The 144,179-nt window shown below is 40.5% G+C and overlaps 1 protein-coding gene across 1 annotated transcript; it reads left to right on the top strand.

The window, feature by feature from the left end:
• The first annotated feature begins 44,675 nt into the window (after positions 1-44,675).
• Positions 44,676-126,632, top strand: zswim5 (zinc finger, SWIM-type containing 5). The gene is made up of 16 exons (XM_084732551.1): positions 44,676-45,283; positions 102,630-102,817; positions 104,185-104,353; positions 106,859-107,007; positions 108,863-109,013; positions 110,596-110,772; positions 110,892-111,068; positions 112,522-112,668; positions 113,130-113,267; positions 117,994-118,145; positions 119,082-119,184; positions 119,368-119,503; positions 120,672-120,829; positions 120,942-121,105; positions 122,512-122,593; positions 124,662-126,632. The coding sequence occupies exons 1-16, from the start codon at positions 44,758-44,760 to the stop codon at positions 125,522-125,524; spliced, it is 3,480 nt and encodes a 1,159-aa protein (XP_084588677.1). The 5' UTR covers positions 44,676-44,757; the 3' UTR covers positions 125,525-126,632.
• Positions 126,633-144,179: the final 17,547 nt, after the last annotated feature.

The raw sequence follows: 144,179 nt of genomic DNA, 5'->3' as shown, positions 1-144,179 counted from the left end.
TTGTAGTTAATTTAGGGAATTAACACTAATTGGCTGCAGTTAATAAAACACCATTGATTCCACCCTTGATTTTATGAGGACATATGGGTGTAGAGAGGTCGCAGTGATGGAACATTTTTTGTTTTAAGGGGGTCACCGTTTCAATGGCGACTGTAGGTCAAACACTGGATCTAATTTAATCACAGCTATCATTTGGCACACATTACAGATTAATTTAAAATATTAATTTGCAAATAAGATCTGTAAGAACTTTGAGTAGAAGAGACCCTGCTGTGTTCAACCAAATTATTGGTCTTCTTTCTTGACAGCCTAGCAAGTCATCTATTCATCCATCTATCCTCCCATCCAGAGAGGCAGACTCCTCGTGCCCTGTAGCCTGGGACAGGACCTCTCTCCAGGGGGACAGTAGCCAGCTTTGTTCCCCCATCATGCCTCGCATTCTCGAGACCTGCCCCGGTTCCCTTACATGCCTGCTCTGTGGGCAAGCGGGCCAGCCAGTCCACCAGACGGGGGAACCAGCATCCACCCAGACAGCCGGTCAGCCATCCATCCATCCATTCATACATGTGAGTGGCTGACTTCTTGTACCCCCCTGGCCCCAGAACAAGGCCTCTCTCTGGGGGACAGTAGTCGGCTTTGTTCCCCCTACTCATGCCTCGCATTCCCCAGACCTGCCCTGGGTCCCCCCTCAAGGCACAGGGCACTGGGAGGAGCATGGGCCTCTGTACGCCCCCATTTCCCTTTCTCTTTCTGATATTATCGCTCTTTTAGATCCCCCCACCACACCGCACCACCGCCGCCACCACATCTAGTTTTTTTCTGAAGGGTTTCTCTCTCCGGCCCTAAGCTTTTACTGATGCCCTTTCTTTTTTTTTTTTCCACCAAGCCATAAAACTGACAGTTAACCTTGTCTCTCCTCTCTCAATCTATTACATCCATCCTCTCTTTCACTCCCACATACTGTACCACTCTTCCTGAAATTCTCTCTTTCCTGATCCAGTTTTGTTTCTTGGATTGGTATTATCAGAGAGCATATATGCCAAAATTATACATTTATATTATACTTAAACCCTTTCACTTTCTCTAAAGCTGTCAAACACACAAGTTTCCAACCTGTGATCGGCTGTTCAAACCACTCTGCGGTGCAACCTTAGCGCCATCCACCAGCTCACCTCCTTTCAGCCGCTCGCTCAACACAAAACACAAAAACCTGATCCAGTGCCAGTGGCTGTCTGTACCTACAGCCCACTTCTATTCAGCGAGGAGAAGGGTGGGGGCGTAGGCCATAATTAAAGATGGCGGCACCGCCGTCGCACAATAGCTGTACGCCGAGAAGGCTTTTATTGCATGTATTTTTCTCAACAGGAGAGTGGGCAGTCTACCCTCTGTGAGCATTTAATTGGTTTAACAGCTGGAGAGGACGAGGAGGAGGAGAGGTGGGGGTAAAGACTCCGACGGCGGGGAGGAAACAAAGACATGGGAGAAAAGTGTGAGTCGCCGGGATTTTAAATTTGTGGCGTCTGATGTTGATATATTTATCAGCGGCAGACTGACTTTAGATATTGTGCATCAGAGTGGAAATTAATAATTTGCAGCCCTGTCACCTCCCATCTGCATACTGTGTTCATTAGCATGCAGCCAAATTCTGAATTGGAGTGTGTTGCACTTGCCTGAGCAAAAACGTAGGCTCGTTGGCAGGTAACATTTTCCCTGCAGCATCATGGATATTAATATTATTTTTTAAAAAAAGCACAGAGATTGAGAAGAGAGTGGTTTTTGTTTCAGGATTAAAAAAAAAAAAAATACAGTACCTTCCACCCACTTGTGAGGCTGCGTGTGTGTGTTTTGAATGGCTGTGTGTTAATGCGTGTGCTCGGGTGAATGTGGATGCTGACAAGTGTCTTTGTCTGTCCTCCGCCAATAAATGAAAACTGGAGCAGAGCCTTGGGGCAAGGTGAGGCCACGACGTTCCTCTGGAGGTTTCAACTAATGGAGATCCAGTGTTGGGTTGGAGGGACGGCCCTCGGGGACACGGTTGGGGATTAAAAATGTAATCCACTGCACACATTACCACGTACAGACTGGAAATTGCAATCTGGGGTGTAAGTGGCCACGGTTCTGTACTCTGATATCCCCTTATTTGGCATCCACTCCAGTGGTGTTAATGATGGGATCACGTTCTTAAAGTTTTGCTGACTTAAGGACTTAAACTCAACAATGCAGTCATCTGTAAAACTTTGTGTGTTTTCACATTTCCTCTCAACAGACAGCAGAGATAGGGAGTCGAGTATGCAACTTCTACTCAAGTTGCACTGGACAGAGACTTGACTTGGACTCTTAACAATCTTAATTTTATTTTTTAATGTATTAACATTAAGGAAATGATGAGCTGAATGTTTTTCCACTACTTTATTATCATACTTAACCTTATAGATCTGGTGCCTGCATCCTTACTCAGTTTTTACAGTTAGGTAAACCTTGGATGCTCGATTATGATACCATTACTCTAGTCTTCAAGAATTCAAGAAAGCTGAGACTGTAGGCTACGATGAAAACACTTTGCATACATCTACATTATACTTCTACTACTATACTATATAAAAAAAAGCATTGCAGTAGGTGCTTCACCATCTGCTGCCTGATCTGCACTCCACTGAGTGCATTCTTCTAGTTCTCCAGTAATCTCATTTACTTTCATTTTAGTTCCAAGTACATTTTTACACCCCTGGTGTGACTTAACAGAGGAACAAACACTAAACCTCTCAGTGTCATAACAGACACTTCAGCTTCTCGAAAATGAATCAGAATTAGTTACAGCACATCTCATTCTGTGCAAAAGTGAAATGACAAGCACACGACAGTCAAGTTAGTAGAACTGATTACAGTTTGAGTTGAGGGATTTTTCAAAGTGAATCATGCTCCTGACATCAGAAATTTGCAACAAAATTTGAAGAAAATACAATACAGAATTCAGGGTTTATCACTAATTTAGTCACAATTAGACTGCACTGGTGATTACTACTCTTTAAAACAACTTGCAAGAAAATTAACCACAATAAAAACTTAAAAAGGTGTATTATTCTTTACTCTTTTTTTTTATCACTAACATTTGACATATTATAACCTTATAAAGAGCTGGCTTTTAGCAAACAGACACCTACTTATTCATCCAGAAAAGATGAGTCCTCATTCCTCATTACCATTCGTCTGGTGTCATGTTTTGGGAACAAAATCTAACTCCAATATTCACTCTGCCTGCAACTCTGTTTTGCACTTCACTTTAAACTACTAAATTCTCCACTATTTACCATAATTAAAAGTAATATTACTTTCACTATCATATGCAATATTACTTTTAATTATCATATACAATATTACATTTACTTTCATGTGTTATTATTCTATTCATTATCTGGCTAAACAGTACTTTTTACTACCTTTCAAGTATTACTTTTCAGTGTAATTGCCAGTACTACTTTTTCTATTCTAGCTTACTTTTGTACTTAACGTATCTTACTTCTGTTGTTGCCTATTAGACGCTGCATTTTATGCTCTGTTGTTATTATTGTAATTTTGGAGCAATCTGCCACAAGAATTTCCTTCAAGATTAATACAGTTCTATCTTATCTTATCTCTGAGCTAAATGCTAACCAGTTACATGTCTGTAGTCTGGCGCTGGGACAGATCTTGCAGTAAATTTATTTAAGCATTTTTGCAGGAAACAGTTGCCTCCTGCAGCTGAAAACAAGGATTATAAGAGTGGTGATACTGAACCAAAGCAGTAAAGTTGTGAGCCAGACAACCAACGAGGTGAGAGACACTTAAATGCTCCGTAAAGCTAATGAGAACTGCAGAGTTGGATGATAATGTTCTGGGTTTGTCATTATGTAACCGTTGTAACTCTTCTTCGGTCTGCGTTGTGTGAGACAAGGATATACACAGTTCTGTGTGGACTTGAAATAGAAACCCATTGTTCAGACACAGATACAGCAATCTGTCAGGGCAGGTCAACAGGAAAATTAGTAAATGATAGCTTAGCCTACTAGCTGATTAAGACGGCTATAGATGATTTGACAAAATATAAACAATTGGGCACATTTGTACATCTGCATTATAGCCTTAAATCCCAGGTATAGCATCACTCTTGTCCGCTCCTTTCCACCCGAGGGCTGTACTACAAAGGAAGCTCAACACAGTCAGGCTTTCTTTGCATGAGCTGGCTTGACAAAACCTAAAACCCCAGTCAGAGGTAACAGGTATCTCGACAGTGGCTATCAACTTGCTCTTCTTCAGACTCTGTGCACGCTCACATAAAAAGGGGCGCTTGATGAGTCATTTGACTCTTCTTCCGCACAAAGTGATGTGATCGCGAGCCGCCCAGTTCAGTCAAAATGATCAAGTTGTTATAATTAGGAACTATGGAAAATTTACAAAATATATTATGACAAAAGGCAACATAAATACTACAAATAAAGCAGGAAAAGCAGAATGCTGTCAGAAAATTACTGATCGACTCAATGTGATCATAATGCTGCCGTTTATTTCTAACATGAAAACTGCACATTAAATAATTAAACTTCATACAGCAGTTTTGAACATGTTTTTGGCCAAACAAACGTAAAATGAGTGTAACTGATTTAAGATTGTCCGTGATAAATGATGATGAATTTTCTAATCAGTGTGAAAAAGTATTCAAGGTGTCTGTAGCTGCTTTTAGTGTGTGGATTATATACAGTGTAATTTTAAAGTGTTAATATGACCTGGAGCAAATGGGAAAAATGACTCAGCATCACCAAACGGAGGTTACCATGACAGCGCGATGGACACAGTTTGTGTAGCGGTAACATTACATTATGTTACATTTCTGCATTATACGGATTCGTTCAGTGATATTACGAAACATACAGCTCAGCAATTTTTCATTTTTAAATGTCTTCCCTCAGTTTATAATCGATATTGCTCATAAACAACCTTTTAAGAAAATAATTAGTAAATAACGGCGCTTTTTACAGATGATTTGATCTGAAACTCTGAACATAACCTGCTCCCGACCAGGTTATGAGTTTAGTATAAGTTACCATGGTGACCCAGCCAGGTAAAAAGAGAGCCACCTTCATGACACTGAAAATCCTGGCTTTTTAGACTCAACATACCTCGCTAACCCATCAATCTCGCTTCGTAGTACACCTCTCCGGGGTGGTCACCCGCAGTTGTGCATCCAGCTGATCTGACTACATGTTCGTCCGCTGCTCTTTCATCCAAATCACCACATCTACATTTTCCAATGCCTGTGTGTGTATTTATGTCATAGGTGATGCGTGATTTGTCAGTAAAGCTGAATAAATAACAGATTAAAGGAGAAAAGTAGCAAAAGTTTGAAGGAGCTGCCGGCCACTGCCTGCACAGTCACTGCATTAAATCATGAACGCAGCTGTTAATAACCTCAGGTAATTCAGTCCCTCTTAAAGGGTTCTTGTTTTAAAATGTGTCTGATTGAAACATCTTGATTGAAAGTCTGCTGAAGACGAACTTCTCACCCAACTCAAGGAGTTCAAGCATAAGCATTAGCTTATATTAGCTAACTACACAAATGAAATCTGTCAGAGAAGGTCATGTTAGCCAACAAAATCTGCGGTCATCAGGTAAAAATGAGAGGCTGCTTTTGTTTACTTCTCTGTTCTATTTTGTTCACAGTAAGAAACTGTAGAGGTCGGTGACATACACTAGTTGAGCCTTGCTACTTCTTTGTTTGGGTATAAACAAACCAGACATATATACAGTTACCCTAAGTATGTTTTTGTCTTATGAACAAATTTACATTAAATTCAAAATGGTTTATGCAATCTATAATACCCCCACATTCTCTTCAGTGTACCTGTTCATCAGCAGTATATTTATCATAATATTCCCATCTTGTTACTATCAAATGTTAGCTTCAGTGGAGGCCTAATGGGCAAGGTGGGAGGGTGTATAGATGGAGGGATAGATGGTAAACATGTGTGATGGGTTGAGGGAGGACTTCCCACAGCTACACTCCAGAGACAGAAAAGCTTATTTCACACTTCATTTCATTCTAATACCTAGAACAACGGCACGGGAAAACACACTTATATACACACACTTGCACACACAAATAAACATCTCCTTAATATATTCCAAACGTGGGCAAACACACACACAACAACACAAACCTATAAACACCATAAAGTTCTACGTATGAACATGGATCTATATGCACACGTTTGTCTGACACCCACATGCTTAATGATATTGAGAAATTAGAAAGAAGGGAATGACAGAATAAAGAGCAATAAAATTTGGTTTTAAATCAGAAACATGGTCATGTTCTAGCTAGCAGCGTGTATGTGTGTATCAGAGATCCTTGTACAGTTAATCTCTAAATAAAAGTGTTCAATACAGCACAGCTCATAAGCTGTAAATGTATTCTTTTGAAATTCTATTAAAGGTTTCCCTGAGGTATTGCAATTGTGCTAACAGACAGTGAAATAACTATTTTAAATTATCATTACCACTGCAATAAGTGGTGACAGGGAATAAAAACAACACCTATACAATATATGAATTATTTCTGCCTTGAAATGGGGTCACATTTACTGTGTTCATGAGAGGAGCCTATATGAACAACCACGTGGTTCACTCCCATGCTATGTGGGGGGTTTGAGGGGGAAACACGAGTTGTGACTATGGATGTGCATGATTAGTTGACTAATGATTAAACGTCACCACCCCCACTAGTCGGCATCAGAAATACTAGTTGGTTAAAGTATTTATCAATCTTGTATTCAAGCACAAAGCCAGTTAACTGTTGCCTTTAAGGTGTTATGCAGCCACCCACCACTAGTCAGGGCTGCAGCCCCATCAGACGGCAGAACCTCCCTCCGTATATATATGCCTGGATGGCCCAGGCAATCCTGGATGTTTTATCAGCAACTCACATGACAGCTTGTAAAACCATTGCAGTTTGTCAGTGTTTTAATCTAGAAAATAGAAATAAGGTTGAATGTAGACTGTGACAGAATAAACTGGTATATAATCACTCCACTGGAGCAGCATGTGACCACATTCAGCACAGACAGACATTAACCTGCAAGCAGAGCAGCTGCTGCTGCTAGCACTGCTAACATTAGCTACACTGTGTAACTGGCAGCCAATGTCAGCTCTGGGTCATTTACCCACCAACAAGCATTTTAGTGAGTTGTTGTCATGTTCTGTAGGTTAATGTGCAATGTTTGTATTGCACAGCACAAAGTGGCACACATTTCAGTGGCATTTAAAATACGATTTGGCAACGGTAGACTGTGTGACAAAAACTAGGGATGCACCGATCGACCTTCCAGAAACCGAAATTAGCTGGTTTTCAACATGACCAGCCCTGACCACATCCTCCCCTGACTGCCTGACCAGCGTCACATATCTGATTCTGTACCAATCACATTCGCACACATGCTCCACATGATGGTGATTACATGCGTGCAGCATCACAGACAGTAACATCAGAGCCACACGCATATAGACACACGCTAGCATGAAGTCAGTGTTGGCGATAGCTTCCAAGAACAGGATTAAGAGGAGACAGACAGTCTACAAGCAGCTGAAAACAGCAACAATAAACTTTCAAGCTCTTCAGGCTAATATTAGCCTGTAGCACACTGCTGTTCACAGACTGGCAGTTAAAATCTCAGCTCCACCTCTGACTGAAGAATAAACAACTCTGTTTTGGTGGAAATAAATCCTTAATTCATCATGTTAGATGGGGAAATAGTTTGGCTCTCTAGGCTGCCGCTAAGTGAGTCACAGAGCAGCACCTGTCACTCTGCAGGCCATATAATTAGCATAATAGATGGCAAAATTTTTCCCCAAAACTACAACCGGCAATGGTCTTGGTCTCTTACTTCTTGCGGAGCATTGTCTTGAGCCATTGTTAAGAAACCACAAAACTTGCTAGCTAGTGTTAGCAAAGGTGTTAAGGGATTGTTTTCCTTCCACTGAAACCCTGCCCACTACTTTAGATTCTTGTGTTTCCACTGATGCAAATCCTCAGATACAGTCACAGCAGAAGTACCTCAAACAAGCAAGCATACTATTAAAAAATGCGAAAACTTGGTGACCTACATTTTAAAACTCAACTGTAACCCCACAGATCAATAATATTCAACACAATTACTGCTTTTACACCAGCAAGGTCAAGTAAATCCAGTCCAGTCACACATTCAGCCCAAAACACAGAATTATATCCATAAATACTCTCAAAATGCACAAAATCAGCCAAACAAAGTTTACACTGCTGCTTATATTTGCCAAAAGACACGAGTACTATGTAAACATGCATACTCATGTGACATACTGCCAAAAAACTGAGATTCGTGTGACTCCACTGATGTCAAGCATGTCAAGATACAGTCACAACAGCAGCAACAGTCAGCCTGACAAGCCAGCTAACAACCAATTTCAACAAATAGGCAGTTACCTTGAAGGCTCTCCTAATCAGCCAAATGTTGATCAGAACTGACAAAAACGGTCTTGTTTTAATCCCAAAGGCCAAGTTGATCCAATTCAGTGACATACTGAGTCCAAAATTCCATCAATAAATCCACAAAAACTGCAAAAACACCCAGCTGAAGTTGTAATCCTGCACTACTTTCTTCTTTCTCTCTCTCTCGGTCTACAGGCTGCACAGACACAGGTACACCTGATTCTCTCTGCTGCAGATTAACCTTTTGATTGACACTTCGCTTGAGCCAATCAGAGCTTCCTATGGCCTGTCCAGAGGTCACAAGCCAATGAGAGTTGAAAGGAAGACCCATGTCAAAACATAGCCAGTTGCAACAGAGTGTGCAGATGACTATCATTTTGTACAGCCAGTCAAATCCCCAAAATGACAATATTCAGGTTATATATATAAAATAAAACCAGGATATGGAAATAAGGTATATTTAGGTAGTATTACTGTGAATTGCTGTTTTTCCACCACAGCACCTGTTTTGATTGGACTTTTAGATTCGCCAGTTACAGCAAGAACAGGACAACTGTACTCTTTTCTGTAGAGATGGTTAATGAATGTAGCCAGTGTAGCAGCTAATGGTAGCTAGTTAGCAAAGCTGATCCGCTCAATGTTTGAAATGACCCTTTCTCTAACAAAAATGTTAAATGACTAGTGTTGCATAACGTATAATTTTTTATTGCATGTATAAATGCCTGCTCCAATCCATACACTTCCAATACATTTTTTTTTAGCAAATTCCCCGTAGTCACATGAATAAAGAATATTCTGGTACCACAGAGGAGTGGAGTCCACCGCATGGTCCTTACTTTGGAAAAAATATGGTAGTCAATGGAGAGAGACAAATACGTTTTGTTCCTGTTTGAACTGTGCCACAAATTTCATATTTGTCAATTTATAAGTAAGGTCTCAGTTTGTGGTAGGTTGGTTGAAGTTTATTTTAATTTTGTGTTAAACTGCTTAGTAAACTACATCTTACGTCTTTCACAATATATGTCAACATCAATCTTGCTGCCCCTTGTAACAATATCTTACCCCAAGTGCTTTTTAGGTTCCATGGTGGTCCACTTAAAAGGGTGTGACTTAGGCACTCTGTATGGCTCCCTGACATGCTGGGGCCATTGTCCCCCAACACTGCATAAGCACACTGACCTTCTCCTCCCCTCACCCTCCCTAATGGTCAGTTATGAATGTACCCTCAGTGACTCTCTCAGTCCAAATCAGCCCAGCAGTTTGCTTCAACTCACTTTAATTCCAACAACCTGATGCAGAAGGAAAAAAAAAAAAATACCATCCTGTCACCGTACTCTGGCTCTCACGGCTCAAACATGTCTGGACATGTCCAATAAAGCTGCTAGACAGAATGTCCACATTTCAGGTTGTAGTACGATTTCTTTTAATCATTAAAATTTGAATGGGTGATTAATGGCACATTTTTCTGTGGTGTGACAAACTCACAACACACATTAATTGTTGCTTTACACAAACTTTAACATCTTATTGTAGTGCATTCACTTTCAATGCACAGAGGTGGTGACAGGTCAGACTGTCAGGCCTAAAGATGTATAGACATGACATCAATATCGATAATCAAACAGAAATACAAAAATGCTCACAGACAATAACTCACACAGTTGCTCCTATCACAAGCAGTGTGTGTATATATAATGTTGTGATCATCAGTCAATACTTGTGTGCTCATGCTTGTGCACACATCTGTGCGTGTGTCTGCATGTGCGCTTAGTGAACCAATCCTGTAATTGCATTGAGCGATTGGAGCTGACACCTCGCACTTTTTATGTTATCAGTCATTAGTGAGAGTGGAGAGCATTATGAGCGTTGTAACCCCACTACCCCCAGCCCCCAAAGACACATAAAATCCATCCCTGCCTGTCACATTTCAGTCATTCAACCACTGTTGACAAGAGAACGTCAAACACTTAAACACAATTTCACGCTGGGCTTGATTGCATATAGTTTGTTTATTAATATGGTTTTGCATATAATTTGACCAAGCATTAGCTCAAGTGTATGTGCAAATACACATAAACAAAGATAGAAATTATAGTATGCAGTTCCACTGCCTGGAAACCATCTGCCCATTGTGATATATCTTGCGTGCAAGTCTAAATATCAACCTGATGGTGGCGCCAAGAGGAAGGTCAGTGGGTCACCAAAATCCTGCTTGTAATTATATTATAGAGAACCGGATGGGTGTCAATTCAGAAAGGTTTGTACTCTTTTATTCTTGCTGTGGTGGAAAGTTGGCTTCTTAAAAAACAGAAGATAAAATAAAAGGTTTATGAAAACCATCAGACCACTGATGAAATCCATAATTTATTCAAGGTGACGCTGTGTTTCCTACTAGCCCTTGCTAGGTAGTTGCCAGCTGCTATAACTTCCAGGAAAACAGAGAATACATCAGATATCAGGAGTTGGGAGCTAATATCACCTCCATCAACATGATACCTGTCTGAGTTGTGTCAGATAGATTATTATCAGCTATTGTGGTTGTTTACTATATATAATAATATTCACATGGAGGTACAGCAGTGAATGGGAAAATGCACTCATTCATATTTTATCTAGCTATAATGGAAACATAACTTGTGAGGCTATTGATAATGTTAAATAGACACATACACAGAAAATATGTTAAGAGGTCAAATAAGACATAACCAACATGAAGACATTAGATGAGCCTGTAGGACTTATTGTCAGAAGAGCTTTTGTCATGTTTTGTTTGATTGTTTGGTTTTCCAAACGATTAAGGAACCATTATTTACTGAAATGGAGATACATATTGTATTAGCACATACTCTTCAGGTATCTGCAGGTGTTTGTATCTTCAAATATTCTCATCTGTGACTTCGAAAATGTTACAAAATCTTATTTGGAACTTCGACAATGTCAAATAACCTCTGAGACTCTGACAATGTCAAATAATCTTGTTGGAGATTACAACGACTTGTCTTCTGAGTTATCACAACAGTGTGTGAAAAGTCTCAGTTCATTGTTCCACTTTTGTGTGTTTTTCAAATCCTAAAGACTGATCTTGAATGTGGTCCTGTGCTGTGATTTGATAGAGAATTAAATCTGGAGTGGTAAATTCAAGGACCTAATATCAGCCATCCTGGTTTAATGTGGAACCAGTGTAACTTTAACATCTCTTGAACACTAAATCTATCTTTTTATTTAGTGGGTTTTATATATTCAAACAGAGCAATATTTGGCACATGGTTTGTGAGACAGGCTTTGATACTGAATATTTAATATGATTATTTACTTATTGTTACCAACATCATGCATGTCAAATTGGTGCTTTATTTGAACTAAAATGCACAGCATGTAGTCAAGAAAAGTTTTTTTTTCCTCATTTCTAGGAAACAACATGCAAAGGGATCTCAACATGGAGAAAAGAAAAAGGATGGTGGAGGCTGATGCTGCAGGATCACCCAGTGAAAAAAATTATGAGTAGAAGCAACATCACCCACTCCACTGACCCCTGCACCAGTGTGCAGTCTGTCTGTGAAAAAGAGAAAAGCCGATGATGATGGAAAGACACCCGCAAAAAGGATGAGGTGTAGCGACCCCACCAACCTAACTGAACACCGTGCGGTGTCCGCGGAGGACGGAAGGATCCACTGGGGCAAGAGAAAGGCTAGTGATGTTATCAGACCAAATGGAAAAAAGACAAGGTCCAACAGCACTGACCCCAGTTATGATGGAGGGGCACCTATGAAGAAGGTAAGGTGTAGCAACATCACCAACACCACCAACCCCAGTGTGTTGTAAGCGGACAATTTCAGTGGAGATGAAGAAAAGACCGGCCTCTGATGCTGAAGGGGTACCTAGTAAGAAGCTCTTACGAATCCAGCACTTCTGAATCCAGCATTTATGTGAGGATGGATAACAAACATCACGTCAGCCAGAACTGGCAACACCTCAGCCGAGGAGGAGAGAATCTTTGAATCGAGAATCGGTGAGATAAGAGTACCAGACAAAATGTTTAGATCAGGAATGAAATGAGGTTTAGAAGTAGGAATGCAATCAAAATGTTTGTGTGTGTTTGTAGATGACTTCGAGGACAGGTCCCATCAGCTCACTAAGATCGGCGCAGGATGCTTTGGCTCAGTCTACGATGGACTAAATCAGATCATTTTCCTGTGGCCATCAAGCATATTCCCATTAAGAACATGATAAGGGAATAAGTGGTAAGTAATTTCATCACAGCTCCACTGTGGATGAGCACATGGTGCTCTTATTTTAACTCTGTCTCCTAAGAAGACATTCCACTTTGCATTGGTGAATGTATTGTTACTTTATTTACCCTCTCAAAGCTGTTCCAACTTATAGCAGGTCATTAACCACCTAGTACGCATGCTTTTCTTTTCCTTAGACTTGCAATGGGACGGTGTATGACATAATTCTCGAAGTGGCCTTCATGCTGAAGTCTGCAGGTCTACGAGGATCTGTTGGACAGTCTGCTGTGGTGTCTGGAGGAGGAGTTAATACTGATTATGGAAAGACCAATCTGCTCCATGGACCTCTGCGCATACCGTGAAACCTGTGGAGGATCCCTGGATGAACATGAAGCAACGGTACAGTAGCTGAGAGGACAATACTTCTTTGTGTGTGTGTGTGTGTGTGTGTGTGTGTGTGTGTGTGTGTGTGTGTGTACCAGAGAAGCGGTTGTTGGTGTGTTAGCTGTCCCTTAGGGTTTACATGATGAGACAGTCACTCTGGCTTAAACTGCTGCCAAGCTACACACAAAAAGCATTTTTCAGTGGAGCATTTTAGGCTGCAGTCTCGCCCACAGCCTGTTTGATTTGGTTTAAACTGCAGCTAAAAAGTTACATTTATCACATATTTTCACTTTAACATGTTCTGTACAAAGGCCTGGTTGCACCACAAAGTCTTCAATGGATCTGTGAAAATAGGTGGTGTTATAAACTAGATGAAGTGGGGACAATAAGCATGGCTAGATAAAGGGTGTTTATCACTGTATCATCATTAAGTAGCTTGCCAGTAGTGTTCCTCATCAGAATATTCAAAAATATATAGGTTTTTGGGTCAAAATGCTATTTTTCTAAGTGATTCCAAAAACTTACCTTACTCTACTGCTAACAGGATAAGTTCTCACAGTTTTTCGGAACAAGTGACCCCATTCATATAACTATTATTGTCTGTAACTGTTGTGTGAACCATGTCTCTGTTGTGGAGTAGTTTATACCCTGACAGAAATAAAAGTGGTGTAGTTCAGCTAATATAACATCCTCCTCCCATCGCAGTTCCCTCAAAAGTCAGCACTGTCAAGACGGTTTGCTATTTGGTCAACAGTCACAATATATGTCAAAGTTCACCAAAGTTTAACTTCATGCAAAGAATTGTGTGGATTAACCTTACCACAACTCACCAAAATCAACCGACTGCAGCGTTTCCATTGACTTGAATTGATTTTGGTGCCAAACATTTTTCATTTTTAAATGCTGCTATGACTGGACCTTCGTGTTTTTCCACCCTCTCAACAACCATAAGAAAATATTTCAAACTCTTCTCTTCATTGTTTGTCTTTGTTTCCAACCACTGTTCAGGAGCTGGGGAGGGGGGTCTTTTATTCCTTGCTGAGTGGACATGGGAACAACATTCAAATCAACAGTGAACTTTCTGCAGGTATGACACTTGCACACATGACAACAGTTTAATACAAGTATCTGTGATGAAATCAAATGTCTTTATTTCCCATTCGATTACTGCAGCGACAACTTAAATCTCTTGATTTCTTACAGGTTTTACTGGTTTCATATCTGGAGAGAGACCCTCAGAAGCGAGTCATTCTGGAGGACCTACAGCGCTACCTTGCCAAAAAAGAAGACAGCTCTTCAAAATATTACTACTGCTAATAATATTAATTACCATACTACTACTACTAACAATAATAATAATAATTTTTCCTCATCTAATTTTCCTCATCTAATTTTTTATCTAATTTCCTCATAATCATGAGGAAATTTCCTCATTATCATGATGTAACATGAGTGCTGATCGTATGGGTTTGTGTGATCCTGTGTGTGGGTGTGTGGGCGGGGTTGGGGGTGGGGGGGGTATTCTCTTAGCTATGATTGTAAAGCACTTTGTGCTACAATTCCTTTTGTATGAAAAGTGCTATACAAATAAAGTTATTATTATTATTATTAATAATAATAATTAATAATAACAACTGTTTCATGGGCAGCACGGTGTTGTGGTGGCTAGCAGTTTTCGCTTCACAGCAAGGTCACTGGTTTGAATCCCAGTTTGGACGTGGCCTTTTCGTGTGGACTTGCATGTTCTCCCTGTGCCTGTGTGAGTTTTCTCCAGGTGCTCCGCTTTCCTCCCACAGTCAAAAAACATGTATGCTAATGCCTTAATCATAAATGTAAAAAAAAAAAAAAAAAGTTTAACTTGACCTTTAATAAACTCAGGTCTGTCTGCTGGATCGTAATCCTCAACATCACTGGGAGGAACACGGACAAAAAACAAAAGCATCAAAAATCAATCAATCAATTGGACTCATTATCTACTGCATCAATACTGGACCTTTTCCTACCTGTGAATCCTGTCGAGCTTCCAGCTGTTCCTGTAGAGCAGTTGAGGTTTCCTCTCAATTTCCTGGCTGGCTCAGGATTTTGGAGAGTTTTTCCTCATCTTCATAGAGAGCTTGAGCTGTGTCAGGAACCAGGGCTGCTGTAGGATGAAACGTACAACACTGTATCTGATATTGGACTCTATAAATAACTCTATAAATAAATTGATCATGTCATGTGTGTAGAAACAGTTTATAATGCTGTCAGCAGGGGGGAATGGCTGCATGATTTTTGTCTTTTTGAGTGGCATTGTGGGAAAAAGAATCATTTTTAGGGGGATAAATATAACATTGGAGGTATCCCAAAGAATTTGCTGATGGAAACTGACAAGGGATGAAGGAATAATCGATATATCAGTTGTGAAGAATTTGTTTGATCAAGTAAAATATCTACAATGAGATATGTATAACAGATTCTGTAGATGTCAAAATGTTAAAAATATATAATAGCTAAATATTACAAATTTTGCAAAGGTTATTCTAGATTTTCCTTCCTAAATACAAGTCTAGACAGACAGATGGAAAATAGTCAACCTACATTTTAACTGCCTCAAATGTGTATTATATAATATTAACATAAATGGAGCTCCTGACATCATTGTGTTCATACAATCAGACTGGATGTACACTTTAAGACCGGAAGAAAGGATATGGATATGCAACTATTTATGGAAACTGCCACTAAAAATTGAAATTACATGAAGGGAGCAATTTCTGAATAAATTACATTTAAAAATAACAATCCATGAACCTAACCTGAGCCCCAAGTTGTACCCAAGAAAACAGCTCAAAACCGACAACTTCTTTGTCTGGAGCCATGTTCAGGTAGCAGAATGAAACACAGCCACTAATTAAATAACACGAAGTCTATATTTACCATAATATAGAGCAGAGGTTTTCAAAGTGGGAGGCAGGACTCCCCAGGGAGCTTCGAACAGTTTCAGGGGAGGTTCAGTGAATGGAGGTGAAAAAATGTGACAGTTATTACATTAGTTATCAAAAGGAGAACACATCAAACAGCCTAAATGTGTGTGATTTGGTTAAAGAAATCGTTCAGAGACACAGTGTTGGTGAATTTTACTGCTTTCCCACTTTCCCAGAGTCAGAAAAGCTAATTATGTCTTTGGACTTATGTCTTTTTTATATATTTGCTGTAGTTTGACATGATGTCAAACAGCAATATTAGTCTATAAGTCTCTAATATTAATATCTTGGCTCAATTGTTGAGTGTCTATGAATCAAATAATAAAATCATGGTGTAATTGAGCTAAGCAAGTAAATTAAAAATTGTAATATTTTTAGATAGATGCTTGCTATGACATATATGCCATAAAACTCTATGATGTCCCAGAATTATTGGGGATTATTTTGTCAGACATTTAAGCTAAAAAAAATAACACATTCATGGTTAACTTGTGTAAGAGTCACTCGTAGGACCAGATTTATTTTTCAATGGTGTGTACAAGCGATTTAAGAGAATTTATGGCATTCATTAATTTTCTCGTATTTTGAACTTTCTTTCAGATACGAACACAGTTTACGAGTGGTGCAGACCTGTCGTAGAGTCATGTGCAGTCAGTCTGCTGGTATCCAAACTGATGTTATTCTGTAATGACTGCATATTTCATTAGTTTGAAGACATTTTGACTTTGAAAATTAGATTACGCTTAATAATTATATTGGCATTATTCTGTTTGAACACATTTCAAAATATAATTAATACATTTACACATACAGCCTCTCACCATTCATTCAGTGATCTACTATTATCTACTGTGTATTGGTCGTATATCTGCACATGTAGGTTTATGAAGTCTCTGTCCAGGCGAACATCCTCACTTATTCTGTCTCCATGAAGAAAACTTCTTGCTGCAGTCATTGATCACCCCCAATTACTGAGGCGATTACGTTTTTTGTCTCCTTTTAAGTCATTTTCATATCCAGACATTTCTTTTTTATTTCAGTGGCAGTCCGACCCTCTGGTAACACATCATTAACAGCACTCACTTTTCCTGTTTCTTTGCTTTCGCAGGTCTTTTAAATCCACTGCTGACGCTGTTAAAAAGACAAAACTTCCTTTATGGATCCTTGAAAGCAGAATGTTAAACTCCAAACTCATAAAGTTCTTCCTTTATCTTTGATGCTCTTTTTATTAATGAACACTTCCTGACATGGAGCAGGAAGCGCAGCCGTATATATTATTATTATTATTATTGGGGCATTAATTATGCTAATTTGTGAGTCTCATGCATGTGTAGTCAAATTCTCACAGGTGTATAATTTGCATGGTTTTCTGAGGTTATGAACGTTTGTTGAATCTGACATGGCTGTTCGTACAAGCCCTTCGTACAAAAAAAAAGAGAGAGATAAAGAGAAATTTAAGACAAAATGTTCTTGCATGAGGCCCATTGTAGTTGTGAAAGTTTTTGTTACTAGCTTCATCTCATCCGTTAAAAAATGGCAGGTGATCATCAGATAACTCATCTTAGGATAGTCATCGGTCCAGTGGAATTGACGACGACTAAACTGGATTTTAAAAAAAAGACCCTGACCTGTGAAATATGTGAGAAATAAGACCCAACCTGACCCAAACTCGTCGGGTCCTGACGGGTCCTATCAGGTTCAGGCACAGATCTCAAGCTCTGTTAAAAGCATTGCCCAATCCTTTCTGATTTTTCCACGAAAAAAAAAAAAACATATTATTGTATGTTTTATATTACTGTTCTCACCTGCTGCCTGGCTGCAATTATTTCATTTTAACCCGTTCCCACACCAGTGATTTATATAAATGTATTTTTTACCTGTTACATAACGTTTTATAAGGTCACCCAGCGGGTACACGCGGGCCTAGACCTGCTACAAGAATCTAATTTATAGACACTCCAATGAACATAGTATCACACTAATTCATACTTTGCTGCACAGTGACACTGCTGTAGGTCCACACACACACAGATAAACCCTCCCACTTGTGTTTGTTTAGGGTCACAGAGATACCTCTTCTAATCTAGTGCTAGCCATCTGGTGCTACACTGACCACGCCATGGACTCATATGGAGTGTGTGTTCGTGCATGAGTGTGTTTAGTTGGGGGGGGGGGGCATTGAGCATGTGGCCCCACCCAGAGTACCTTCATTGCGTGCGGTGGTCTGGAACCTATGGAACCTCCCTTCCCCCAAACACACACTGTCATACACACACTCAAAGGATGACTACTCGAGATCCCTTTTGGTGTGCGTGACGGCTAGCTGCGTTAGGAGGACGGTGAGGGCAGCGGGGATGTGGATTGGAGGACGATGGGTAGAGATGATAGAGTGCATTGGTGGGATGGAGCAGGGAGAGGAGGGGGACTGAGGGTAAAATGATGGCTCAGGGCAATGAAGATGGAAGCGGTGGCTGAGGTGCAGCGAGGCGATGATACAGAGTTTAAAGCTGGATTTTCTCCCGTGCACCCTTATGATATGCTCAATCACCTCTGAAACGTGAGCTGTGTCCTGCCAGCGAAATCATTTTATACTCCCCACTGCTTGTGATGACTCACTTATTGAATAAGTCCTAAAAATGGGCGCACTGAATGCAGATAGCAGGTTTTGGAATGCAGCCTTACAGGTTACTATTCATAGAAAGTCACAGTCTAAGACACAGACAGTGTTCAAATTTAAAGATGGTGGGATTAATTTTCTCTTATTAAAGCTATAATATGTAACGTTTCTGCAATAACATGTCAAAAGATGTTAGACCTGTGTTATATATTTTCAATCTTGGGGTCTAACAAATTACCTATTATAAAAAAAATTAAGATTATTTGCAGGATTACAATTCTAACACTTCAACAGTCTCAACACTGTGGTCTCTGTGAAACCAGCTAATCTAATAGTTGCCAATTAAAATCTATTCAAAAAAAGCTTTCACTAGGTAGAAATTTTGCCATTATCTTTATCTAATTATCTAATTAAAAGAAACATTTACAGGTAAGATCAAACACTGAGTTCAACAGCTAACTTTACCTGCTAATCAAGTTACTGACTCCATTTTTAACAGGTAATTAGCAATTGTATTGGAATATATTTTTAAAGTAATCCACTAAACCCTGTATATTTTGTTGAGTGGTGTACTTACATTATCTCTAGGGTTGGCTAGTAGTGGATTACATGTAATTGGGAGTCCATAATCAAATTACAAAAAATAAGTATAGAAACAGCCCAGAATGCATTTGAAATATGGGGCCTCTTAAACACCTTGTGGAAGACATGGCAGGAGGAAAAAAGAACCCAATGCAAAAATGCATTTTATTTCATTTTTTTTAGGATAAGGTACAATATTTTAATGCTTGATTTTGAAATAATCCAAAAGTATTCAAGTAAGATTACACTGTTTGTAATCCAGTGTACTACAATACTAATTGCTGAATACATTTTGAAGTAATCTGACCCAACCCTGATTATCTCAAATGTTTGCAACAATAGTCTAATACGTAATTTATTCAGGGTAATGGTGCATTTCCTACTAGCTGCTAGTCACTTTAACTTATGGAATATGAGGAAATTGTGAAATAAGGAAAGATTACGTTACTTCCTCTGTCAACATGATTTCTGCCCAAGTCATGTCAGATTGATTTACATCTGCAATGGTGGCTGATGCCATCAAACTACATCTTTTGTTATTTCAATGTGAGAAAGACCCCTGGTGGTAGAACTTACATACGGTGCATTTAAACAAACAAGGCTTTTATTTTTGGGGAGGGGGGGCATTTTTGGCATTTGTGCTTTTCAAATCCATTAAGAAACCTATGCTCATCTAAGCTCAGTTACCCAGGGACCCATCATGCCAGCGGGCCCCTGCATGTGAAAAGAGAAAATAAAAATGAATCAGGAAAATCCTGTTACTGGCAGCTGTGGGTACAACAGCAATCCAACAGAACAGGACAACCTGCCCCAGGGATATTTTCAGTGGTGTATTAAAAGCTGCACTACACAACTTGTTTCTATGAAGGATGGACGTGTAATGTGAATGATGTCACTTGTAGTCATAAACACAGGGAACTATAACTGAACTCTGCAGGTCTCACATCTACAGAACATTCTAGCATCTTTCAGCTCATTGGTCCTTTTTTTTGTTTGTTTGTTTTTTTTTCCAGCTTGCAATCTCCACTCTCATTAAACTAGTTTCCAGCTGCAGTGGGCAGCTGGTTTCTATGAAAAAAAAATGCACCACTGTACACTGTACTGTACCTGCTTAGGACCAGAGTGTTTAGCAGCTAAAGAACCAGGGGCCTCATTATAGGAACAGAAATGTTTGTCCACTCTTAAGTTTCAAATATAGGAAAATCATCCTATTACAACTAAACTCATGCTGTGTCCTAGAGCTGTAAACTCAATTCTTGAATCAGGATCAGGAAGCTTTCGTCTCAGTATTGAACCAGGAAGATTTGGATCACATAACTTAAATTAAAAAATAACCGTCTTGGTAGTCTATTGCCCAGTCCATTAATACATGGTCTGTGAAGTTTAAAGCATCATCATACAGTTTGAGTGACCTTTTCAATCATAATATTTTGGTGTTAATGCTGTTCCCAATCTTTACTGTCATTGCCAGACAAACTTAACAACAGTGGTGCTGCCATTTTTGGAAGTTATTTTAAATTTAGCACAGTCTATGTGATCTTTTTTCTAAATGCAGATAGGACACTTGTTTCTATAATAGCAAAAGTCTCATACTAAATGTAATCCCTAACTGAGACAAGATAGTATTTCAGACTGTGGTAGGTTCAATAATGAGGCCCCTGATATCAGGAGTTGATGGAGGCCAAAACAGAACTAATGAGTTAATATCTGACTTACATGATTGGAAATAGATGTTAAAACAGCTCTGTATCTGGTGGATGTTTAGATAAGCAAAGCTGACAAATTTGTCATAACAACTCCATAAGGTGATACATTTCTGGATGTTCCACTGCCCCCAAGTGACCACAGAAAATCAATTCAAACTAAATTAAAAAGGAAAATCAAACTAGCACATGGGTGCTGACAATATGAGCGCTATGCCGCACGCACAAACACAGACTTAACAAAATTAGTTCAACTAAAGGCACATCACCTACCAGAAAATTTGTTACAAGTTGGGCCCTTTGAGATCTAACATCCAGGGGCAGTTTAGTCCGGCCTTTCCTGGTTTACAACTATGAGGCTGTAATTTGTAACAAATTTTATTTGTTGGGGTGGATTGAAGCTATTTAAATACAAAGACCCTGAGCAGGCAGGACTGATTGGCCTTATGGTCTTGTGTCTGCGCTGGAAGAAATCCCCCACTTGTCTTGTGAAGAGAAGTAGTAAACAATTCAGTGCTCCTAATCAAAACGGGCGTGATTGCCCTTCATCTGGTTGTCGCTCACACTGCGTCAGCCTTTCAGTTCTATGTGGCTCAGCAGGTGGCACCAGGCTGCGATGCGAGGACCTGTTCACAATGAATAGAAGCCTCTATCACTATTCCAGCTTCTGAGTCTGTCTGTGTGAACGGCCCGTCATGGATCATTATTGAAAATGTTTGCATTTGACCTGGAAAAAGTCCAACTATTGTTGTGTATTAAGTAAATGTTTCATGATACTAATAAACAAAATATTGCCTATGTTATTCAAAGGTTACAAAACTGTATGAAAACCAACAATATATAAATTATTATAAACAGAAAGAAGGGAGTTTTAGTTTTTCCTCTAAACATATTTTACATGTTAAAGCATAGTTGCTGAAAACATGAAAACACTGAGGATTATGTAGTTTTGAATTGTGGAGTTAGACTGTTACAATATTGTTCACCATTTCTGAGTTCAGAATGTTTTGGGTGCACCCCAAACATGGCTCAGGGTCGTGCCGGAGCCTTGGTACCTCGACACTATGTAATGTGAATAAAACATTACTAGGCCAACACAAGTGCTGCCTGAGTCACATCAGATTGACTTTCATCAGCAGTAGCAGTTGTTTAACAGTGAAGGTAACTCCCATGATCCCATGCTGCCTCATCAAGCTGTCTTTTGTTATTGTTTTAATGTTAGCCAGATCCCTGATGGCAGACCTTCCATCCTGTGCACTAAAAGATCCGGTGTGTATGATTTACAGGAATTTATTGGCAGAATATGTCAGATATGGAATATAATATCTATAAGTATGTTTTCATTAGTGTATAATCACCTGAAAATAAGAATCGTTTAATTTTTGGTTACCTCAGAATGAGCCGTTTATATCTCCATGTTGCAGACAGACGAACCAACTAAACCAAACCAACCACGTGTCCTAGACACAGCCTTCTGTGAGTTTTGTGGTCACAGTAGGCACTTCTACACAGGAGGGGAGAGTGAGACAAGGTGTTTGCAGTCTGCAAGCTCACCCATAGACGCCACTAAATGCTACACAGCGGGCTTTTAAAATGAATATGTGCCAAGGACAAACTACTCCAAACTAACTCTGTGGCAGTTCCCACTACAGTATGTGTCTTCAGGACCACATTTTGCCACGACAACACACACAGACTCACAAGGTGAACAACAGCACAACTGCAACTGGTAATGATATCTCAATGGTTTCAATAAGGACTATTAGGTTAAGGTTATAATCAAGTTGTAGAGAGCTGGCGCCTAGCATTTAAATGAGTTTAAACACCAGGATGTTCTGTAAATTATTCAACGCTAAATGGGGAGAGTATCAGGTGCGTGCAGGCCAGCGCAAACTGTTGAGCCTGTTCTGTTAATGAATGTTGTATGATGAGTGTGATCATTAATCTACAGCAAGGCTCCATGATCATGAAACACCACCTCAGGTGAGCCTGAGAAAACTCCCTCATGTAAACAAACAAACACTGAGACATTTGAATACACACTCATGTCATGTGGATGTCCTCTCATGCAAGCAGAGGCAACTACCCATGTCTCAGTGTATATGCAGTACACACAGTCACACACACACAATTTCACTGCTTGTCAGATTTCATTTGCCAGATGACCAAACAGAGAAAATAAATTTCACAGCTCTGATTGGTTAATTACTCTTTGTTTATGTGTTTGCGCATGTGTTTCGAAACCCCACATTATCTTGAAGCAGAGTGGTTTCTGGACTGACCAGGACTGAGATGTCACAATGCTCCTCCTGCCACTTTCATTGTTATGTGACTGAACGGGCACTCGCTGATGATTTTACACATGACATTTACTCATCCTGAAGAGTACTATTCAGCCTGTGAAAGCAGTTCTACAGTGTAGAGCTCTGGAGGCAGCTTTCCAACGTCTGACTAAATAACCCTGACGATGTCATGAGGGTTAACTCAGATTGGCCACAAATTTATAGCAGATAGCCTGCATTACAAAATGAGAGCAGAGTTGCAAGTGCGTTGGTGTGGAAACTGTAGGGACGTGTTTTTCCACATAAGGGACAAAAAGTCACGATTTCTTTGCCTTCAGAACATTGATTTTGACATTTTTCTGTAGTACCATTCTAGGCTTTATCTGGCCAACAAACTTCACGGGAAATACATCTTTTTTTTTTTTTTTTTTTTTTGAAGATTTCCAGACTTACAAGCTATCAAGAATGAAAAGAAAAAAATGTGGTATTTTCAATGCTGTGTTCCATTTAGCACAAAAGTCAGAGCTGGGATTGACTCACACTATTCCGAGATAGAAGCTGTATGACTGATTTATTGAGACACAGAAAACATAAGTGATAGTAAACAGTATATAACAAGTAGAGGTGGGGAGTACCAATACTTTGTTACTGTACTTAAATAGATTTTTTTAAGTATCTATACTTTACTTTTGAGTGTGTATTTTTCTTACATTTTTACTTGCTGCATTGAAAACAAAGATCTGTACTCTCTACTCCTTACTTTTTGAAAGGCTTGTAAGTTTAGTTTTAATTCATTTGAAGGGAACTATTGCTTATATTTATTTTGAATCATTGTGCGATGTCTTCCCAACATCAAGATCAATTTCAACTTAAATGGACGAGACAAGAGGGTTTCTAGGTGTCTCCATCGGTGCATATCATGCACGACAGATGTAACAAGATGAAAGTTTAAATAAGTTGTAACAAGGTGAAAACAATTAAAAAAGGCGTAAAAAGACAAAAACAACATAACAGTACGTAACTAGACGAAATGTGACAATTTAAAACAAACAATTTAAAAGATATAACATGTTGAAAATGACATAACAAGAGTATAAAAACATATAACAAGACAAAAACAAAGTAAAAGGATGTAATAAGATGAAAACAATATAAAAGATATAACGGGGCAAAAGAGACGAAAAAGATGCAACATGACGAAAATGACATAAAAGGTGGAGTAATACAAAAAATGATGTAACAGACAAAGAGATGAAAAAGGCATAAAAACATAACAAGATGAAAACAAGATAACAAGACCAAACAGACAGAAAGTGAGACTTTCTCAGAGGGTAACTTTGTACTTTAGAGCCTGTACTTTTTCACTTTTACTTGAGTAAGAAATTGAATCATTGCTTTTACTAGAGTATTTTCTTAAACAAGCACCCATTCTTCTACTTGAGGAAAAAGTGTGTACTTTTGATACCAGTGGTTGATTATTAGAGCTTTCATGTACTGTTGATAGGAGGAGCAGCCATCTTGGTTTTGAGGTCCAGGTTGGTGAGGTGATTCTGACTTCCTGAGTCAGAAATAAGACAGGGGGCATTCTAGTCAAAATTTCTGACCGGTGACTCAGAAAGTCAGAATTCGCAGTTCAAAGGGAATGCAACATAATAACTGTGTAGGCCCACATTCTTCCATTTCATTTAATGATACACATCAGTGGTTCCCAACCTTCTTTCCTGGGAGTCCCTCCCTACTTGTATCTAAGGAAAGCTGACCCCCCCCCAGCCTGAACACAAACTTTTGTATAAATTGCAGTGTTCGTACAGGTGCTGGAAATCCTTGAAAATACTTTTGTCAAGGTTTGAAAAGCATCTGGATTTGGATAAAGTGCTTGAAACTGCTTGAAATTCTAATCACATTCCTTTCATAATAAATTACAGCTTGACTGAATTAATTAACTTTTTCGATAAAGAAATAAAATAAGTCAGGTATGTGCAGAGCCAGATTGTATGGGAAGTTAATGATTAATCATTAATTGATAAATTTTCAGTAATAATCAGAATTTAACTGATTAATTAATCAACAGTCTAGAAATGGCATTAATTGTGCCTCATTTGACACTGTTTTGTCTAATGGAGCCATTCAATAGATAAAGAAACTTAAAATGAAACTTAAAATAAGAAAAAAGAGAATAAAACCAAAAAAGAAAATGAGGGAAAAAAGAGAAAAGTATGTGTTGTTGTTGTCTAATTATTAGTGTTCCATCAATTAATCAGGTGTTAGCAAGGGAAATACACAAAATGTGTATTCTAATAGGAAGAAAAGTCTACTTACAGACAGGTGACACATTTTGACATTAAACTTTCTGCCACAAAACATAATGTTGGTTGATAATAGCACAATAACATCTGCTTTAATGTGATGAAGAGGAGGAATAATCATTTTGTATATAAACATGTCATTAACCACATCTGGAAGGTGCTGGAAAAGATTGAAAATGCTTGAAAAGAGTTTGAACTTGATTTTGGAAAATGTGCACAAACCCTAAAAATGTGATTTTAGTTGACATGTGCAAATCTGATTTTGAGGACCTCAGAACAGAAAAAGTCTTGGGGAGCCCCTGTGATTTCTGGTGTCCCCCTCAGTGCTACTTGGACCCCAAATTGGGAACCAATGATATAAGCAACAATAGGAAGGTTTGCAGTGGAACTGGTCTTGTTATCAAGAGGTGTGTCTTGCACTTTTGGAAAAGAAAAGATTATTACGCCACTTTGCAGCTTTCTACATGTCACCGTCACTATCAACAATCATCATAGTACAAGACAAACCTATACAAGCTCAAGCTGACCAATCACAGCTCACAATCCAACTTTTGGTAAGATTCATGTCCTCTCTGGTGACCTTCACAGCTACCAAAGTTCCTCAATACCTTGACACACAAGCAAGCAAACCTAGCTTCACTTTGGTCAGAAAACACACACACACACAAACAAACACACACACACACAATAAAGACATAGACAAGAGCGGGGTGAGAGCTAGCTTCCCTTCTTGACGTTATCTGATCTGCAATGCTAATCTGCCGTATTTGTCTCCTGTCAAAGAACTGTTTATTGCTGATTCTCTCAATACACTTAATCCTGTTTGAACATGCAAATGAGGGAGCGAGAAACAACGTACACACACACACACACACACACACACACACACACACACACATTCAAATAATAGCAAACACACAAACACTAGGATGCATTCAAGCAAGCACCACGTCAGCTAATGTGAGCACTGTAGCACACTCATATACACACACCCGCACACACACCAGGCGAACAATGTCTTCAACTCACACAAGCCATTTGGCTGATATGGTGGCTGATGAGACCATAAGGCTGCTGGGTGTGAAATCACATCCTAACACACACACACACACACACACACAAACGCACACACGCACACACTTCAAATCACCCCCTATCACCATTAGAGACATCACACACACACTCCAATCAGGGCCCAATGAGCCCATACAGAGGGAGAAATGGGCAGAAAAGAAAGAGTTGGGGGGGGCAGGGAGAAAGACAGACAGGATAGAGGACAGACTGTTTGATTTCTGTAGCTTTGAAGTAATGTCCGCAATTTCAAATCTAACTCTCTCATTTGATGGGAGTCCATTTTGTTGGAGTGAAAGGAGCCGAGTAGAGGGCTGAAATCAGAGGTAAAACACATGTTTGGTGTGATATTTCATGTTCTGTTTCTGCCTTTACCTTTAGTTTCACTTTTGTCTTCACATTATTGTCTCCAATCAGCTGACATATCATGACATTTAATTACACGTCCTCCTATTACCTCAGCTACTCATTTAGGCCTCCTCTATCAATGATGTCATTCATTTGCTCGCTGAAGAAAAGAATGAAATTGCAGTTACAAGCAGATAAAATGGGTCTCCTGTGCAGGTTCTCTGTACAAGGGGGAGTTCACAGTATATCTGCTGTTGCTTCACTTTGAGAGGATGCCTTCCAGATGTCACTGGACATGTCCCACAGAAAGAAGGGGCCCTTCCATGGGGTTTAGATTATTATAACATGCCAAATTAAATAATTAAAGAAAACGATTTGAAAGCACATGTTGCACCACAAAAATCTTTTTATTCAAGTCAATGAAAGCCAAGAAATTGCTCTTCAATTTGTTCTCGTTTTCTCATAAAAAGTAAAAATCATCAATTGGATTCCACTTAGGTGTTCGGAGTTGGAAATCACACTAGAGCAGAATGGTTTTTTTTATTATTTTAAACCTATTTTAAAGGAAAGAAAGTCAATATTTGGCAATTCTGCCTGGATATTGTTCAATTATATTTTAAAGTGTTTTTTTGTGTCTTCTGGCAAAAGAGTTGTTAGAAAATAGGGGGGTGGGGGGTGGTTGCTGTTCATGGTCCCACTATGACGCCTCATTGTTAACAGTTTTATTTTCACACAAGGACACATTGAAACTATAGAATGATGTGTGGTTATAGCAAATAAAGGTCATAAAAAAGCAGATAAACTATGGTTAAGGTATGGTTAAAGCCCAGATTAGTGGGATTTTTTGGCAGCAGAAATGGTTTTAAACACAACATTGATATATTATGTAACAATACAATAACAACTTTATATTATAACGTTTATAAGTGTATTTACACAGCCAGTACACAGAGCAACACTTAACATTTTGAGCTGTGTTTCCAGCCACCTGACAAAGTCCATTTAGCCTGTTCTCATTCCCGGGCCATCAAATACCTACATTTTGCTCCTCTGCAACTCATACAGATGCACAAGGTACCCTTGAGGTTCTGTATGAGGTGCATCAGGCTTTCAGTAACTTCAATGTAAACCTATCCAAGTCTGTCCAAGGTGATGTTGTATGAAGACAAAGAAAGTCTGCATATGGAGGAACTTTCACCCCAGGGTCCTCAGTTTGCTTTCCTGTAGAGTCAAGGTTATCTAAAGTTACATAATGCTACAGTCTTGTGTCACTTCCATCATGTGACTTAAATGTTTTCCTCAACCTAACCAAGTAGTTTTGGCACCTAAACCTAAAGATACTGTGACCATTTTTTACAACATGAACCACGTATTAAAAAGTCTTTCTGACAGTGTCTCATTCTGACGCTAAAGGATACCTTGTGCATCATATTGAGACACAGAGGGGTGTGGCAAACATGTCAGTGTTTGACAACCTGGGATGAGAATGGATTGGCTTAGTACATATGCTCTGTTTTGGTCTCCGCCAACTCCTGAGAGAAATATTTAGCTCTTTAGCTTCCTAGCTGCTAACTTTGTCTGGCTGTCACTTGGTGCTAGGTAGGTAGGAACTTGTACTGATGGATCATTTTCATGTGGGGAGGTGAGCTCGGTCATTAAAATGTCTAAATCAACCCAAAACAAAAGATAACAGCTTCTAACGTGCATATGTTCATACTGTTAGCGACCCATGTGCTAACTTGCATGAAATATGTAGATAATTTCAGGGGAAACTTGGCTGAATCATAGGCAAACAAAAATAATGATATGACAGAACAATACTACAGCAAATATGTCCATGCTTGGTACATTTCCAGCTAACATATTGGGCCCTATAAGGGGTAAACGAGGCCTAGGAACAGGTTAAAACTGGATTCACAGTGTGATGTCCTTATGGGTCCAATGACATGGGTCCCTAATACCATGTAGATGTGGGTTAACTATATGAGCAGAGGAAAAATTCAGCTGAAGGGTCCATTTTTATTAAATTGAGCTAACCGCCAATCTTTTAAACTAATGAAGTTTATAAACGGGGGAAATGATCGGGCAAATTTTCAAATAAAGTACAAGGAAGGGGCTACTTAAATGATAGCCTGAGGTCAAAAAAGTCACAATTTTCTTAGAAACATTGCTCAAAGGAGCTAAAGCCCACTTTACTGCCCAAATGCAACTTGTCCACATGGACATTCGGTCTATCTCCTTCACATAACCCGCTTACAACCGTCCTTTCTAATCTCCTTCTTTCTTCATTCCTCCCTTCTCCCCTTTATTTCTTTCCTTCCCTTTTTCTCCCCGCCCTCCCTTGTCCCACAGTTTGCTTTTCAGCTCTTTCTCCCGCTGGATGTCCCACTGGGGGCTGAGAGCCTCCACAAAGCCCCGACACCCCGAGTGAACGAGAGTAGGGCTGCAAAAAGAGAAAAGGGGGAAAATAGAGGGTGAGAGGTCGCAGAGGAGAAGGGAAGAAGAAGAAGAGAGCAAGCGGAGAGAAGACCGCTGCAAAGAGAGCAGAGAATAGAGGACGGAGAATGAGCGGAGGAGATGGATATTGAGAAAAAGAGGCAAACAGAAGGGGGAGTGGGAGAGCCCTGAAAGAGATAGAACAAGAGGAGGAGAAAAGAGGCAGGAGACAGGATAATGGAGGAGACAAAGATGCAAGGAGGAGCAGAGAAAGAGATAGAAGCCATGAGGGAGGGAGGGATTGGATTTGACACAAACAACAGCATCCAGCAGAGTAGAAAGGTGGAGATGAGAAAAGGGGAAGAGACAGACTTGATGAAAAGAAATCAAGCTTTGAATAAAGAGGGAGGGGAAGAGTTGGTTGCCAGGAGCCTGGGTGTGAGTGTGTATTGTCGGGGCTGGAGGGTCATAAGTAGCTGCTAAAAGGCTTGTGCCACCTCCTCTGAGGAGGAGCCCTTCACAAAACATCTCATCAGCTGAATGTGTGTGTGTGTGTGTGTGTGTGTGTGTGTATGTGTACGTGTCAGTGTGCAATTTGGAGAGGAAGTGTCTTCAGGCGCAAACGGCGCACTCACGAGTCCGCCATAGGTTAGGTGATTGCACACTTCCCCTCCCCCTTGACATAGACACACACACACACACTGTCCACACATGCGCTGTCTGGCCAATCCGCAGCCTGTTGACACCTCAGTCTTAATCATCACCTCGGTGTCAGGCTGACAAAATGTTCTGCTCTGATCTGAGTCTGTCACATACTCGCTGCGTTTACATGCACTTAGGAAATCCGATTATTCTCAGCTTTCGGCAGTAACCTAATTTCTGAGATGTTGTGTAAATTAGAAACCTGGTTTCTTTAACAAGGTTAAGGGATTAAGAAAAACCTGATTAACAGGGTTTCATTTCTGCTGGAAAAACCTGGTTATCTGCCCATGTGTATATATGCTTCTAAAGGGTTTTTTACTCATCTGCATGACAATGTATAGATCCTGGCAGGTAACATTTCTTCATTTAATTCATATACTCAAAAAAAAATCACTTGCACATGCAAAATATTTACTAATTTGTACCCTCACACTATGTAATTTGTGTGCATGCCTTGAAATAGTACCACGTTACTGAAGTCAGCAGTAGAATGTTAAGTTTTGGAAAGTTAAAGAAATAGTTCCCTCAAAAAAGAAAATTCAGTCATTATCTTCTTACCCTCATGCTGACTGAAGGTCGAGTTTAGTCTTTTAGTTCACAAAACACTGCTAGAGTTGGAGAAGCGCATGGTGACCAGTCTTCAAATAAAAAAAACAACCAGAAATACTCACCAAACAAAAAATTCCTCCATACTGTTCATCTGGCTTAATCCAAGTCTCCTGAAGCCCCAATATCCTGTTTGCACACCATCACACCAAATGTAATAACAATGTAATAAATGGTTAATTTAATTAACCTGCCAGGACTCACGCAACATGAAGGAAGCAGAATCATCTGCATTCTCAAACTCTCCTGTTTTATTCATCAGTCTTTTGTCTTGCTGCATTTCAGGCCTTTTTAAAACAAAGTTCATCTACTTGAGACAAACAGCCACACAGAGAATTAAGAGCTCCATCCGGCCAATACCCTCCATTGTTCCAGTGTTTATGTATCTGTGTCACGGTGAAGATGATGTCATGGCAGTTTCACACGGCATCGCTATGACAATCAGCTAAGAATCCTGGTACCAAAAGCAAGTCGAGGCGAGTAGAGCTGAACCGTACCATGCAGTGGAAACATGGCTATAATGATTGATGATTCTGAAAAACCTGCCTTTGAATTTGCTTTTGCCTTTATGTAGTTGGCGGCTTTGATTTGTACAGTTATTTTATCATGGTTTTGTCACCTCATTCAGTACTATACTTGTAGACTTCACTCCAAACAAGAAGTCTACTGTGGATAAACCCTATTTAAATACACATAACCCATTTTGTACTTCAGTCTTTACATGGGATTAGGGAAACAGCAACCTTGAGGCTTAAAGTCATGAATTTTTCACAAGATATGTGTTAACTGTGGCCTTCCCATCAGCTCCTAAAATGTCAACAGTCCTTTTCTGTTCCTTTACTTCAATTTTTTTTTTCTTTTGCTTTTTCACTTTACGTGCTCAGTTCCCAAGTTTCCATGTATGGACTGATCAGGGATATTCTGATCATCACATTTGATATGTGTCATGTTTACAACCACAAATATAATGTTTTAATTTCACACGGTCAAAACACCTGAGGCACTGAGCCGTATTTATTAATACTTATTTACCAGAGTCATAATATGAGGAGGCAAAACTCATATATAATATGAACATAATAGTCTTTAAAGCCTTTGTCCAGTTCAAGGAAATGCACAAAGACAGTGTTGACTTCAACAGGGATGTTTTGAGAAAAATCAATGCCAATAACACAAAGGGGCGTGGGGAACCAAGGTGACAAGAAAAAGGAACCTTGATGGGAATTGTTGACAAAATTGGATGTCAGGAAAACCTATGTATTGTCATTTTCCACAGAAAGAAATCCACCCACTACAGACAACACAATGTCCTTCATACATGTGCACACATCACTGCTGACAACAGTACCAGTAAAGCATTTTCACAAAATCAAAATCTGTTAGCATCTGCTCAAACCTACTTTTAACAGGTGGTGTTCTTGTATTATCCCTCCCTCACTGTAGCCATGATTGACAACTTCCAGCTACATCTGCTGTCATTCACTGACTTGACCAATCGATTGCAAATTGTTTGAAAAGGTCTATTTAGTGCAGTTCCCCAAAATTGTGCAGACACACAGACCCACTGCCTTTGTGATTTTTCTGATGCACTTCTTTCACAGTAATTTTGAAACTTTGATTCATATCTGTTGTCCTCAATAGGTCCTCAAGGTCCGCTGGAAACTTTGGGCTATTTCTATTTGTCATTCTGAACTTTGAAGGAAGTAGGACATTTAATAGCATCAGCGCAGTGGTTGAACATGTTTTCTACAAGCAATAAAGTGTAAATACTGAAGTAAACAACATGCGTGCGTGTGTGTGTGTGTGTGTGTGTATGTGTGTGTGTGTGTGTGTGTGTGTGTGTGTGTGTGTCATGTTTGGCCCAGGTGCACACACGTCTCCACACTCACAAAACACCTTTCATTTATGTTCACCTTTTAGCTGGACTGAGGTGCAGCTTCTTAGCCAGTCTGTGTCGGCTCGCCTCTCCTCTCGACTGCACTGTGTCTCTCCCTCACTCTTCATTCCTCTCTCCAGCTCCTGCCCACTGGCTCCTTCTTCAGGACTTCAGCCGGCAGAGCTGCATAATAAATGATGATGATAATAATGAGTTATAAAATACAGCACAATTTCAAGGTGCCTCAGTGTCGAACATAGCTAGTTACATATCGGCATGACATTTACGGTTCATGTATCATATCACTTTTTGCCAGTGTTATATATATAAAATAAACAATTTACACAAGAAGTCTGCTTTGGAGACAACCTGCCATCTCCATGTATTGCAGTAAATCTTTTCTCTTTGTTTCTCCCCAGTTATTTCGCCATCATGATGCCAATGCTTCCCTTCCAGGCGTACTACTTCTTTAAGATGCTGAGAACTGATTTCTGATTGGTTTATTGTATGTTTGGCCTAAAATATACCCATGAATTAATCAAGGCACTTGTACACAGCTGATAAATGGCAAAGATGGCTTTAACACACTTTGAATAAATTAAAACCTTTCTGTAAAGGTTATCTCAGCCCAGGACAGTTGGACTATTTGTTGCAGTGACTTCCATGAATCTTGTCGTCACCATGAGGTTGTCAGGCAAGAAAAAATCCTGAAGAGGAGCCTGAGAAAACTGCCCTCTTACCTCTCTACACCTGCAAAACACTACATGGATTGTGGTTTTTGGAAAGTTACATGAATTGATGGACGTGGCCCTCCAATTCTGATGTTGAAAAGGTTTGGGCAAAGGAAGTTTGTGACCCTGTTCGATGATACAACAAGCACTTTAGTTTGAAGTATCCCAACAGTTTATGGCATCAGACAATGGAAAATTTGACGTTAGGAGCCCCAGTCTTGCCACTGGGAGCAACAGGCAAATTCCTGGTGGAGTAGCCAGCTGATTGGCCCAGAGCATCAGGCCAGTGTTAAAAAATGCAAATGGGAATGTGAAAATCAAAGAGGAAACAACACGGGGCAGCAACAGTAACTCAGCTGTAGACCATCAGCCTCACCACTTCCTTTCAACCTGACAGTTTTAAAAGTGATACTACATGGTTGTAAAATTGCAGATATGGTCATGATGAACAAAACAACTCCAGCCAGAGCTCCAAATAAAACTGCAAACTGACTAACAGTCAGCAATCTTCAACTGACTAACTCAAGGCCTGTGTTAACTTTAAAATCAGGCCCTACGTCATACGTCACAGGGAAAATCCACATTACAGAACCAAGACCCACTGGGGCTCAGAGACCACCTGGTGGTATTACCACAAAGATTAGTTCATATCTTCTGCAGTGATTCTTCATTTGTGCTTCATACAAGAGGAAAGTAATAATGGAATTGTTCAATCTCTGGTAATTGCTGTGATGCAGGTCTAAAACCAGCCTTCAGCAATGTGGTATACCATTCACTGAGTTTTCATTTAAAACCAGGTCAGTAGTTTATGAGGCCTTGCATGTGACCAAACACAGTAGCATGCAAACACAGATCTATTCTCCCCTCCTGCCTCTCAATCTGCAGCCTTTATATCAGTGTACAATGAAGCAGTGGAGCTCAAAGGACAAAACTGCAGTAGAAAATAAATTGAAATGATTACAGCCATCAATTCAGAGAGAGGGTGAAAAGAGGGATGGGGGGGGGGAGAGAAAGGTGGATATTTTTGCTCTATTGTCCACTGATGATGAACTGCTCAAGTGAAGGGTTTATGGTGAGGGAACCATGTTGCATAGTTGTCAGCACCTTGGTCAGCAAGATGCTGGGAGACAAAACATGTGGTTGTGCGTCAAGGCCAAGGAACACACACACATTGTTTGCCATTGAATGTCTTCACACTGTGGCGAAGCTGTGTTTTCCTCCCTCCTCTCACCGGCTGCACTGAGATCTATTTCTATTTTGCTCCTTCTTCTCTTCAGGACATGACTCTTGTCCCCAGAGGACTGTGTGCATATATGTGTATTTGTGTGTCTGTACCACTGGACTCCCAGTAAGCCACGCAGCTACAGAGCAGCAGATGCCTGCTGGAATTATGTGTGACAACAAAGAGCACACAAATAAATGATTTGCTAATATGATATATATGAGAACATGTCAGCATATGTGTGTGGGTGGTTGGATAAGTGAATGTGGGTGCGTGGAATGTGTGTGAATGCTTGGATTTGGTGGATATTTGGTGGATATTTACATATTTCAAACATCTGTATTTGTTCAGACATGACAAAAATCTCTAATTAAATGGATAGTTCACCCAAAAATGAAAATTCAGTCATTATCTACTCACCCTCATGCTGATTGAAAGTCGGGGTCAGCTTTTTAGTCCACAAAACACTGCTGGAGTTTCACAGGAAAACAGTGTTGCAGAATCTCCCAAATAATTTACGTAAATGGTGACCAGTTTTCAAAAGTTAAAAAAAACAACCGAAATCAGCAGCGTGGAGACAGGTTTCAAAACTGGCCTTCATTCACTTCAATTGTTTAGGAGACTCTGCAGCATTGTTTTCCCGTGAAACTCCAGCAGTATTTTGTGGACTAAAAAACAAAACCTGACCTTTAATCAGCATGAGGGTGAGTAGATAATGACTCAGTTTTTATTTTGGGATGAATTATCCCTTTAAAGAAAGATTCATATTTTGTAAAAGAAAAAAGTCTGCCATTGGCAACAAAATGTGACAATTTCACTCAGCTGCACTGATCTTTGTTCTTTATCTTTCACAAACAGTAAGATGGTCATTGTTTCACACAACTCTTACTACAACCAAGCACGGCACGTCTGCGCCACGGTTCTGATCCGTCCTCCACACGGCTGCAAGCCCCACCAGCAGCGTTTCAGAGGAGTTTCAGCAGCGGAGCGTTTTCCCCACCTATATGTTTACTTGCTCAGATTTAGCGGTTAGATGACACATAATTGTGAGCTTAGGGATATAAACAATTTTTCTTGTTGTTTACTTTGAATCAGAATATGAAAAACTTGAAAAATGTGCCAACGTGAGGTATGATGAGCGTGTTTGTGATGAAGTGATTTAAAATTATGATCGCGGTGTAAATCTTTGTTATAACAGGCTTTACTAGAATTGTACTTTTTCACAGCACATGTTGACTTACTAATAAACATGTCTTGTAAAAAAGGCTGAGGCCGTGTCTGAAATGACTCCCTATTGACTATGCAGTGAACTATACATGCCATGGACACTATATTACTTTAGTGTCCATGGCATGAACACTGCTCTCTGCTTACACACCTACAATGCAATATGCAGCACTTCATAAATGTAAAAATGTTGTTCAATCCCCAGCTGTCCAGTACAGCATGAATGCACTAAATGAGCGCACTCATGTTTTTGATGAACGATGAACTGAATGTAGCCATTTGCAACTAATGAACGTGGTGGTGAGTTAATGACACTCATGCACTATGTTTTATGAGTGCAATGAAGAAATCGGTACAGTTTCCGATGGGAGAAGTAACGGTTATTAAAATTGTGCCGCCAAATCTGAAAAAACAAGTCAGAACATCAGCCACATCTGCAAAAAATATGTTGAGTTGAAGAGTCCAACCAATCTGGGGAAATAGGAGTGAGTGATATCAGCTGACCTGCTGTTTCTCGAAGGCAAATTTGTCTGAACATTCATTATGAACACTTTAACTCCCTTTCTATTGCCTAGAGTGAAACAAGACGGGATTACCAACTGTGCAAAGTGGGCAACTGCCCCAGGGCCACAAACCCTCAGGGGCCCTGCAAAGCCCCAGGCTCACTGTGTGGCAATTAGTTTGTGGTAATTTGATTAGCTGATTAATATAAACTGAAATGGAAAGGGCCTCAATGAGGGCCCACACGCTTTTACCCTGAGGCAGAATAATCCATACTTTATCTATTTATGTCCGGTTACTATCAGTGTTCATTTGGGATCTGATTCAGTTTGTGTCTTCATCTCTTGGCTAATTTTTTAGCAGTTTTAGTCTACAAAAACTGCAAACATTTTAGTCTAATTTTCATCTGTGAAATTGTTGTCTTCTAAGCTTCTAAGCATTTTGGTGCTGACATTTACCATAGTTATAGGCGTTGTTCCCATCTATCGCAACATTAGTGGAAAAGGTACTGCTTACTTGTTCACAAAATGGTCATTTGTCTTTCCATCACAGAGCAGCAACTCAATCAGAAGCTGATTCACTCACCTGTTTACTAAAATACTATTAACTGTCTGGGTAGCTTGAAAGGAGAAGCTAAAATGTCCAATTATGCAGTGATATTTCTCTAGTGAAGTCAGATTTATCCATAAACATCCACAAATATTTGATAGCATCATGGAAGATATCCAACAGAAAGTAACGTCATAATTACATCCACTTTATTTAATAATGCTGTCTCGGCTTACTTTTTTTTTTTTTTTTTTTTAAATAAACTGCATGTTTTTGTAGTTTGTCTCAGCTGTATGTTGCTGCTTCTTGTCAAATTCTCAGTGGATTATAGATGGATTTAGTCCATAAGTCATTCTTCCAAGGTAGCATTAACATTACTGGCAGAGATATAATGTATAAATCTAAGATAATGGTGCAAACTACAGGGGTTCTTCAGGGTCTTTTATTACTGTGCACCATGGTTACACATGGTCACAGTAGTACAACAGGTCAAGCAGCTAAAACTTCTTCTGATCAAGAGGTATTTCAGTTGATGGAGGAGGAGCTTCAATGTTTGATTCAGCAGATGACTGCTGGTCAGGGACATTTTCAATGCAAAATAGTAACTTTTCATCTGTTCATTGGTCTCTATTTCATGTTACTATTTAACTTTTACTCAGTGATATCAATGGTTACAATGCAATGGTTCGTGTTCATATACACACACATCTAAAATGTAAAAATCAGCCCCAAAAAACTGAAAGCAAAAAGTGGTGCGCCTCATTTCACGCACATCAATGGATATTCAAAGGGCACTCTGCAGGCATCAGATTTGAAATGCCAACACCACAGAACCAGAAGTATTTTAGGAAAAGGTTGCTATTTAGGCAAATTTTTGTGTATTCCAGATAGTGTTTGAGATCTGTGCTCAAATTCGACAGGACCTGACATGTTTGGGTCAGGTTGGGCCTTTTTTTCCTCACATATTTCACAGGCTCACATCAGGTTCAGGCTGTATTATTATCAAAGTGTTGTCTCAGCCAGGATGCATAGAGGGACGCTTGTTAAGAAAATGCTGGGCTAAAACGGGTTTCGATGAAATATGCTAATGAGGGTTGGGTTTGGGTCGGTTTTTGATTTTTGTTGGGCTTGGGCCTTGTCGGGCTCAACTTTTCAAGCTCGATTAAAGCTCTAATTACGCCCATTTATTTTACAGACATTGTTTGAACACTTTCATTGCTTGTTTGGCCATTTAAATACTTCAAAACCTACATTTCTGAGGCTTTCAGTGTGTTTGGGCCTTAAGACATGTTTTCTCACCATCACTCATTTCTCCTCGTTTCCTCTGTGAGCTGCCCAAAGCACACAGTGTACAATTTTTGGCCACTGATCTGACTCACTGCAGCTCCTGGGACTTCATTGCCTTGCTCAAGGGCGGGTTGATAGCAGTGGTTGAAGAAAGTGCGGTGAAAGAATCCCATTTTCATCCTCCTCACCTACAATTTGTAATCTGGCCTGTGGATCCTCACCGGTCACCGTCTAATCATAAACCAGCCTGTCCACTTTTCTCTTTGGAGACAGGAGAGAGAAATAGTGAGGAGGAGGAGACAGAGAGAAAACAGGATATGGGAAAAAAAGAAGGGCTAATGCTGGGTGAAGAAAGAGAGAAGAGGGAGTGACTGCAAGAGCCAGAAAGAGTGATTGCCTATTGACTTGATGAGAGAGAGGATGCATCATTATATAATTGTAAATCCCAGAAAGATAGGGTGTAATAGGGCTGTCTCTCCTCCCACTGCTGCTTTGGTAATTTATCCCTCTCTCTTTCCATCCCTTTCTATCTCTCTCCTTCACCCTGTCACCCATCAATCTTTTTCCAATTACCTGCTCTGTCTATCCACAAATCCATCATAATCATTTCCATGGTAACGGGTTGCATCCTCCATTGGCTTTGGCCTATTGTTCAATATAATTGCACGCCAAAAAGCAGTCTTTAGAAGAGTGAAGGGGATACACAGAGAGACACAGATCTGGATATTGTCCCCGTGCTCAGCGACTAATGTCTCTCCTGCGTCTCCAAAGAGTTCACTTCAGAGGAGATAGTCTGTTTAATTTCAACCATGACGTCCATTCATCAAACATTTTATTAGCCATTATGTGTAGACTGGCTTTATTCCAGGCTGATGAAACATCTTCTCCGTCTGTGCAATTGTCAATTATTGTGAAAATAAGGTGGTAGAACTGTCCATACAGGGTCAGTGAAGACTAAAAATGATATGTATTTGTAAGGAATGAATGGGAGCAAATGCTCTCCAAAAATCTATTAAGGTGGTTTTACTTTATTTGGTTAGTCATAATTGTAAGCTAATGGACACAGATTTTATATTAATTTTATATTCTAAGAGTGCCTTGGGTCTCTTTTTCCCTGCATAATTACCAAATAACCCCTTTTCACTCAAATCCCACCTAGCCTTTACAGTAATGTGATTTGTCTACAGACATAAGCACCAAAACTATTTATGTACCCCTTGGTAGATTGTTCACTGGATCATGTGCCGTTTACTCTCCCTACACCAGACAATCAGAGATCTTTCCGTCTAAAACATACATATATTGAAACAGTTCTTGGTTGTTGTAATGACTCCCCTGTTTATACTGGCCATTAAAAGATCCCTTTGTAATGCGTTTCCAATGAAAGTGATGAGGGACAAAATCCACAGTCCTCATTTTGTGCAAAAATATATCACATGCATTTCAGAGTTACAGTCCTTATAACAACTAACAATCCTCCAACAACACCTACATCAGAATGTGCTTTGCTGACTGGCAAACTTAACAGTCTGGGCTTGAGTGTGACACTCTGCAACTGAATATTGGACCACTTGCGAACAGACCCCACAGTTCAGATTGGTGGTCTCACCTCCTCCACTCTAGCAAGGACTGTGTGCTCACCTCCCTCCTGTTCGCACTGGACAACCATGACTGCAGCACCCACCATGGAGAAAACACCATTGTGAAGTGCGTCGATGACACCAACATCACTGGCTGGATTTCAAACAACGATGAGGCTTCACATCAGGAGGACATCAACAGAGTGGCGCACAGAAAACAACCTGCTGCTCAGCGTCAACAAAACCAAGGAGCTGATTGTTGATTTTTGGAAAAAGGAGGCAAGACCCCTGTCTACATCAGTGGAGCTGAGGTGGAGCGAGCAGTTTAAGGTCCATGAGAATCAAAATCACAGAGAACCTGTCACGTTCACCACACAACTCTAGCCTGGCAAAGAAGGATCAGAAACCACTTAAATTCTTAAGGAAAGTTAAGAGACAAACTGATGCGGGATGTGCATGGCCCAGGGCAGGAAAACTGTACAGCGGGTGATAAAAGCCACCAAGAACATCATTGGTACACATGTACTAAACATCAGTGATATAAAGAAGGTGAGGTGACTGTGTAGAACCCAAAGCCCACCCCAGCCACAGCCTGCCACCTCACTGCTGTCTGAAAAGAGATACAGAAGTATCTGCTGCTGTTTCACTAGACTACTGAGCAGCTTCGTCCCTCCAACTCCAGAGACCATGCAAAATAGTTTGTTTTATTTTTCTATGACTTATTTATTCAACCACTGCACGCGCTACTCACAAAACCATTTGTTTTTAATTCAGACCTCATATTAATGTCAGATACACTTTGGAGGAAGAACTATGATCGGTCAGATTCTTCCATATTGTACAACTTTCCTATGCCAGTGGATAGCAAGTTGAAGAAAGTTTAAGTAATCTTCTTGTAGGTAGTTCAAACACATATTTCAATCAAGCAAGGCTATTAAGTCTCACCTACACCGGAGGGGGAAAACAATTCATTGTTCTCCACTGACTTTGTATTGTGTGAAAGTGCCTCCATGTCACTTTCAGTCTGCTAGCAAACAACAGAAAAAATAATTAAAAGCTGCTGTGTGGTGGGATGCACTACCAACAAGATGAAGAACCCGGTGTTAAATTTTATAAGATGCAAAACTGAAAGACTGAGCCTTAAAGAAGACAAAATTGGATGCAGATGTGAGGTAGCAGGAAGAATGGGAAATATGTGGGAATTCTGACTGCCTAAGTGGGTGTTAAAATTGCTAATTTGTCCAGACAAACTGTAAAAGTTGAAGCTATCAAAGCTATGAAAGGTCTGGTTTCAATCTTTGTTAGGTTAAGTAATGATCTCACCTGGTGATTCAATCAAATAGTATATCAAAGTACTTCACTTCTGGCTATTCAGTGGGATAATTTCTCCAAGAAAAGAAAGGTAAGGAGAAAGAACAAAGAGGTAGGCCAAAGGAGCTGGGTTCTTCAATTTTCCTCTCTGGTAGACATCTTCAAATGTAATGTTTTTAGCTAGCTACAAGCATTTTGTTAGCCTTTCAAACCTTGGTGGCACAAATTGTTTCCCTCTCCAGCAGACATGGTTTTCTGTGTATGGCATGCAAACTTCATCACTTTACTTATTAAAAATTACATTGATTACACAATTGTTAGACAGGTCTAACCTTCTCATTTAGTCTGTGAATGTAAGCATGTTACTGTGTGAATGGATATCCAAAACTAAGAGAAAAATATGTTATTTAATGTACATCTGCAATGTGGCGTTGTGGCACCTTCATATAGTTTCTAAGCAGCACACCCTGCAGTCTATTGTTTATAATAAGCTGCAGCCCAGGAGTTGGCAGAGTAGTGCAGAGTCTGTTAAAAATAAGTTTATTGTTCAGCTGTAAATGAACCTGCCTCCTGAATCCATCTTTGTCAAAACTCTTTGCCAGAAAATAGTTCATGACCAATTACCAGAATTGTTTGTTTTCATTCATACATAAGGTATGTGTATGGGTACTGCGTTAACTAAAGATTACACAAGGGCTATGAGTCTTACATAAAAAGTGTATTCTTTAAAAGGTAGAGGCAAAGAAGCACTAATGTCTCTCAAAGATCTGGTAAAGATACAATAAATGTGTGTTCTGAGTTTTTCACATCACAGTAACATCTTATAAACCATCCTAACAAATTTGAATGATTAAAAAAATTGCTAAGTATGTAAAATTAGGTGTCAAAATCATGAAAAAGAGCAGTTTTCTCTGCTCTGAAACGCTGGGGGTGTGACTGCTCAGCTGCCTCAGTGTTAAACACCATTATATCCTGAAAACTACCTGAAACATGGTCTAGCAGCTTTGTTGAATGTGTCCAGACATGTTTGAACCATCAGAGCCAGAGGACAGTGACAGGATGGGATTTTTTTTTTTCTCTTCTGTGTCGGGTTGTTGGAACTGAAGTGAGCTGAAGTGAACTGCTGGGCTGATCCGGACTGTGAGAATCGCTGAAAAAACGTTCATAATCGACCATTGAGGGGGTGAGGAGAGGAGGGGCGGTGTTGTTCGTGTTTTGATTTGTGGGACTATTTTAGTGTTGGGGGCTCCAGCACATCACTGAGCCATATTTCAAGTCCATATTGAGTAGATAAAATCCTTTACCATATTTTCAGAATACTGTAATGACAATACTATAAACTCTGTGAACACTGCAGTGACATTGTGTTCCTTTCTATAGCTACTCTTTCCCTTTACCTCACAATACTGCTTTGTTATTCTAGAGGTATTTAACATATGACAGGTAAAACCTTGGATAAATGAGAAGTAAGTTCCATTTTCTTGTGAAATAAGCTTTAGCCTGAGTATTACATAGGCGGTTGCCTCCAAGCCCTCTGTGTCCCACTGTGAGAAACAGCCACACAAATGTGGGCTGCATTCATTCAAATGAATGTGTATTCTCTGACCTCAGATAATTGATATGTAGAGGACACATAATGGTGTGAATTCAATTAGCAAAACAGTAACTTTGCTATTCATGAGGAGAAGTTGGGATCGTTATCTGCTTCTGTGTGAAATGCGCACATGTCAAGGACTTTAGTGTCATGTTAGGAAAAGAGAAGAGTACAGGAGTGACAGAGGCGTTTTTGATCTTACAATACATTTTACAGCAATCAAATATAAAAGGAAAACTGCAGTATGGGCACTGTATATATGCATGTTATATTTTTCATTGAATTATTTCTGCAGTTGATTATTTATTTATTATTAGGTTAACTGGAGCTTGTTTTAAGCATGCTGCGTTCTTATTATCACCTAGTTGTTTATATTGTGTCTGATGCTTGCTCCTGCATCAGTCTTACACCATGCATATAAATAATAAAGCGTTTTTTAGGGCAGGTTTGGGAGCTGTAGCTGGTGTGCCATGCTGATCGGAGACTGGAGTGTTTTGTTATTGTGCTGGTTAGTGATGTGTAACATCCTCCACCTCCCATCAATCTACTGACCCCCTCCCCTTCTCTCTCTGTCTCTCTCTCTCATTCTCTCTGTTGCTCTCTCTGCCTGCTACACTGAATCAAGTCACACAGACGCAGAGCAGAAGAGACAGGAAGTTAAGAAATCCGGCTTTTAAAATAAAAGACCCACAATTCAACAAACTAATACTATGATATGCAAAATGTTGCTGCACATTTTAGCCGCTATATACATGTATAAAATTTTGATATTTAGGCTTTTTTCAAATTCCTGCACCAAAACAAAGTCTATTGTCAAAACTGGCATCAATGCAATATTATTAATACATGAAAAAGACACAGAAGGAAATGGGAGCTATCTTGTAGTTTGTGCAGCTGTGGGGACACAAGAAGATGAATCCGGAAGGAGATGTGCCAGAGCATGTCCTCACTATAGGATGATGAAACAGCTGCTCCTGTGGAGAGCTTACAAGCCTTGGAAGAACAAGCCTTAAAGACCAAAGTAGCCACAGAGGCTGAAAAGGATCAAGACATACCTACGTCAGACCCTGTGTTTTGACTTTTCACATTGCATGCCATCCTCAAAACATGATCTCATAATTCTGTGGGATGCAGAACAGTTGTCCACATCTCTGCAACACGAGGAAAGAGAAAACTAATTGCAGAGTATAGGGTCAGAGAAGGAGGTCAGGACATTGCAAGTTCAGTTATTTCAGAATAGGCCTGGAAACGGACAAATATATCACGAAATTAACATTCGTTTTACCGGCTTTTTGACATTTCTGTTCTATTCATTCAAGCATTGATGGCTTAAATATCATCACCTGTATTCACGGAGAAGTTCTTATTTAATCTCATTTTAATAAGGTCGACTTACCTCGACCTATGATTAGGGCCCTGTACTCTAAAAAAGCATGCTAATCCACAATGTAACAGCTGCTTCTAGCTGAATGCTATTTAATGTGCACGTATCAGACCAATGACGCAAATGACATGAGATGGAGTTGTTGCAAACAGGTGGAAAGAGTGAATGGGCTCAATAAAAGATTTGGTAAATTTAAAATATCTGTAAGTGCAATAAAAGTGACTGTGATGCACTGATTAATCATAGTGGTATTGAAATAAGAACATCAGAATAAGTTTGAAGTAACACAACCAACATTTGTAATGCATCAGTTGTGTGTTGTGTGTTGCATTTTGTAAAAAAAAAAAAAAAAAAAAAAAAAGATTTAGAAAAATATAAATTAGAACAGTTTGGTGTGTGATATAAACTGTGGTCTAACTGGTAGTTAAAATGTTCACATGTACGAACAGTATTGTCTCCCAAGAGCGCTACTGCAGACTGTTTCGGATAAAATGGGAATTTGTCCCCCATTGTGTTATTTCTGACTGGTACCAAAGTACAACAAAAATCGGATTGTTTATAATAGCACATTTTATTCTGAAAGGTGTAATCGGATGCCTTGTGTGAGATCCTGCCTGAGTTGACACTGGCTACTGTGTGTGTGTGTGTGTGTGTGTGTGTGTGTGTGTGTGTGTGTGTGTGTGTGTGTGTGTGTGTGTGTGTGTGTACTCGGCTTCCTGCTGCTGCTCTGTGTCCGCACACCGTCCGTCTCGTCAGTGTTGATCGGCTCGCCATGGCGGAAGGACGCAGAGAACAGCCCCATCCTCTCCTCTCCTTACCACCGGCCAGCAAGCGACCCTGCCTGCGCCCTGCTCCCCGAGGTCCCGGACCGGGGCCCGGCCACGGCAGCGGCTTGCCCGGCTCCCGGTATCGCTCCCCGGAGTCCCTGCTGGACTGCGCCGCGAAGGCAGTAGCGGAAAAGTGGGCCTTCGAGAGAGTGGAGGAGCGCTTCGAGCGGATCCCGGAGCCCGTCCAGCGCCGCATCGTCTACTGGTCTTTTCCCCGTAACGAAAAGGAGATATGCATGTACTCTTCGTTTCAGTGCCGAGTCGCCGGCGAGGAGGGTCAGTCGGCGGCTACCGGCGGGGCTGGGGGTGCCGGCTCCGGCGCTACAACCGCCGGCGGTGGCGGAGGATCTACCGCCGGTACGGCGGCTGCCGTGGGGGCAGCCGGAGCAGTAGGAACGGGAGACGGACTGCCTTTCCGCCGCGGTATCAGGCTGCTGGAGACCGGCTGTGTGGAAAACGTTTTACAAGTCGGTAAGTGGAATGTTTCAGTGTAACCGAGGCGAAGCTTTCTGGCACAAACACTGTGGACCGTTTCCAAGTCTGTGCCGCTGCTGCTGGAGGTTCACGGGGGATGATTGATGGAAGTTTTCCCTGCTATCGTGGAAAGTATGCAAAGCGTCTCTTCTCCCCGCATATATCAACACACACAGGTCTGCGTGTGTTTTTACTTGAGCAGGCATACGGGGGGACATTTACTGTCAAATTTAGAGCTTTTATCGGTCTCTCTGTGAAAAGGGAAGCGAAGATAAGGTCGCCTGCTAGCTTTAGCCAACCAGCTGCTGTTAAAAATTTAAAGGGCTTCCTATTGTGGCTTTTCATTACTCTGTAGCTGCGTGTGTGCACAGTTTTACCTTCACATTGAAGCCTTTCCTCGCTGTGTGTGAGGGGTTTTCAAACAAGACAAGCCGTGTTTTAACACTTTCTATCGGCTTTTCTTCCTCTCCGGGGCTTCTGGTCGACGGCCGGAGCAGGCTGGAGCCGTAACCCCGGCAGAGAGGCAAGGGGAGGCGCGGAGGAGGAGGAGGAGGAGGGCTGACAGACGCGGATACAAAAGGACCCAGCGCTATAGCGTCGGGGCTTTATATTTGTTTGTGCGCATTCCCCGTCGCAAAAGTCGTTTTTTTCTCAACTCGCCATCGGTTGAGGGTGGCTTAGGCAAGGAACAAAGGCGGTTATTGGGTCTCTTATTATGATTAATCCAACGTTAATCCGAAAAAATCCCCCACAGTTTTCTGTTTATTTGCTGCTGGTCGGACCGGACAAAGAGCGCAGTCGCCACCAGCGTGGAAAATACACGCTGCGAGTGTTTGTGTTGTTTTTATGATTAAAGTTAACCCCTAAGTAGCTGTTTATAACGTTAAACTGGCTTTTATTGGTGCGTTCAGTCCGAAACCTCTCAGCGGCTCGCAACACAAAAGGCTTCCAGTTGAAATGATCGATAAGCGTCTCGCATTTCCAGCGCTGCAGAGAGGCTGTTTCCAAACAAAGGGCCATTCCGCAAAGCTCCATCTCCACTCACATTCTCATTAGCTTCATACCCCCGGCTCTGCACAGCCACAAAATGAGCCCAGACTTCAGGGAAATTGATGAGATGAAACCAATGGATAGTCAAAAAAAAACAGCCTTTTATGGTTTCCTGGAGGATTTTTCTGAGGCCATATGGTGTGAGAGCCACTGGAGCTTGTCTGGGGTTTCATGTTGCTCCAAGGTATCTGGGGGGGAAAGCTGCAAACTGTGGCTGCTGCCTTTCCCTGTGACTGCTGTATCTAATTGCATCTTATAAATGCCCATCGTTTCCACCCCATAAGTAAATGAAATTTGACACTTATGAATATGAAAGTGATATTTGCTCTCAGGGAGTTTTGTTGCCATATTGCATGATAAGTTTTGCAAGTTTGTCTGAGAGTGTTGATTTTATTAGAACATTTTCCCACAATGAGTAAAGTTATTGAAGTCACATTTGTTCTGGTTTTAGTTTTATTGACTGCCTCAAGACTTGACATTTGTGTATTATGCAGGGTCTGTTTGTAACCCATAATTTGGGTGAAGGGTGCTTGAGTGAGCCGGTGGTGATGACCTACTTTCATCACTTCCTGCCATTACAAACACCTCAACTTAGTACTCCCACATAGGTTAAGCAATGTGTCTTCATCAGAATGAGGAGATTCTTCTACTGGTGCCTTCATCTACAGAGCTCATTTTAAAGGGACAGTTCACCCCAAAATCATCCTCCCTGTAGTTTTATTTATCCATCTAGATACTTTTGGTGTGAGTTGCCGAGTTTTCGTGGAATCGGCTGTAGACATTTCTGCCTTCCCTTGAATATAATAGAAACAGATGCACTCAATTTTTGGGACTTGAAGCACCAAAAACATGTGAAAAACTCAACAGCAGTATCTTTTTCCAGAAATCATGACCTGGTTACTCAACATCACCCACAGAGGTTGTTGTTGTTAGCAGTTTCATGTAAGAACTACATTTTACCATATAAAGAAAGTAGTCCCTCAGGAAACTGCTAAAAACAAAGTCTTGGGTAACTGGGTCATGATTTCTGGAAAGAGACATTACTATTGAGTTTTTCAAATGTATTTTCTTGGTGATTGGAGCACCATGAGAGAAAGCAGACATCTCTGAAAATACATATTTTTGATTTGGGGGTGAACTGACCTTTTAAACTGATAAAAAATATCATAGCACATAATGTCAAATGTATATATTGTGATTTTAAAAAGTTGTATCCCATTGTGTAGAAACTTCAGTTGAAATTTAAATGCTCAAAACAAAGCATACACCCATGAGCAAACACTTCCAGTCTTACCTGCCTCGCCGGCGAATCGTTTCCAGTCTCCCCCCCAAGGTCAGTCAAAGCAGGCAGGCACATGGTTTTGTCTTTCTGTCAACAAAACATAAGACGGGCCAAATAGCTGTGTGACATCAAGATAAGATTTGGCTTGTTCTTCACTTTGCACACCATGGGAACCAGTTACCGTGGAAGGTTTAGTGAAAGACTTAACAGGAGAACAATTGTTAAGTTTTTCTTTTTCTTTTCACGGCTGGATTTAGATAGGTTGGGCAACTGAGCACGCTCATACACAATGCACTCATTAAGGATTGTGTTACACACCTGTAAATGACAGTCTTAAGGTTGCTTTCACCTGACATGGCATAATATAATCTCCACTTAAAGTAGTGGCAGTACTTGTTTTCTAAAAATGCGAGATGGACATGCCTCATGTACTCTGTAATAGGAACTTGCTGGAGACGTGGCTGCATGCTGACACATGCATGTGGATGGTGCATGGTTCAAAATGTGTTATCAGGGAATTGGAGTATGGATAACTGGTATTAAACTTTTGAACCAAACATGTTAATTGTTTAGACAGGGCAGCACCAAATCTTTTTCTTTACATTAAGCTTGAAGTTAAGACGAGTCATCACCTGACTGCGTCAGTGTCATTTTAGATTGGTATCAAACTAAAGTATTTTTTTGGCACTGACTGGATTGTTTCACTACTATCAAGTGGCAAAAAAATCACTTTTCATTCAATTCCAGGTTTCGATAACTTAACAGTAAATCAACAAGTTGTGCTTTATTTTTTTATGCTGTGAAACTGCGTCTAATGGAAAAATGGCAAGGAGCTGAAAAATTGATATGAAAAGTTGAGAAAGACAACCTAAGTTTAACCAAATTGTGGTAAATGTGTATATTTTTATGTGATGAAAGTATGAGTGTGTAAAAAGGAGCTGGAAAATTAAATTATGTGTACCGTAATGTAGTTTTAATTTTGCTAAAATAGATTTTTCTAAAGTTGGTTTTGAAAAAAAGCGTCATTCAGGAACAGGTATCAAAGTCAAGGTATCACTACTGGTACAATTATCGAAAGTCTCCGAACAACACCCAGTCCAAGTGATGTGACTTTAGGGAAGCTCAAATAGCTCTTTTCCTCAGGTGTCCTGAAGGTTTAAACACCACCAGTCCATCAATTTGAGACAAGTCAGGCAGGCTTATTGCTATGTTCCGATACCAGTGTCGGAAAACGCATCCAGTACAGCCTAAAATGCTAGTATTGGTATTGGCAAGTTCAAGATACCATGCAGAGGTCTGATGCCATGTAATTTATTTAACCCTGAAACTGGACACTAGTACTTCCCAGCAGGATTCCATATGCCTTTTCTCCAAGAGGGCAAAGTCATGTTTGATGGCATTTGTTCTTTTTATCTATTTGTTTATTTGTTCATGTTTTACAAAGGGCATACGACACCAGTACCAGAACCGTACTCTGTACTGGCCGATAACCAAAGTTAAGGTATCAGGAAGGGAAAAAATGATATCAGAACATCTCTAACTCTTATAGTAATACCCCTCAAGTGCAATTCGATTAAAAAAAAAACCCTAAATGACAGAGTTGTTATGCAACAAACAACCAGGAACGCTGAAAAACACTGGAGCAATGAGCTCACAAGCTAGGCTATCATGAGATATCATATTCCTCACAGCTATCACAAGCTCAGCAGGAGCTCCTGTTCCTATAAACTCATGCTCGTCTTAGACTTGTTTTTGTCATGGTTTCTCAGAATCGGTGAGCCTTGAGCCAGATCTGGGATTGCTTGTGTTTTTTCAGGTAATTACTAGTGGGATCTGGCACTGGGGAACGGAGGGAGGGTTGGATCAGCAGCGTGCTTCTCTACTGTGCAGGACTTGACAAATTCAGTGTCTGTCTGGGTCACGGAAAGTTTAAGACCAGACTGAGAGTGTATGAGAGGAGTAGACCGAGTGTTATATATAAAATAAAAGATGCAGAGATGTTCCGATACATTTATTCCTTCCTGATACCCTTTCCAACACCTGAACTTTCCTTATCGTTCAATACCAAGTATGGATCCGATGCACTAGTAACCCTGAACGAATGAGATATGATTGCTATCATTATATGGCCTGGCTCAGGTTAAACCCTTTGTAAAAAATGAACAAATACATACAGAGAATAAGCATTAATAAATTACGTGTTATCTGACCATATTAGGTAGTATCAGAGGCATTTTCTGTTACCGGTACTGGAATAACCCTAAAAGTTTGCGTATGGAAGAGCACCTCCAGCGAGCTGAGTAGTCATGAAAAGGTTATGGAAAAAAGACAGTCATTCCAATCCAAACTGATCATGTTTACCATTAAAGACATCTGTGTATGCATCATCAATTATAAAATGAGCTGACTGGAGTGTCCCTTATATGCCCTCCACCCCCGTACATTACGAGTAAAGGCCTTTGTCTGTCAGCCCATTTTAACGGTAATACTGACGGATTGAAGGGACGTGAGCTCATCAACAACTCATCGGCCCATGTGTTCATAATAATCTACTCCTCGCTCCAAGTCATAATTAGAATAATCAAAGCTAAGCGTGCTTGTATTTGTAACCCCCCCCTCCACTTCATACATACACACACACATGTGCGCCCAGAAGCCCCCTTGCCAGAGCCTTATAAAGTCCTCAGAGAGCGGGAGGAAGGGATATTAGAGGAGGGAGGGATGGGGGGGTTTCTTAAGCTTTGAGTCAAGCTTTGGGATTATTGGGTCATGCTTTGTTACCCAGCTGTAGAAAAACCCCTTGTTCACAGAAAGGGTGGAGGGTGGGGTAGTGGGGTGGGGGGGGGGTGGTCTGTGTGTATATGTGTGTGCACGTCCCCGTCTCCGCGACGTTACATAAAGCTGTAATGGGTCCCTGACGCCTTTTGAAGCACCGGTGACTCTGACAAAGCGAGGCAGCGGAGTTGAACAGGATTAAACTGTATGGGACAGTCAGTCAGTGGGCTGAAAACACTGCGGGGCTTCTTAACTCCAAACATTTCAGCTCCTGAAATGTCGAAAAGCTTTTAAAACTGCTCCTTTAATTAGGTATCGAACATCAGAACTTTTTTGCTACTGACTGAAATGTGTCTAAGTATCTGAAACTGTCAAATTTCCAGTAGTGTAGATGCACGAGTTTGATGCACCATAATTGTTTTGCATTGTGCATTGATAAAAGGAACCAATAAGCTCAGTGGCATACTTTTTTGGAACCAGTTCTCAGTTACAGTCCCTTATGTCTACTTGGACTACAACTAATGATAATTTCATTATCGATCAATCTGTCGGTTATGTTTTTGATTCATTGATAAATTGTGGAGAAAAATAGCAATTTGAAGTTCCAGTAACAAAGGTGACACCTTTAAATTGCTTGGTTTGTCCAAGCAGCAGTTTTAAACCGCCCCTAATGCAGTTTGCAATGATATAAAACAGAGAAAAGCAGCAAATATTCATATTTAAGTGAATGTTGGGCCTGATAGTTAAACTGAATGATTATTCAAGCAGAACAATTGTTGGCCATTAATATTCTGTGTGATTAATCATATGAACTACGTGTAATCAGTTCTACCTGACACACATATTTTGAAGATTACATAACTGACTGTTAATGTAGGCAATGGAGATTGTCCTTGAAACAAAACTATTCTGATAAACTCCTTGTTAAAGTATGTAAAAGAGCAGCTATTTGAATCAGATTGTTTTTTTTTCCCATCACTTACTTCTGCCTATGGAGTTCCCACTTGATATCACTCTGTCAGTGTTAGTTCATGTATGATTTTCAGTTTGCTGAGTGTGTGTACGAGTGTGTAGAGGGAGGTGTGGGTGGCTGGTCTTGCCAGTATTTCCTCAGATGTAATTTCCTGGCAGAATGGCCGCGGGGTTCCTCGTCGTGGAAAAGCTTGCGAGCCTCTGGTGTAAATCCACTCTTTGGTTGCTCAAGAGCCTTGCGTTGAAAGACAGGAGGCGGTGAGTTCGCCCTCGCTTGCCTCATCTCCCATCTTTCCTCCACTGACACAGCTCAGTTTTCATCTCTCTATCCTTGCCCTGTCTTTACCTTTCTGTTTTCTCATTTCTTTATGTGTAACTTCTGCTGTCTGTTTTTCCATGCTCTTTTATGTTCTTCACACACCCTCCCTCACTTTTTCTGTAACTTCCATCAGTAAAAGATGACTCGCACTTTAATCACATTCTGTCTGTATGGGCTCCAGCTTAGTAAAGACCTGTTAGTTGGCCAAAACCGAGATCTTAAAGATTTTATCCTTTGCTTTCCTTCTGCCCCACGGTCTCCTCCACTGTTCATGCGTGGGGCTGCTGCTGGTTGAGGAAGTGTTAGTGGTTTTGGCAGGAGAACCAGGGGAAGCTGGAAAGAGTCAGTCATGACTGATGAGTTGACAACAACACTCTGGATGTGCGCCTTTGCAGCATTTCCACGCCATAGGGATGTTGGCTCATGTCTCTCTGGGTAACCACGAGTAACTTCACGAAGGTCAGGTATGACTTATAGCTGATGATGTACATGTGCCTACAGGAGGAGAGAATGCATGTATATGTGTTGGAGGGTTTTATCAGACACTGTTGGCTCTTTCATCCAGCCTGTAGGCTGGAAACTTAATGTCTTATCAGTGGTGCTGCAACTGAACATTATGTTTTCATTTGCGATTAATCTGCTGATTATTTCCTGTTATGGTCTATAAAATGTCAAAACATTATGAGAAACTTTCCCAGAGGCCAAAGTGACATCTTTAAGTTGCTTATTTTGTCCAACCAACAGTCCAAACAGTCTTCATTTACTCATGAATGACAAAGAAAAGCACCAAATCCTTACATTTGAGATTGTGGAACCAGCACGTTTGACTGTTTTTCCTGAAAAATGACAGAAATGATTAATGGATTATCAAAATAGTTTTTTTTCAATTGACTAATCGATTAAAGCACTATGTATTTGCGTCATAAAAATGTAATATGGTGTACTTTTCTGTACTTTTAGTAATACATTTTTACATCTTGTGGTGTGATCTTTAAATTGACATGAAATTAATTAACAATTTGGTAATTGTTTTACCTTTTTGAGTCTTTTATCAAGAGCCTTTTCTTCTAATTGACTGCTGGTTACAGAAAACCAACAATTTAAAGACAACAAACTGGGGCCCTTAGTTTGTAGACTAAACAATGAATTCATTAATAAATTAGTATGATAATTGACCTATTGTTCATAATGAAAATTATTAAAAGTTGGAGGGTAAACAATGTCCGACCAAACAACCTTTAGAAATTAAAGCCGCGCTCACAGAGAATCATCCCCAGACTCTGCAGTCCTGCTTTAGGGCCCTTCTTTTTTTGCAACCTCCACATCATAACTGTTTTAAAGTAAACGGCAGATTGTTGGCGTACAACAAAAAACTGTGTGAATATTACACTTAGATTTGTCAAATGGTCTGACATGTTAGCCTTCAACTTGATAAATGTTGTGTTTATAGCTTGTCACACTGCCTCCAAGTGGAAAACTTGTCTTATGTTTGTTTTACGTCATCTGTTGTCCTGTATGTATATATCGTAATTTAATTCTTATGTCTTTCCGGTTTCCTTGTAAAGCCTTTTATAACTTTTCTTAGAAATATGCTTTATAAAACTGCTATTATTTAAATGTTCATCATCACTTTCATATAAAAAAAATTGATTTTTTTTTAACATGTAAGTGCTTTAACCTTCACTACAGTAATAATTGTGGCTGGATGCTTGAACATTAATTTGCAAAACCATGTCTTTTTTCTCCTTAAGTGTATTTGTTCTTGTATATCTATCTATCCATGTATATTCACAGCAGAACCCTTTCTGCACCACAACTTTAGCCACTTAGCACACACACAAAGATTCACACACACTCACATAGTCTGCTTTCAGCCCTTCCCCAGCGCACAACACAGACAGACAATATTTAATCAGCGTAATTAATTCCATGCCCGCCACACTCGAAAAGAGAAAATCGGTAAAACAAATCGTCCCCGCACTCTTATTAGCTCTCGGAGAGGCTTGTGAAAGATGAGGCCATTAGGAAGATGCTCTGTTGTTGTATTCATCAAAGGGGAGAGGCACCTGTACACACATGTGTGTGAGTGTGCATAAGGGCTGATTATATAAAATCATTAATCAGAAGTTGTTGTTTGAGGGCTTCCTCCACCAGACAGTGAGGCGACCATCTGTATGTTACATTTGAGACACAAAAAGCATGATGGAAGAGGAATTGGAGAGTGCCAATCCACAGATTTTTCCTTTGTCTCGGTCTTGTTGCTAAGTGCTCTACACTTGTCAGCTGAACAGTTGGTCCAGTGCTGTGATCTTCCTCACAGTCGTGTTGATTAACACCAAATTCAGCCTGGTCCGTGCGGCACCTCCTCTATGGCTGTGAATTCACTGTGGAAGTTGCCATTGCTCTCTGAGAGTATAGCGGGCACTACAAAGTCAGTGAAAGCAGTAAAAGCTCTTTATCAAACTTTGATGTCAGCATTACTAGGGGTGTCACAATTTCGATTCTAAAACCACATCTGACAGTGTGTCCGGAGGAAAAAACTTTGAAAAACAACATAGCATAGCTAACCAGTAGCCTTCAGCTGCACTTTTCAACTTGATACCACTGCCAGAGTTGGAGATGTATCACAATTCTTTGATTAACCATTGCGATCCACCACCATTGTTTCTGCTGGTAACATTACCCGTGGTAAGTAATGTTTAATACAACTCTGCTGTGAAACACTTGATACCATGTAGACGATTTAAAAAAAAAAAAAAAGTCTAACAATGGCAATGCAATCAGTGCTAAAACAAAAGTTAAATAAAAAAATCCCATCTAATCAAATTGTGACGTTTACAATTAAAAGTCAAATTGAATCATGGATTTGGAAAAACGTTTGTCATTTTCTTCTTCTTGCATGGTCGTTCTTCTTGTCTTTAAAGATATGGTGGCTTCATCAGTGCCATCAGTGTGTATTTAAAGTAGGGTGAACAGGAAGTGACCAGCTTGGGGGTTCGACAGATAAACAAGCCAGTCGTCAGCAAAGAATGGCACGCAAGCCAGCGTGGGCACAGACCAGAATGTTTCAAATTTCTTGCTTGCAGCCGATTCTTGCAAGAATTTTTCATAAAGAAGAACCTTCAAAAAACGTACTGAATGAAGCACTCAGATGGTATCACTTCAAGGCTACTGGTATTGTAACTTTGTAAATGATGTCCAGCCCTACTAATAGCGTCACATAGCCTTGTTGAGCTGTGTCTGAAACCCTTTACGTCCACTGCTCTGACCTCTGAATCAGATGGGGGGGGGGGGGGGGCATCTGACAGGTTTTCTGAAACCTACAGTCTGACATTCACACCCACTTCACATAGCGATCAGCCTGCTGTCTGGCTTTGTGAAAGAAAGCATGTTTTTGAACCTCTCTCAAGCTGTCTTCTTTTCATCCCTCACATAAATACTTCCATCACTCTTTGAGCGCGTGCAGCCGAGTGCAACACCTTGAATGCCTCGGAGGAAAGCTGGTCCAAAAGTGTGCACTTTTACCCCCATTTGATCAATTATTGCGTCTTGCCACCATGATGGCAGGCTTCACCTCCCGCCTTGAAGTGTTTCTGAGTCTTTCTTCATCCATGTTTTTGGGAGTTTCTGCCGTGTTCCTATGTCAACTTTTGAGTATAATAGCATCACTTTGTTGTAAAAGAAAATTTCTCAAGGGAAAACAGACATTTCAACCATTTGTAGAGAAGAAAATGGAAAAGCTTTCATTAACTGGGTATAGATATTATCTGCACTGTCAAGTCAATTTTATTTATATTGCCCAATATCATAAATCACAATTTGCCTCAGGGAGCTCTACAGTCTGTACAGCACACTGTGTTATTGAAACCAACACAAAGCACCTGAATAGTTGAAATTAATGGAAAAAACTACCTGGAAAAATTATTTTAAAGCCAAAAACCTCTCGCAACACCCACTTCTTTGAAATTAATCATTCGTCCTTTCTTGCTCTATCCTTCAGTATTTCAAGCATTGTTCCAATTTTTTTTTTTTCCCTCATGTGCTTTGTGTTTAAACCTGGCCTCAGGTGTTTCCGGCAAATTTTTTCGTTGCAATTTCCAGCAATGCCATTTCCACTCCGGACTTGTTTGCAGTAGCAAGCAAAAAAAAAATGGCATTCTTTGCCGTTGGTTCTGTTTGCTCAGCTCTGTCCCTCAACAACAGCCCCCTTCTTTACAGTTGTGTAACGGTCCAACATGTGCGAATGGAGGTTGTGTGTATCTCCACATGTGACGAGATAAAAACACAGTAAACACATTTTTTTTTACTACCCCCGTCCTGTTTTCATACCTCCCCATCCTGTGTGCTGGTCGGTCTGTGTGTTTTCCTCCGCCTTTAGTGCTTTTACCTTGGATAGTGGGTGTGCAATTATCAGCCAAGATCAATGGTGGCCTTGTCCTTTTAGCTTTTGAAGCTGACAGTCTGCTGTATACCGTTATTGCACTGTTCCACACCTGTCTTTTATTGGCTTTCTGTGTGTGTCCAAGTGTGTTTGTTGTACACATTTGGCCCCCGTCCACGTCTCAGAGAGAGGCTGGACTTGAAAGAGAAGGCAGAGGCTCGCAGACTGGACTATTATGTCCTCGTTTGGATGTAATTGCCTAACAAATGTTGGGGTGAAAGGAGAGAAATGGACAGGCATAGAGAAGAAGGGACTATCTGAAATGCAAAATAGACTCAAATCAATCTCATGTCTTCTGATCAGCCTTATATGTGCCATAAAAGGCTAACAGCCATATAAGGTATATCCTCTATACTGCCTTTCATGTAATATAAACACATAACTCATCCCACATGAGATTAAGTGAGGTATTTCCATAAGAATAAAAGCAATGCCTGTGGCATGGAACACACGACAGCAGGGGAAATCCAGGATGACTTCAGTGGGGGAGGAAAGCAGTGACAGGTAGCATTGTTAAGAAAAAAAAAAACAAAAAGCTAAATCTCTTGGGGGTAGACCTATTTGTAGAGTTTTTTCTTTTTTATTTGGACCCTTCACTAGTCACATGAAAGATGAAAAAGTTGTCTAGAACTTGAAAAGTTCAGACCCAAACACTCTTGCCAAAAGAGTAATTTTACCCCAGATTAAAACTTAAAACCTGTCTTCATTTATTGACCCCCAAACTATTTTCCTTCCTCCTTTTTTTTTTTTTAACTCGGTGAAGGGAAAAAGCAGCATTACTCTGTTCATCCCTGCGCTGCTATTGATTACTTGATGGTTGGATAGAACTCATTCAAGCAGAACAAGGTGTGTGTCTAGATGTGTGTGTGTGTGTCTTGTATCCCCTTTTATTAGCTGCAGGCAATTTTAGAGGAGCGCTGAAAGCTTAAAGGGGTGGTTCAAGTTTTTTTGACATGAGGTGGTATGACCCGAGGAGCAAGTTTGATGCTTTTCAGGCAGATATGAACAGCAGCAGATGGGGCTTGCTAGCAAAAACATTCCAAACCACAACATATTAACCTTCTAAACTGCTGTTTCAGAAGGACAGATCCAAGTACTATTAAACCAGTGCTATATATCAATATGAAAGGCTAATCCCCCAACATAATTTGTCTGCTTTCTCTCTTTGTAAAAGATCGCTTTGTATTCAAAACTTCTTCCGATTCTTTTGATGTTAGATGAGGAGATTGGTACCACTTTTATGTCTGTATGTTAAATATGATGCTAGAGCCAGCAGCTAGTTAGCTTAGCTTATCATAAACACTGGAAATCAACAAGACTCCGTATAAGTGGAAGAAAATGGATGGATTGAGAATAATAAGTGAAATTTATAGGGGCTAGTAGGTGTATTTTTAAACTCTGGACAGAGGTAACGCTAAGCTAACCAGCTGATGACTGTAGTTTCACTTCATATTAGCTTACAAAGAAGAGAGTGATATCAATCCTCTAATCTAACAATTGACAAGAAAGCAAAAAAGCAAATTTCCAAAAATGCAAAACTGTTCCTTCAAGAGTAGGGATGTAGCAATATCGCAATATACAAAATGTCTTAATACCGTGCTTGGCTGTGATGATATAAACTTGGATATTATATGTTTAATTAGCCTATTTGATTGTTTTTATTTCATGAAAGGACTGCTACTGACTGCTGGATTTTTATTTCAGTTATACATACATAAATCAGACATTCATTGCCAAAGACTATTCATTCCATTTTTTGGCACATGCTTAGGCCATGGCTGGCTACGTTTATGTTATTTTTTAAAGAATTATTAAGAATGAAAGCAGAAGCACTTGAAGTTGGAAGGAAATGCTAATTTTTTATAACATTTTAACATCCCTACTTAAGGCTATGAAATACATTTCTTTCTATGGTAAAAGAGCAGTCAAAGAGCAGACAGAGATACTAAACTGTAACATTGAAAAGATCAGGGATTCTCCGAACCAGTTAGATTAGATTTGACCTTTTATACTGCACATGATCATCTGCTGTGGGTTTCTGGGTTAGATCTGTGCGGCAGAGTGGAACCACTTTTGGGAGTGCTGCTACAACTGTAGGAGTACACAGCATGAATAAAAAGCACAATATTATGTATGGCAACAAATGGAAAAGAACTGCTTTAAAGAATCTTAAAAGTAATGTGATTATTCTTTTTTCTTTTTTTTTCTGAGTTCCACATCTGTAGCATTTTGAGCACTCTAGCACTTCCCCCATAATGCCCTGCTTTGTGTTAGCCAGGCCTGATCGTCTCTTGATCTCAGTGCTGATGCTTTCCATCTTTCTTTTGGATGCAGTGAATTTGGCGCTTTATTGTGTTGCCCATCTCCACTTGAAATGGCCAGTCGTAGATCATAGATATCAGGCGCTGATAGTCATCACTCTTCTTTTGAATACACACACAGTTGTGTATTGCAGCGAGGGCCTGTATCCTATGTGCTTTTCCAATCTCAGCAGCACTCAAAGCCCCTCTCAACAACAGTGCTATTACTGCCAACAAGACAGACAAGGGCCCATAGGAGTCCATTGTGTGTAAGACATCCATTATAGTTGGATTAGAAACTACTTCCATACATTTGGGTGACTTTGATCAGAGGAAATGGGAGTCAGCAACCATGCTGCATGTCTGCTTTTCCCTTCTTGCATGTGTGCAGCTTATTATTGTCATGGCTCACAGATGTGCTCTTTCTCTTCATGGCTCCGTCATGTTCTTTTCACATGGAAACATTTTCAGCCTGCTTTATTTAACAGTTAATATGTGATTCATCAGCAGTGACCTCTTCAAGTGATTTGATCTTTTCTGATTGCTAAGGTTTGTCTCCCCCTGGTCATTTTACGCTTCTCGTCGCTCTTTCTCTCCCCAAATGTGTGGATAAGGTTTTAAAGGAAGCACTTAGTGCTAAAACTACGAATAATTATATCACTTAGAGACCAAGTCCCCTATTATGGTGATTCAGACTGTCAGTGTGCATTAGCAAATGGGCCAGGGCCTCCTGTGTGGCTGAATTATTCTGAGTCGTTCGCTGTGTGAATCTGAAATGTGACCAGCACACCACTCTTTAACCCCCCAAAGGTCCTAAAAAGTCTCGACCACTCCCTTTTTCCTTTGTGCCAGGAGTCAGTCCCACCATCAGACTTTGACTAAAGCTATGTTTACACACAGCTGCAAATGCTCAACAAACCTTTGAAATATGTGAAAAATTATAATAATACTAAAGTAAAACTGCCTCAAAGAATTGCTTAGTGATGCATTCAGCTAATCTTGATCGTATTCATGAAAAATAAAAGCAAAAATGGTATTCACGCAATCAGAATGCACCAATTCATGTTCATTCAATCGTAATGAGGACTTGCATCAGTGGCATCTCTTTGCTTTCTGTAGAGTCATGGCGGACAGATATTTAATGGCACAATCCTTTAAACAAATAAAATCAAAAGGCTTGCTCAACCACTAACTTTCAAAGTAAATGTAACAACCAGCAAATTAATATGCAGGTACCGAAGACATAGACAAACACTAACAGCTTAACCTAAGTTTATTAAAGGATAAATTTGATTACTGTTACGACTTTGAGCTTGCTTTTATAATTGTGGCCATCATCTCTATTAGTTAGTCACCAAGTTACAGCTGCACTTATTACATTTTTTGGGCATTTTTGAAAAGAAGGTGCAAAAAGCATTGGCGACATAGTCCTGGGAAAGGTGTCATGGCTAACCTGTTAGCAAACAGTTGTTTACTTACACTCAAACAGACACTGAGCAACACTAGTATTCATTTGGAGTTTTGTTTTGACATGTAACAAATTTAAAGTCCAGTATTCACTGTTTCTAGCTCTATTTTTGTCTCCACAAATGCCTTTTGCTGCTAAATCTGATAGCTAGCTGCTAAATGTTCTTACTAGTTCAAGTTGCTACTTGCTAAAAACCTTTCTTCTTTAATTTTTTTGACCATTTTTTTTGGGGGGGGGGGACTGTGGAAGACACTGTAAAACATAAAGGCAACATAGGCCTGAAAAAGTTGCTATGGCCAACATGTTAGCAAACAGTTGCTTACTTGCACCTCAAGCAGACATTGAGCAACATTAGCATTTATTTGGAGTATTGTTTAGCCACTCCACAAATTTAAGTCCAATGTCTGCTCTTTTTCTAGCACTGTTTTGGTCTCCAAAACTTCCTTTAGCTGCTAAATGCACTAGCTACCTGCTAAATATAACAGCTAGCTATCAAATGTACTTGCTAGTTATGTTGCCTACTTTGTTAAAACATTTCTGAAGTAATTTTTCTCCTATTTTGGGGGGACTGCAGAGGCAGATATCTGTAAACACTGATGAAGGTTTACGAGTGGTTCAGATAATCTAGCTAGTTAGCTTCTTTACAACCTGTTAGAGCTTTTAATGCTCAAATGTCATTTATGGAAGTGGAAGTCAATCATGTATGGGAATGTGCATCATATTGTGGTTAAAAATGCAGATTGGGGCTTTAACGAAAACATCACATACATATTTTCAAAATTCAATGAAAAACAGCCATTTTATTTCAATGCTGTGCAGATGTTTTTGTGTGTCCAGCCTTCCCCTAACAGTGACTCACTCATGATCTGTAAGAGTTCCCGTTGCCCTGTTGATGGCCTCTTCCTCTCCAAACAAGCCAGGCAGTGGCCCAGTGGCAGGACAGAGGCATAATCGTATCAGGCTGGCGTGTGGAAGTTGCTTCCTCAGCACTTGTTAACTGATCGCTGCGTTAATGTGAATCACCTCGGTTTACCTTTGTCTCCCACTCCGCTGCTTTTTTTTTTTTTTAATCTTGTTTCTTTTGTACATTATTCTGCTGTATTTTCCACAATTTCCATCCTCCTTTCTCCGCCTCCCTCCCTGCTTTATCTCCCTGCCTGCTAATAACAGCACTCTGTGTGGGTTTCTTTAGTACAAGGCCTGCTATGGCCCATTAGGCCGCAGCCTCTCCGACAAATGAATGGTGAGACTGACTGCAGAGAGGAGGAGGAGGAGGAGGAGGAGGAGGAGGAGGAGGAGGAGGAGGAGGAGGAGGAGGAGGACAGTTGGCAAGGATGAAAAAGTGGCCGGGGCAGGGATGGGATGTGATGGGATGGGTGGGAACAGGCATGAAGGCGGGGAGAGACGGAAGAGAGGGAGAAGAGGGTGTGAAGGAAGGAAGGAAGAAACGAACGAGGGGAGGAAGATGAGAGCTGAAAGGCAAATGTAGAAGTACATAACCAACCTGTCACCTCTGGCTCTCCCTTCCCCCTTCACACACACTCACACACACACACACACACACTCCACAGTCACAAAAAAAGCCAAAGGGGAGGGAGGGACCTCATTAGGCTCTCAGCAGTCCATCACACACAGTGAGAGGGAGACTACGGAGCTCGGTAGTGGGGGAGGGGGATGCCCTGAGAAAAGAAGGGAGCAGAGGGAGGAATGAAATTGAATTGATAGGAGCAGTCAAGTGCAGCAACACACACACACACACACACACACACACACACACACACACACACGGAAATGCACAGGGGACAGGAGAGGACAAGCTCCCACCACACGTACACACACACTGGTCCTTCTCTACGCAACATGATTAATGTGGTCAACAGCCGTGAGGATCAGTCTGGTCGAGACCTCTCACCCTTTTTACATGCACACACACACACACACACACACACACACACGCACACACACGCACACACAAATGTCGCCCTCCTCCTCTTTAAGTGTCTCCGTGCCCATCTATTCACACACACCCTCCTCACCCCTCTTTCCCTCCTCGCACCCAAACAAAGATGGAGGAGACAGACACAGTCCAACGTTCCATTAGACTGCTATAAGCCTTTCCATTCAATTCTAAAGGCCTATTATGTATGAAATTAGAAAAACTGTGTGGGCACGGCAGGTGCTGATTGCTCAGTTTTATAAAGGAAAAAAAAGTTGTGATGGTCATTTGAGGAGGAACATGTCTCATACGTCGACTGTTATTGTGAAATAAATTACAATGAAAATGACTGGTCAAGGACATAATGAATTGGGATTATTTGTACAATAAGTTCATGGTAGAATTTATTCTTTACACATACAATACTCAGAAAACTGTGTCCCTTCAGTGCTACAGTGTACACCATAAGGACAGATGCATTATAAAAAAAACAGGAAATAAGCACGAAGACGGTAAAGTGCAAATAACTAATTCTTTATTTTAGTTTCATATTCAGGTAGCTTGTTTAAGCTTCATTTTGGCAGTTGGAAATGCAAGTGCTCCTTTACTTTATTCATTTCTTTATTTGAGAAAATGCACGAGAACCTTTGACATTTTTGAGACATTTTTTCTTAGTAGAAAGGGTTGTTGTAGGCAAATGGACTAGGTAGGGTTCTTGAAGACGTTTCGCCTCTCATCCAAGAGACTTCGTCAGTTCTGACAGTCTAGTTGGGAGTTTCAAAACTGAACTGCACGTCTTCAAGAACCCTCGAGTCGTCTTCAAGAACGTCCTCAAGTCCAGTTGCTTACGACGACCCTTTCTAATGCCATGACCTGGATCGCTGAGAATCTTCACAGACATTTTTTTTCAGAAAATGTCATTGTTTCACGTGTCACAGTTTACAATATAACAAAATTATTCTGATTGTTATTATCATCAGTTACAATGACTCTTATAAGACTGAAAATAGAACGTTTTTGTTGAAAAGCTGTTTATTATAATTTCACAAACTATTAAGTCTTAACAGACAAGAAACTTAATATAAACTTGAAATATTTTTATGAAATGATAGACTTTGACTATCGGACTAAAAAAAGACTTTATTGCCCCCGTTGGGAAATTTGTTTTGGACTCAAATGCTGCGCACAAAAATGCCTCCACATTTGTGGTAAAACAAATTATGTAATAAATTGCACATAATCCACATTGCACATAACAAGATATTGCACATACATAGCAAATAACATGTATTGCACATAATAGATGTTACACAAAACACCATGGAATTACTGCACAATCCCTGCAGCCTCAAACGGTGTTATGTAAACGTTTAACATGGGTAGGAACAAATTAATTTTTAAAACAATTGAGTTTAGATTGGGGAACTCTAACACTAATATGGTAGAATTCAATACCGTGACAAGCAAAAGTACATGTTATGATAACTGTTAATTTTCATACTTACATATTATACTGGTATGTTGCTACAACCCTACAATGTATATTGTGCAGTCCATGTCCACTGACAAGCCATGTAGCCAAGTGTGGACAAAATGGGTTTGGCTAATTGCTGATTGAGGAAAATATCATTTGATTACAGAAGTTTCCAGAGCAGTGGAAATACTGCACCGTGTCCTTTTGACCTGCTTGCAAACAGCTTTAAATAATGGCTTCACTGGCTTCTTTCTGACTTCCTTCAGGAAAGGAAAGTTAGTTCTCCTCCACAGCTCAGGAACATTGTCCTGGGCCTGAATACTTCATGAAGTTGCACTTACAAGTTTAGAGAGCAATGGGAACATGACTGATGATGGGTTTTTTTGGGCTGTACATCCACTGGCACTGACTTATATTGATCAATGACATGTTATTGTGAAGAATAATACTACCTATAGAAAGATGTAGCTCTGTTGACAGTCGGATTTAGGGAATCTGCTATACCAGATCAGAAATAGGGTTGTCACTATATGATATGTGATACCTCTTTAGAAAAAAAGTACTAGGCACGTAAAATAGCCAAACTTCAGCCAGGAAAATGAAGACTTTTTTTTTTTTTTTATAGTGTTGGTACTTTCAAGTTTCGATTCTTTTCACAACTTTAGTAGGAAAGTTAGATTGTGTGTTGGAGTATGCAAGTTTATGCCCAATTTGATAAAAAATTATTAGCCTCAAAACAGGAGCTGGCTACTTCCCAGCAGCATCCTGTACACCACTTTTTTTACCTGATCAGGGCCAACAATAGCAATTATATCAATCATACATAAAGGCATACAGGGCTAAAGCTGCTTAAAATAATAGTCACTGTTTTGGTACTTGGTACTGGACAACATGCAAAGTTCAGGTATCTGAATCGCACATGTTCTACCATGTTATCCAGCCTCTGGTCAGACTGATTGGCAATAATTCCAAAAACTAGAAAAATGTATGTCGACCGACCTACAAATCCATTCTTCTATCACTGTTGAGGTCACAGCAGTTCTTCCTATAATTGACAGCGCTGCTTGCCAAATACCAGTTCCTGGACTCTTACTATTACCTCGAGCAGACCGGCACACACATTATCGGAGAGACAAAATCACAGCCGCGCACAGCTGTAAATAAATTTCCACGGATACATAATGAACAAATGGATCCTGGGTAAAACCCCTCTTGCTAATGCAGCTGTTTGAAACATTACCTTTGTAAGATGGCCTCAAGACGTTTGAACCCAAACCACTTAAACTGTCAGTTCAGATGAGGCCAGTAAACTGTCCATCACTGGAAGCACATAATAGGTTACTAAATGTCCACTTTAAGGCTGTGAATTATTTCCTGTTCTTTTGCTGTGTGCCTCAGCCTGTGTGTGTGTGTGTGTGTGTGTGTCCAGGCGTGGGCATATATCAGTGAATACAGGGTTTCTAGTAGTTTTCATGCTGTAATAGGATTAGGTGCCTTCTCTACTGCTTTACACCACAGGACCATTGTAGTGTGTGTGTGTGTGTCTGTGTGTGTGCACCAGAGTCCATTGGTGGAGTTTTGTCTCTAGGGGTCCTGCTCTGTCCTGTAAACCTAGGGGGGGCTGTGTGTGTGTGTGTATGTGTGTGTGTGTGTGTGTGTGTGTGTGTGTGTGTGTGTGTGTGTGTGTGTGTGTGTGTGGCATATGTCTGTACAGAGCATGAAAGCCTTTTTGAAATGCCAATTTTTTTTCAGAAATCAATTTTTAGGCAAACTTATTCAGATTTTTTGCACTGGATGCGAATGTTTAATTTAATGTGTGTTTAGTTAAAGTTGTATTTTTTCCTTCTTAACCCCATTTGTGTTTGTTTTTGGCTGGTTTTTTTATATCTGTCTCGACCTTGATGGGGACGGTGTTGAATTCAGAAAAAGATCCAACATCCTATCTGAAATTCTCCTCCCCTTTGCCTTCCCCCCTCCTTAACTTTCTGTTCGTCTCTCAAACACACTCAACACACAGGCACACACACCAAGCGTGATCTGTATGTTCTTTTTTGATTTTAAAGTCTAATTTTCACCTAGTTAAATTTTGCCTCAAAAAAGGGAGCATGTGGCACGCTAAGCACTTTTTCTGCCATGGCAGCAGAAAGGAAATCTTTGTGTGTGTGTATATATATATTTTCTGTGTGTGTGTGTGTGTGTGTGTGTGTGTGTGTGTGTGTGTGTGTGTGTGTGTGTGTAAATCAGCGTTCAAAGTGTTGTGAGTTATCAGTGGGATGAAACACCACTGCTGTAACAATGGGATTAAAGCGGCGCTTATGAAAGAAGCAATTAAATGGTATCTTATCTCATCTGCTTCTAACACCAAAAAGCACTTTCATATTTTCAAGTTTTTTCCTCCTCCTCTCCTGCAGAGGCATCTGCAGGTTTCCCAGCAGATGCTGCGGGTTGGTGGATGGCCGAACTGTCCTTTCATTTGATTGGTTAGTTGAGTTTGTGGAACATGGATGTGCCGCCACGACTTTTTACTCCTTTTTCTGCACTGCTGCTGAAGGTATTACAGCCTTTTCTTATAAGTAAATGTTTACAACAACAAAATTAAAGGGAGAGTCTGGATTTTTTGAAGCAGGGTTGTATGAGGTATAAGTGTGCTATATTTTTACATTGCTGTCAGACCAGCGGGAAACTGCTGTTATATAAGCCAAATATTGTTCCCTCCAAAGCAACCAAACTCAGTTGATAAAAACAGTCATTTTAACCTTGCAGAAAATGGAAGTTGCTGGTCTACCCCTGCCTTGTTTCATTAGTTTATTTGTATCATTGTGTGACTTTGGTGATTTAAAGGGCGAGTTCAGATTCACAGAAGACACACAACAACACAAACTATATTAAATTAAGACCAGCAACTTCCATTTTCTGCAAGGTTAAAATGACTGTTTTTATCCAAGGAGTTTGGTTGTTTTGGAGAGAGCGATGGAACAAGCAATATCACTTCAGTTCCCCTTTAGGAGAAGCTGTCTTGACGGCAAGGTAAAGTCGTGAAAATACTCTAAATATGTCATTACAGGACATATTCCGGTGGCGTTGTTACGGATGAGCTGCCTGAAGCTGGATTATGCAACAATAAATGGACAATGCTCTTCGCCCTGCTCGCTCATACCTCTCCTCCCCTCTGTCTTTTCCACTTTTGCAATAGAAAAAAAAGCTAACAGGCATATTCACGGCTATTACCTTTAATCATCTTTCATCTCTTCATTCGGAGTGGCCGGGTTGAGAAGATGGATGAGGGGAAAAGCAAAGAGAAGTAGCAGTCAGGAGGGTGGGGAGTGGGGGCGAGAGGCTGCGTGATTGAAGAGGGTTTGTCAGGATAATTCTATCTGATTGGAGTCTCTGTCTCCTCTCTCTGTCGCGGCGAGCGTCAGAGCTGCTACTTACCCTTGACTTGGCCTCTTTGTCCTCTGTGTTATCTTCCTATTTCTGTCCTTTCCTGCTTCTGTCCATCGAGGCCTGTCTCCGACATGAAAGATCCTGAGCAAGGAGGGCGATATCATCCCAGCCGTGGACATTTTGGCCACTTTTAGCTTCTTATTATTTGGGTTTAAGTTAAGATTTAGAAATAAGTTCAAGAAGTGAATCATTTTTAATTGTGGAGAGTATTTTCCATCAAGCTGAATATGATGACAGAGCTAACTGGAGGCACAGAAGCTGCTTGCATCCAGCAGCTGATTGCAGTCTGTTTTCAGCACAAGCCTTTTTGCAGTTGGAGCGTCTCCCAGTTCAGGGCAGATTGTGTTTCACTGACCTGACCTGGCTGCTCTGCAGCTGATGGGCTTTTGGTGAAAGAAGTTGTTAAATTGAATTTGAATCCAGCTTTTTTACATTTTGGATCTTTTAAGAAGGGATGCTGTTTTTAAGCGTGGCAGTATTTGACTGCCGTTATCTTATTTTTGGCTTACAAATGTGCTTATTCATTCATTCATCGCTTACAAGGTGTCTCCATTGTTGAACATCATTTATAAGTCATTGGGATCTGATTTTTGAATGCCAGAAAAAACTGCTGCCAGTGATGTGATTTTTATTGCAAGTAAATGTTTGCATTTGCTTTGTGTAACAAGTGAATCCACGATCTGGAAGAACTACATGTTCAGAAGCAAATAATGTATATTATATCAATGTACAACGCCACTTTACTGTAGCGTTTAAGATTTTATGGAGCCACAGAGTGGTTCTTTGTCAGAATTAAGTAGTAAATAAGCACTCAAACAGAGTAACACATAACTACATTCATCACAGGATGCTGATGCTAGCATTGCTAACATTAGCCACACTCAGCAAAATATAACATTGTTTGCTACCCCTGTGTTTTCTTACTTTAAGACGAATCGACTATTGTAAATTTAAGCCTCTATTTAATCAGCAGGGAATGTTCATTATCCTTTTAGCTCTATTTTGGTCTCCACCACCACTGAGGGGGATATATGGCTCTTCAGCTGCTAAATTCCCCACAGTTTTCACAAGCTAATTGCTAACTTTACATTGGTTTATCACAACAATATAGACAGCATAACAAAGCAAAACTGCACTACTGCTGGAAACAAGGTTATGAGAGTACTGAGTCTGAACCGAGATAGTAAAAAGTTATGGGCCAGAAAACCAAAACAGTGAGTGAAAAAACTTGATACAATCTGTCTGTACAGCTGCAGAGATCTTTGGCTCCTAGTCATTTGATCCATTGTTAATATAAATATATTATGTAGTGCAACTTTAATGCAGTGTGGGAATTGAGATGAAATTCTTTACGTTACTGAAAAAAACTGTTCTGTTTCTAATTTCACATTACAGTTACAGATACTTTGGTTCATCAATCCTAAGTGTGATTCATCCCCAAATGCAGTGGCTGTTCTGGGTGCGGTCAGATCCGTTTTAGGGTCATGAGGCAGAGCAGCCGAGGCCCCCGCAGTAACAGATGCCCGTTCACGTTCATGACTGTTAGCTGCTTGCCCTGTGGCTGCCACACGATCCAAAGATCAGCTCATACACAACATGCACTCACACTCACAAACACACTACTGTGTGAGCTTTAATACAGCCTCAATACTGTTCCCATACACACTAAACTAACAGCATTTAACTGCACACACACACACACACTGCATACACTTACTGACCCTGGCCTACACCCCCAGGGGGGTTGCCATGCTATTTAACCACTGCTTTTGTTGCAGGGGTCTATAGCCGAGCCAGGCACACCTTTTAACTTACAAAGAGCATTTCAGTTGGAAGCCAGTGGTTACTGGGGCCTGGGGCCACTGTCTGTGTGTCTCATGGTGGGAAAACCGAAAAAGACTATGATCAGACCCTCCTCAATTGTCCAGTTCCTGCTCTTTTCTTTTTTTTCTCCTCCTTCTCCCCACCTTTCTATTCAAAGTAAACTAATTCCAGTCCAAATGCCCTTTAGCTTTGCCTCTCGCGGTGTCCCGCTCGTCTCCCTCAAAGCTGAGGTTTTTACTGTTGCCTGAAGAATTGTGTGAATCAACAAATAAAAATAAAAGTAACCCACTGTGGCGCTGTGAAACGGGGGTTGCTATGCATGCCAGTTAGGAGAACCTTTGGTAGTTTGACTCGGCGTATTGAATCTCCGAGGTGAAACCGGGCACTAGTTTTAGTGGGTTGCCAGGTGACTGATTCAGCCGGCTCAAAAGACGGCGCTGCAACGGTAGATGACTGGTGAGTAGAAGGCTGAAGAATGCTTTTGATATCAAATACCACAAAGCCAAGAAAGAGTCACTTTTGCAAAAGCCAAGAAAGGCCATGCAGGGCCTGCCAGGACCAGCTCTAAACGCTGCTGGCACTCGGTGGAAACCTGTTACTTTATTATTATGGGAAGCTGCAATTCCCATGGCAACAAGATACAGAGATGAATCCCGTAAGCGATGTAAAATCTTTTGAAATCCAGAGGTGCGGCCCTCCTGGCCATCCAGGCTGAAGGCCAAAGGTTGACATCATCTTGTGTGAGGAGCTCAGGCTGGAACACCGGTCAAATTTGTTAATATGTTCTGTAGACTTGTTTGCTATAGGAAAGAAAGCTAAATTTAGTACATTTGCATGCATTTTCTTAATTTGACTGTAATGAGATTAAGGCAAACTCTGACTGTGGGAATTGTTATGTAAAGGCCTTGGTCAGATTAGTTCCCTAAGCTCATGATCTGCATTAACACAACCTGATTAGCACACCTAGATTTTTGCTCACCAGTTACCAATCACTAATTGATCGTTTAAGCACAATTTTAGCAGTGACAATTTGATAATCGATAAAACCACTTGAGTCATTTATCAAGCTGAAAAAAATGCTTTTTTTTCCCCAGTTTGTTAAATATTGTCTGGCCATTGGTTGGACAAAATCACCTAGTTACCTTATATAATGCTTAGAAAGATGCATTTCTCATATCTCATTTTCATCACTGTCACTTTATTTTTCTTTTTTGGGCAGCAGGTGGCAGCTTTCGATTAAAGTTCTGATAAATCATGACAGTGCACTACCTGCCTGACACCAAAAAGCAGGCAGACAAAATTAGCAACTAGTGGAACATTTAGCAGCATTTAGGAGTTGGTGGAGAACAAAATGGAGCCAAAAGGAGAGTGAATATTGGACTTGTGCACATATTATGTCAGGGGCTTTAGCCAACTGTAGTGGTGTTATATCAACAAGTGGCACGATAGCTAGCAGACAATGAGGAAAATTCCTGAACTAGAAAATGGACTTAACGTGGCTCTTTTACAATTAATTCATATTATTGAACAATCTCGAGTTTTTACATGTGTGCACAAACTGAAAATCCAGTCATTGTGAGGACTGTAAAAACTTAAATACTTTGAGTAAATCTAGTTGTAGCTTGTATGCAAACATAGCAAAAGTGCACTGCATGTAAAAGTCATCCAGAATGCTAAACACCTTGTAGTCTACTTGAATATTTTCTTTCTTCCTTTTGGCCTCTTTCTGTCTTTGTAGTCATGTCTCTCTCTCTGCTCCCTGCAGTATTGTGTCATAGCTGTCTGCTAACTTAAGGGGGAGTTCCCCCATTCGTCTGTCTCTTCTCCCTCAGGTCCTCACACTGAAAGGACCTCTTCTTTTGTCATAAATACTGTGTGTGTGTGTGTGCTTGTGCACACAAGGACAGGCTGCTGTGACATTTCTATTGAGTTCAAAGCAGAGAGAGGGAGTGTTTATGACACCAGAAAGCAACTATAAGATCTTGGTGTCTGAATCTGTCACTCTTTCACACTCCATGAACCTGCCTCACCCCCAAGCTTGAAAACTTAGAGCTTCTCTTTGTGGTCCATCTCGCTGCTCTGTCATTGTATGGTATTTCATTCCTAGCTAATGATCGCCGCATTGACTTCCTATCACAGAAACACACTCAATGGGCTTCTTTTTTTTTCTATAAAAATACAACAGAAGATATTTGAGCTGCAAACAGGGCTAGGTTTGCACCCACACACTCAAACAACCCTGAGTATCTATTCTCAGCACTGATCAGACGTTTGTTCCCTGTGGGTTTAAAGTGAGAACGGGCTGTTTTTGTGTCAAAGGAAAGGTATTTTCATTCATACAGGGGCAGGTTTGGAACATTGCGGCTATGCACGAACACACAATGAAGTTTGATCAGTCACTGCGTGAGTATTAGTGTGCATGTGCGCGTCCTGATGTTTGTACAAGAAAGGAGAAAAGAAATCAACCCCATCATCTTTCTCAAGGGCTTACTCTCTTTGCCCTCAATTTCATTTTTACCCCGTTCTGATTCTTATTAGTTAACAGTTGATTTGCCTTTAAATCCTGAATGGTGCTCCTGCTGGTCCATCACAAGCATACTTTGTGTCTGTGTCTCCAGCTATCAATGTTTGAGTAGAACTGTGTGCACTTTTGTATCCAGTTATGTTGGTTTCAAGTGTCAATAAATCTTTACATGTGGAGGGCTCCTCCATTCCAATCTTTTTTTGAATATTGGTGTTTGTGTGTAAAAGGAACAAATCACTCGACTAATAACCTTGAGGCTCCAACAAAAGGCCGATGCCTGGTGTGTGTTGCTGCAGAACTAAGGACTAGTGAGGGAATACGCCAATAATACCTGTTTGAAAGCTTGTCAGACACAAAGACACCACTCAGCAGTTTGAAATGCTCAGAGGCAGATTTTTACAACAACAGAAATCATGGTGACTTTAGTTGCAGAGTTAGCGTAATGCTATAGGATGTGAGCTACGAGTTATTCTACCTAGTATGTGCACTTGCATTTAGTTAATTGGCCAACATGGTGCATTTCATAATGATGTTGCACTATAGTATGGCAAGAATTCTGTCTGTGTCAGCTTTTTTGCAGATGACACTGTGTTTTATTATTGAGTTTGCAGCAACATGCATTCAGTCAGTGTTTTTTGCAGCATTGCTAGTGTTTAACTAACTGCTGCAAGGAACTACTAGGATCCTGTTTCGCATTTAGGATCATGAGCATTTTAGGCTCTATCAGAGGCTTTTCCAAAACTGGCATCAGTGTCAGAACAACCCTACTGTCAATCATTCAGTCTGATTCAGATCACCTGAGTGAAGTGGCCAGTACCTAGAAAGAGTAGGTCTGTTTCCAATAACATAATAAAAGCATAACAACTAAATCAGGATGTAGAACTGCCTCCAAATACATACACATTTTTTCAAGATTTTGCTTTGGAAGACTAGTTCTCTGTGGACTTTTGCCTTTCTTCAGTCATAATTTCCACTGGGAGTCTGAAACTTTAATGGTCCCTGTGGGGAAAGTGGGTCTGATCACTGATTTACCCCATGCATCACCTTATATTACATTACATTAAGTATTTAGTTGAGGCTCTTATCCAGGGAGACCTATATATGTGTTTAGAGTTTGTCACTGTCAACTTAAGTGTTGCAGTTTTTTTTTTTCAGTTTTAGAAATCACACCATTTATGTGGTCTTATTTCCTTTTGAAACGAGGAGAGAAAACGGAGAATCCTCTCAGTGTTTTCTGCTAATTTAAGCGAGAGCAGGCAGCGCCTGTGAGCTCGCTGGCCTCCATGCAGGGCTGTCGCCGAGCACTCTGCACTGTCTTTCCAAGCTCTATTCATTAATTCATTTCTTATTGGGACGGAGATAACAGGATTAGTGCTCCAAGCATCCAGGAGTCAGCAGGGAGGGAGGGGGGACCCTTTAACCCTCTTCCCTCCTGCAGACAATGGCTGTGTGTGTGATTGTGTGACTTTGTGATTGTGTGGGTGTGTGTTTGTGTCCTTGCCAGATGGGACCAGTGCTTCTTCCAACTAAGAAAATCAGCACCACACACACACACATACAGCAACACACACAGACACCACATTCTCTAGCTCTCATCCTCCTTCTGGTTTGTGTCCAATCATCCACTTCCCTCTATTGTCTTCTGGCTTCCAGCAGGGTTGTGTGGACAAAGCCAAATACCACAATGTTTTTGACCAAATACTCTCCTCAATATTGATTCATGTTGATACTATGATGATATCTTGTGGCTACAAGACAATTTAGCTGCAGACAATAATATAGCCCACCTCTTGTGGATATATTAAGCTGTAGTTCATTTCATTCTGCTAGAACTGGCAGGTAGCTCAGAAAACTTAATTGTAACTAGGCCAAATCCTAACTGCTTATCTTGGTTTATATCTTGACATTAGAGTTCCAACAATTAGTCAACTAATTGATTATCTAAACAATAAAAAATAAGTTGCCAACTATTTGGATAATCATTAATCGTTTCAGTCATTTTTTAAGCAAAAATGTCAAACATTTGCTGGGCTCACCCACTTAAATGTGAGGATTTGCAGCTTTTCTAAGTCGCAGTAAATTAAGTCTTTGGGTTTTGCACTGTTGGTCGGACAAAAGAAGCAACTTGAAGATACCCTGTAAAAATTATAGTTATGTATAATCCTCATGTAACTACTTTTAGTACCCACATTTCAGTGTGATACTCGCTGTTAATACAGTTGCAAAGTAGTTGACAGTTGGGTGGAAACTCTTCTTGTTGAGTCATCAGTAAGAACATGACCAACTATGTAAGAAAATATTTGCTTCTTTCACAATAAAAATGTCTTTGCACGAAAAATGCAAGGAAGGATGTTAATCGTGACTTTATGGTGCATTGTGATAAAAAAAAAACATCCAATTACAAATAGCTGCTCTCAAAAGAGAGCATTTGAATTTCTTTGCTAGGTTTGGCCCGATGCAACAATTTTTTAATGGTCTTATCCCATGACTGTTAATATGGTAAGCAGTTATAAAAAGTTAATTGATGGAGTTTTCCTTTAGTGCCAAGAGATAGCAAACAAAATTTATACTTTGGGTTTAGGTGTGTTGTCCAAGGACACTTGGATTGGCGCTACCTTTTGAACCATCAAACCTCTCAAGTCAAATTTGATTTATATAGCCAGGTATCACAAATCACAATTTGCCTCAGGGGGCTTTACATTCTGTACGAAAGCCCAGTACCAAGGAGTGTCGAACCTTCTTCAGTCAAACAATACCTGCATTCATTCCTGATTGTACCCAGATTTTGCTCGCAGCCAATCACAAGATGTTTTGATTTGATTTAATGCAACCTCTGTTTGACCCAGTGGTTACCAGCTCCATAAAGTCTGAGGTGTTAAAGTCAAGCACAGCACTTTTTTGACAGAGTTGGCAGTTCACTGTGCCAGCAAAACGAAAGAAAAAGTAGTGAATGAAGAATGCTAGTGGTATCTGTATCACTTTAAGGGTACTGGTATTGTAAATTTTTAAATGATGGACTAATCCTAACAGTGTGGGACATCTCCTGTCCTTCAGAAACTTGATCAGGCAAGGAAACACTCCCCACAAAAAAACCTTTTTAACAGGGAAAAAAGAACCCTGTCCTCTTCCTGTTCTTCCTTTTTGGATCTTGAGTTTGCTCTCCATCGCTCCTCTTTTACAGCAGCACCTCCTCCTCCTCCCGTCCTTACTTCGTCGTCCTCCCCGTCCCTCCCACCCTCCTCCCTCTGTTGAGACAGAGTCTATTGCCTCCTCTCACTGTTACTGTGGAGAAACCGGCAGCATGCGTCCCAGGAATGCAAGCATACACACATTCCTACGCACACACACACACACACACACTCACTCACAACCACCCGGTGCCCTGCCAGCTTTGCGGGTCATTGTATTTGGCACGTGGCCACTATCTCCTACACTGCACACACACACACACACACACACACACACACACACACACACACACACACTCGCCCCTTGCCTGACTCCTGCCTTGGCAGACAGCTCCTGCTGAGTAAGGAGGCCCTCGCTCGGTCTCTTTTCTTTCTTCCTCGCTTGCTCTCTCTTTTTGTACCTCTGGTTTCTTTTCAGACCAGCCTTCTCGCCGTCTGCGTTCCCTTTATGTCCACACGGTCGCCTCATTTCATCTCTTCCCACATATTTAACACATCCTCAACCTGCGCAGGATAAGTACACCTAAAGGCACTCCCAATTTTCGCCTGTTTTCCCGATACCAGCCCCCGTCCTATCAGATCCTTCACTGTCAGCCGTGTTGCGGCATCGCTAAGCCGCACCGCATGCTTTTGAATTGACACGTTGTAACTAGATGTGAAGATTTAACTCTGGCCATTAGTCATGTCGTTATTCTCCTGCTGGCAGTAATGTCTCAACAGCTAAGAATTAGAGGTGGGGCATCGGGGATTCAGTCAGCTGCATTTAGCCTTAAGATATAGACGATGTTTCACAATGGCGGGTAGTGTATGGCCAGGCTTGCCACACAGTGACTCATATTCTTTACAGATGTGGGCTGCTGCAAAAACAAAAGTATATCTTCATATGAACGAGGGTGAAACCTGAATACAGGCTGCTGAAGCAGAGATTTAGCAACACTTTGGTTACTGTGTCACTACTTCGACCATTGTTCAATCTCAACTGCGAGCACGCTAGCTGTTGATTAAGGGATATGTACATTGAATGACGTCTGAGTCACAGGGACAAGCGTTAAGCTGTTTGCTTACTGTAAACCGTACAATGACTACTGTTCTGTAAGCAATATACTGTGGATAATAACAGTATTTAGAGCCTAGTAAAAAGGGCAGGCAATGTGTTCTTTACTAGCACACCCTCCTGTCTGAGATGATCGCTCTCAGAGAGGTCGGTCCTGGTATGAGAAATATGGTCAAACTCCCTCCAGCTCATTCTTTTACTCACATTTGGAATGAAGGAGGAGGAATATTTTGGGGGCTAATATATGCTTTGATTAACTTGCCGTCCTGTGTTTTTACTTTATTTGCTTTGCACACCATGCTTTTGGGTGTTTTTTATGAGGATGATGCTAACAAAGCTAACTTTAAGCATCTTGGGCGCAGACAAATCTTTTTTCTTCCCTTATTGATGCTTGGATTAAAACAGTATCTAAGCTTATTGGTCTGATGATTGAGGGCAGTTTTGCTACCTCTGAAATTTATTTCCCTAAAGGTTTGATTGCTCAAAATTTGTCCATGTTTTCTGTGATGGATGACCACAAATGTAGCAGGTAAAACATCTTAATCAAACTCTTACTGGACACGCAGCCAAACCAGCTGTAACATCACTTACTATTTTCTTTACAGTCACTGGAGGAGAATATGACAATGCAAACGAGATTTATGGTGCTTTCACACCTACCCTGTTTGGTCTGGACTGTCACATACACCAAAATTACAGGTGTGAAGCCTCCTCCACACCACGGTCTGGACCAAACTGCTAGACCTTGGTCTGACTGAAAGTGATGGTCTTTGTCCAAATCAAACTGAACTGTTTGGTTTAGTTCATTTCTAGTGTAAAAATGTTTTTTTTGGATCATTCAAACTTTCAGACCAGCTACTAAAAGGTTCTGGCAGGCTATCATAAGAACTGGGAAAAGGAAAAGCAATGCAACTAAACAAAATAATAATATACATTTAATAATTAACATTTTTTCCAGTGACTTTAGAAAGAGTCAGTTGTAAAAAACTCAAAAATATATGATACTTTTAAATAATTTTCCAATGAATAAGAGAAAGGAATCATACTGAACTGACAACACACTGGCATTAGACGCGCACCCATCTACAAACCAACCAACTGCAAGTATAGGGAGATGCAGCTCACATAGATGATGATGGTGATGATGACAGGACATAGGTATTTCATGTATAGCCTAGTTTAGTGCTTTTGCAATGTGAAACCAAAACTAACTGGATCAAATCTATTTTAAAAGCCCTTTCACACCTACCACATTTGGTCTTGATTTTCAGACCTTCCAGTTTGATCCAAAACAAAATTATGGGTGTGAAACCTCCTCTGGACCACGGTCTGGACCAAACTGCCAAACCTTGGTCTGACCAAAAGTGGAGGTCTTAGTCCAGATCAAACTTTACCATGGTTTAATTAGAAACATGGTTCAATTTGATCTGACATTTAAAGACTTAGTACAGAGTCAGTTTGAAAAAACTAATTTAATTGAATTGACAATACACCAGCATCAGACATATGCGAGTGAGACACAGCTCATGCAGGTTGTTTAGTGCATTCACATGTTTGCGGCATGAAAGCAAAACTAACCAGATCAAATGGATGCCCTGTAACAAAAACATGAACCTTGGTTCAGGCTTTCAGGTGTGAAAGCACTCTTACACGACCAATGTCCCTGGCTGCGTTTTGCACAGATCTGCGCGCTTTTGCACACAAAGCCGTAAACATCTGCAGTTGCACAATAGCAGCTGGTACCATTGCTGAGACTGAGTCTGCAGTCGCGCTGATTGTCCGCGGCTCCTTGCTGATGATTGGCTTCTGTTCTGTGTGGCCAACAGTTTTAATCAGCAGCTGATCACACGGAACAATATTCTTTTGTTCGGGAACAATGTCTGTGATAATGCTTTATCTGCCGCTCAGTGGGTGGCAGTTTGGAGTTCCACTGCAGGAAATATGTAAAACAAACGTCAAGATGCACCGTGTGCTGGTAAGGTTGTGGCAGGCAGGCATGCTGTCAAGATATACAGCATGTAAACAACATTTCAAGAAAAAGACAGTGTTATAGACTCAGGTTTGCATATTTAAAGGAGAAATCTGTAATATGTTTATTGTAATAAATCATAAATGACCATGATGTGTCATCAGAGATCAAGGAAACATGTTAAGTTGAAATACTTGCGTCACTTGGCATGAATGCTACAGCTACGATGCCGCCTTTGAAATTTCCATTCCAGACCACAATAACTATTTTGAATGTCCATTTCACATTAATCAGAGTTCTAATCAATTCAGAATTTTTGCCGAATGCTTAAGTCTCTGTTTATGAGTTGTAAGAAATCATTAATAATCTTGTAGAAATAGTTGATGTTTATAACTGTTAAATCAAGCAGAATGTTAATGGAGTTTTGCATGCAGTGAGACAGGCAGCCACAAAAATCATCGCCCATGAGTGTGTTATTTCAGAGCATTGGGCTTTTGTTTTCAGGATAGCGGGTTTAATTTTACATTGACAGACAATTATCAGATGTAAACAGATGCCGAACTGACAGTCACGGACTTGTCGTCGCTTGTTGACAATTTACGAGGTTGCGTGCAACCTGCGATCCTGCACAGCTCCTGTAGCCTGGAGTCAGGAAGATGTAAGAAATGAAGGCCTAGCAAGAGAAATTGACGTGTGCCTGTTTAGTTACACACTCTGTCATAAATCCGTTTTCTTAGGGAACCACATAAAAGTAGGATTTGTCAGATAATGTATTGTGAAACAGGTGTTCGCGTTATTGAGTGATGTTTTCTCTTCTTTTAGCTAGAACTTCTCAAGCCTTGACTCACGAGTTCAAATCAGTTTTCTGAGCTCATAAACACTTACTACCCGGCACCGCACTTGAGGTAGAAGCCCGTCCCAAATGCCTGTCCAGCTCCCTCCACAGCCGCCAGCTGAGTCTCGTTCAAGTTCCTCTGTGTTTCTTTTCCCACTCTTGTCTCCAAGATGAAAAGAGGATCCTGTTGTGTTTCTGTGGTGTAGCCCGGCACTGCCTCTTTTCACTGGGATCTGATGAACAGAACTTGTTTTAAGTGCCGAGCCTCTCTATAGCGGCACTTTTCTTTATACCTGAGAAGAGAGGGGGAAATTGTGTGCATGTGTGTGTGTTTACGTCTGTGTGTGTGTCTTCACGTCTGCATGTGTATGTGTGCGTTTCATTGTCATGCCAAGGACAAGCGGGCTTGTCCCGTGCCAAGTGGTGCCAAGCCAGCTGGCTGTCGCTCATGCTTTTGTTTTGTGCTATGCTCTGTATTCAGCCCACGACACACATTGTTGTGAAGAGCCTTTCGCTCGCTCTCCCTCCCTTGTCCCCTTTTGTGTGTGTGTGTGTGTGTGTGTGTGTGTGTGTGTGTGTGTGTGTGTGTGTGTGTGTGTGTGTGTCTTTCATAGCAGTGACCTTGATGTGGGGAGAAAACTAGAAACACGAGTGGGCCAATAGAGAGCAATAGAGAGAATTAGAAATTAAATGCTGCTACATGTAATTACCTGCTTAATATTCACTGATGTTTGACTTTGGACGTACTGTAACCCTGGTTTTCATCTGTTGTTACACCAGAGAGGTGAAGGGGTGCTGCTCAGCTTTGTGGTAAGAACCTGTTCATGACTACTGTTGCCTCACACCTCATATGGGACTTTCCACTGAGTGCTGCGTGGCAATTGAATGGGAGATAGAAATATTCTCAAAATGATCATTTAAGCCAAGTTGAAGCGCACTTTTCAGCTCTTAAAAAACTTGAGGAACCTGAATGTAAATGTAAAGGCATCAACAGGCTTCAAATTTAGTGCTTGTTGGATTGTCGGCATCAACAGCATCTGAAACCCTGTTCCAATGTCGGAACTGAGGTGGCTGCATCCAACAGTTTCATGAAACTGATCATTCGAAAAGCGATGTTTTGGACAGTTGTGTGGCATTGAAAAAGTATGCAGGATTTGAACTCTCTCTGAAGCTCTCTAAATGTGATCTTACACACGACTACTCTGGGAGTACAACTAAATGCAACACCGTGAATGGATTCAAGGAGAGACTGTCCAAAAGTGTTTGAACAAGGCTGACGAGGAGCGATAAATGACACAGACTGCCGAGCCAAATCCACTTTTTGCATATCCAGATTGTGTCCAGTTTGATTTTAGAAAGTCTGGACAGCAAAAGACCAAAATGCAACTTTTGCAAATCGGCTCCAAGCCACATTTGTAGGTGCTTTGAAATAGGATTGGTCCAGATGCATCTCAGTCAGGATGTCCTGGCAGCTCCACTCAGATTTCATATTGTCTCCTGCATCACTCGCAATGCTGCACCGTTACGTGACAGCACTATTATTTGGAAGGTGAGATGGTTTGATCTGACATTTACATGTTGGAAAGCCATACGACCGCCGGCACATAGCTGCTGACGTCCACGTAATTAACCCATGCAGATGAGTTGTTGATGTCCAGACATGCAAATTCAATCTTATCACTTGCAAATAACGGACAGTGTGGACAGTCTATCTTAAAAGTATGATTTGAGAAACAAATTTGATTTGCCTGCGGGCTGAACAAGGCTGCAACAGCAGTATTTCTACCCTGCCTACGAGTTAGGACTTTTGGAACAAGTTTGAACATTTCCGCCTTCAGATGTGTTCAGACTATTGACCCTAACCCTGCAAACTAGTTTGTTGGTAACACATTGAAGCTTGGCTAATAGTTCACACAGTTTATTCAAAAGAGGTATTTGTACCATTGGCACCTGCCTCTGGAGCAGTTTATATTACAGCAGAGAAGGTTATATACGCGTATGATGATGCACAGCTAATAAGCATCGATGGCTTTCCCCGTTTTGTACTCTCTGGCTCTGTTCCCACAAAAGCCAGAAAGATCAAGGTGACTTGCTATTATTTAACAGCATGAATGTGCATGTCAGAGTACACCAATGTTGAACTTGATGCTAAAAATTAGCCTGGATGTATTTATCCCCCCCAAGGGAATTGATTCATCATGGCAGTTCTATTGGAATTTACTGATTTCACTTCAAAACTTTGCCATTTGAATGCTGGTGTGACCAGGCCCTTGTCATGAGGATATGACAGATGTAGTTTATGAAAAGACACTTGTCCTTTGTTAACCTTTGCATGCAATAGACAGGTATATCTTCACCGTTACGTAATAGTCATATTTTGGAAGCCTTCTCATTCAACTGTATTTGAATGCTTTGGCAGCACTGTTTCAACATTCATGCCAATGGAACAGACCGACTTGACTGACTTGAAGTGCGGTGGCAGAAAGAGAGAGTCTCAAAAGAAGTTGATTGGCTGGTTCTCCCCCTGTGGTGACCCATGAGAGGATATGTTTTAAGTGTGTGTATTCATGAATATTCATGAATGGAGTCCAAACCCTCAGCCCCTCCTTCACCACCCCCCACCTCCTGCTGCCTTATGTGTCCAGAGCTGCTTTTAAATCTACATAATTTGGGTTGAAGTGCCTTTCAAATGGCCTTCCCTGTTCTGACACTTTCCGGAAACAAGGGAGAGACACACTTATTAATCAGGCTCTCATTGTGTGTGGGATAGTGTGTGTGTCTGAGTGTGTGTGAGACGGAGACAGACAAACAGAGGTAGGTGGCTGCAGAGGAAAACCCACAGTGGAAAAGAGACAGGAGATAGAATGAGAGAGAATTAGCGAAGAAGAGAGAGAAAGAGTCACACTGAGGGAGTGAAACAGACAAAATGAGACGAGGAGGAGTCGGGCTGCGATCACATTGTGGTTTAAAAAAGCGAAACCAGCTGGCGTGGTGAGATGTTGGTCAACCGCAACAGCAAACTGCCTCAGTGGTTTTGAAAAACAAGATGTTCCACTATTTAATTTACATCCATGCAATTAAAGCTTTCTCGATTATGTCTAACTGTTGTCAGAGAGACATTTTGAGGGCTTTATCTTCAGTGAAAGGCAAAAAGGAGAACAGGATACTTTATGCTGTAGCTGTAGAATTCATCTTCTTTCACGTGTCCTTTTTGCCACTCAGGCTTGCCAGAGTTGAGCATCATTCTCCAGTTGAAAACCATTAACATTGCCATTAACATTGCCACGTACTCCAAACTGGCACAATGTGAATGTGTACCATCTGGCACTGAATGAGTCTCCACTATGCATATTGGGATAGGCTCTCTCTTTCCGTGCCAAAATGAAGAATCTTGAGCATATGACTGCCTGTCATGATGTTTCCTTTGTCATCCCATTTTTCTGGTTCCCCGCTCTCAAATTTCTGCCACGGCTGATCAGGCCTTGGGGCCGAACTGTGCCAAAGTTACATTCACACCTGGATTTGATGCTTTTTTTGCTGCCCAGTGAATAGGTCTGGATGGACGTCATCCAACATCTCCACAGGATCTGAATACACCCTCATCAGACTCCATTCAGCAGCAGTAGTGACTTAAATGAGGTGCATTGAAGTCAGAGCGAAATAATGACCAATCAAATCAATCTTAATTATTATAGGGCTTTTTATGTAATCAAGCATGTATTGCAAACTTGGAGACCCAAGGGCCAACATGCTAAAATCATATCAAGCTCAAAAAGCACATCAAGACTACTAGCTTGAGGCTTTACATTTTGTTTCACTCACTTCATGTTGGGGCATAACTTCTTTTTCTGGGATTTTCCCCCACTATATCTGAGTAATTTTTATTGAATTGCAAAAAATGTAGGTTTTAGGATGTTGTTAAATACCTGCGTCTTTGCATGCCATTCTGTGCTGTGGACAGATGCCTAAGCGACCCTGAAACTCTTGCAGTTTTGTTGGGTTTAGGCACCAAAACTGCTCAGTTTGGTTTTGCTCTTTATACTAGGTCACCTGTTGCAGATGGGTTTCCATTAAATGCTCTTGAAAGTTGGGTATACAGAACCTCATCCAGACATGAGCGAAACATCCATATTTTACCACCTGGGACTGGGCTGACACTATATTACAGGGTGACACAGAAATCTGAAAACTGAATATCATAGCATCAAAATATCAAAATAAATGTTGGTAAAAGGCCAAGATGTGCTTGAGACAAACTAGTTTGTATGACGTCTTGTTCACTTACATCTGAAAAGAGTTTATAGCTGTTTCAAAAGGCCAAACCAACGGCCAAGTTTTCGTTCTGTCCTGTTGTTGTGATGGACAAAAGTTTTACATTTCAGTTCTACAAGGCACAGGTAAAGTCAAGCCTGGTCTTTAAAGACTAGTTTTCAGCGATTTTGCTGAAAGAACCCACTGGAGCGTAAAAGAATGCACGTCTAGGTTGCTTTTCTTCAAGTGAGGTTTCACAATAGCAGTTTGCAGTGCCAGGGGGGAAAATACCAGGAAGTAGAGAATGATCAACAAATACCAACGCTTGATTCTCTTGACAACTGAAGGTGGCTGGTTTGAGGTGAACTCAACTGATGAAGAATGATTTTAGATAGGTGTGTTATGTATTATGTCTTCACTGTCAACAACTACACAGAGGCTCATACTATTTTGAAGCAAATAAAACCTTGTTTGGATGTCATTTTCTTGAGTCCGCTTAGTTCTGTATTATTATAATATACACCTGCATTAATTGATTTTTCTTGCAGTAAAACCAGAACAGTGAGCTGAAAGACATTAAAACGCTCAGTAGAACAGAACTCTTTTTTTTTGTTTGTTTGTCACCATGACAGCCACTTTCATATTACACATTTTCAATTTTTCCATTGTTAATACAAAATAATTGATTTGTGCAGCGTTATTGATCTTGTTATAAAGGTATAAATTAAGTAGAGATGCACTAATCCACTTTTTAAGCATGTTTCCATTATTAATTGTATTATTGTTGTTGTTATTGGTATTATATGTGAGATTAGATGAGGTTTAAACTTCAGACTAGTGGTGAAAACTTCTGAGTCAGCTGATGTTGATGCATCACCATCTGGAGAGCTTGTTTCGTTTGTGTAATGTATCTTGTGTAATGCTTCTCCAACCATTGTGGGGCTCCGTAATATTGTGACATGAGACACTCCCATGTGTTGCAGATAGTGCTGAGAGACGGCCCTCATTTCCCATGATGCATTGCTGAGAGTTGTTTATTATTATATGTTCCGAAATGCAAAAGTACCATAGTATTTACAAGTAGGAACGCAGATATCCACTGAATGAATAATGACAATATCAGGCCCCAATGCTGATATTGGATTGGATTGTTTACATCTCTGAAATCAAGAAAAAGTTATTTTGGAGAAGCATGAGTCAGATAATTATTTGGTAGAGCGTTTGAATGAAAAACCCAGCACACCAGCTCACACACATACAGTACACTCACATCCACATGCACATCCATACAACTGTAGCCCCGGGGCTGTTGTTACTAGCCCTTCATTGTCCACACAGAGGGGATTGGAGGGCTTGCATCACTGTTGGTTCAATCTCAAGCCGTCCCTGCACTGTGTGAATCCAGCCTATTGTGATGGGATGTGATGTGTGTGCGAGTTTGCGTGTGTGCGCGGTGCAGTTGTACTGAGCCGGACAAACGGGTGCAGCCCGATCCCTCCTATCTATCCCATATTACCAACTCCTCCAGAAAAACAAAAAAAAAGGTTTGTTTTTTTAAAGTGCATTAAATATGAGCGGAGACGGAGAGAAGAGGGGAAAAGAGCAATTGAATGAGTGAATAGAGTAAGTGAGAGAATGAATGGTCTGCCTGGCATTGTGTGTCCCCCTAGTGCATGTCATAAAGGTCTCTCTCCCTCTCTCTCTCGCCCCAGCCCTGTGTGTGTGTGTGTGTGTGTGTGTGTGTGTGTGTGTGTGTGTGTGTGTGTGTGTGTGAGACACTGAATGAATGTCTAGCGATTGGAAACCTTTTCTTTTGTAATCTCAAGTCTCTGCCAGAGAGCATTGTGGAGCATTGTTTACGAGCCTCCCCTCCTTTGTTCTGCCTGTGTGTGTGTGTGTGTGTGTGTGTGTGTGTGTGTGTGCATGTGCACGCATTATGTGTGTCCTTGTGTGACAGTTGACATTATCAGATGATTGCTCCCACGACTAGTCTGTGTGTGTGTTTGCACGCACGCGCATGCCTGTGTGTGGTTATGTACATGACAGCTGACATTATTGGATCGCCACTATTGTGTGTGTGTGTGTGTTCATGTACGGCTGCATGCTTGTGTGTATGACAGTTGACATTATTGGATGATTGTTTGTGTGTGTATGTGTGTGTGTGCACTAGATTATTTTCCATTCAGACGTGGCCGTGTGGTTTGACAACAAGAAGCTCTTAATGCGTTTAAATGAGAATCGCAGTTTTGCCTGTAGGAGTTGAACAAAACCGCCCATTCTTCATACAGCATGTTGTTTACTGAGCCGAACAAACTCTTGTCAGTGTATTCTTGCACTGCAGGTCAATGGGTTTTAGTTGAGCAGTTGACTTTTGAAACCTCAGTTGCAGTTTTTGTTGATGTGGTTGTTGTTGCTTGACTGTCGCTGCTCCTTTCTCCCCATTTTTAAACTAGATAAACAAGCTGGCTATTCTGGAAACATCATATTTCATCAGAATCGCTCTCTGAATTAAAAGTGAGAAATGCAGTTGCAGAACAGGAACAGAAGTATTAGATCGTGATGCCTGACAGTCATCAACCACTGAGCCCCTCTATGTATAATACAGTGTCAGACAGAGACCATAAAAATGAGGGATCAGTTAATTATAATAGCACCTTGCACTTGATTTAAGGAAAAACAGCATAGAGTGCTAGCCATTTGTAATTAATGTCATGTACAGATATAAAAAGTAGAAAATAAAGTATAGAAAAAAGTGCAATGTTTCACTATGGACTTCACCAATTCAGTAGGCATCACCCAACCCTATTACAGAACCACACCTCCTTCAACAACCTCTCATTTTAACCTCCTCAATCCCATGTCCCTGCAGCAGGAAACACCTAACAAACTCACACTGTGCTCCCAAACTTCATCCAAACTAATCTCAACAAAAATTGTAACTGTATTTTAAATTGCAGCGAATTTCCCGATATAAGTTTCCAAAATATATCAAATCTGACAAGCTGAGTTTGGGGGAAATGATGAAGCAGATGTATCATGAATTTGATGGAATGGTGCAGTTCTGCACAAAACTTGAAGTTACGGGTTTGGACTTTGCTCAGTGGATTCATCATACAGCTTCAATAAAGAGCCAGAACAGCGTGATAAAGAATATATATGATAAAGATAAAGAGATAACATGATTGTAACAACCATATAGCTACTTTAAAAGGGGGGAATAGTTGTCAAAGAGATGCAGGAGTGAAGTGGTGCATGTTTGTGGACTGCCGGGTTAGACTGAGAACAAAATAATGTCAAGAGGTTGCAACGCCTGTCATCATAATTATGTGATCAACATATCGAACAATATATGACCTCAATCATGTTTGCTGAACTCAGTATTGCTTGGTGTGTTACTAATATTTTAGCCAACGTGATGCCTGAATTTTATTAAGTACTAAAACATTTAGGATATTTTATTATTTTCTTACATTCTTATGTGTGAATAATCTTAAAAATTAAATGTTCATTACTCTTTTCTTACATCAGTGGAATTAAATGGTCTTGAAATGGCAATAATATTGCCCATCACAATCATTTCTGGCACAATATATCGCCCAACAGAAGTAGTTTTCGTGACAGTCCTACAATGCTGTGAACATTTTGCTGGAGGTAAAAGAAAATAAAGTGAGCTAATAAAATCCCATCCAGGAATTTTAGTTTGAGTAATGTGTCTGTGAGTTTGAAAGCTTATCACCATGCAGGATTGTACAGCTCTTAAAAGTTATCACGGGAAGGAGTCATTTTATCCCCCCCGTAAAACACTAAAACACTGCGTTCACGTCAGATGTGTGTCCTTGAACGCGTTTGACTGGCCGACCCGGCGTGTCGCCGGGTGATGTCTCACTGATGTTGTGCAACCCTGAAATGCTGGTTTGAACGCAGCCTCGCAGTAAATCAACCTCGCGGTGCCGCCTGGCTGCGGCGACAGATGCTCTCATTTGAAATAAATAAATGAACCTCCACTGGAGAATAAAGCTCACTTTGTTAAGCTTGATCCCAGCTTTAGACGGCACATTCAATGGAGTCGACAGCCTGCGTCCAGAATAATGCTGCAGTGAACAGAGTGTGCGTCACTCACAGCTTGTTTGAGATTGATAAGTTCTGTTGCATTTTCTTGATTTGGTTTATCATCTCCACTCCTGTCTTTGTCTTTACGTCTCTTGTTCATTTCAACAAATGGGTTCACTGAGTTCGTCATGTGTGGTTTGCCTGTGCGAGGATGCCATACCCCCTCCATCCATCCATCCCTCCATCCTCCTCCCTCTCCCGTGGCTTCCTCCACCAGGCCTCCTGGCTGCTGCCTGCCTGCCAGCCGCCTCTCACCCATTGTGGGCTAACAATGGCAGGCGAGGCCCCAGCCTCGAGGCCTACAGCCTGGGTCTTAGAGGGGGTGTCGTGGGTGGGCGGCGCTCGGGGAGGAGAGGGGGTGTGTGCTTGCCCGTGAAAGGGGGAAGCTAAGAAAAAGCAGGTCACGCCCAGATTAAAATTCAATGTATGCCCCACGTACGACTGTCTGCCTACGTCAGCAAGCCGGCCTTGGTGCATGGGGTGTGTGTGTGCATGCGGGGAGGCAAGCAGGGGGTGATGGGAGAGGGGATTCTCAGGATTTTCAGGGTGCCTCGCTGGCTAGAAGAAGAGGAGGAAGGCAAAGCTAGACATGAGAGAGACGGCAATAAAAACACAATGGGGGAGTTTGGAGAAAAGTGTGTGTGTAGGGAAAAAGGAGGAGGTAGTAATCAGAGTGTCTGGCCCTTCTTCAGCTGTTTTGAGCTCAACACACCTTCAGGGTGTGTGTGCTGGGAGGGGGCGTCTTCTTAATGGGGCAGCAGCAGCGTCATAATGCATGCAAGACAAAGCTGATTTGGTGATGCATGCTTCCTTTGTGTTGCATTTGGGGAGGTGGGGGGGTCTCTGTAATACACACACTCACACACACACACACACACACACGCAATCCAATCCCCCTCTGTTTTGGGCCCCATCCCCATATGGTGGCTTGGCTTGATGAGAGCTTGATGAAGTCAACCAGAAGTCCCCCCCACCTCCCTTTCTACGAATGTGTGTGTGTGCGTGTTTCTGTGCAAATCTGTGATTGCTTTTCAGCTAATGGATAAATGAGAGTTTCACCCTTGCCGAGCTATTGTGCGTACGTGTGCGCGAGAGAGCGAAGGGGGCATGTGTGGATCGTCAGCTTGTATATTGGCTTGCAAGCTGTTTTCATTATATTTCATTATTCATGTTTCATGCATGATTGTGCAAGGAGAGCAGTGATCAGCTCTGTAGGGGTGGAGGCTAATCAGGGGGTGGAAAAGGTTTCTAAACTCAGACATGCAGACGGTCCAACAAAACCACAAATGTCACGACCTTTCCAGTAGACAATTTATTTCCCCAGAAAGAATTGAAGAAAAATATCCTACACAACCTACAGCCCAGTATTTATTTTCAGATTTGCAGGAAGCTACGGTGCCAGCAGGGATTGAACCGAGTACATGTCTGAAATTTCTGCTTCTTTTGTTTAATATGAACCCAGTGAGACTGAGAACGAGCTGTTACTATGCCGCCAGATTAACCAGTAAACCAACAGCATTTTTCATTTCCCTGGGCATGCTGGGAATCCAAACAGTGATTCACCTTTAACAACACTGGAAAAAAAAAGTTGAGGAAACTCAACATTTAAAGGCAACTGCCTCACTAGATTTTTGAGTTTTGAATCATTTGAAACATTTTGCCAACCTTAAAATCTTTGGAAATCTTTGGCTGAGATAATTTACTATATTTTTTAGGTTCATCTAAAGGAGAAAAATAAATTATGTCGAGAAAACATGAGTTGGTAAAACTTTTTTAAAACTTTTGAGCTTGAGTTGGTCTCAAAACTTTTAGATTTTTACAGTGAAAATCTTCACAAAGGCCCAACCGATACTGGATTTTTGGGGATGATGCAAATACAGACACTGAGTAAAAGAACTATCGACGTATCGGCCAATATTATTCATGCAGAATATAGAATATATACATGAACATATGGATGCATTTTTTTTAATGATCCCTCAAAAGTTGAACAAAATGACACAATTATATAACGGAACTGAAACAATAAACTTTCACCGGTATTTTTAATAATTAAAAATACCTATAAATGAAAACACATAAATTGAACAAAATATATTAAATCTGTATTAAGAAAAAGGGTCAACTATGCTCAGAAAAGTACCAATAAAGCTAAAAAATAAATAAAGCTGTGATAGGTCATTATCGGGCCGATAATATTGGTCCAGCGATATATCAGTCGAGCTGCCATCTAAAACTAACTGATGTCATTGTCTGTAGTTGCAAGTCAAAGTATTTTTGCAGCTTTGTTTGACAGAACTAAAGCTGAAGCACACTAGAAACAGCATGAAATACTGTTGACATACTGTACTCAGGCCACTTTCAGTCACTGTAGAACATCAAAAAGTTGCTTAATTATTCATACTGTGTATTTTTTTTTTTTTTGCTAATTTTGTGTGCTTGTGCAGCCTGTCTGCCTGCCTTCAGAGGCTCCATGAGTGTGTCATCTGCTTGACAAGCCCGGGTCAATATTCCCTCCCTATTCTAAAATGTCCCTGAAGTTACTTTTGTTCCGTCTTCAGACATTGATTTGGCTGCTTTCATCAGATATTTGCTTTTAGCCGTACAGTAAACAAAAAGCACTGATTAATAAAGCTGGATTTGTATTTCAAATGTTCTGCTTTGTGCTCAATTGTGTTTGTGCACAAACTACAAATGCTCATCTTTGTGCCTCCCTCCGCTGTGCGAGTACACAAACGCCGAGCTTTTTCTCTCCTTTATGTTTTTGTTGCAACCTCGCCGTTCCTTGTGTTGTGTCCGCCAACTCAGAATGGAGCCATTTTGTCTCCTTCAGTTCCTGAAATGAAATATAAGCCTCTTAAATGCATACTTATCTTGCCCTGCAGACTGCTGCTTGAAGAACAAACACACACATGCCTGCACGCACACACACACTAACTAAAGAGGCATTGTGATGCCAGCCCTTGTTGTTCCTAAGACGGCGGCTGCATGCATGTGGCAGATGGTTGTTCCTTTGCTTTGCATGCCGCCATATTAAACAAAAACCATGGCGAAGGCCACGGCTGGTTTAGGAAAAGGGCAAAGTGCGAGAGAGACGGAGAAAGACGAGACAAAAGAGCAGCGGAGGGAGAGTCGGAGACAACAGGCTTGGCATACGTAAACACAAGCAGGAAATCCATGTGTGTAAATGTGCATATGTGTGTGCATAACCACATTAACATTGCATGCATTGCTCAGACAGATGCATACGGACACACACACTCTTAAATTAACACACAAAGAGAACCAGAGTACGCACACACATTCCAGATGACTGGTTTGCTGCAGGGAAGAATCTGTACATGTAGCTGATATCATGTGTTGTGTGTGTGTTTTCATGTGTGTGAGTAACTGAAAAAGTCACATGTGTAAATGTGCATGCAAGTCTTTGGTAAAGTGATGTATTGGTAATTGGAGGTTAAATCCAGTGCAGTGACCTTTTACAGCTGTCGGCTCCTTTCATGTGCCTACATGTTGCCTTGTTAATGTGTGTCCATATATACATATCCTATATTGGTTATGTCGTCTTCAGCTGGGATGAAAGGTAGAGAAATGCTAACATTTGGAGGTCAATTTCCATTTGTGTTCCATCTTTAGTCCCAGGATTTATATGAGTCTTGAAGATTTGGAAAAGGCCTAATTTTAACAGTTCCGTTTCAAGTTATACTTGAATTTGAATATACTTCTTCCTTTTCAAAATGATCTGGTGTTTCATCCACACAATCACTTTTAATTCTTTAATATTTGAAATGAAATGACCCTGTTGTCGTATTTATTTGTCTCCTGGCGTTGGATGAGCATTAAATAATCATGTTAAAGCAATTCTGTAAACTTAATTTGATCTTTTTATTTAATTTTACTTAATAATCACAATATTACTACTATTATAACTTTTTTTTAACCATATCTTGCAATTTAGTTGTGATGTTAAAGGCATCAAGGGTTTTAAAACCTTAAACGTGCTTGAATTTCACCCTTCTGAAACCCTGTTCTTCCTCTGACAGCAACACTGGAATTACTCTCCATAAAAGTTTTACAAAAATATATAATTTAAAAATACATTCAATGGTAAAGCAGAAATAACATACAGTACAAGGGTGCCGACAACCGTTTGAGCTGACGATCATATAAAGTCCTGCAGTGTTTAGCTTAATTGTAAGGTTTTAGCCAAAAATTATGCCCCTGCTACAGTAACATCAAACATATGGTAACTGCTATGGCAACCAATTCCCATTATGTCTCTGTCAGCTATAGACATGGAGACAAGAGAAAAATGCAACCAAACAGAGAGAGGAAACACGTCTCTTGCCACGTCAACGTAAAGAACGCCACACTTTGGTCCCGTGCATGGATTTCATAATGTACGTTCAGCTATCAATATTCATTTGTCCTTATCCCCCTCAGCTAATCAGAGTTTATCAAAAGTAATGATGTGGTTTAATTTTTCCACGTTGTGTTGTGCATTTTCCAAATTAGTTGCATGGAAAAGACATTTCTGTTTATTGCCACCACTGTGATCAAGTTGTCCTAATAATTTAACATCCTTTGAATTGGTATGAAGCCTAAAAGCTAAGTGGATGTTGCCTGCTAATTAAAACTGGTTGTGTGTGATAATGTTAGCATATATTTTTCTCACATTGATTCCTGTGTCAAAGTCAACTGCAGCTGTACAATACAGTATAATTGAGAACGTGTTACCAGGTAGTCACGTCGGCAACTGGCTGCCTGATGCTAATGAAAGCTACTCAAATCCATAAAAGAGCTGCATTTTAACAGGCTGCAAACTATAATGTTTTGCCTCTGAAAGCCTCATTCAATAGCAACAGTTTAGCGTTAGCATTAACACTTTGTCAACTGTATCACATGAGGTGCTTATCAGCAAAAAAAAGTTGCAGTTTATGCGCACCTTAAGTGTGAAATGTCACACAGACTAGTTGCCTGGATACAAAAGGCATGTAATATCATGACAAATGTTGTACATTATACTTCTCACATTGATGCACATTTAATTCCATAACCCGTCAGTGTGCGTTCGCACGTACGGATACAAAGAGGCAGGCTGTTTCTTTGCTTCTCGCTGATTTTGCAGCCTTCAGGCATATTTGCACTCTGGTTTTTGCACAGATCATCTTATTTGCATATTCAGCTGTGATTGGGCTATAGGACACCTCTGTCAAATGTGCATTCATTTTCTGTGGGAATTACACACAAGTGCTTTTGTTCCCTATGAGGTTTCACCCAGCATAATGTAATACATTTGCATGAAGTCAAACCCTTTCTGAACTCCACCTTGCTGCGCCGCTTGTCGCTGCTTTGACGTCTTTTGCACCTGACACAAGTTTCCCTTCAAAATCAGACATCTCTTTGCTTTTTTTTGTCTGTTTGCAGCTTCATATTTGAATTCAGCATCGTATTGCTTGTGTCAAGGATCACACAAACGTTAACCACAGTGGAAAAAGCTAGAAAGGAAAAGTCAAAAGTGGTCCAACTTTTCAAGCAGACAATGAAGGCAGGCTTTGTCACCTGCAGGGGATTGACATGAGTCTCTCTCCGAGTGTTTGCAGCTTGATAAATTGCTTCTGCTTGTCTCTTTGTAAGTTGGCCAGACAAGGCCGCAGCACAATAATGCCTCTACACTGCAAACAACGGGCCAGAACAAAAAAACATGGCCTTCTTATCTCTAATTTAGCCTTGGGTGAACAGGGTTTACACACAGTGGAGAAAGGACAGCTTCTGTGTGTGACACACACATACCAAGGCCCTTTAACTCTTGCTTCACTTCAACCCCGGCTTCAGTTCTGTGTTCAATAAAATGTATTTTTCAGTGTTTTTGCGTGAGTGTTTTCTGCTCTCGGGTTTATTTTTTTTTGGTCCTGTATTCTCCTGCAAAGCTGAAAAGCAGCATTTATGGCTTTTTCTCCTCACCAAATAACCTTCATTCTAGTGTTGCACAAGCTCACAATGGCATGAATCAACCAAGTGACTCTCCATTAACAGTGGAATGTATGCAAGACTTGAATTGGACCACTTTGGCTTTCAGGTTGTATAGTTTGCTTTCAGATTAAACGGGTGAAATTCTTGATTGAATTTCAGACACCATCAAGCAATGGATGCCACCCCTCCTTCTTTCTGTCCATCCAACCCTCACCGCTGTTCAGAGCCTACAGCTTTTGTCTCGTCCATGTGTGCATCAAAAATAGGACCTATGAGCCCGTCTATGCTCTTCCTCTTTCTGATGATTTTGATCATTCTTTGTCCATCTCTTAATCTGTCTTCAATGAGCATTTTGCTGAACACAAGTAATCTGGTTTGCGTCAAGTGCAACCTTCCCTCCCTCTGAATTCCTTCCTCCATTTTCCTCTTTTTCGTTGCCCTTTTCTCAATCATTTTGGGAACTCAGGGCCGACACGTCAGCCTTTTGCCGATTTCCGCCCGTGTCAGCTCTGTCAGATCTGCAGTTTTCCCCCCTTCTCGTTGTTTTTACAGTGACACATCAGCTGAAAGGGACTTGATTAAACCTTTCTCTCCCATCTTTTTCTCTTTCTCCCCTTTTCTCCCCCTTCCCCTCTTCCCCTCCCGTCTCCCCGTCCTCTCCTCCCCCGCCGCAACAGAATGGAGCAAATCAGGGAATCAATTCAATGTAATCATGACAAATGAGTCCCGGCGGTTAGCAAGGATTTTTTTGTGCGCGTGTGTGTTTGGGACGGGGCTGCTGGGAAATCACAAATGAATCAATCAGCTGTTATCGCATCAGCAAACATGGAAGGATGGATGGATGATGGATGGATGGATAGATGGATAGGCGGAGGGGAGGAGAAGATTCAGTGTACTCAGTTTGTGTGTGTGTGTGTGTGTGTGTGCATATGCGCGTCTGTTGTGCAGAGATAGATGGCTGATTGAATACAGGGCCATGTGGGTGTCTGTGTGTGTGAATGAGAGCGGGCAGGGGGGTGCTGTGTAAACCTTGGAGCTGTCAGAACAGATGGGAGATGGGAAGGGCTGCAGGCTGCGAGGGATGTGTTGGCTACTGGAGGAGGATGAATCCTGCATGAGGCTAGTTTTGGAAAGGGGCAGTGAGATTAGCGCAGGAACAAAAAAAAAAAAAAGGTGGTAGGATTTTTTATCAGCTGAGTTTATTACTGCTGAAGATGCAGTTTCCTGATCAAAGCAAATAGGAATGTGTCATCGGCGTAGACGGAGTGAGAGAAGCGCTCAGAGACAGTTTGTGGGTGGCTGAGGAGGATGAGCCAGTGTGTTTGAAAAGGAAAGTGTGTGTTTAGTTGCTTTGTTTTGTTGTTGTGCACTTCACTTGTGCTGTTCAGTTAGGTGTTGATGGCCCAAATAATAAGAGACGTTTTCTGATTCCAGTACCTGAACTTTCATATGAGCTTTGTAACAATCTAATCCCACAAAATATCCAAGAATATTATAATTTTTAACAGCAGTATATTAGTATTTCTGTATGAATTTGATATGAATGCTATCATCATTGTATGACCTGGCTCAAGTTTAAAAGATGGCATTTTGGGACCTAATAAATTGTGTGGTGTTGAATCTGTGCATGTACCTGATCCATTTTTTCCTGTATCAGAGGCATTGTGATACTGGTATTGATATCGGATCAGCCCTGTAAAATAATAGCCTCATTAAATATGAATTTTGTTGTATGACAAAAGCATCTGTGCTCTATTTCCCTGAAGACAAATGTTTTATGAAATAAAAGTATTAAATGTTCATGGTGATAGGAAAGGGTGATCCACCACCGCAAATCACACTTAAAACTGAATTAAATTAAATAATTTTGACAAAGATAAATAATCACATTATCAATTAATCGGCAGATTATTTTCACGAGTAGCCAATTAATTGTTTAGTCTACAAAATAAAATGTCAGATAATTGTAAAAAAAAAAAAAAAAATGCTCATCACACGTCTTCTGCCCAACCATAACTGACAAAGAAAAGCAACAAATTCCCACATTTAAGAAGCTCCGAATAACAAATATTTGACATTTTTGCTTGAAAATTGACTGAAACTATTAATCAGTTATCAAAATAGATGGCCGTTAATTTTCTTTTAATCAACTAATCGTTCCAGCTGTGAACTTAAATGAAATTTAATCACGACTTCAAATATAAGCCAGTCAAACATAAATTACTTAAAACCTATCTTTAGCATTTCTGCACTGCAATTTCTTGTTACATGTTGGTCAACATTTGCGCTGATATATCTGTTAAAAAGCTAAAATTGCCAGTTAATATCAACCAAGTAGATGTATCATTGTATTTTACCTAACAGCAATGATAGAAACTACTAAAAGGGACTACTGCTCAGTGAAAAACCGCATTTTGCTCTGTCTTTTTGTCAGTTGTGGTCGACACAGACTAATTGCTGCCACTGAGTATAATTGACACCGACTGTCTCGGTTATTAGGCTTAATTAGTGAGATTTCACTTTAGAAAATTCAGCTCTCTTCTTTGTTTAAGCACCATTTCATGATTTAGATTGAGAATATTACAGCCTGCAATTGTCGGTTCAAGGCTGCGTCGACACACCCCCACTGTAGTGTTTGTGTTGCTTGTGTCAAGGAGGTGAGTGTTTGCGGCTGGAGCTGTGTGTGGAAATTGAACCTCGATCATGAAAACACCAAAAGTGGAAACATCTGGGGGAAAAAAATGGCTCATGGTGGACGAACACCTTACTTAGACACTTCTTTTTTCCTTTAGATCGCCACACATTTACATACATTGCTTTGCCAAACAGAGGATGTGGTGATCTTGTGTGGGCAGCGAACTGAAGGAGTGGCTTTTGGCAGAGTGTGTGTAGTGTAGGCGCAGCTCTGTGAGGCAGGTAGATGAATGGAATCAAAGATCTCTTCCTAAACTTTAAAATCCACCCTAAGCGGTGGGGTTTGTGTGTCTGTCTGCGAGGCCTGTGGTGAGGCTTTGGTTGAATAAGACTGGTTTAGGGGTGTGTGCGAGCGTGTGTGTGTGTGTACATGCACACTTTGGCTCACTGCCTGGCTCCATCTCCCCAGCTGATTAGGGGTTAATGGCCTATGAGCGTGGGGAGCTATCTGCCTCCTCATTGGCTGACTGGCTTCTGTGTGGGCGGAGCTGCCATCGAGTGACAGATGGTGTACAACAGGGTGGGAGGGAGGCAGGGCAGAGTGTGTATATGTGTGTATATATATACATCTGAGAAGGAGGGGCTGAAAATGTACAATGGTGGTCTCAAGTCATCTTTTCTCTTTTTTTTATTGTTTCTTCACACTTTTTGTGGTTTTCTCACACACGTCGTTACTACTGTGCAGCAGGATTTCACCTGCTTACACGTCTAGAAATAGACATCGCACATTGTCAAGTCCTACCCACATGCATTATTGTATATTTTGATTCAAATGAAAATAATCCAGATTAAAAACAAATCCACATGCAAAATCTGAATTCTCTTATTTGACAGAAGAGATTGGGATCCTGCTGTGGTTCACATTTTTTTCTCTTTCATTAAACAAAATCAGAATGAGGATTATAGCTGGGGTTTAGATACACACAGCTCTATATGTAGCTCTCAATGATGTGCAGCACGCACAATAAAAGTGGTGTTAATAACCACAAATGACACACATTTACACACTTAGTTCTGCACAAAAGATGCCAGCAGCAGACGGTGTGTGTGTGTGTGTGTGTGTGTGTGTGCGTGTGTGTTTGTGTGTGTGTGTGTGTGTGTGTGTGTGTGTAGGTTTTCAGGGCATGCATGCATACCTGCATCAGAACAGACAAAAAGACATGATACACACATACACATACAAGGCCATGTGATTTTCCCCAAGGATTAGGCCAGATCATTGTACTTGGCAACACTCCCAGTTTACACACATCACACTCCTAATTCACCTTTGTTAGAAATTCATCGGTTTTGCAGAACCAGTCCAATGGCCCGGTAGAGAAGAGCACAAAGTGTATTTGTGTGTGTGTGACAAAAAGCGAGAGATTAGAGATATCTACTGTGAATATCACTGACTAGTTTGTGTTGTTTCGTCACTGTGGCATTAAGAACAAAAGCAGACAGGCTCTGAAAAGGTCGTTTTGTTCACTTTGTTTACGTGTCTGTGTGTGTGTGTGTGCTTGCAGACTGTCTGATGCAGCGTCTTTTTATCAAGTGTCATTGCATCCCCATCTGCTGAAGACACACTGTCTCCCTCAGCCTTTACACACACAGAGAAGGACTGTGTGTGCGAGAGCGGCAGAAAGAAGGGGTACAGTTTTACACCGAGCCTTTGAGTATTGAATCACCAAGCTTTGGGACTAGATACATGTTTGATGAAAGGCAGAAATAATATACTCAACTGTGGAGTACCTCAAGGTTCTGTCCTTGGTCCCTTACTATTTGTATTGAATGTTGTTATGACAACTAATCTTGTGCAGCACACTCTGCCAGTTTATAGAAAATCAGTTTTCAAAAGCAGCATGATTGATGGATGAAGCATACATAATAGCTGCTGCTGTTACAGCTATTCATTTAAAGGATTAGTTTGTCATTTTAGGAAAATACGCAAACTCGCCTTTTTGCCTAATGTTAGGTAAGAGCTGTTGATCACTTTCTTGATTAACTGAGTAGTTGTCTGGCTCATAAAATGTCAGAAAAATGTATTGATCAGTGCGTCTCAGAGCCCAAGGTCATGTCCTAAAATGTCTCGTTTTGTCTACAACCCAAAGATTTTCAGCTTGCTGCCACAAAAGATTAATTAAATCGGAAAATATTCACATTTGGGAAGCTGAAATCAGAGAATTTAGTAGTTATTATTAATGACATGATTGATTATCAAAATAATCATTTCATTTAATAGTTGGCAGCCAGTAGATTGATCAGCCAGTCGTAGCAGCTGTCACTGAACATGTGGCCAATCACAGCAAACTCAGAAAATGCTGTTATACGCAACATCCTTTTGGATGCTCATGAGTGTTGCCTAATCTGTTAGGAATTGCCATATTGTGTGGAAGACTTGACTTTGATATGAATGCCAAAGACCTGCTAACTTACGGATAATTAAAGCCAGCTATGTTGTGGGTTTTATGTGTGAGACTGGAAAAAGATCGAGGGGACAGGGTGCCAGACGGACAGACTGTGAACTATGTCTGAGCCATTTTAGACTTGATTGAAAGTGAAAAGAGCAGCGGTGTCACCATTACATTCATCCCTGTGGCCTGAGCAACAATAGGCTTTAGCCTAACAGACACAGACGGAGAGAGAAGGGGGGGGGGGGGCGCAGGTCCGAAGCCAAGACAGAAAGAGAGAGCAGCACTGCCAGCTGTGGGAAAGCCTTTATACCTAATATCATCTGCCATCAAAACTTCCTCACTCATCTGAAATGCTAAACTGAATTTCTGGAGACAAGTGCAGAGATGACTGATGACTGACAGGACATTATTTAGACAGCTTGGAGGGAAGATAGCTCTCAAATGTTCCCCTGATGCTTTTAAGAAATGCACTCCCCCGATTTTTGCCTGATCTTTCGCTCACCGCTGTGATGATTTCAGCACCGGAAGATCAAATTTGGACTCCCTTACACTAAGCTGCGGTTAGTGCAAATTGGCTCTACAGGTATATCCATTATAGAGACGGAGGGAAGGAATGGAAAGCCTTTTTTCTGACATTTATGATATTACCATGAGCTGCGAGACACAGAGATTGGTCTGACAGGCGGACTCAGTGGGAGGGAGAGCTTTCAACAATTCGGAGGACTCTTTATGTCTATCACTGGCATCAGCCTCTTTCTCTCCCTCTGCAGTCTGTTCTCTCTCAGTCTCTCTCTCATCCTTCCTGTCATAGTCAGATGGCCTGTTTGGCTCAGTGGACAGTTTGGTCAGCCATGTCCTTTTGGAAAACAATTGGTCAGTTGGGTGCCAGGATAGTTTGTAAGGTGGTCAGTCGGCATGATGATGCGTAGGTATGTCAGTAGGTCTTTCAGTTGGTTGGCATTAACCCAGATAGGTCGATTGATAGGTATTTCGGTCATTGGGTCACTTTGTGGTATAGCCTATCTGCGGCTTTGATGGCTGCTGGGTCAGTTGACACGTTGGTATGTGGGTCTGCAGGTGGGTAGTTCAGATGGTTTGGCCATGTGCCGACCAAAAATAGCACTGCATCACAGAGACTGGAGCGGGTTGCTTTGGCACATATATGTTACCATGGGTACCAGTCAGAAAAGGATTCCATAAGTCCATGACGCCAAGGCATCGCACAGCAGTTTGTCCCAGCATTATTCCCTAGAAAGTTACCACAGGTTGAACACACAATCATTACCTCTCAGTCTTGACAATTTCATGGTACACAGCAGAATTAGCCCAGTGTCTCACTGCTCATACTACAAGGCGTTTCATCTGGAATGTCTGCACGTATTTGATGCATTTTGTTGCAGCAAAAGGTGAACTTGGATGACCCTGGAGCCCTCTGCTTCAGGAAGACATGAGTTCAGTTCAGTCTTTATTGTCCAGCTTGAAATTTGGCTTGCAGCCTAGAAAAACCTGTGTTCAGTGACTTTTGTCAGTATCAGCACTGTTTGCAGGTTGTTAATAAAAAAAAAATTGTGTGGCTATCACTACTTCTGTTTCTTTTTGCCGTGGTATCCAAAGAGGTAACAAGTATGTTTTCTTAATTCTAGTATTGTACAGAAGTTTAAATTCTGGTATTGTGACAACTCAAACAACTCAATTCAAATAATAAAAAAAAAAATAGTGGATACAGTGATTGCTGTGATAATGACTCTTTCTTACAGCATTTGTAAACCCCTGTGTGGTGTTTGCAACAGTCCTACAATGCCACATCAGTACCGACCATGACCCATCCACATTAAATATAGTTTCTTTGTCAATTTCATCATCACTGTGATTCATGTTAGCTTATGTAAAAATAATCCCAATCAGCTTCACACAGTGAGGTGTGCATATTTCAAATTTGGGGAAAAGAGCACTGGTAGTGAATTGTTGCAAGGTAATGACAAATATCCCAAGTTGAAGTATCGGAAGAAGTGTCAGATAAGGATAAATAAAACTGAGAAAACTGGATCAGTGGATCCCTACTTTATGTTCATCAGTGTATTACCCAATCTGGAGTTCATGGATCACACTGTGTCTTCTCTATACCTGTAGCAGCAAACCCACACCAAAATAGGCCTTTGCAGTGTTTTTTATTTTGTCAAAGAACTGCTATTTTTGGTCCAAACTGAGTCAGACTTGTTGTGTCTGTAGGTCAGTGTTTTGATAGTTGTATGTCGGCAGTCTGGGTGGTAGCTTGAGATGTCGATCTCAACAGCGAGCGCCTGTTACACCGGTGGGAAGTGGTGAGCCGACAAGTTTAGTCTTGGTTCAGAGAGCACTTTGGTTAGCAATCAGCTAGTGCGACAACAGTGTGTGTCAGTCCTTTTCAACCCTTCGTGTGGTCGTCGGTCCCCCCCCCCCCTCCTCATTCTCCTGTAGCTCCTCATCTTTCTTTGTCATAGTGAAAGCAGTTTGCAGTTGATTGGGTCTCAGCATGTGTGTGTATATTTGTGTGTGTGATAGCTTACTTGTGTGTGTGCGCTCACAACATTTGGTTTGGAAAAGCCTATTGTGGGATTTTGCCAGGGAGATGGCTTAACACGCGCTTATTAGGCTGCTCCACCATGCTGGCCCATACCCCAGAATTTAAGTGTTCATGTCTGTGTGTGTGTGTGTGTGTGTTCCCATGTGTGTGTTTGTTAGGCTGTCAGTGCTTCAGAGCCCATGCCCAAAATAGCCATATCATTGCTTTCCAGTTAGCTTGCTCATCCTCGCTTTATGTCTCTCCCTCTCCTGTCTTTCTAGCTGTGAAAGCAGCAGTGGGGTTGCTATGGTTTGGTGAGATACAGTAATCCAATGTGTACACACACACACACACACACACAAGCACACAGATACACACCTCACCTCATAAATAATTGACCTGTCACAGTGAGACGACAGGACAGACCAGATACACTCTCCCCTCCCCTATTCTCTGTTCTCCTCTCACATTTCTCTTCCTATCTCGTCCCCTTTATCCTCTGTTTCCTCACTTGCCATTCTTTTACTCAGCTTTTTGTTCCACCTCCACCTTTACCTTTCTGTCTTTTCAGTTCCTCTTTTCCCGTCGCATTATTTCTTTTAGTGCCTGGTCTGTACAGGTACTGCTACTGGCCTGTAGCTGATGGCATTGGAATGAAAGGGCTCAATTTGTTCTGTATGTTTTAGCCAAATTAACTGTGCTAATTAAAAGTAAGTGCATTAAATTTAGGGTGCAATAGACCAGAGGCTCTGCATGCATAAACATATACCTAAATTGTAGAAAACAGAATTGTACTTCTTTATTAATAAGATTAGAATCAAAGATAACCCTCTACACTAAATGATGGTGCCAGGTTGTCAGATTTGTCAAATTTTGATGAGTTTAGCACAAATAGGATTAGTGTTCATTTAACTTTCATTGGTCTTGAGAAAGTTGTAGACTTCCAACATTAGATGTCAGTCAGATGGTTCTTTCAGGCCATCAGACTGTTGCTGGTCCCTGAGTTTACAGATACATAAAGTTGTGTGTGATCAGCAAAGCAGCCCTGGGAAAGAGCCTTGAGGCACTCCGCAGTTGTACTTTTTCCCCCATTCATTAAATTTATATTTATACCCCAGCCTTGATTCCACCTTATGTTCGACATAGTTTTGATGACACAGTTTTGATACCCTTAAAAAGGCCAGAATGCCATGTGACAATTTTGGTTTCAATTACTTAAACAATTACTTGACAATCAAACTATTGGCAGCCATTTTTATATAGGCTCACTGTTGAATCAACTAATTGTTCTCCGTCAGACTGCTACTGCTTCCTGTCTGCAGGGATAAATGAATTTGAGTCAGGGCCCTAGGATCACCCAACGTGATGTCTTCAAATTGTTTATTTGTCCAAAAATCACAAAGCAGCAAATCCTCACATCAAACAAACAGGGACTGACATTTGCTTGACATTTTTCAATGAAAAATGACTTAAACGAATAGTCGATTATCAAAATAGTTGGCAACTATTTTTCTTTTGATTGACTAATTGATTAATCAACTAATGGTTGCAGCTCTACATCAGTCTGATGCAGGCTCCTAACTTTACAGATGAAGTTGTGTGTGCTCGGCAAAGCAGTAGGGCCCTAGGACAGAGCCTTGAGGTACTCCACAGCTGAGCACTTTCCTCTCCCATTCATCAAATTTATATTTAGACCCAAAGCTTGATGTCTCCAGGTGTTTGGAATAGAATTATGCCATAGGAGTCTCTATGTAATGAATTCTTTAAGGGTTTTCCTGTGAGTGTCATGAAAGTAAGGACAGTTGTTATTCACTGGAGTATTTCTAAAATGTTCAGCCAGTGGTTAGCTCACTGTGTGAGGGCCCTAACTATGCAAAGCAGACTTTTAAGTTCATCTCTACAGGCACCTACGCTTACTACCCTGGGAGCTGAATGTGTGCATGGGCAGGAAATGATCACACCCTAGCAACCCCCGTTTTGACTGCACACACACAAATGCATAGAGACATAAGGAGAGAGAGAGGTAGAGAGAGTATCAGATGCAGTGCCCCTTTGGAGACATCTCATTAAGATGTGTGTGTTTTGTACTGAAGGTTCACTCAGTAAGTTTGTAGAGGCTCAAATTACCACAGATGCTCCTTCTCTCCTTTTCTTATGCTTCTGTTCTCCTTGGCAGTCCATGCACAACATCCAGGTAGAAGTTGAAACTAAGCAAACAGGAAATATTGAAATATCTTTGATGTTGAACAACTTATTCATCTTTTTACTTCTGTCACCATTATTGCCCATGAAAAGTCTTAAATCGAGAAAACAATGTACCTGTTTCTCTGTGAGCGTTTGCTAATGTAGTTTTAAAAGCAGTGGAAACTTCTGATGTTTACATTTTTTGGCCAGTTCCGAGGCATTAAAATGTCAGTCAGGATAGTTATACATGCTTTTAACACAACACTTTGTATACTTTTTTTTTTTTTTATTGCAGTGAATAATGAAGCTCACTCCTCCTCTTCTTTCTTGTGTCTTTGCAGGGTTTCACCTCAGTGGCACAGTAACTGAACCTGCCACGTCATCAGAGCCAGAGGTCACCCACAAGGTGGCCATTAGCTTCGACCGATGCAAGATCACCTCCGTCACCTGTGGTTGTGGGAACAGAGATATCTTCTACTGCGCCCACGTCGTGGCACTCTCTCTTTACCGCATTCGCAAGCCAGAGCAGGTAATAACCGCAACAGACAAAATGCATCTAGGTGTCTGAAGATGCTCACAGATGGTATACACATAATTAAGTTAATAAGTTTGATCTAGATTGTAGCTCCAAAAACAGGGAGCACAAAAAAGAATTCTATCTTTTTCATTTGGGTGCTTTATAAGAACCAGTGTCCCACCTGAGACCTTTCCAACTTAGCACAATAAAGTGTATATAGTTGACACATCATACACCTACATTTCCAAATGTGTAAGAAGTATTCAGATCTTTTACTTAAGTAAAAGCATTAATGAAAATGTGAAAATACTTTGTAAAGATGATAGTAGAATAGTAAAAGTACTAACTAGCAGTAAAATGGTGTCAGTGTTTTACTATTATATATGATGTTTTTAGATTAATATTACTGCTGCGCAAGTGCATGTGTTGCATTTTACAGTAACACTTAATTTGAAGGGTTGTGCATCAAACCGTCATAACACCTGTCATGAACGTGAAGTATTAATGTTTTTGATTATGTCGCTTATGTAATTTGTAATGGAGAGTTGACATGGTTTGAGATGTCTTTGTTATGACAACTTCACTTTAACCAAGACAAAACTTTCTTTATGACAACTTGACATTAACCAATGAAGCGCAACCTGTCAGTGTCTATGTTATGACAGCTTGACATAATCAGACCTAAAGAAACTCTTTGGCTTTGAACATTACATTAAACTGTCATATGTGATTGGTTTTTAAAAGCATGTCATTAATATTTTCCTTGACCCCAAGTAAGCTAATACATCTTGCACTCATCAGTAAGATGTCATTAGGTTTTATTTCACGATCACATGCTTTTATAACAGGGTTATGAACAATTTCCTGGACTTCATCTAAAGTGGTACCATTTGGACTTGTCATAAAGATGGCATTTAATGTTATAAGGCCAGTTTGATGACTAAGTACAGTACAAATGGTGATTTAATTTACACACCGTTAGCCGATGGACGGACAGCGGATTTCCATGTTCATGACAGGTGTCATGACACAGTTATGGCACTGTAATAAAAGTGTTATGTACACTCCTTCAAATAAAGTGTTACCCATTTTTCCACTGCAGATGTTTGAGACTGAGCTCATCTAAACTACTTTATATACTGTTGGATACTTTAATCTACAGCAGTGCATCATATTCTGTCTTATCATCATATGTTCATAGTGTTCCTGTCCTGTGGGAACAATGTATCTCTAAAAAGTTGACTTGGAGAGCTTTCTAAACCCATAAAGGAATGATTAATCCCTCAGTTTATCACAAACCTTCAAAATACAAAGTACTGGAGTAAATGTACTTAGTTACATTCCACCACTGAACATTTCTGTTTGTGTGTGTGATCCAGGTGAAGCTGCGGTTGCCCATCTCAGAGACGTTGTTCCAGATGAACAGAGATCAGCTGCAGAAGCTGGTGCAGTATCTGATCACAGCCCACCACACCGAGGTGCTGCCCACCGCTCAGAAACTGGCCGACGAGATCCTGTCCTCCAACTCTGAGATCAACCAGGTTCACGGTGAGAGGACAACATTTACTTCTGAGAAAATGCACATGATTGTGTGATTTTCACCAACTTTCATCCACCAAATCCATCTAGAAACCATTTCTGATGTCATAAATGCTAAAAAAGCAGTCAATAGGAAAGCTATTGTTAAAAGAGTGAGCTTGGTTTAGGTGCTGTCCGTCCCTCTGCAGTGATATCTTCACAGCAACAGGCCGGACTTAAAAGCTTCCAGACTTAAAACATGCTGCATGCTAGCCCAGAGGCTGTCATACGTCAGAGCCCTGATTACTCCGCCGAAGCTTCAAATGGTTCGTTTGATTTCTTAGTTCCCTCTCTCCTGCGACTGCCTCCTTCCAGTGGCAGGAGCATGTTGAAGAAAGCAGAAAAAAAGCGAGATGAATGGTGAAATGGACACAGGAGAAGGTGTGTGGAAAGGAAAGGGACACTGAGAGGAAGAGACGGGAGAAATGGCACTTGGGGGAAAAGTGAGAGAGGAGACGGGAAGAAGAGGAGAGATGAAAGGACCGGAGAAAAAGCACCACAACAGACCTGCGTCGGAGAGAACGACAAACTAGACACATCCTCTCACCAAAGAAAAACTCTTTATCTGTTTTTCTCTATTTCATCCTCCTCGCCAAATGTTGACATTCTCCGGCTCTCCCGTCCAGGAAGCCCCGCGCTGCGTTTCCTGTCTGTGTTTGACAAGGGGGATCATGGGGGTTGAAGTTCAGTCGATCCAGGAGCGAGGGCTTTCTTTGATGGAGGAATGTTGCTGTTTGCCGTTGCGTCCTCCCAGCCAGTTGGAAACACATCTCTGGGCTTTCCTCAGCTTGCTTCCTGCTAGATCAAAGAAGCTTCCCCCTTCTGAGCATATCTACATTTCCCCGTAGTATTACTCCAACACACACACACACACACACACACACACACACACACACACACACACACACACACACGCCCAGCGCTGGAGAGAAGAAAAATAAAGTTGGTCTTACATTCCCTCAGTGCATGATTAGCCTAAATCGAGCAGCTTTTTCTTAAGTGTCATGGAGGTACGCTATAAGTTAAATGTAAAACAAATAGGTAGGAGAGCAGTGACTATCAGTGCAACAATTCTGCAGAGATTTAGATGAATTCAGATTTTTTTAGTTTAGGTTTTAGGACTGGATTACGACCTCTCTTTAAGGTCTGAGGAAATCTGGAATGAGATGTGAGGTTTAAGCAAAGGAAACAGTGTTCAGAGTCCATACTGGTACTAGAAATCCTTGAAAACACTTCATTTTTTTTTTTTTTTTTTACATAGGTTGAAATCTATTTAAATATGATTTACTGTATGGTTGAAGGGAGTTGCTTCCCCTCACCTGCTCCTACCCAGACTCACAGCTCAGACAAACCGCACGCCGCTGCAGTGTGTTGCAGCAGCGCAAAACAAACGCAACATCTAAATTGTCTAAAAATGTCTGAGAGGCGAATATTTCAACTACAGGCCAGTAGCATGTTTCCTTGATATCTGAAGACATAACATGGTAATTTTATGATCTCTTATAGTAAATATGTCACAGATTTCTCCATTAATGTGGTATTTCCAAGGTTAAAACAGTGCTTGGATTTTGGATCAAGTTTTTGAAACTGCTGGAAATTGTAACAGCATTACTTTGATAATAAATCACTGTCTGACTGTGTGCAGCAGTGTTTGTGGCTAAGCTTAGAGTGATCTGTCAGGGTTTTTTTTTAGAGCTGCAACACTTAATCAATAGTAAATCAATTATTCCATTAACTATATTACTATTATTTTTATCAGTTAATCAATTTGAGTCATTTTTTACGAAAAGTCCAAATTCTAACTTCTTAAAAATGTGAATATTTTCTGGTTTATTTGCCGGTTTATAACCGTGAAGTGAATATCTTTGGGTTGTGGGTAGAACAGAACATTTGAGGATGTCATCTTGGGCTTTGGGAAACATTTTCACTGCTTTCTGACATTCCTCCAGTCCTACTTTTTTGATGTGTGCCCTCTGATGGAATAGTGAGCAACAAAAGACAACAATTATAGCCAGCAGAATTTATAATATTTTTTAGATGTAGATTACTAGATTTCTTCTGTGTTTCAGGTCGGTCTATCACCAATGAAATGAGCTTGAAAATGCTTGAAAAGTGCTTGAATTTGACCAGAAGACGCAGGATACCGAGTGCTTTCGAGAGTGAAGCTGTCTAAAAGTAAACTATCTAAAAGTAAACTCCGTTTCCCATGCTCACTGTCTGTTTATTTATTTTTTTTGTTCGAGCATGAATCAGGAACAGGAAGGAGCGGAGTGACTGAATGAATACACAGACTTGACTCTGTTTGTATCAGCTTTGATGTGGTGCAAGTGATGTTAATGTCAGGGTGAAATTGTGCTTCTAGGTTCCATTGTGGTCAGTTTGTCTTTTCTGTCCATTTCTACAGTATCATTGCAGCCTTGTGTGTGTGTGTGTGTGGCTGTCATTTAATCTGTACTTGTGTGTGTGTATTCCCAGGTGCACCGGACCCGACTGCAGGCGCCAGCATTGACGATGACAACTGCTGGCATCTGGACGAGGATCAAGTCAGGGAGCAGGTCAAACAGTTTCTGTCGCAGGGGGGATACTACGGCTCTGGGAAACAACTCAACTCCATGTTCGCTAAGGTATCCATCACTATTACCTGTTTCTACTTCATTATATGGGTGCAATTTATTTATTGATGGATATTATCACTATCATCATCAAGACAAGGATAAGTAATATAAATGTTATATTTGTCATCTCTAGATCTAAATGTTTTGCTCAGCAGCAGTCTATGCAAACACACTAGTGACCATCTATAACCCTGAAACTCTACTAGTGAAAACAAAGTCATTAGGATGTTGTTTTGAGGAGATTCTTTATTAAATTTCTTGTTGCAAACTTAAGTTGTAAATGTGTCCCGCTCTACTCCAGTGCAAATTAAAGCTACCAGATTTGAACAGACATATTTTAAAGGGAGACTCCAAGGATTTATCACACTTCTATAAAGAGACACTGGGGTCACAGACGAAGTATCGAGTTTTAACCGCTAGTATGAGTTAAAATCACAAAATCTGCATTTCACATTACGCATTACACCCTTGGTACGCTGATAAATTATAGTATTGGATCTGTATCCTCCAGTGCGAGTCATTTGAGGTGGCAGCAAATCAGCCACAGACTTCCTTTAAAAATCACAAAGTTTTTAGAGTTGTTGAGTTTGTGGAAACTTTACACGCTTTCTGAAAAAATGTCTATGATGTATACTTAATTATTTGGCCCGTCTTGTAAATTCAGCAAATGTTATACATGAAGTTACATTGTTCTTTGTAAAAAAAAAAAATGTCATTTTGTCCTGTTGTGTTGCAGTACCAGCATGTAGGTGACTGTGACTAGATTCATTATCTTCCCTGTTAGCAGCAGATTAGTTGCACATTTTTCACGCAGCTTTTGTTGCTTTCATGGCGTAGAATATACATTCGTTAGAGGTGTGTCTTGTTTGTCTTGTCCACAGCCCAGTTCAGACAGAGATTACATTTTAATACCAGGTGTTAGTAAACTCATTTTCATGTGTAAAATGGGTAAAATGCCCCTTTGCGATAATGAAAAAGCCTGATTTGTAACCATTTTGTTCTTTCCTACTTCATCCTGAACCCACCAGTTATTCTATACTATCAAAGAATAAGAAGATTCACAGAAATGGAAACACTCAGTCATTTTTCTCTCCTGGGGTGGTTTCCCACTGGGAGAATGGCACAAAGAACCAGGGCGCCTGCAGGTCCTGAGACCTCTTAAGATTTATTTAACTGTATTATTCAAAGTCGAGGCATTAACAGGTCTTGAATATGGTTAGATATAGCTTTGCAAATCCTCAGAGTCAGAGCAGAGGCTTTATAAATGCGTTTCTACTTGTGCTCTTTATCTGAGTGAAACAACCCCACTTAAAACAGACCTGATAAAAGTCTGAGCTCTCGATTTCAGTGCCATTTTAATTTCAGTTTCAATCTTATGCATGCTAGATTACATATGTGTCATAAAACTACGATTTCATGTCATGTGGATTTTAGACATGTCTACTGTCCAGAAGTATTAAAGGAACAGTTTGACATGTGTTCATATAATAATATTCATAAACTAATAGTTAATTAACAGTTTACTAATGTGTCTAATCATTTGCTAATGTTGTTCATGTTAACTAATGTTAATAGCATCTTTATTAACTATTAGTTAACATGAATACTTTAGTGAGTGATTTACTGGACACATTACTTACTTTCAGCTGATGGTTATTACTGCATTACCTAATTAATGTACTGTTATTGTAAAGTGTTACCACTACAGTGTGTTTATGTTAAACCTCTTGACTTTAACAGCCATTTAAAGTGTTTCTTCTCTCCTGAAATACATTCTGAAGAGCATCAATACCAGATGGAAGTGTGTTATGTGTGTTATGGATCACATACAGTGACTAAGCCTGGGCTCTCTGGGTCTTTCCAGGTGAGGGAGATGCTACGAATGCGAGACTCCAACGGCGCCCGAATGCTGACGCTCATAACGGAACAGTTCATGGCGGACCCCAGGCTGTCGCTATGGAGACAGCAGGGCACGGGCATGACGGACAAGTGTCGGCAGCTCTGGGACGAGCTAGGTAAGAAATGTCTGACGAAAAAAACAGAAACACACCATCAAAACGATGCATGTGTTTAGGTGTTTTTCAAATTGGCCGATCAGCTTGTTGGTTAGTCCATCAGTCACTGCAGGCCAAACAGAAGTGTCGAACCTGCCAGTGACTCAGACAAATCGGTGCTCACCTTGTCGGGTAAACGTTCATCCAGTCAGTAAGCTATTAGGTCATCCAGTCAGGAGCTGCTCCTCCTGCTCTCGCCTCCTCTCTCTCCCCATGCAGAGTGAATGATAAAGGCTGCCGATCAATACGGCTGCTCAGCTTCTCTGCAATCAATCTCGGCATTTAGGAGGTCAATGAGAACACTTCCTGGGTGAGCGAGGGAGATCATGACACAGACACGGACAGAAATAACAGCCAGACAGGCAGGGTTTGCTGCCGGATCATTTTTCTCAGAGATGCAGACACCTGACAGTCGACCTGGATCGACGTCTGTGTCTGTCTGTGCGTGTAGAACAGGTGAAGTGCTAGTGCCTGTTGTTATTACCAGTATTATTTTGATTCACACAGCAGAACAACTCTGGCTTTTGGAAGTTTGCGAAAGCTGATACACAATATTTAATTCATGACATTTAGTCTCTGTGGAGGCAGTGTTGCAGTTAAAAAAGATGTTTTACATTCATGACTGTGGAAGCATTATTGTGTGAAACATCAGGTATTGCTTAAATATAATGGCACAGTTGCAGTTTTAGAACCAGAAAGCAGCACATTCTTCAAATTTTCAGGCATAAAAAGGAGACTAAATGAACATCTTTAAGAGATTTTTATGGAATGCCATTTATGTCTATATCAAATAAATAAATAAACACATAAATGAATAAATATTGTCTATGATGATGCATCTTGAATTAGCTTGTTTTAGTTTGATAAAATCAAAAAATATTAAATTTACCGTCATATATAACAGAGAAAAATATCAAGTCCTCGCTTTTGAGAGGCAGGAACGAGAGAGTTCATTTTCATTGATAAGTGCCTGAACCATTAATCTATCATTAAAATTGTTGTCTATAGATTTTTTTTAAATTAAACTTCAATTACTCCACTAATCACTTCAGCTCTAACTTGTTTTTTTTTCCTTCTCTCTGATTGTTATAAAGCTGCCACTTGTTTTGGGGCAAGAAGTGTACTGTATGGATTACACAATTTTCTACATGATATAAAGTTTGAACATTTTTATCTACAAACTTTATATGCTTTCGCTTGTAGTTTTTATTAATTGTACATGTAGGGATTCAGTCTAGTACTGTTGTTCCCTGCAGAAATGTTTTTAAAGCAGATAATGAAGAGATGTTACCAAGAATAAATTCTTATTTTAAATGTTATGTAGTGAGGTTTCCTGTGTCGTTCCTTTTATAGAGGATGATCCATAAAGGTGCTGAGTTTCTGAGGAAAACGAAAGAAAGCACTGAAGAGTCTTTTTTTCTAGCATTTAGTTCAGGCAGCTGTCCTGATGGCTGACTCTGTCCAGGTCAAATCCTCTTAAACAGCACCACACAACCTCTGCTTCCTTTGCGTCCCGATCTCTGACTGCACGTCCTTCCCCCAGGTGCATTGTGGGTGTGCGTGGTGCTGAACCCCCACTGTAAGAGCGAGGAGAAGAGCAGCTGGCTGAAGCAGCTGAAGAAATGGGGCGACATGGACGTCTGCCCGCTGGAGGACGGCAACTATGGCAGTGAGCTCCCGAACATCACCAACGCTCTGCCGCAGAGCAACCTGGCACAGGGTTAGCACCGACACACACACGCACACAAATCTACATACTGCGTGATCAAAACGTGAACACACACCGGATTTGCATGACTCTATCACTGAGCCTGTGTGTGTGTGTGTTGTTTTTGTCAGACTCTCTGTCCAGGCCGAGGAGGACGGTGTTCAGCCGGGCGGTGGAGGCCTGCGACCTCCACTGGCAGGACAGCCACCTGCAGAGGATCATCAGCAGCGACCACTACATGTCTCCATCCTACCAGAGAGAGGGGGAGAGCCTTCTGTTCAACCCACAGGGCCTGCCGCTCTGGCTAGGTGAACACACACTCACACATGCACACACACTCTTCCACACAGTGTAGCTCTGTGAAGTCACAGTAGGATTATTTTACTCCTCAGGAAGTCAGCTGTCTTATTTCCACTAGTAATGTGTGAGAACACCTCAGTGTTATAGGAGCAATTCCTTAATTTCCAGGAAAAGTCATTGCTCACATCTCTTATGACTTATTTTCTCAAATTACTTGTTTATTTAAAGGGTTATTCCTCTGTTTTTTTAATGTGGAACCTATTTTTAAATGACTAATATGTAGAGTTGTACCAGAATTTAACACTTCGATGCAATGCTAGAAAAAAATTATACTCTGTACCCGTGGCCAAACAAAAAAAGTCCTGGGCACATAAATATAATTTTTCTTTTTTAATTAACAATCTGCACACAGTGCTGGTACAGAAAAAAATCACTGAACACTGTCTGTTTTTGCTGCAGGCCAAATTTCAGGCAGGATAATAAAGACTAAACTGAAATGAGGTATTAAATTAGCACTTAGATCATTTCTTCATAGCTTCGGAAGTGTTGATTCTGTACGTAATGGATATTGTATGATATTCAACACCTGATATTGAAAAAGTGTTGATACTTTTGACAACCTCTTAGAAATAGGTGCAAAAAGTTTTGGATTTGGTCTGGTAGATCACCAGGGTGGGCTGCAATGTGTTTACTGAGGGCAGATGCAACCATCAGACTACATCCACACACAGCAGAAAAGTCCGTCTCTGTAGGAATCTTTACCGTCATGTTGTCAGACATAACAGAGTAACAATCTGAGCCTGTCATGAGCAAATTTTTTTTGTGGCTGCAACTGCTGTCCACTGAGCAAATTCCAAAATTTTTTGTACTTTCTAGTCATTTAGACGCCAAAAATATGTAAATATATGGCCCAGTCTTAGAAATACTGGAATACTGGATTTTGCCCTTTATTTAAGACACAAATGTGCACTGAACAACACACAAACAATTTTCTGCATTACAGCATTATAAAAAAAAAAACATCATTTCCTGGAGGAACGACAGTGTTTCTGTGGCACCTCCATACACACACAATCTCTAATTCCACTGAAAGCCAGCCCAACACACACACACACACACACACACACACACACACACACACACACACACACACACACACACACACACACACAGTAATTCTGCTGATATTGAGGCCAGTATCTGCAGTAAGCAGCTTCCAGCTAAGATCTGTCAGATTCTGCAACTTAAGCCAGCTATCAGACACACTCTGGCGTTCTGCTGAGACTGCACTGTGTGTGTGCGTCTGTGTGAGTGTGTGCGTACGACATTATTCGCTACATCCTATGTCCCACAGTTTGGAGGAAAAATGCACGTCTATGACTATGTATAGGGAAGCGTTTCTATGGCTGCGTGTGTGTGAAGCTGTCCTGACTCGACCTCCTCTCTCTGTCGACCACACAGACCACGTCCCGACGGCATGCGCTCGCGTCGACGCCCTGCGTTCCCACGGTTACTCCAGGGAAGCCCTGCGATTGGCTGTCGCCATCATCAACACGCTCCGTCTCCAACAGCAGAGACAGATGGACATCTACAAACACCAAAAGAAAGGTAAAACACACACACATCAGGGTTCCTACACATTTTCCATCTCGAAAGTCCATATTTTTCCAGACTCAGATCTCCAGAATTCACTGTTGATTATTCAGACCAGACCAAAGATTTCATTAGTATTATTTTTGTTATTTTATTATTATTCCTCACATATTTTTTAGTCCCTTTTATAAATGATAACCAAAAATTTGTTGAAAAAAAGTTAAATATTTTAATTTTCACAGCATCTGTGTAGCCAATTCTAATATTCTAATATATTCAATTCGAATATGGGAAATAATCTGGATATTTTTCCATACTATTGTTTGTTTTTTCCATACTCATCCAGACCTGGAAATTACTGAAATCAAATTCCATACTTTTCCGTACTGGGTAGGAATCCTGTATACCGCTGTTTGCTCGCTCTGGACCAATCATGTTAACATTTTTCTTTCTTTACTGCTCTCTTCCTCTCTCAGAGCTTCTCCAGAGGGGCGTCACTTCCACCACCAACCTGGAAGGCTGGGTGGGCCACCCCTTAGACCCGATCGGCTGTCTGTTCACCACCCTCACTGAAACCTGCCGCGTGGACGACGACAACACCATGGACACCGGAGGTATGATGACGAAGTCACGGCTCGGTTTCTCTTTTTGAAATGATCTCTGTGGAGATTATAATGAGAAATCATCACAAATCTGGCAGAAACAGTACGGCTTGATTTGAGGCTCTTGAAGTTGTTATAAAACTGTTATAAATATTCACTTTAATAGCAGCCAAAAGGGCCGACATACTTGATTACTGGTCCTTAAAACTTCAGCACAGCTCCCCCGACTACTCCTGTTTTGCTGCATCATTTATCACTTTAGTGTCTTTTGCTTGCAGACTTTCTGCAGAGTGAATCTTGTAAAATCATTTTTTGGTAAACCAACAAACTGGTCTAATAGAGGATTATGAGACAGCTGGTTACGAGTTGAGGCTCTGACATGGAGAAAGAAGCCAGTGTCTTGAATCGCCTGCAGGTTCACTTTGTTCTGCGCGAGCTCAAGAAGTGAGTCACTCAAATGTACAGTGTGGCTTTCATTTATTATTTATTATTTTTACATTTAAGTGACAGGCATTTTGACACTGCTCTTTACCATGGAGACACGGTGAGGAGAGCCGAGGATAAGCCTCACTGCACACTACACTTACATTATGAGCAGCCATTAGTAAAGAGTGCTGGTCTGAGCTGCAGCCACCAAACAGTATTCATTTATTGTAGAGCATTTTAGCATTTTATTGTCATGTTAAAAGCACTGGTAAACTAATACATAGTGCTGAAGTCATTTGTCATGTAATATAACCAATGGCAAATAATTATGCTAATCAATTATTAGTCACTTAACAGGAATAAGAGCCTTTTGTCATGCTAGCAGGCACACCAAGGCACTGCAGTGCTTTGAGCTAAATGCTAATGTTGTGCTAACATGCTCATAGCAACAGTGCTAACATTCTTACATTCAGCAGGTGTGTTTACCATGTTTACCATCTTAGTAAAGCGTGTTTGCATGCTAACCTTTACTCATTTACAGAGGTGTGGAATCCTCCTTCATCCCGTAAACTAAAGTTCCAAATAATTGTGCTCTCTGGTTTCTCAAATGTGAGGATTTGCTGCTTTTCTCTAGTTTATATTTTTTGAGTTTTGGACTGTAGGTCAGACAAAACGAGCCATTTGAATACATCATCTTGGACAACCGGAGACAATTTCTATCACAGAAGGAGTCAATAATGCATATATGAAGATCAAAATAATTCCCCCTCTGTATGTCCACTCTTTTGTCGATGTTTTACGCTTAAGGTTTTAGGCTTTTTTATCCACTGAACCTACAAATCAATCTAAAGCATGTACTTCTTCATCAAAATACACACTCGTTTATGAACCTCCTCCCAGTCTTCATTAGTCAAAGAGCCTATTTGCCAAATACAGGATCTAATTCCTGGCACACTCCACCAGCTGATGCAGTGTAATCCTGAGCGGAGGTGATCGGCCACACCAGCAGTGACTCATCATCACACAACACACTTCATGTTCCTCCATCAGGACCGGTCGCTATTGTGCTGCACACAGACAGCCATAAACTAGAAGTGCATGAATGGATCGGGCTGGAACACCCTGCTCATTTAGACCACTCTCCTTTGTGTGTGTGTGTGTGTGTGTGTGTGTGTGTGTGTGGTATGTATAGAATCCATCACCATTTGCATTTCTCACCCTGCCCAGGGCCTTTTTTTTCACCAGTGGCCATTGCAGCAGAGCAGAATAGGGGTTGGGTTTTCCCATTGTCACAAGGCTACAGGGAACTATTGTCAATTCAAACAATGCTGACCACTGGCACACTCACTGGTGTGTGTGTGTGTGTGTGTGTGTGTGTGTGTGTGTGTGTGTGTGTGTGTGTGTGTGTGTGTGTGTGTGTGTGTGTGTTTGTGTGTGTGTGTGTGCTGGCAATAGAGTGAATGATTGTCTTATGTTGTTTTGGGAATTTCATTAGAGTGGTATGACTATTTTGCAAGTGTGTGTGTGTGTGTGTGTGCCTGGTCACCATGCTTTATTTCCCTGTAGAAGACAGCTGGGAACATCTGTTACAAGGGGGGCGGACCCAGACTATGTGTTGACCAATCAAAATGCCGTTTTCTCTCTGAACTTTTCAAATAAACCAATCGGTCACCAACCCCTGGATAGAAAAACAAAACTGAGTTAGCACTAGGGTTAAGTCTGTAAAATCAGTTTCCACTTTTCCCTAGATTTACACACACAAACACGCACACAGACACACACGCGTACACACACACACACTTACGCACACATATCCGTGGAATAAACAGGATTGAGGGGATCTATTGCTCAGAGGGGATTTAAGCAGAATGATGGGGTGGGGGAGCAGGAGAGAACAAATGGGCACCAATCAACAGCTGAGACTCTCATGGCATCTGTTCTCAATTATAGCTGTCGAGCATTTGGTGCAGGGCTAGCGGCCATCTTAGATTAGTGATCACAACCTGCCATCACTGCCATATTTATGTAACGTTAAACAGATTTATTGCTATACATATGCAGGTCATACCAAGGTTGATTTTCTCAGAAATTTTTTCTAACCATTTCTCTCTGAAGCCATGTCTCTCTAACTTAACTACACTGTAAGAAACAGAGGGGAAGAAACACAGTTCCTGCCAAAATGCAAAGAGGCTAATGTGAGGCTTCAGCCAAATCAAAGTTCTCTTATACTGCTGAGTCTTTTTATTGCAAAATACTTTCTTAACGCTTCTGTGAACAGTGTTATCTTGGATGAATCCTGGTAGTTGTACGACTACCAGGACAAAAGTACCAACCAGCGATGGGTACAAATTTATCAAGAAGTATTCTGTTAAAAAATTACAAAGACTTTCTCATCAAATGTAGCAAAACAAAATACAAAAACGGCTATAGAAAATGTATTTAATTAAAATAGAAGTAATCTGTAATTTGATAATGCAAAAATACATTCTATACAAAATGATATGATCATATTTTAGGCATTTATTCATCTTTCAGCAAGCTTGTCTTGGCATGCAATGTCTTATATTTTTATTTCATGCCATTATCATGGGGAATTTTGGAAACACCAAATCAGCCTATTTCACAAATGAAATGTTATTTGTCATGTCATGTTATTCACTTACATTTAGAAAGAAGACTATGATTAATGATTGTTGTAGTGTTTTTTTTCTCTACAGTTTAAACCTGGGGATAAAAATAAGTTTCATTTGAGAGTAAAGTGACATGTTCAAGAATGTATTTTAAGTATTTCAAATATGACAATACAAGCTCTTATTTATTTACATCTCTTTTTTTCAGCCCAGATAAGAACAAATTCTAAAATACTCAAAAGTAATTTAATATGTATTTTAAATACATCTAAATGCTGTCTAAGTCTGATATCTGTTTGACTTAAGCCTCATATTAGCTTCAGATTGAGCGGGTTGAAATTGTTTTGTTAAGGTTGTGACTATTTGGGTGACTTTTTTGTACCATTTTAGGTGTTTTCCTACAACAAAGAGAAGTGAGACTGAGATTGACAGGGTGCTGAGTTCAGCTCAACACACAACGACTGATAACTGATAGACCCAGAAAAAAACTATGTCATCTCTGGTCATTAAAATTAAATAAAACTTTTTTGCTATTAACATTATTCAGTCATAATCAGAAGACTTGTACCTGCTCATATAAATGAAAATGTTTCTAATAACAAGGAACAGCTGGCTTATGGTCCTGCTATTGTGCATACTTGCTTACTGTCGTGGCTTACTTGGACACTTAATGGAACTGAGCCGTCATAAAGCCGTGCTTTTCCTGCTAAAAAAAAGGCCTATAGAAACTATAATATAATCTGATATGATGAAGTATAATAATACAGCAAATTGTTATTATACAGGAGAGGCTAATCTGTTTGTTAAAAGGGATAGTTCACCCAAAAATGAAAATTCAGTCATTATCTATTCACCCTCATGCTGAGTGAAGTTCAGGTTTAGTTTTGTTAGTGCACAAAACACTGCTGGAGACTCACAGGAAAACAGAGTTGCAGAATCTCTCAAACAATGGAAGTGAATGGCGACCAGTTTTCAAACATAAAAAACATACTGCTCGTCTCCTAAAGCCCTGACTTGCCGCTTGCACACTGTCACACCACACACACCCAGTTCAGACAGTGTAGATGTGCACGGGAATGTGGCTCCAAGCTAAGGATCTGCAGTAAAGATTAAGGCTAAAAACATGGTGTAAATAACATTTTTTTGGTCAAGTCAACATGTTGGGGTTTAAATTTACTTGGATTACACCAGAAGAGCAGCATGGAGGCATTTTATGTTTTTATTCTGTTGTTTTTTTTTCCCCGTTTGAAAACTGGTCACCATTTACTTCTATTGTATGGGACATTCTTCAACATTGTTTCCTTGAAACTCAAACGAACATGTTGACTTTTTAATGATTTAGCGTTAAAGGCTTTCCTTCCTTTTTGTTGCTATTTTTCTTATATTTTGGAGTGCCTTGATTGTCGTCCTATTTATCCAATAATTTTTCTTTACAATTAAAGTGATCAAAATGTCTCTTAATGCTCATATGGCCATGTGAGTATTGCATTAAGATAAACGTCTTCTGTTAATGCGGCCAGTAAAACACATCCTAATTCTTTGTTTTACAGTCTCCTTGTTTCTGCCTTACGTTATATAAAACCAGTGGAAATGACATTAATACATTGAGTGATTGACGCTAAATTAACCTGCCACACAGAGCACAAAACACTAGATGATTTTCTTTCTTCCTTTATTTTCAGAAGGTGACCCCAGGCCGCCGGTTTACCACCATGTACCAGTGTGGGGCAGTTCTGACGGAGGGGAGTCCTACCTGACGTTGGCCTTAGAGGTGGCTCTGATGGGTATGGGCCAGCAGAGGATAATGCCCGAGGGCCTGTACGCTCAGGATAAGGTACGCATGATGAACTGATTTTACCCCCTCATGCACAATACATAAATTCTAGGCTGCCACTAACTAAACGGCATTTCTGGCTTGTTGCATATTAAAACAGGCGGTGTGAATTTGCCGGGTGTAGACAATGTCGCCATGATAGAAAATCACTATAATTAAACGTCTGTGTGAAGTAATTGCCGTGCAAAAAGAGAGAAAAGGTCACAGCATTTTGTCTCCTGAAAAACAAGCAGAAAGTCACCATGCTTAGGTTCACTTTGAATTAAAATAAATCCAAGGAACATTTCTTCGTGTGAATGATAATCTGCTTTGGTGCTTAACGTGGCGGCCATAGACCTCTTTTAATGTCAGGGGAATCATCAGAAATATTCATGTTTTAAGCAAGGCAAGTTTATTTGTGTAGTGCAACAGGGCAATTCAGAGTGTTTTACATAAGAAAATAAGACATTAAGAAAAAGATATAATAGATACACAGGGCAATATAAAGACGCACATGGGTAGGATTTACAAATAATTGAAGTTTTAATCAAGAATTACATTTAAAACTAATCAAATTTCTAAAAAGACTTATTAATGGTGAAATAAAACCAGTCTCTATGCTGTGTACTGTAACTGTAGATACACACAGATGCAGGAGTGTGAGGTATTAAAGCACCCTGCTGGTCCTTTAATACCTCAAGCTCCAAATCCCTTCTTAAAAAGGTATTTAAACTTCAAAGTGCTGAGTTATTTTCTCTTATTAAACAGTTTTAAATCATGGATCTCAACTTATTGCATCTACACTCTTGAGCTAATTCTAATATGATCTGATATAAAATACATTTATGTGTATGGAAATACAAATTTTAGCACATTTTCCTCTCTTCTTCTCCTACATTAAACGAAACATGTTTTGTATGATCACAGTGAATAAAATGTGTTATGAATATGTTCTAGGTGTGTCGTAACGAGGAGCAGATTGTTGCAAAACTTCAAGAACTGGAGCTGGATGATCTCCTGGTTCAGACTCTTCGGAAACAGGCCATACAGCTACTAGAAGGTACGACAATATCTTTTCAGGTCACTTTTTGGCTTCCAGGAGACATCCCAGTTTGTCCTGTAGCATCCAGGCTGTGGAAATAAGACCAGGCCTCGTACATTACGGTCCTTCTGGCTTTCTTACTTTCACGTTGTTGAGATAAAAAATAAATGTTAACATTACTCTGTCCTTCTCTTTCTCCAGCTGGTCCGTTCAGCGGTCTCGGTGAGGTCATCCACAGGGAGAGCGTTCCCATGCACACCTTTGCCAAGTACCTCTTCTCTGCCCTGCTGCCACACGACGCAGACCTGGCATATAAGGTGGCTCTGCGTGCCATGAGGTCAGTTTCCCAATTTAGTGCAGAACTAAACAACTACAGAGTAAAAGTGCAATGTGTTGCATATTTAAACATTAAAGCACATTGGGTGGCCTTTCTAAATTATTTGTGATCCCCTCGCTGTAAAGTGGAAGCATGTGAGACTAAGATTAAGTCTTAGTAGTTTTATCAAACAGTGTAAACAAAAACTGAACATTATATCCTCCAAGAATGTGGGATTTTTTGTAGCATTGTAGTATTAGATTACACAAGCTTTAGCTTAGTTTACTTAATACACTGGTTGTGTGTTCAGGTCGTAGAAGCTGTGGTGATGGTCTCATTTGTTTTAGGTTTATACACTAAAATTAATCAATCAATCAAACTTTATTTGTATGACACTGTTTTTGCAGGTTAGTGCACTTCACAATGCTTAGCAGATGGCTGAAAAACCAATAAGACAACACGTATAGCCCACAATAGAGAGAAATAGAAAGTATAGATAAAATAGAAGTAAAATGTCAAAGAATACAAATTATTATTATTATATAGAGTTAGATAAAAGCTAGACTGAGCTAGCTAGCTAAAAATATCAGATGAAATTGAGTAAAAAGACAAAACAAATAAAATTGATAAAAAGGATAAAAATAAAAGACTGCTGTAACAGATAAAGTTAAATGAAATTAAGTAAAATAAAATTACACAACATAAGAGAATCGAGTAAAATGAATAATGACCATAAACTATTCTTTATTAAAAGCCAGGCTGATTCCAATACTTTAAGCCACCCTCAGTTACTCAGGGAAACTGTTCCAGAAGCTCAGAGCATAAAAGCTGTGTAGAAGGTTTTAGTCCTGCTCTTTGGAACGGCTAACAGACTCATGTCAGAGGACCTGAGGGACCGTGCTGGTTCATATACAGTAAGCATGTGAGACATACATACTAGTGCAAGACCATGAAGTGCTTTAAAAAACAAGTAAAAGAATTTTAAAATCAGTACAGATGTCTTAATTTGCAGTAAAAGTAGTGCGGTCTGTTAGGATATGTTAAAATGCCACACACACTACCTTTGCGTAAGAATTAATAAATCAGATGACTTTTAGAGAATATGTTAACTGGTCTTAATCTTTAATACAAACTAAAGACATGGTAAAAAAAAAAGTATGTAGCCAAACTAATGTTTTGCTTGTGTCAGGCTGCCGGTGCTGGAGTCCTCAGCAGGCTCCGGGGACGTGGGCCACCCTCATCACGGCATCTCCATCGTTCCAAGTCGATACCCCCGCTGGTTCACACTGGGACACCTGGAGTCACAGCAGTGTGAGCTGGCCTCCACCATGCTCACTGCTGCTAAAGGTACCGCTAACACGTCCACATGTACATATAACTGGACTCACAGCAGAGAGACGTCCCTTCAGATGTTTCTCCTCACAGTGTTTCTTGTTAATAAAGTATTTTTGCCCCGCAGGTGATATGTTGAGGTTGCGGACGGTGCTGGAGGCAATCCAGAAAAACATCCACTCCTCCTCCTTAATCTTCAAACTGGCCCAGGACGCCTTCAAGATCGCCACACCCGCAGACAGCCCGCCCGATATAACCCTGCTCAACGTGGCACTAGAGCTAGGACTGCAGGTACTCAGAGTGTGTGTGTGTATGTGTGTGTGTGTGTGTGTGTGTGCAGGCGAAGTATGAGGGCGAGTCAGTCATTTCACCACAAAAAAATCAGAGCACTGGTCACCAGTCAAAACATGCAACAGTTTTTCTTGAACTTGTAATTTCTGCAGCCTCACTACAAATTAACAGAGAAAACATCACACAGTGTCTTACCGTTGTTGATGAGAAGAAACCACATAATTTAGGGTTCCACAGTAAACACAGAAAAACTCCTCAGATGATCCAGGCTGCAGTGTCGCTGTGGCTTCACCCGCCTCTTTCCTGCTGGTATTTAGAGTTTCGGCTGAATTCCTGTCAGCAAAACTGCCAAATAAGTGCTCAAAATGGAACGGTCTCAATTAGTCATCCATGTAATTATGAAGACATTTTGGATAAAACTGTCATCACTGGAGACGTGGTGTTTAACTGCTAAATGAAAAGCACACATTTCATGTTTATGCATGTTATTTATATGTCAATGTTCTATTAAAAAACTGACTTAGACTGTGCTGCACTAATGAAGCTTAATTTAATCTAAGATTAATTCAGATCACAGCTAAGCAAAACTAGGTTTATAATGAGTAAATCCAGATTTAAAACTAAGCAGAGCTCTGTTTCCCAATTAAACACTAATCTCTGCTTTATAAATCCAAGTTTAAGTTTAATCAGTATATTGATGCTTATTTACCCAATTTAAAATAAATATAAGCAAAATAAATTTGAGTGCTGTCAGAACCTAGTAAGTATAAAAGATAGGGGGAACCATCAACTTTCTGCTGCTCTTTATTTGTTACATTGTTTGTTAGCTAGCTAAAACGGCGACACGTTACACTGTCTTCTAGCTAGATAAAAATGTTATATTGTGTGCTATCTAGCTAAAAAGTAAACAAACCCTGACATTGTTTGCTATCAAGCTAAAAGGTTAAATGTCACATTGTTGCTATCTAGCTAAAACTTAAATAAATGTTACATTGTTTGCTAATGAGCTAAAAAGTTAAGGAAACCTGACATTGGTTGCTAGCTAGTTATAAAGTAAAAAAAAAAACATTGTTTCTTGTTAACTAAAAATTTTTTTTAAAAAAAAGTTACATTGTTGCTGTCTAGCTAAAAAAAAATGTTACACTTTTTGCTATCTAGCTAAATAGTTAGTTAGTCTACTCATGATGGTTCAGAAGAGAAGCTTCCATTTCTGATCCTTTGAGAAAAACTTGTTGGCAGAGTTAATGGAGTACTATGGCCAATTAGTGGAATATTTTAAAATTGACAACGGCACCATCAGAATAAAAGCGACTGCCTGGCAGCAACTTGCAGATTGTTATGTGTAACGTGTACAAAGTGTCAGGACCAGAAAACTTCATGTTGTGTTCATGTGTGTGTGTTCGCAGGTGATGAGGATGACTCTGTCCACATTGAACTGGAGGAGGAGAGAGATGGTCCGCTGGCTGGTAACCTGTGCCACTGAAGTTGGTATGTGATGCCTTTTCTCACACACACACACACACACACACACACACACACACACACAGCGGTAATAAAGCAGGATTCATGGTGTAATTATGCCCTCTGTAGTGTCTTAAGATCTTCTCTTTGGTCTACCGTGATGCATTTTAATTCTGCTTGAAGGCTGACTTTGACTTTGAGATACAGAGGGGTGGCAAATGAAAAACCAAAAAGCGTCACCACAAGCCCTCCAGAGCGGCTTCAGCACTCCTTGTCAGAGATTCTTCAAGGCCCTGAACTCTGCTGGAGGGATAAACACCATTTTCCCACAAGATATAACCTCATTTGATGTTTTGATGACGGTGGAGGAGAGCCTGCGTCTAATATGTTGCTCCAAAATCATCCTCCCATTCAATGACCCCGTCTATGGAAGCATTCATTATCTTTGTCCAATTGTTCACTCACATTTTTCCTCTAATTTAAATAATTTGCTGTCTGTAATTAGTGGTTGCACTGGCACCAATAGGCAGTACTTAAAGCATACTTGTCACATCACTAAATAGTTGACATCTGGTTGCATAGTTTAGATTAATTACAGTCCAAATCAAAAGCTTCAAGTAAGAGGAAAAATTTGTTTGTGTTGAACAGTATTCATTTTGACAGTTTTACTGAAGTAAATATCATAAGGTTTTTAAGGACTAAATCTACAGATATCTACAGGTAAAGTTAAAGTGTAATGCATCATTTATTTCTAAACTCATTATATACTACTGGAGGAAACGTTCAACGTGCATTTTCCTTTTGTTATGCATTTGTTTTAATTTGAGGACAGCATGTCACGATCAGCAACATTATTGCCTCGTTTTTATTCCTTGTTAAATTAGTTAAAGGAATTGAGTTGAGGCTTTCAACAACAGAGCCTAAAAACTGCCTCATATGTAATGAAAAGAAACGAAAAACCAAAATTATTCAGCACATCTGGTGGTGGACCAGGTAAAAAAAGCAACCTAGCAGCAGCATTCTGAACAAGCTGTGGACGGTACAGAGAGGACTTGATTTAAGGGTTAGAGCAATGCAAACCTGATTAAGTACATGGATAAGCTTAAGACACACATAGAGGCTCAGTGTCTGTTTGTTTCTTCTACATGAAACAGGAACAAGACAATAATTCTCACCATCTGATCAAGAATGACATTTTGGGAAAGGAACAGATAATATGAAATAGTGATAATAACAGAGAACTTGAGTTTTGTCTGCATGTAGGTGCATTTTGGATGCAGTTTGATTTTTCATTTTTTTCTCTCCTCGCCTCCTCCTCTCCTCCTTATTTTAAAGGAGAAATCTGTAATATATTTACTGTATTAAATCATAAAATCCCCATGATATGATGTCACCAGAAATGAAGGAAACATGCTAAGTTGAAATACTCACCACAGCCGCGGTGAAATTTCCATTTTGGGCCGGAATACCTGTTATTGTTTTTCTGTTTCCTGTTATTTAGAGTTAAAATTAATGCTGAATGTTCGCCAAATGAGTAAGTGTCTGCTTATGAGTTGTAAGAAATCATTAATAATCTTTTGGAATGATTAGATGTTTATGACAGTTAAACTGAGCAATATATTAACAGAGTCTGGCAGGCAGTCACTGAACTCAAACTCCAGAGTTTATTTTTGGATCAGTGTGCTTTTGTTTTCGGGATAACGACCTTAACTTTACGTTGATGAACATTGATTGTTATAAACAGCTGATCACCTTACAGTGTGGGACTCATCCTCGCTTCTTATTGCCAAAGAACAATCTTGTGCTTGTCTTGTGCTCCTGCAGCGTCCTGCAACCTGCCTGAGCTTCCTCTAACCTATTTAATATTAACCATCTGTGGCTCCAACCCACAGTTTGGACTCGCACTCATTCTTGAACGCACAATTGTTACACATTGCTCCTTTAACCAGGAAACAAGCTTTAACAATCAACAAAGAGCTCTCAAAGATGTAGAGTCATATTATCAATCATCATCAATCCAGTGTCATATGAATTATATTCTGACCATAATAAATTTAAATAAATGTTAAATCCTGTCTTCCTCTCTCCTTGTCAGGTTTGCGGGCGCTGGTGAGCATCCTACAGAGCTGGTACACTCTTTTCACGCCGACAGAGGCCACCAGCATCGTGGCGGCCACCGTCATGTCCCACAACACCATCCTCCGCCTCAGCCTGGACTACCCGCAGCGTGAGGAGCTGGCCAGCTGTGCCAGGACGCTGGCGCTGCAGTGCGCCATGAAGGACCCCCAGAACTGCGCTCTGTCCGCTCTGACGCTCTGCGAGAAGGACCACATCGCCTTCGAGACTGCTTACCAGATCGTGATAGACGCGGCGTCCACGGGTATGACTTACTCGCAACTGTTCACCATCGCGAGGTACATGGAGCACAGAGGATACCCGCTGCGCTCCTTCAAGCTGGCCTCCCTCGCCATGACCCACCTTAACCTGGCGTACAACCAGGACACACACCCGGCCATTAATGACGTGCTGTGGGCCTGCGCGCTCAGCCACTCCCTGGGTAAAAATGAGCTCGCAGCCATCATCCCCCTGGTGGTGAAGAGCGTGCACTGCGCCACGGTGCTGTCCGACATCCTGCGGCGGTGCACCATGACTGCACCGGGTCTCGCCGGCATTCCCGGGAGAAGGAACTCTGGGAAGCTGATGTCGACGGACAAGGCGCCGCTGAGGCAGCTCCTGGACGCAACGATCTCAGCGTACATCAACACCACGCACTCTCGACTGACGCACATCAGTCCGCGGCACTACGGCGAGTTCATAGAGTTCCTGAGCAAAGCGCGGGAGACTTTCCTGCTGGCACAGGACGGCCACATTCAGTTTGCCCAGTTCATAGACAACCTGAAACAGATTTACAAGGGCAAGAAGAAACTGATGATGTTGGTCAGGGAGCGCTTCGGCTGACCTCAACCCGCCCTCACAGGGACCCTCTTCTTGGGAAGTAGTTCAACTTATTTGTTTCTATTTAAGATTTTTTGAATTCCTTGTATTTTTACTTTTTATGTTGAGCCATTTGTTGACTAAGTCTTAAGTTTTTTGTCCTGTTTTGTTGTTTTGTTTCTTGAATGTGAACCAGGAAGTGTTCGCAGTGCATTGCTCTACTTTGTTGAGACTGCAAAAAGGGGGAAACGGCTTGAAATGTCAAAGAAACAACAGCAGAAACAAAGCATTTTTCTCCTCCAACTAATGTTAAATCTAGTGTGGAAAAAGTCTAAAGATTGTGACGGGAAAAAAAAACAAAAACAAAAATGAACTTTTGTTTGTCGGTGGCACATGACGATTTATGAACCAAAAGCTTTTGTTGGATGGGGTACTTTGAGCCAGAAGACACTTTCAGCTGGGGTTAATGAGAAGAAGAGGAAGTGGTTTTCAAAGTGGAAGGAACATGTCATTCCAAAAGGAGGGAAAAACCCACTGAGGTCGAAAAACACACGTAGTGTTACTGTCATACCTCGACTGTATTATTTGTCAGCTTTAACTTCTCTATCAGAAATGGCCTCTTGTTTCATTCAGGGCATCTTAGAGTAGAGAGGGCAGAATACAGAACTACACATGTGTGGTCTCTCTGTAGGAGAAGTCAGCACCAACGGGTTTATAAACTTGACTAAAGCCACTGTAGACAAGCTCTGACCCTCCACTCCTGCTGGTCAGTGCTTCAGAACCATGTCGCTTCACAGAGTGCATGTTTTCAAACTCCACAAGCCTGACAGTGACATTATTCAGGCTGTTCTAGCTAAGGTAGAGTAGTTGAGGCTCCACGTGCACATATATATACAGTATATCTCGTATGTCCTCCTATAAGCTTATTAACAGTGACAATACACGACTGTGATGAACGGAGTGCTCCCATCTCCAGACATACCACTGCACTGCTGTACAGCTACTTGTGGCCAAAACCATTTAAATCTCTAAGAACTCCAGTGGTCACCTTTCACTCGCTAGATCAAGATTTAGTCAATAAGCAATAGAAGACGAGTCTGCGCTTCATTTCTGTCACCTAGCGGCATTAATTTCACCTTCTTGCATTCTGTTGGGAAGCTTTGGAACATTCGGGACCTTGCTGATTTCAGTGACTGTGAGTTGTTAACTCTGCCGGTAGCTAAACACCCTTTTCCATCGCAAGAACTTTGCCAGAACTCAGGAAGTTTTTGCTTCTTTGTTTGCCAGAACTTTTTCATGAACTGGGAGCATTTTAAAAGAAATGTGGTTCCAATTCTGATCATAGTTCCTTCCTGTAAAGTCCTGGCAGACAAGATAATACGTTTTACCAGTTGCTCTGAGTTTTTAGGTTAAGTAGTGCAGAACTTGCCATTGCTGATTCATCAAACAAGCATTATTTAATGTAACAGCCAAAGCTTTCTAAAATGACAATAGCAACAAGAGGCAATTGGTGCTTCACAATTCAAACCTCTTGAGTGGATAACAAGGTAAAAGCTCTGCTTTATATGTTTTATCAGGTTAAAAGATTTAGCAACATTTAGCTTGGAAATGCACAACAACAGATCCACCCATCTATGGAAGATGTTTTTATTAATTTAAGGTCAAACTAGGCTCATATACCTAGAAATTTCCTGTAGCAGGTAGCTGCGGTTAGTAAAAGCCTAGTGCCAGACAATGTTAGCAGCTAGCTGGTGAACATGGGAGATATTTTGTCAGCTAAAGAATAAGTGGAAACAAAGCTCCTCAATCTGATGTGTAAATGAGAAACTCTTTGCTAAGACGTTAGCCATAGCAACTTGCTGCTTCCAAATAAAACTCAAAAGCTTGTGGTTACAACACTGACAGTTGTGTACATGACATGCCTGGCATTCAGTTTGTTTAGTTGTGAAAACACTACAGCTAGGCAATGGCAATCTGGACAGTTAAACTATTAGGGGATACAAGAGATTGAGGCTAACAATTTAGCAAGCTAGTGCGCAGTTAACGTAATGCAGGAAACGCAAAAGAGATGAGGCTTCTGCCATTTCTGAAAATGTCACCAAACATGTCAAAAGTTGTGAACTTCTCAGAATATTTCCTCAAAAAGGCTAAAACATGAAGGACAAAAATCAGTAACCGCACTAGTCCCCATCATAGTTAAAGCGAAAATGAACACATTTAACAGACCATAGTTGTTCCCGGTTGTTTGAATTCCTCCAGCCTCCTGATCTTGTGATGGAAAAGGGTTTATAGTTACTAAAGCGACTTACCTGTGAATGCTACTGTTCGTGATCATTGTGGACTGTGAAGACGAGTGGCCTTGTCTTTGTCACAGTGCAAACAAACAAAAGATACAGTATGTTTTATGACTTGATAACTTCATCTTACATATTTGAGACCACATGCCTTGGCACAGAAGGTATTTTTTCTTTATGAGGGACGCTCGTCCTCCCTTGTCTTTACCCAGTGGCAAAGTGTTGTTGTTAACGGCAGTAATACAGTACAGCAAGAGCTTGAATCTTTACTGGTCGTACTAAACGTCATTGTACAAGCACTTCACACAAATACCTCTTCAGTACGTTCCTGCCTGCTTCAGCATTTATTTATTGATTGTTTGGTAACTTTGTATGACTGAGTAGGAATCGCAGACACACACAAACAGAACACGGCGAGTGAGTCAGCCTGTCGATGGCAGGACAATAAGAGAAAAAAAAAAAGGGTTTTTTCTTTTTGGAACAGGGGAACATTTTCTTGTCTGCTTTTACATTCCATGAGAGCTACCTTCACCCACTACCCGGGTAGTCAGTCACAACTCTGGGCCTTTTTTTTTTTTTTTTTTGATCCGAAGAAACGCAGATGGAAGAATGAAAAATAAAAAAAAGGAAAACTGAGCAAAAGAAAGAAAAGAGAGGCTAAACTCAGTTCTCAGGGACATCACTTAAAGAAACAAAACAAAAAGTAGTAGCATTAAGCATTTAAGATATTGTAAATATTAAAGTGTCAATTCAGAAAATTGTAAAGTTATAATTATTTATGATAAGTATGTTATGTGTTTGGTTTTTTTCTCTTTATTTTGATGTTTTTTTTTGTTTTTTGGCGGGGTGTACTTGAACTGTTTTGGACTGTTTGGGGAATTTGACAGCGTTTTTTTGTAAGAGCAAAGACTTCAAGGCATTTCTCAGGTGCTCCTGTGTACATTTCTTTCTGTTTGTTTTTGCTATAACTATTATTATTTGTTTTGTTTTTGTTTTATGATTTGCAAAGAAAAAAAAAATCTGTGTTCCAAAAGGAAGCATGTCATTCGGAGTCGAGGAGAATGAGGAAGGCATTCATTTGTAAACAGATAAACCTGACTATGCAGAACCACTTCGACGGTCTTGTCGCCTCTTAAAGATGCCCCCCCGCAAAACTTAAAGAGACACGGTGGACTGAACCACTATTAAAGAGGGGATCGGGGGTGGGGGTGGGGATTGAGGCAAGACTCAGCATGCTTGTATTTGGACAATGCGCAGTAGCCAGCCTGCATACGCTGCAACATTTTAGAGGAGAAAAAAAAAAAAAGAAAAGAAAAATGGTGGGAAATGCCTTTGTGACCGATCAATGTACAAAGTTTATTTTTGCTTTACTTCTTCGTTGGTTTTTATTTAATCAGGACTCAAGCCTTTAGTGTCTTCTCAGAGGTGTCGAGTCGTGCGGCGGCACCGCGGTGAGACCGAACAACACGCAAACGTCAAGAGAGTCTGAAACAGCAACTGTATGAACAAAACAAGACGGCCTGTGGATGACCTCGTCTTCATTCCTCCTTGTAACTTTTTTTTTTCTCCACTCCCCTCAGCCTACAAAGCTGCTTCACCTCTTCTGTCTCATTACCGTAGTTTCTTTTTCTGATCTTCAGTTGTTCATTGCCTCGCATAGGGAGGATTTTGGTTTGAAGCAATGCGGCGATGTGTCAGTGACCAGCGTTCAAGTGCAGCCTCTTCCTCTGTTGTCCTCTCTTAAAGTACTTGAGACATCTGTGCTCGGAAGCTACAAAGTTTCTACAGAAAGCGGATAAAAAAAAAAGAGGTTGATTTGTACTTCTTGGCTGCTACGTTAGCATGATAAGGCGGTTTTCCCTCAGAGATGAAAGAGGAATATTAATTTACCACTTATTTAACTTGGAAGCTGCAGCCAGCTGCCTTTTCATGATGCATTCACTGACAGTGTTACAACAAAGAAGCTCCTCCCTTGATCTGAACTTGATCTCGGTTTTTCAGTCTGTGTTAACTGTATCAGCCAGTTCCTGAGGTTTTCTTATTTTTCCCCCTCCCTTCCTTTCTTTCATTCTTTCGTAGGAGAGTACTATTTACTGGTAGAGATCTAGTTCACCTACTGTTTCCCAGTTTGTTTTGTTTTGGATTCTCTCTAACTTAAGGGAAAATTGAAAGTGTTTGTTGCCTCTTTGTGCTACTGATTATGAAAAGGTATTTCCAGTATTTGTTGCCACAGAAGTATGATAGCTTATCATCAACACTTGTTTTTTTTTGTTTTTTTTTTAATTTGTAATTTTTTTGTGCAACTTCTTGAGCTACTGTCTATAAAGCGAGAATTTATTACTATTTATGTAACGCTACTACCATTTTATATTGATTTGTGTTGGAATCTCAGTGCTTTTCTATGAATAAAGTGTGAAACACGTTACAAGGACTTCTTTTTCCTATTTGTGTTGAAGCAAAAGAGCTGAATTAGTCGATTAATCAATTGATCGATTGAAAGAAAATTTGTTTCTCATCTTTGTCATCTATAATAGCAAACGTAGATGTCACTTTGGGCTCTGAGAAATTGTTGTGACCCTTTGCTTATTTTTTATAGTTTTTGAAATTTTATATTTTTATAATAATCAGGAGATTAATCAGTAATGAAAACCATTTTTAGTTGCATCCCTCTGAACTAAGATGCATTGCTTTGGAGATGATACTGTATGTGGTCTGGGACCTCCAAGGACATTTACTCAGGTATTTAACTCTAGTTTTGTGATACTTTATTTGAGTATTTAAATTTTATCTGTCAGACTGAAACGTAACATTTTTAGAGGGAAATATTTGTTCTTTATACAGCACTTTCACTTTTTTAAAATATAAAAATTAAATAATACTACCTGGAAATCTGAATCAATTCTAATGCAACACACATAGCTTAAAGGAACAGTTCACGCCCAAATAAAATAATGAATAGAGATGTCTGCATTCTCTCAACAATAATGGAACTAGGCAGCACTCGGCTTGAAGTGTGAAAAAGGTACATTCAAAAAACTAAACAGAAATTATTACACATTTGATCATGATAATCCACAGACTTTGTTGTGAACAGTTTCATGTATAAACTACCACTCTTTTAATAGAACTACACCAAGTGTAGCATCATACTGCTCAGCCGAGGAGGACGCCGTTAATGTTTACATCTCATGCTTTCACAAGTGGGCATCTACTCTCATCCACAAGTGGTGGGTGTAGTTCGTTAGAAAGATAATGTAATTTCTGGCGTCTCTGCTGACTGATTTGAGGGACAATCTAATGCTAGATGATGAGGGACAATAATTTGATCCTTCTGTTTCAGAGTTAACATCTTTTCCACAACCACATAATATGTCTTCTGACACGGTTGTTTAAGAAAAGAGAAGCTACTCACTGCATCAGTTAGAGTTAAATAACTTGTTGTCAGCTGAAACATATTATTTGCTTAGTTAAATCCAGGTGGTGACTTTTTTTTTGGCCAGGCAGAGCACTTCTCTTGTTATAATTCAGCACAGCTCGCTAGGTGGCTCGATTTGCTTTAGCAAATTCACTAACAATAGTCTTTTTTACTGGGTCAGATGGACAGTACATTTTAAGAATGCCTCTCACTAACATATGAGGTGCAACCAGTAGCCAGCTAGAATATTTATTTTTCACCATTTTCAAACCACAATGCAAGATGACAGCCCTGCCCCATTTATCTGACAGCTATGGTACCTTTTTAAGTGCTGCTGCAGGATTTTTTAATATTATATGTTTGTTAACAGGATTGTATGCAAGTTCATCCCAAGTCTTACTCACTGGATGTAGATTGTAGGTATAAGCCTGTCGCTGACAGCCTGTTTAAGGCAGCATGTGCTACCTGCATTTTCAAAGACCTTGTTTCTACGGAAACAACAACAACCTCTGAGCTAGCAGCAAATGCAAGCACAGTCCTCTCTGCACAGCGCTCAGCACTGAAGAAAGTTCTGGCTCTGCACATGCACATTCTGCTATAGGTGGAAAAAAAACACCCTGCCTTGTTAGCATTTCTTTATAGCAACCCACCAACCAATCAACAAATGTCTTGGGCGGGGCTAAGCCTGGGATGGAGGTGCGAAATAGTGTTGAGGGGGAACATGTTTTGGGTGGAACATTTGCACATCAGGAGGTGAGCTCTGGCATTAACTGACTAGATCACTGCAAAAGAAAAGGTGCTGCTAGCTTGTTTACCTTCATACCATTTGCATCCCAGGTGCTAATTTGCCATTTTCAGTGAGTAGGCTGCAACTTGGAGGTTGTTGTTGTTTCCTAGAGACTTAGCGGATGCTGTGATGCCAACTGAATGCAAGCAACCAATGGCAGGCTTTTACCTATAGTGTGCATCCAATCAGTCAGATTACTGGCAACGTGAGACTATATTTTCCCTGATATAAAATTTACTATAAAGCTATATGAGACATGATAATGTATAGCATACATATGCAGCAAAATCCACTTGTGCATTAAAAGGAATTTCTCTATATCCTCTTCATTATTCGTTGTTTCATTAGGTGCATTAAAGTATGCCAGCGTGCACTGCACCTGTTCAGTAGCTGTGTTAGATCTGTAGTATCTCAGGAGCACGTTGATGGTCTAAACTCTGGAACTTAACAACCCTCTCTCAGAGCATTCCAGTCTGTATCCCAGCTGGCGTGGCACAAACCTGCGTTTCGAGCCCTCCAAGCAGCAGCATTAGTGATAAATGAAGCACATGGAGGCTGATATAGTTCCATCAATCTTTCACTCATTTGTCTCTTATCAGAATATTTTTCTTCTATCCCTCCTTCACCGCTTCATTCTCATTCATTAGAGAATCCTGCAGAGCTGTGTGAGCAGACAATCAGGCCATCAAGAAGTGCTAAGTGTGCTCGTGATGCTCTGTGTGTATGTGTGTGTGTGTGAGAGAGAGAGAGAGTGTAAATCTAGATTGATTGGCTGATGGTAAATGAGCAGATTTATATTAATTATCCAGACAGATAGATGGAGAAGTGATTGCTATATGCTCAATCTTTTTCTCCTCCATTTACACTGAGTCCCCCAATCTCTCTCTCTCCCTCTCTCTCTCTCTCTTAATCAACCCAGCTGTCTCCACAGGCCATGTGACAACTCTGGTTTTACTCAAACTATACGCATGTTAACATGACCTAAAGTGTATATTTTTTTTGTACATTTTTTTACATCAACTTTATTTTCTTCTATTTTACATGCATAACTACAGTGACTGTGTGTGTATTACGACTGTGTATCATTTAAAAAATTATGGTACCAGAACCAATATCAATACTCTTAATACGACATCAATAGAGTTCTCTATTTGATATCTTTTTCACACAGTGCAGCTGTCCACCCTGAAGTTTTTGTCATGCTTTGTTAGGTCCATCATCACATTAGTCATATGCACTGTTTTTCCTGAAATAATAATAATAATAATAATAATAATAATAATAATAATAATAATAATAATAATAATAATAATAATTTATTTTAATCAGACACAGCAAGTGTGTAATGTAGCCATACTTTGAAACATTTTGGTTTCATTTCAGTCAATACCTTAAAAGTACTGGATACCAATACTCAGTGTGTGTGTGTGTGTGTGCTCTGAGCATTACAAATATGCTGATTACCTACAATCAGTACTGAGTCTGAATGCATTCTGTGTGGTTTGGTAAATGTCCGTTTTCTCCATCTTTAGATTAGGTAGACTAGACGCTACATTAGCTCTGTTTCCTTTTAAAAATGATGTTTTAGTTTTCGTTGGTCTTGTTCATCACAAAAGTCCCACCCCTAGCACCTGATGTAAGTCCTTCTTGGTTCTAGACCAGCAAAGTGTTGGTGTAACCCTTGAACCAGTTTTCCTGGGCAAGAGCCAGTTCTTTGGCTGTCGGAACGCAAAGAACCGGTTCGAGATTTGGCACCCCTCCGTCAGAACTCCTTGTCCAATGTGGTTGGACAAAACACTGTACAACCTAGTTCTCATTTAGCATAACAAGGCCCTCAGGTGCAGGGTGATGCACCTGGATATCTGAAGGGAGCAAGAATGATGCTTTTTCCCCTTTTAGTAGCAGTTAAGATGGTTAGTTCGTCTGATTGGTATCCTTCTTAGATGTTTGCACCATGGATGGACCAAATATGCCATTTGGTTTGGGAATCCCCCAGGATCCACCAGGCACATGCGCATCCAGATTGCTAAAATATGAATCTGCTATGACAAAGGAATGACCTGCCAACTCTGCCTCTGAGTGGTTAGTACTTTGTTGGTTGCGTTGGTTGGGTTTCGGCATTAGTGATGATTGGTTAGGACTGGGGTCAGAAAATTGGGATAAGCAAGTCAGAGAAAGAGTGGGGCAGATCATGCCTTCACCAAAGTAGGACTGACAAATTCACATCTGGTTTACCTTGCTTAGCCTGCCTCCACTGAAATTTGGCCCCTGCTAATGGATGGATGTATCAGGATATTCTCCAAAGTCTAACAAAGACATCCAGTTACGTCTTATTTTGACATTACCATGCCTACTAACAGCCACTAGGGGGCAGAGAGGCAATTTTGGTGAGAAATAAGCAATGCAGTGACAGAATCTTTATCCATATTTGATCAGCAATGTCTAGTTTGACAGTTTGATCTGAGTTTCTTGAGCCTGGTGCGTTGCACATGAAACATGTTAATAGTGACTATTCAAGCGTGGACCAGTGACGCTCCTCATCTTAAATAAACAGTCGTGATTGGCTAAACAAGAACCAGGATAGGAGGAAATAGGTCTACATGTGAGTGTACCAGAAATAGCTACCAGAGCAAAGAAACATGAGCCTGCAGATTCATCTTGTTCCCAGTCTAACCTTTTTTTTTCTTTTTTCTTTTTTTTTGCAGGAATGAGGGTCACAATCAGGATCCAAATCACCAGGCTGAACACAGTGGGACAGAAAGTTGTCATCGGTAAAGAAGGACAGTCACAGCTGTCAGCATCTGCATTAGTGTGAAGCAGCTCAAGGTCCACAGAGTTTCAGTCTCTCCCTCCGCCTCCCTCCACAACCTCTATGGTAATAATCCCTATCAGTCTCTGTCACAGCGGGCTGTGTGTGGATGTGTGTGTTCATTCATGCATGTGGTCATTGAAAGATATAGCGTGTGTGTGTGTGTGTGTGTACGTGTGAGTGTGTGTGTTGGTGGGCGGTCACTGATAAAGCGCTGATAGTGTCCATCCATGGCAGATGATGTACAGCCTGCTGTCTCTCCAGGCAGATTGGATTTTCAGGCCTGCTGATTTGCTGAGAGATGGAGCCTGGACCTCCTTCAAACACACACACACACACACACACACACACACACACACACACACACACACACACACAACCCACATCCACCTGTTCAATGTCTGCGCACAAAATCAGCACATAAAAGCCCAGACACACACACAGGCACAAATACACACGAGTACACACAATGAAATGAGTCATGCACGTACGCGCACATGTACAGAAACAAACATAAACACACACACACACCACAAACACTACAAACACACATGCACACTTATATATAATTCTCCTGCCAAAGCCTTTAAAGGCGACCATGTGGAAATTGATCTCCATTTCTAAAGAGCATAGATTCATTGTTACAACCTACACACACACACACACACACACACACGCGCACAGCCTGTCACTTTGTTCCCAGATGGCCCACTGACACACAGTCGCAGCCTCTTCAGTCTTACCTGTCGACAATCAGCGGTGATTTTTGTTCATTTGTCTCCACTATTTACGCGATGGGGGGTGGGGGGGGCACAACAAAAGCTTTTGTGTGTGTGTGTGTGTGTGTGTGTGTGTGTGTGTGTGTGTGTGTGTGTGTGTGTGTGTGTGTTTGTGTGTGTGCGTGCAAGTCTGTTTATGGTACTACAGCGACACAAAGGACAGAGATGAATGAAAGCCGGCTTTCATTTGAGGAAGAATTGCTTTTTCCCATCATCATCATTAATTCAGCTGCTTTGAGCTGTGTGTGTGTTTGTGTGTGTGTTTGTATTTATTAATAACACTCAGGTCCACTCACTTCAGCTCAGTCTTAATTATATGGAGGCTTCAATTCAGCATTTCATCTCTTCCTTCCATTTGAAACTGAAGTGTTTAGTTGGTGAATCCATAAAGGATCTACAACGTTGTGGAATTGCTCAGGTAACCTTGACCCTGTACTTGTGCATTGTGTAGTTTTGTAAGGCTGCTAAGATTATAAATCTGTCTTATTGTCAATAAATCCCATGAAAAGAAAAATCCCAAATAATAAATAAACATCACTAACAAGTATTATGTGTGCAGAAGCCTGATACATCTTATTCATCTGTGCCAGAGAGCTGCATTGTTGTCCATAAACTATTAAAAACACATCAGTGATGCATTCAGGTACTCAATAGGTTTTCACACTTTGGGGTAAATTAATGGAACTTGCCACTGCTGTGGTAGAACGAGAAAAGAAACAAAAAAGGAAGAACACCCGCAGAGCAGTTATGAAACAGAGGTGAGTGAGCTGGCAGCCATGTTTATGGTTACTGCTGTCGTGAGCCGGTTCGAGTGCCCAGCGAGGCCGTCTTGTCATGGTGGTTTCAAGGGTGCAATCCTGGCTCTTGTGAGCGACCAGCCCAGTTGTTCTAAGATGTGTTTAAAGGTTGTTTGTGGGGGAGAGAGGTGTGTGTGTGTGTGTGTGTGTGTGTGTGTGTGTGTGTGTCTGTCGTACGAGGTCAACTAGAGTCCCACGGCTACGGTTTCAACAACTGCTGTGTCGTTACAGTGTCAAGCGGGAACGAGTCCACAAGCGCGTTGTGCATCCTGAATGGCAGGACGTGACGTCTCACCTGGCCACCTGCTGCACTGGCCTTCTGGGATATGTAGGTTTTCCCCTTTTTACCTCCCAGGCACCACAATGGTAATAAGCATAACTCATGTCCATGATCAGCTCCACACACAGATAGAATCCAGATATGTCTCCAATGTTTTTCAGGCAATGGACCTATTAGCCTAAAGAAAGAGCACAGACCCCCTACTATATACATTGTATTGAATACTTTCAGGTCCTCTCTCATTTACACTTACCTGTAGCTGCTAAGTCAGCAGCAGTTGGAGCAAAACTAATGTTAGCTGCGTTAGCATCACCCTCTGCAGTTTCACTGGTGGTTTCTGAGGTGGAGGGTAAGTCAGAGTCTTTTGCTCTGAAGTAATATAATGATCCACTGTGGCTCACACCGTTATACAGCGGTGCCACACAGTAATTTAGGGGATTAGCTATCTCATATGATTACACAGGGATTCATGGGTAGCCTTTAGTCAGTGCCGATGTAAATTAAATGGGGTATTTTTTCATTTTTAGGCCAATGTCTCTTTGGTAATATTATGCTGGAGAAAATATGAACTTTCAAAAACTATCAAACAATTATTTGCCCCCAAAACCCCAAAAGGTTAGTCTGGATTTACCAAAGTGAGACAATAAGGCCAGAGATATACTGTTTAACCACAGGCTTGTGTTTGAGGATGTCCACAACCATCGACGCAGGATACACAAGGCAGCCAGGATGTATATGATTGCTTATATAAACGTGTAGTATATCGTCAGCCTAACATTCCCTAATGTTTCTCCAAACTAGGGTTGTGCTGACCTCCATCTACTGTAAGTAATACACTGACTATGGATAAGTGCGTTGTACAACACCACTTCAATAAACCCTGAACTATCCCTTTAATGTAAATAAAAATGAAGGGACTAATTGTCTACAGATAGACTGATGTAAAATGAGTTAATCGGATGTTACCTATATAATGATAGTTTCCAAATGGATGTAATGCAGTTTTAAATGCAGCAATAAAAAGGTTTCAGTTTCAGTTTCATTGGAAATATCCTACAATACTGCAATATTTGTCAAAAATAACAGTGAACAGAGTGAAAAAGGTCAAACCAAGACATGAATAACACCAGCAGAGATGACTTCAGTCTAAAACACTGACATTAATACCAGTGACAGCAGCATGGTCTTCTGTACTGGATCCCAGTGGCTGCTGAGGAGGGGTCTCCTGAAATCATGACCCCTCCTCACCACCCTGATCCGGTCACATGATGTTATGATTTTTGCTGGAATCCTTCACAACAACATCAGCAACAGCAACAACAACAACCGGATTTACTAGAATCTGCTTATCTGACGTTCTTAGCTGCCTCACAGAGAAAAACACAATTTGGGATTAACTGATCCCTTTTTCCCAATTCCTCGTGTAAAGAGCTTCCATTATGATTACAGTAATAATGCACATAATTTCATTTTAAGCCAAATTCTGTGTAATAAAGCTTTGTATTTACCCCAAATGTACTGAATTGTTAAATTCTCGTGGAGACACAAAGAGTTCAAGGTTTGTGACTGGATGCTGCTGCCTGTTCATCTGTTATCCACCGTCTCATTGGAAGATGTAATGGTATCCTGTCATGAGTCCTGATTGGTGAAAATGATGCCTGATGTTATCTTAACACCTCTGCCTGTCCTCAAATGACCTTTAGATATTTACAAGTGCCTCCAAACACTGTAAACTAATCTTAAGTAGTAATAATCATATGTTAAAGGTATAATCTGCAACATTTTCCTAAAAAAAACAATGTATAGTCTCATATTACATAATCAATTTCTGTCATCACTTATAATCCAGTAGACGTGTGTGTTGGTGGTTGTATCTGCAGAGACCCTGCTGCCCGGTGCTTCCTTATTTCTTTTCATTGTCTTGCCGTGCTCGGGATGTTTCACCAACCCACAGTGTTGTTAGTTGATGTCCTGATGCGTTCATGAAGAGTTCGGACAAGTCCAACCCACTCTGCCTTCAAAATTAAACTCTAAAATGCATCCAGACGTGGGTGGTCATGATCTAGACACAACATGTCTCAGCTTGTTAGAAGAGAGAAGAGATTGAGTGACCCAAAACCCAAAGACGCTGTCATGGTTTGACATTTCTGTTGGTTATTTCCTGTTTTATTTTGTAGTTCTGGTCTTCCCTGATGTGTTTTGTCTTCCTGTCTTTGTCCTTTTCCCGCTCTTTTTGATTGCTATTGATTTCACCTGTCTGTCCACCTGTGTCTTATTAGTTCTTTATCTGTTTGGTCCCTGTGTTTCTCTGTTTCTTTGTCAGTTCGTTGTTGCCCGTGCATGTCATCCTGCCGTCTCCTGTTTTGCCCTCCTGCGTTTGGACCTTGCATTATTTTTCTGCCCTCTTGTGGATTCTTTTGTTTCTTTAAACCCTGGATGTTACCCTCCTGTGTTTCCATGAGCCTTTGTTCGTTTGTTCACTATATTAAATATTTTTGAATTGCTTCTCCTGTGTGGTCTGCATTTTCGGTCCTAAACAACCATCCTTAACAGACACGATTGTGGTCATTACATTTTAGGGCTGCAACTTATGATTATTTTCCAGTTGTTCGCCTCCAAAATGTCAGAAAATGGTGAAAAATGTCAATCATTGTTCATCAAAGCCCAAGGTGACGTCCTCAAATGTCTTGTTTTGTCCAAAACCCTAAAGATATTCAGTTCACTGTCAGAGAGGACTAAAGAAACCACAAAATATTCACATCTAAGAAGCTGACATCAAAGAATTTTGACTTTTTTTTTCTTTAAAAATGATTCAAAATAGTTGGCACTTATTTTAGTAATTGATTAATCATTGATTACTTGATTAATTGTTGCAGCACAGTTTTGTAAAAATATGTTTAAATTCACATACAACAATACTGAAGGCATTTTACAATGGAACAATTCAGCATTGCACTCCTTTAACATTGTTGGACTTACAAATCGATTCAGCAGAACTAGAGATTACACACATTCTTCTTCCTTTTCAAAACCAACATTACTCACAATGCAACTCACCGTTTAGGAGATTTGTTGCGTTATGCTAATAGTGACTAATATAACCTTGAGCTGCAAGCATATATAGGGAGTGGGCTACAGATGGATAAACTTCGGTAACACTTTTCTTAAAAGGGAAGTGTGTAAGACTGACATGACACTGTCATGAATTAACATTAATTAATCATTAACATTCATAAAGATTCCTTCATGTTCAGAATACCTTGCATGAACATAAGGGAATCTTTATGAATGTTAATGATTGTTCTAAATGTCGTTTGGTCAGTTATCCATCCATTGTCCGTAACCGCCTATCCTGATGAGTCACAGGGGGGCTGGAGCGTATCCCAGCTGCCGTCAGGCGAGAACTGAGGTACACCCTGGACAAGCCGGCAGTTCATCGCAGAGCTGACACACAGAGACAAACAACCACTCAAGCTCACACCTACAGTAATTTAGAGTTATCAATTAACCTATGTGGGAGGAAGCTCAGGTACCCAGAGAGAACCCACACAGACACGAGGAGAACACCAACTGGGAGATTCAAACTCAGAACCTTCTTGCTGTGAGGCGACAGCGCACCACTGTGCCCCATTTGGTCAAGTCATTTGTAAGTCGACATTGCCTGGGGAAAGTAGCAGTAGGAAAATTATGACTGGCTTTGTGTTGTTGAATTTTCCTTTTAAAGCATTGTATTTGTGGAGGAAACGGCACTTCAACATGTAGTGATGATGGTTGTCACTCACAGGAAGAGAAGGGGAAAAGGGTGGCGACTACTACTCACTTAACAATGCTGCAAGATCAGGCAGGTGCTATTTTTATCTACATTTCAAAGACGCTTTCACATATTTCTCTCCATCGTTAACTTGTTGTTAGTGATCTCTTGTCTTTTTTTTTCTTTTTAGGCTAAACTTTATTAGAAAAACTCAAGTGACTCTATATCATTTCTAACTATTGCTTAATGTTGTTCTAGAGGCCACAGTGTACTGTACTGTTGGAGCTGTTTATTTATATAGACCTTCATTACAAAGCATGTCTCAAAGGATTTCAGACTGGATGATAAAATGGTGTTAACACACCTTCAGGCAGGACACCGTCTCACTTCTGTCCCACTTAAAGCCCCAGTCACTGTCACATCTCTGTCCCATTTATTGGGCCAGGCCTCAGCCTCGAATCAGTCCCCACAACTGTGCTGCAAAAAACCATCAAAGCAAACAGAAAGTATGTAAGTGGTGGTTTTTGAAATACACTTATTATTTATTCAGGGATTTTTATCCGGTGGGACTCGTAAGAGCATCAGTTGAATAAGCTTCGGTTCCTAAATGTTTGAGGCACAAATCGTCAAAAACAAGAAGAGCATAGGCCAGTGCTGTTTGACCTTTTGCTTAAATTACAGGACTGGTAGGCAGGTGCTACAAAAGCAAACAGATGAAGTGGAGTGGGACCACAGATAGAAATGTAGTTTTCAATTACTCTCTTCATTCAGGCAAATGTTAGCATGAGGTTAACGTCAGTATGTCAGTTTTTGCTAATAAGCACAGAAAAACATAACGTCAGGCTGATGTAACTGCCTGTAAACCAAAGTGACATTTTGACCTGATGGTGACAATATATAAAAAGTTCCAGGTGAACTCCATCAATATTACACATGAAAGTGTGTTTACAGGTTTTGAAGAGTACTACTGCATATGTGAAAAAAGTTGTATTTGACTGTTCGTTGCTCAAGAGGGAGCCGTGTGAAATTTGTTAAAATGCCTCAAGTGATGTCACTTGAGTCAGTGTCAGTTGGGACCATAGACTGTATGAATAGTGGTTGGTGTTTCCTGGTTCTGAAAAGTGAAGCCAACGCATAAGTCCCTTAACTCTCCATTCTTTCTAAAAGTCAGCAGGGGGCGATTCTATTGGTTGCAAAAAGTCCAACTGTATGTAAGTCTACGTGAAAGGGACCCTACTTTTCAATCGACTTATGACCTCAGTAAATATTTTCCCAATGAGTTTATGGTCTCAATCTCTAGTTTCAAGTCTTGTTCTATACAATAGTATTAAAAGTGGTCAATTTGTATATTTTGGTCCCATTTAGAGTAAAATAGATGGTGAAGCAGGGTGCTTTAGGGCATGGCTAACTTGTGATTGAGAGGTGACTACCACGGCGTGTCCACAGTTCACAGACAGATCAAGTCAGGATAGAGCACCACGCTCTCGTGCATTTCTGGCTTCAAAAAATGAAGTTGGTGACAGACGGGATGCCAAACTCGAGGCTTAAGAATGTTGACGCACAAACCAATGGGTAATGTCACAGTGGGTTTACACTTGACTGAAGCTGAAGACTACTACTTTGAAAATGAAACCAATCTGGGGTTGTGGAGTTAGTCAGAAATCAGTTTACGAGACCACTGCGGCGCGTTGCTCATCTCTGCTTTAGGCTAACGGCTGAACTCCACAAGGCACAACTGTGTCACATTATGGCCGCACCATATCAGCCGTAACCATGTAGCCTGCTTATTCATGGTAGAAGCACAAAGAGAACTAACAAAGAGGACCTAAACAACAAAATTTGAGCAAGTAAACATAATCAGGCGGGAAAAACTCTCCGCTGTTGAAACGCTGCTGCTGCTTGCAGCTGTGGATCAGAGCTGTAACAACCGGTAACAAGTCTAAGCTACATTAGCCACTCCTAGCTTAACAGACTGAATCTCTGACTGAACTGTAGGTTGTTGAATTGCATTGTGGGCATGGAATTTTTTTTAAAAAAAGAAAGAAAATCTCTGTTGCATCGATTTTGAGTGCACAGCAAAATTGTTGGAGTACTATTACAAGGGATCATCGAGGTTATTACACTTTATCCAGAACATGGATGTCTGTACCAAATTTCATGCCAACCCACCAAAAAGTTGTTGAGATATTTCAGACCCACTGACTGATGCTGCTTTGCGTGGCTAAATGAAAAGGTCCAGTATATTAGAAAGGGTCAGTAATGGTTACTGGGTCCATTTAAACTCTGAGTTTAAGAGCATGGAGAAGCATTACTGTCCTGCTCAAAAGCCTATTGAATGAGTGTCAGGTGAAAAGAAAATCTAACAACTTCACATGAAATAAAAAGCAGCATAAACCCCACTAAAATCTAAATAAATCTTTGAATGGTTACACATATTTATGGGTTTTTAATATTCTGAAAAACTGCAATCACCATCACTGAGACCTCTCAGGATGTTTACAATGCCATTCACCACTTCTTCTACAAATCTGACTTGATGAAATAAAAAAAAAAAAAAAAAAACAGATTTAGGGTGAAAGACAAAAACAGCGTAAGGCATCTTTTTTTTTTTTTTTTTGCAACAGTCATTTCTTAGAAGATTTTCTATCTGCGGGAGTAAAAATAAAACTCTTCATGCTGAGATCCAGCGGGAGATTTTGCTCACTGTGAAGATGTTAGGTGCTAGAATGATCAACCGCTGCGTGCTGACATTTTTCCTTAAAAATTGATTTTATAACTGCAGCAGTCTCTTGCTGAAACTCTTTTGCCAAATCAACAGCTTTTGATTCCGCAGCCTTCCACAAACAAGCTACTTGTACTGATGACGAGCTCACTTTTGATTGAAGATGTTTGCAGCTATTAAGAGGTTATAAAGCTTTGTTTCCATTTGTAGCTGTGACTGCTGGAGTGACGTTATGTTGAGTTTGATTGGATGACAAACACTAAAACAATGTTTTTCATCTACAAGTCAAAGCTGTTTAAAGCGTTTTTGAACAGATACAATATTAATACAAATCCCAGACAACTGAAAATGCTTTTCTCTCTCAAATGATGTCATCCTTTTCCAATGGAAACACATAATCCACTCCTGGTCAGATCAACATATTATAGATGAATAGAGAACCTTGTCTTATAAAAACTGAAAATCTTGTTTATCATGAAAATCTACACTGAATGAAAATGTTGTGAATTCATGTAAATGTATTTGAAGATTTAGATGTTTTTGTGTCACATTAATTTTAGGTCAATGTTGTTTTCTATTTTTCCTCCTAGGAAATGTGTGGGAATGCTCTCTTAAAATGCTGAAAACAGATGTGAAGCTGCACATTTTTTCCTTTTTGTACCAAATAAGCATAAAGGAATAAGTGAAAAAATGAGGAAAGATTCTTTGTATTTTGCAATATGAGAATAAAGTCAAAATGTTAAGAATAAAAATGAAATGTCAAGAATATACCTGAAATGAAATGTTGAGAGTTAGGTCAAAATGTTGTTGAAAGATTAAATGTTGAGCTTAAAGACAATGTGTTGAAATTTAAGTCAGAAGATCGAGAATAAAGTTGAAATGTTGAAAACAAAGTTGAAATTTGGAGAACGAAGTATGAAGAATAAAAGTCTAAATGTCAGGAGTAAAGTCAAAATGTTGAGAATAGAATTTAAATGTTGATAAAGAGGTCAAAATGCCAATATAAAGCAAAAATGTCAAGAACAAAGTCAAAATCAAGTATAAA

Source organism: Lutjanus erythropterus, chromosome 12 (genome assembly GCF_056507025.1).
Source record: "Lutjanus erythropterus isolate fLutEry1 chromosome 12, fLutEry1.hap2, whole genome shotgun sequence".
Taxonomy (NCBI): Eukaryota; Metazoa; Chordata; class Actinopteri; order Lutjaniformes; family Lutjanidae; genus Lutjanus; species Lutjanus erythropterus.
This window is presented reverse-complemented; position numbering and strand designations above follow the sequence as displayed.

What these genes read in the sequence shown, in the direction of transcription:
- zswim5 (XM_084732551.1), top strand. Translation starts at nt 44,758, where the DNA reads ATGGCGGAAGGACGCAGAGAACAGCCCCATCCTCTCCTCTCCTTACCA. An exon ending in GGAAAACGTTTTACAAGTCG is followed by an intron (nt 45,284 to 102,629) that starts GTAAGTGGAATG and finishes GTGTCTTTGCAG; the next exon opens with GGTTTCACCTCAGTGGCACA. An exon ending in TCAACTCCATGTTCGCTAAG is followed by an intron (nt 107,008 to 108,862) that starts GTATCCATCACT and finishes GGGTCTTTCCAG; the next exon opens with GTGAGGGAGATGCTACGAAT.